Source organism: Drosophila rhopaloa, unplaced genomic scaffold (genome assembly GCF_018152115.1).
Source record: "Drosophila rhopaloa isolate 14029-0021.01 unplaced genomic scaffold, ASM1815211v1 contig_2, whole genome shotgun sequence".
NCBI lineage: Eukaryota > Metazoa > Arthropoda > Insecta > Diptera > Drosophilidae > Drosophila > Drosophila rhopaloa.
In genome coordinates this window covers 25,521,483-25,656,379 of record NW_025335083.1, presented here as the reverse complement: position 1 = coordinate 25,656,379, position 134,897 = coordinate 25,521,483, and the positions used below count along the sequence as shown (strand labels likewise).

Sequence of the window (134,897 nt, the reverse complement as noted above, 5' to 3'; positions counted from 1 at the left end):
AGTCTCAGATGCGTCTGCCAAACCCCCCCGTTTGGACCCATTTTTCCAAGCCACGGCCCATTGTTTATTAGCACTGCTGGCTTTTCCCCACAGCCAGCTAAAGGCACAAAGCGAACAATATCACTGTGTTGTTTGTGGGCTTCCATTGTGTCGCTTCTGTGAGTGCACAGAAAAAATTAATATTATGTAAAGAATAATTTGATTATAATAGTTGAGTATCATGGGTACAACCAAAACTTCTAATAGCAGCATTTGTTAAAAAGAATGTTCAGCATCGGTCTTCGAACCTGGACATTTTTAACTAAAATCTTTGGATATGCTACAACTTTACCTTATTTGATAGTATCCTGTTTTTCTCTGTGTAAAATTCTCCTGTGCTCCAAGCTCCATTCCGCATGCGGCTGTTGTCGCCTTTAGGTCACCGTGTCAGCTCCGCTGCAGCACCAGTGGAACAGAACAGAGCTTCGAGGCTGGTCTTCTGGCCAAGCGAACGGCCTTAACCCGACTATCCCTATCCCTATCCCACTCCCAGATCCCAGATCCCTGCCCTGACTTGGCCTGACCCAGCAATCTGCAACGCGATTCCTACTTACCCATGGGCTCGTTCGTGTGCCGTAGATACTTTTTATTATGCTGCTGCAACTGCTGCGGATTTTGGTGCAGCGAAAACGGGCAATTAAGGCAGCTGACAATTAATGTTGGGCGCCTTTTGTTATGCCCCTTTGCATGCAGCATTTCATATCGAAGTGGGGAGATCGGCGAGGCAGGTTAAGACTTTAAGGAAAATAATACAATTGCTAGCAGATAAATCTATATCTATGTGTAAATCCATTTATGCCTTACATAAATATAAGATTAGATGAGATTTAAATCTAAACACTTCTAAAATTTAACTTATGTAAAGTATGGTAAGCTTGTGCTTTTTAATTGTCTGACTTTCTGAGCTAAGTCACTTGGTTGTGTGAACCAAAGCCATGGAGTGTGTCGGCAATGGCTTTCCACTTTTAATTGAAGTGAGAAACTCAGTTGGCCCTTGCTCAATACACCGTCTCCGATATGCAAACAATGTATTCATAACGAGCGTCCAAGCACAACAGGTCAACGCAAATAGTTAAGGTAAACACGCTCGGGGGAGCCATGCAAACAGGGAAAAAAAACGAAAATCAATATGCCAAGCTGGGCAACCGTGGTGCAGCACTAACTGTAGGGGGCACAAACCTTGTGGCACCCCCTGTATCGCCCCAAACCCACTTTTCCCGTTTGTGGCAGCTGGCAGTCCAATGTGCCTTTGTGGCTTTTTTCCCCGATTCTTTCTTGCGGTGCGCCGTTAACTGATATGTCCATTGACATCTAGGATGACTCGGGCCCTTTGCCATTCACTTGACTCGCCAAGCCACATATAACTGAATCGCCTCGTCAGGAGGAGCTACTCCAGTCGCCGCTCCTTCAGATTCTCTTGGCCTTAAGTCGCTGTGCGTTATGGCCTTTGAGGAAAGCTGACAGTTCTTTAAGCCGCTTGACTGTGCGGTTTTCAGACAGCGCTACAAACGCATTAATGGCCAGGAAATCCATTGAGTTTATGGAATATTTTTGCCAGTCTTTGGGGTCCCTTGACTTGCTGATGTCGACCAGTCGACTAAAATTGGCCACATCGTGTGAATTCCCGGTTCCAATCTTGATTCACAACGGCCTTGCCTGGCACCCTTATGCATGAGCTGTTTGACAATTTATGTTATTAGGACATATCAATACGGGGTCCCCATTCAAAGGATGTTTTTGCGGTTGCTGTGGTGCCCACTTCATAGCAGCGCACTCGTAATTTAATGAGTGGTTGAGTTTAATCCACTTACATGCTTTGTTGTGGTCGATTCAACATGACAAATGGAATGGATGGCTGGCCGTCTGCTCAACCCAACCCGAATGTCTGGATGCAATTGATTGCGTTGCGGTTCACAAATCTAAAAACAAATGCTGTCACTACATTTGATCTTTTTGTGCAGGTTCATCGGTCAGGCATTAGAGCAGAATTATGCATTTGATTTGCGTAATTTTGTGGTAAATATATTTCAGCAACTATGCCAAACGCGGTCAATTTACGTAGCTGTTGGAGATAATGAACTGGCAATGCGCCGACTAAATTGAAACTGCCATTCCCTCAAAGGCCGCAGGCAGGCAATAAAGAGCAGCGAAAATTGGAAAGTACAAGGACCCCCAGTATTTTGACAAAGACATAAAACCTGCAACCAAAAAACGAGGCATCTGGCGGAGGAGAACCACTTAAGAGCCTTCGTCTACGAGGACGCCGCCGCCGATGCCAAAAGCCGCAGGAAAATTAATTAAACTTTGCTTTGGCTGGCGGCTTCGCGTAGGAAATTACCCATAGGCCGCCAGCACCACCCACTTCACCCACTCCTCCCACTCCACCCACTACTTGAACTCGAGCACCCGAAATGCATTTAGCGCCTGGAACGCTGAAATGCAACACCCGCAACGAGCAGATACACAGGTAAAAAGTTTATTGATATCAAATAGGTATCTAAAATGTATCGTATCTTTTACTTGATAGGTGAAATAATAGCTTATTCAAACGAAATTCAAAATGGCGTCACAAAACAAAAAGGGGAGCTTATATGATATGTAAAATCCAGGTAACTAGGGCCACGTTCGATACAATTATAATTTTAATTCAATTAAAATCAGAATAATAAATTCTAGTATTATATTACCATGTAATTATCGTTAACCATGTTAAAAATATCATTTTAAATATTTTAGCACATAAAATTGATACACCAGTCTATCAAATGAAATATAAAAAATCATCAAATTGATCATCATGTCACTTTGATTTTTTTTCTGTGCAGCCAGGAGCAGTCAGGAGCGTTAATGTAGTTACATGGCATCGTTGCGGTGGCTTGGCGTGGAGAAGGGCATCGGGGGGGAACGGAACCTGGAGCGACAAGCACTTAGCTGCGGCAGATTCGGCTGAAATACGAAACTATTTGGGCTCATCGAAGCTCATTTCTGGTTAGCCGTGGAAGGCGGCAGATAGCGGGAACGTAGGACGTCAGCCGAATATGTATATTTGGCAGCAAATTAAGCATTTCCCAGTGTGATGTTAAGTGTGGCAAGGTTCACGATACTGTGCCCCGTCTCTTTAACGTATGCGTAATCCACATTACACCATTACCACTACAGGAGGGGCAAGGAGTCTCTTCTTGTGGCTATAGATAGTAAACTTTTGAAAAGCACTTGCTGCAAAAGTTTATGATGTGTGGCAGTGCTCACCGGGAAAAACAACAAGTAATATATGTTTATATTTTGGATTTCATTCAATCATCGGTATACAATTAACATGAATTAGATCTTTAAACAGAAAATCGCCCCGATTGGTGACCCAAACCCAAAAGTAGAACACTTTGCAAAATGATAACCACAAGTTTACTTCTGGTTCCACAAATTAAAAAGTTAAGTATCTTAATTTCAACCTATTTCACTTGCCATTAAAATGTTCAAAACTTTCAATTTTAAACCTTTATGCTTTGAGTGTAACATATTTGTTTTCCCTGCATTTCTGCAGATAGAACTATGTTGCTGCATCGCCAAGATAGACTCAGACATTGTGTTCAAGGCATTGTTAGAAGAGTTTCCCCAGCGAATCAGTCACGTTTCACAGCCAAAATTTCGCTTTTCGCGGGGCTGCCGAAGTTGAGCTATTAAAAAATCACGACTTACGGCTGCCAGGCATTCTGCTCTGCCCGTCGCATTCATAATCCGCTTAAGTGTTGCAGGCCCGGCGGTTGTGAGGTTCTCGCCTATGTTAATTGAGCAAACATCAAAGGATCCCAAAGTTTTGCTGGCGGCCCCTAAATTGAGATTCATGCCGACAGTGGGCCAAAATTTACATAACTTCGTTAGGCCCCACAGCTGATTAGGAGGTAGCGCTCGCTGAAACTTATGAATGTTTCAGTGCAATACAAAGTCTTGTTTTAGCTCGGGTTGCATATGTATGTACATATATATTTGCCCCATCCACCCGCATTTGCAAGTGTTTGCACTATCGAGCCAATAACTCATGTGTACCCTGCCGGCAAACCGAGGATTTCCAAGGAGCAGCGATTCCAGATTCACTGCGAGAAAGCCGCACATTGAAGTGACAGCAGCGCTTTCATGGCCCCAATATGGCAAAGTGCAAAAAAACTAACGCGCCAGCAGTAAAGAAAATCGTTGGCATTAATCTCTCAATAAATCAATCGTCTGCGAATGGGGGCAAAATGTCATTTGTGGATGCTTGTGAGAGGGGGAAAACTTTGCGAATAACAGAGCATGATGGTTAGCAAAAAAGGGCGTTATTAACAAACGCTTTATATTTGGATAATTTTACTATATTGTACCTGCATGCTCTTAATACCTTACTATTAACAAGAATATTAAGAGTTTATTAAAGTGTAGCTTAAATTTATTGGATTAAGTAGAACTTGTTCAAATTAAAGTCGCTTGGTAGTGGGAATAAGAAGCTAGTCAAGAAGCTTACAAAAGGTTTTATTATGTGCTTGAAGCACAAGAAATATTAACCGCAAAAATAGTTAATAAATACATACTTCATTGAAAGTCCCCGAGCAAATATTTTCAGCGTTGGCGCTCTTTTTTCCATGGCAACGACTTACCTTTTCCTTTTTTCGCCGCGTTGCTCGTGCGGAGCGCACAGAAGTATGCAATGCTTATTTTCATTTTTGATTATTCCGCCGCTGATTGCGCGAACGTCGCACTTGCCATTCGTCTTTGTCAGCAGCTGGAAAAAGGATACGAGGGGGAAAAAGCAAAGGGACGACGAGGACTCCTGTCAGCAGTTGCTATCTGTGGGACAAGGAGTAGACCTCCGAACCCCCTCCCCTCCATGATGCTAACAAATTGCAAGGCGTGGCAGGTGGGGCTCTCGAAAAACATATTGATCACAAAAGCTTCTCGTGTCATAACGACAGCAACACAGGAGCGGCGAGGGAATGCGGCCAGGTGCTGATTGCATTCGCATGCCAAAATCGAATAGTTATGCTCCAGATATGCTCCAGATTCCACGGTGACCCCGACCCGAGTTCATTTGTCACTGCAGCAGAAGCAGCAGCAGTTGCCTGGGAATCTTCAGAATTACTTTCGCCCTGCGCCAGCGAGCCAACTTTCACAGCTCAACACTTTTTGCCAATGAAAGCCAAAGGGGAGCCCAGAATGTTTGCGGCCCAGATAAGCCAGCCAGCCAGCCAAAAAGGAAGGAAGGAAGGGGCGGGCAAAAAATGGCAACTTTTAATTCAATTCCGGGCGCTGCTTTCTGGGCATAGGCGAATAAAAATGCCTTTGTGCAAGTTTCCAATTGTGTTAGAGTGCGTTGGTGTTGCCGCTGCCGGTGCTGGTGGTCTTCTTTTCTGCGGCTGCTCCACTTTCATTTCATTTTTTTGGTTGCCACAATTTGATACAAATAATTCTATTATGGAGTCCGAGCGTAAACCCACACGTATCTGCCAAGGAAAAGCCAAGACAGACACCAGAAGCGCAAAACTTAACGAAATTGAAGTGGAAAATAAAAGGAAAATAACGCAGGAAACTAAGAACGGAATTTGGGTTCCTCAGGGCAGGTATGAAAAATACCCTTACTGCAGTTCTATCTTTAAGATTATCACGTTTAAAGCAATAAAACGATTAAATAAATATAATCGAAAAAATCGTTTTAAAAGCTACTCTCTTATTAAAAACAAAATTAAACAGCTAATATATGTTGCAAAGATAGCTTATAACTTTGGCATAAATCGCATCGCTGAGGAGTTTAAGTTCAAAGAACTAAAATATTTTAAGCTATCCAATGATTTATGGATCCTTTGGCAGGGAATCAACGAGAGGAAATCAAGCAATGAAATCAGCAAAGTTGCAGACAGTCAGCTGGGTTGGCTCAAACGCAGAATAGCAACAAAGTAGCGCCAACAACCAAACAATCAAACGAAATCATAAAGCAGGCGAGTGGGAGGACGAAGGACGAAGGACCATGGAACACGGAACTGGACAAGTGTGGATGGCAAAAATATCAAACGGCGGACAATGGGAAGCTGGCGTAGTCATGGAGTCGGGAAATCGGCAGAAAACACTCGCTGCGAGTTCTTTAAAGGACCTCCGGCCGTTGTTGTTGAATAATCAAAGGATCACTGGGCGCGTCCTTCGATGCCACGATTTACGATTGGAGCTGTATAGTGCCTCGCACATTTATCAAAAACACTTTCACTTGGCGCAAATTCGCACATTTATCTTATGCAAGCAAGAAAAAAGCACGAGAAGGAGAGCACAAAACCAATTCTATTACAGCTGCTGGCATGGATTTGGAATTCTATGGCCATGGCACACAAAGTGTCCACGGACACGGCAACCGGACTCTTTCGGCCCGGCGAATGTGGGCAGTTTGCCACTTGCACCCGTGGCACAGGACTCACCACCGCCCACCGAATATACTATTTCATTTGCATTTCGTATAAGTCACATGGCTACGTGACCCACATGCACAAGACTCCCTCTCCGTTCGAGTTTTTGCCAATAACAGAGTACAAACGAGTTCAGCTGTGGGTCGCCGAAGACTTTCGATGGGGACGGCAGTCTAGGAGTCTGGGACTCGGGCACGAGGGCTATTGTGCAAAGACAAGCACAAATTTGTATAAATTTTCAATAAATTACATCAAATCAAGCTGCAAGCACTTGAAAACTACCAGACACGTGTTACTGCGAGGCGAAGGCGAGTCTGTGTGCGGAACGAGATTAGACTTACTTACTGAGAACAGCACACCGTGAAGGAAAAAGTTTGGGGATCCCTTGATTACTGAATGATATATGGGAGATTTCGAAAACTTATTAATTGATAGGTCGCAACTTAAGGATACAAAGGTGGAAATGGTATATATCTCAATTAAATTAAAATCGCATTTTAATTATTTTATTTTTTCATTCACTTTCATCACTTTCTCATAGTTAATTTATTTCTTATAATTTATTTATTACTTATACCTCTTGTTTTCTAGTAATATTTTTCCGTGTGCATATATTTTTTGGGCACACGCCTACTCACTCAGAAAGGAGAAAGGCAGAAAAGCAGACCCTGCCGGACTGGAGTGTATTAAAAATGTGCCAATGTGCACGGAGCGAAGCACTTTGGTTGCAAATTTGTTTGCTGGGCCTTTGGCAAGGGCGGAATTCAGAGAACGTTATGCATATGAGCTGGCTGCAAAGGAGGAGGGGATGGGCTAAAAGGGTTGCTTTGGCCGTGTAAGAGGCATGCGGAATTGCCGGCTTAGGCCTGTCCAACTCGATCGGCAGATAGTGCACGTAGCTGGTCCTGGCATTGGCTCTTCGATTTGTGCAGCCCGGCAGCTAGTCAATGTATCTCAATTGCCATGTGGCGGGCGCTCTCATCTGGACTCGAAAGCCACGCCGTTTGACAAAGATTAATTCTAGTGTAGCACTCTCGAATGATGGCCTGCAGGAGGAGACTCGCTTCGTGGCGATACCCTCTCACAGCTGACCCCTGACCCCTGACCCGCAGAAACACATCAGCCCCAGCCAACGATGCCACACAAAGCGTAACGACAAAAACATCATCAGCAGTCAGGAGCAAAACGAGTCGAAAAAAAAAGAAGGAAAAGACGAAAAAAGCTAGGGAAAACCGCTCAGTATCTGTGTGTGAAATTTGGCACTGAAACCGTGCTGCACTGCAAAAATTTAAATTAGACCACCATAAAACGAAATGTACGGGTCATGTTGTTTAAGAACTGGATATGGCGTTGGTAATGTGAATGTTGGTATTTTAAAAATGGGCTTCAAAGAAAACCAAAAGGTGAGGAATGTCTTATTTCCCTTTATTGTTCTCTTTTTTATTTTCAACTGGAAAAAGGATACTCGCTTGTTTCTTCACAATAACTTTTCCATGGAAAATAAAAAGACCACAAAAATGTGTAATATTAAAATGGTCTTATAAATTTAAAACAAGCTCACATATTTAAGTTTGAATATATTTTACCAGTTATTTGACATTCTCATTGCATATGTTTTGAAACTGTTTATTTGTGAGGTACATGAATGTATTGATTTGTATTGTATTAAATTTATGTAAAAGCAAAGCATATTTCGGTCAGTGTGGTGTAGCCCAGTCCGGGTCCTGACAGCCATAACAATCTGCAGTTTTTTGCCGCTGATTCTTCGCACTGGCCTTCCAAAGGCGGAGAGAGTGAAAGGAGGTCCGTGTGCGGTCGACATCAGCGAAAGACAAACTCAAAACTTATTTACACTGAGGCAGACATACCGACACACAAACGAACACACACCTCCCTCCATTTACAATGCATTTTGGCATGACCGCAGCATAAAAATTTGTAAAGAGCCCCACGACGGGGCTCCCGAAACCTGAATCCTGAAGCCCAGTCCCCCAAAACAAAACTAGGATCGCAGGCAATAGTTGGCCCAGGAGCTGGAGCTGGAGCAAAAGCAGAGGCAAATGCGCAAAAAATGCAAAGGGGAAATGAATAAAAGGCCGGAAGCAATATGCATTTCCGCTGCCAGAAAAATGTAAGCACTTTCCACTTGCCAGCAGGACGAAAGGACGAATGGACGAGGGGATGGGGTTAGGAAACAGTGTGAACTAGGAGCAGTGAAAAGTGCAACTGGAAAAACTCAACTGGCTGAGTTGGCAGAAGCGGGAGAAACCAGGAGCAGGACTCCATGTTTATGAATGAGTGTGTGCCGTTTTCCCTTTTGCTTTCTCTGCCTTGCCCCATCCTTTGGCAAGGACTTCGCCGAGGAGAGCAGAGCACTCTCTAATGTACTAAACCGGTAAATATAACCAAAAAAGTGTTTTAAATTTTTGAATCATCCGCTGCAAGGATCGTCTGGCAATGTGTCAAGCATCCAAGAAGACCAGCAGACTAACAGACTACACCGCAAACAATAATACAACTTTTACTTTATTATCTAGAATTTGAGAAATCGGAAATGGAAAATATATTATAAATTTAAAATGAAAATGGTTATAAAATTGGCTAAAGCCTCGGATACGGAAATGAGAAACAGCATTCTAAAAAAGAAAGAAAGCAAACTTCGGCAAGCCGAAGCTTATATACACTTGCAGTTATTACAAATCGACTACATTCCGATTTCTATGCCTATATTACTACAAACAATGAAGCTATGTCGATTTTGCGCTACATTTTGACATCGTTTCTATGGCAGCTATATGATTTTGTTGTTCGACTTTAATTTATAAAAAACCGTAATTCCATAAAATAATTTAAAACAACAAAGTTTAATTTCTTTTTTCCGATTGTTCCTACGGGAGCTATACGGCTCGTTCCGACTACCTGCAATAGAAAGACAACTTTTGGGAAAGTTTCAAGCAGATAATTTAAAACTGAGGGACTAGTTTGCGGAAACGGACGGGCGGACAGACGGGCATAGCTAGCTACTTATAGGGTCGGAAATTGAATACCCTCTGCCAGGGTATAATAACGACATTATTATCGAAATAATGAAATACTTAATCCATGGCCTTAAATAGTGTTATTTAAACTGGAATATATATTAAATTTTACTTCAGTGAGATTTGAAAATATGTACAAGGGTAATTTAATTATTGGATTAGTACAGAGCATAACTCTTATAATACCCACTGTACCTGACTATCAAAAATCGTATTAGGGCCGGCTGGAGATAATAATTTGACCTACCCCAGTACTCTTGACATTGTATAAACAAGTTCCGCTGATAAGGTGGCCGTCGCAGATCGGGAACAATCGAAAATTAGTTGAATTTAGCGTTTGGTCATGACGAGTCGGGTTTTGTGGCTCTGCCTGTTTGTGGCAATAGTTCCAATAATGGCCCAGCCATCGGATGAGAACGACCCTTTCGCCGATGACTTGACCTCGGAGTACGCCAAGCGAATCATCCATCAAGCGAAAGTGGCCGACATCAAGGCCATGATGAGACCGGAGATATCACCCTGCGATGACTTCTACACCCATGCCTGCGGGAACTGGCATCGCCATAATCCAGCCCAACTATATGGTGACATCCAAACAAGTACGTTCCAACGAATATCAAAAGGATTTGACCGGCGCTGGTTGCGCTTGATACGTTCCAACGAGCCGAAAAGCGAGCTGGAGAAAAAGATACAGCACTTCTATCAGTCCTGTAATTTGGTAGATCGCAATGACGTCCACTACAAACTGGCTCTGGAGAACGTTATTCAGGAGTACGGGGCACTGCCTGCTTTGATTGGTGCCCAATGGAACTCCTCCAATTTCAGCTGGTGGCGAACGGTGGCCCAGATTCAGCAAAAGTACGGTAAAGAAATCATCCTGGCCTTGGAAATAACTCCGGATACTCAGAACAATTCGAAAAAATTCGTATACCTAAAAGCAAATACTAATTTCTCGGATTCGCCAGTGACTGCCAGTGATCTGCAGCAATACTTCGGTCTAAGTGCATCAGTGGCGAGGCAAACTGCCCAGGAGCTTAGCGATTTGAAAAAAAGCCTGGCAAGCGGTGTCCACGGCACAGGCTCTTTGAACTTTCTGGACGAACTTCAAGAGAAGTATAGCAACTACCTGAACTTCACTGAATTTCTGAGTCTGATTCTCGGCGAGGAGAACATCCCGGACCTCCTATGCCTTCCTGATGAAGAGTTTATCAACAATGTGCTTCTCACAATGCACAGCACACCGTCGGCTACACAGGCAAACTTTATAATGTTGACTTTGCTTGAGGAGTATCTGATAGACGCCAAAGCCGGCGACATGTCCACGTGGTGCACCGAAAACACTAAAAAGTACTTTTCCCAGGTTGCCGAACATGCAGTATACGAGAGGTACCGCAGCGCGGCCGCAGAGTCGGAAGTTTTCAATATCTGGGAGCAGATCAGAGGCCTCTTCCGACAGCAGCTGATGGGCGACAAATTTAACTGGATATCTAATGCCACTAGAACGCTGGCCATCGTGAAGTTAGACCGCATGCAGCTGCACATAAACTCCTACGACACGGAGAATATCGAGGAGATTTTTGGTGCGGTGACTATTGATCGAACTAACTACGTAAAGAACGTTCAGAAGTTGCTCATTGCCAAGATCAGCAGATCGCGGATCAACGAGCCGATAAAGGATTTTAGCTATGTACCCTTTTATAATAATGCGGAGAACAACATAACGATTCCGGTGGCTCAGCTGCAGCCCCGATATTTGTGGGGGGACCAGTATCCGGAGGCCCTTAAATACGCCACTTTGGGCTACGTGATCGCCCACGAGATGCTCCACGGCTTCGATGACAGTGCAAAAGAATACGATGCTGCTGCTAGCAAGGCACCGTGGTGGGACACCAAGTCGCGATATGAGTTCGATAAGCGGCGCAAGTGCTTTCAGGCGCAGTACCACAAATACCAGTACGGCGGATTGCCACTCCCGAACAGGGAGAAGCAGTCGGAAAACATCGCAGACAATGGAGGCGTTAAGTTGGCCTATGCCGCCTATCAGCTCTGGCTGGGAAAGCAGACGGAGGAAGTGCGTCAACGAGAGACCATGGAGGGTCTGTCCCTTAATGGCCGCCAGCTGTTCTTTGTGGGATACGCTCAGTTGTTGTGCGATGATGTCCAGTCGCTCTTTAAGACCGGCATAGCTAAGACCGACAGCCACGCACCAAGCAAGTACCGGGTAATTGGCTCACTGTCCAACTTCCAAGAGTTCTCCTGGGTCTTTAACTGCTCCCAGTCGGCGCTTATGAATCCGGAGTACAAGTGTGCAATCTACTGAAGAACTCTGTACTTTAACTTAAATCCTGTAAGCTCGACTTATAAGTTTTAAATACGATTGAATTTATAACTATAGGTGAAGTATGGTGCCAATAAATCAGCATGAAACAATTTGAAATATAAATTTTCTATTCATTCGTAATATAATTTAGAAAATATTTGGTTCTGGCATATACATTTTGTGAAAAGAGAGAAGTGTTTTGAAAAATGGTCATAAAAGAGTCATTATCAGTGAGAGAAGTGTGCATAATCTTTTAGACGGACATGGCTATGTATACTCCCCTGATAATAGTAAACAAGAATAGGCGTATTTTTCATTGTCGCATAAGTATTGTTTACTGATTTGAACGCTTTTGCCAGAGAAGTAAATAATTTCGTTTGCCGTTTTAAAAATAAATCCGGATTTGACTCATTTTAGGCAAAATTTCTTTTTAATTACTTCATCATATTTAACAAGAAAGGAAAGCTAACTTAGGCCCTTGCAGAATATTCCTTAATTGTAATCTGCATTCTTAATACTCATAAAAAATCCCAACTTCCTAACTTTAAAAACACTAATGTTATAGCATTTCCTATCGTTTTTATATATTTATATTTTCTGCCCTTTAAAACCATACTATTGTTTTTATCTGTGTGGCAGAGCTCAAGCCAGTTTCGGGTGGCTTTTAACTTTATTAAAATAGATGAAAGTGGGCAGAGCCGGCTGAGCTGGCTGGAGTAGCACTTTGCCGGAATTGTTAATACAAAAAGTGGGGGTTTCGACGGCGAGGCCAGTGCAACAAAAGATTTACAGCGTCCACAATGGGAGCGAGCAAATGGTCGTTGTGTAGTGCAGTTGACACACAAATGAATCAATCGGAATTTGAGATTCGGCTGCCGAAATGCCGCTCACAACGAAGAAGCGCCCAAATTGAAAAGTTTGCAATGGCTCCGCAACCAAAAGTCTTTGGCCTGCTCCACTTTCAGCGTCTCGAAATTGAATTATTAATTCTGAAATAATGCTCAAATAAAAGTCGATAAGCCAAGAAGTGAACTGGCAGCAAAGCTGCACGAGATGCCATACACCATACGCCATGCCCCATTCCGAGTCGCCTCCTTTCTTGGGGTGGAGCCAAGCATCCTGGTAAGGCGATACCTAAAAGCATGTCGATATTAGGCAAGATAAATTGAAAATGAATTGCGAAGTGGGGACTGAGGAGTAGAGGGCTATGAGGAGTCAGCCGAAAATTGCCGCATAGAAATAAACAGCAGCCAACATTTAACGCAGGATATAGACCACGGCTACGGTTACGGTTACGGTTGCGGGTCCAAGTCGATGTCGATGTCGATGTCGACGGCATTAAGTCAGTGGAAAAGGCACTGGCGAAGGCATCGAGAGAATTGAATGAAGCGGAAACGGAAAGCAAGCTAATGAATGAAGCACAACGAACCAAATGAATGGCAGGGTCCTGGGCTTGAGTCTGGGTTTTTGGGCTACACGACTACAGGACTACACGCTTCGCTGGATTTGGGGGAACGGAGCGATGGAGCGGCTTGTTGCGGTTTGGCTGGACTCATAAAACGACCTTCACAGCTTATACACAAATGAATATTGGTATTTTGGCAACGACACTAACAACGATTCCAAGACAATGGCAATTTTCGCCTTAGCCCCTGCGAGAACTACATGGTAAAAAAAATATTTAGATATTAGATCGATTAAAAACAATACAAATAATCTAAAACAAAAAAGTATTACAAAACTATAGTTATGATCATTAGTTTTAATCAGTCTTCAACAACTCTTAAATTTCCGAGTAAAATTATTCTATAAAATCTATTAAAGCTGATGCTCAAAGATTTTTCCATTGCAAGAGCTAAAATCACTATGATTTGTACATAAGTCTTAGGCCAACTTTTAAACTTTAAAATTAAACCCTTAAATAAAGAAGTTAAAGTATATTTTGCAAGGCAGATATAAAAAAAACTCATTAAAATTATTCTATAAAATCTATTAAAGCTTGTATGAATGTTCAATGATTTTTCCATTGCCAGAGCCAAAATCACTATGATTTGGACATAAGTCTTGGGCCAACCTTTCTCTGGGTGCAGAAGAGGAGGACGTCAGGGGCTCGGAGATGCTGGGCCGGCACACAATTGCCACGTTTTCCGGCTTTGTGCGGGTTTGTTTTTGACTGGACCGAACCATCATCACCATCACCATCGAGCATCGAGCATCGCCTACCCACGTCACACTTCAGATAAGAGCCTTTGCATATTAGCCTCGCTTTTGGGGCCGAAACCAGTTGCCAGTTGGATACCCGACAGGATATCTGGCAGGATATCGTTCATTAGAGCACTAGAAGTTGACTCGCAGGCTAGGCAAATGAACTGTTACCGTCCCATTCCCATTCCCATGCCCATCTCGATGGCAAATCATTTGTTTAACAACGCCCCCTTTAAAGTGGTCCAGAGATCAAACACAAATCACTCGCTGAATAATCGCCGCGACAGTAATGAAAATGACTTCCACTTCGACCTCGGCCTGCAAAGTTTTACATTTAACTTTGATTGTAAGTTTGTTGTGGTTGTTGAACCATCGTTCCCCTGCTCTTTCTCCAGTAGAACAAATAACAGGCCCGGGGCAATTTTTTGATTTTTGGCTTCTGATTTTGTATGATTTTAGACTTTGTGATGAGGAGGCCCCATGCAAATAAATTTCATCCTACTCCTCTGCGTAGGCCCAATTAAATTTCTGTTGGGCATGGGAATAGAGAGAAAGTTTTCAGCACAACTTTTGTGTAATGAAAACAAATTATGCTTAATAGAAAGTTGCAGGATTGGCAAAGGTTTAAGGCTTAGTTCACAATGAAGGACTGTTGGACTTTGTGGGCGAATTTCTCTGAAGGGGATTAGCGATGTGCCGCGCCGACCATTCCTAACTTATCAATTTTGATAGAACTGAAAATATAATATCGAAAAATGTCCTTGCTAAAAACCTGCACATCGAGGTTATGGGCCTTTTCTTGATAAAAATGACCAAACTCCTGCACTTCTAAGCTTATAACTTTTCTTACAGACATCCGATTTCAAAATGGCATACCTTAAAACGATTGTGGTTTAATCCACTAAAAATCTGTGTACTCATCTTGTTTTGTAATTTTGGGTCGATATTTCGTCATTTTTACATAGTAACCCCTTTCCAAATTTTCTAAAAATGGCCTTGCAGAAAAGTGACCTAAAACCTGCACTTCTAAGCTTATAACTTTTGTTACAGACATCCGATTTCAAAATGGCATACCATAAAACGATTGTGGTTTAATCCCCTAAAAATCGGTATACTCATCTTGTTTTGTCATTTTGGGTCAATATTTCGTCATTTTTACATAGTAACCCCTTTCCAAATTTTCTAAAAATGGACTTGCAGAAAAGTGACATAAAACCTGCACTTCTAAGCTTATAACTTTTGTTACAGACATCCGATTTCAAAATGGCATACCTTAAAATGATTGTGGTTTAATCCCCTAAAAATCTGTATACTTATCTTGTTTTGTAATTTTGGGTAGATATTTTGTCATTTTTACATAGTAACCCTTTTCCAAATTTTCTAAAAATGGACTTGCAGAAAAGTGACCTAAAACCTGCACTTCTAAGCATATAACTTTTCTTACAGACATCCGATTTCAAAATGGCATACCTTAAAATGATCGTGATTAAATCCCCTAAAAATCTGTGTACTCATCTTGGTTTGAAATTTTGGGTCGATTTTTGGTCACTTTTACAATGTAACCCCTTTCCAAATTTTCTAAAAATGGACTTGCAGAAAAGTGACCTAAAACCTGCACTTCTAAGCATATAACTTTTCTTACAGACATCCGATTTCAAAATGGCATACCTTAAAATGATCGTGATTAAATCCCCTAAAAATCTGTGTACTCATCTTGGTTTGAAATTTTGGGTCGATTTTTGGTCACTTTTACAATGTAACCCCTTTCCAAATTTTCTATAAATGGCCTTGCAGAAAAGTGACCTAAAACCTGCACTTCTAAGCTTATAACTTTTCTTACAGACATCCGATTTCAAAGTGGCACACCTCAAAACGATTGTGGATTAATTCTCTAAAAATCTGTATTTGTAACTTGGTTTGTATTTTGGGGTCGATTTTATGTCATTTTGAAACAGGAAATATCCCATCTAAGGATGCCTTTAATTCATCCTTCGACGACTTCCTTCTTGAATCTTAAGAAAATGGCAATTTGGCTGCTCACTTATCGGATCGGGGCGGAACATTTGCTCTTATTGACTCCATATTTCTTTATTTTGCGACTGCGTTGCACTTTACGGCTGCCAGCGGGCAGAACGGACGGGTTTTATACGATTTTCTTGTCATTCGGCCTTGTTTATGTCCTTTCCGCATGCATGCGAGTATTTCCCGACCGTACGTGTGTTTGCTTTATGGGCGTAACACAATCATGCATATTTCCCAAGCCTCCAATGTACATATTTTGGTCGAGTTTACGCACTTTATTAACATATACTCAGCCGAAAGGAGGAGAGTCGTCGTGCCAAGGATGGCACATAAAAAATGAATCTGCTGGTCGTGCGTCGTCACTGGCTGCTTGGAATTTAATATAAAAGGCACAATGATAATATTATAAAATGCTTAAACAGAATATTGAAATGAGCTCAAGGAAACGATTCACTTTACTGCGAATTTCCCAGCTTATGTGTATGGAAGCAGAGGGTCCGCAGATGATGTTCCATTGAATCATTTTCGTCTTCCGACTCTTGAATACACAATTGACTCACGAAGGTCGGCACAAGTGAAGTTCTGACTTTGAGACAATGACACCCTACTCATGCTGAACCCGACATTCTGATTCATGTGACGGAAAAGGCTTAAAGAGATTTCTTCATTCGAAATACTTCCATGGAGACATCTCCATGCATTTTGCTCGTCTTTAATTAACTGCATCCCCCATAAAGAGAAGAAAATAAATTTTGCAGTTTAATTAATATTTGCAGCAAAGACCGAGATGAAGGCTGGACATCTGCTTCGTTCTTTGTCGCAGATCAAATGCACAAAGCTAACAAATGCCTCGAAGTAAACAACAGCAACAGCCATAGAGAAATAACTGGACGAGTGAGGGAGGTGGCGATGATGATATTTCTGCTGAACGGAGGACCAACCCGAACTGGAGCGTTCGCCACGTAAAGTGTCAATAACAATTTACACTTGAGACGATATCTCAATATTGTTGCAAGCCAACAGCAGGACAACAAAAGCAATCAAGCGGATGGTGGGATTTCGAGAGCAACAGGACACAATGCCGCTGACGAGTGCGATGGGGGTCAGCTAGTTTGTTTACTTGGCCGGCAACACGCAGCAACCACCCCCAGTGACCAGGTCCATTTCCAGTTCCCATTCCCAAGAAAAGGTCTCAAAACCCAAGGTGAGCACGCCGAGCCATTAGACATCAGTGATAAGCAAACTGTCTAATCTCTTATCATGTTTGAATTAATCATTAGTGTGTGGACAAAACAGCACCTCACTGCAGATATGAAGTTTTCATTTCTATTGCAACGAAAGCACGCGGTTAAAGGAGCAAGAAAATAAGTCAACTTTGAAGCAAGTTAAATAGAACTCGAAAGACGATAGAACAAGATTTCAGCTCTCAAGGGTCGGAACACGCCCCTAACAAAGAATTGAGCAAACAGCGCGTTTCGCAGGGGTATAAGGATGATTCCAGATTGGAACGGGAATGTAAGCCCTGCTCAATGAGCAGTACTCATTCGCTGGGCAAACAGGATTCTTTTTCGACATTTCTGCTAAGCTTTAAGTGGACACGCATTCGCCCAAAGTAAACATCCTTTGAGTGGATGGAAAAGCGAGGTGCAGGGAGATAGAGCAATCCATCTGGACATCCGAACCATGAGGATTCCCTGGCCAAAGGCCGTGGCACTCCACTGCCAAATGGAGCAGCCTCTCGAGGATGCTTTTCTGTCCAGCTCCTTGGGTATTTATGCCAATTAGCTCTTGTAAATGCTAATTAGCAGCCGGAGCAAGAGTCACAGTCGCAACGGGGAGGACAGCTGATAAATTAGCCATGAATATTCAGCGGCCACGCGCAACATTATTTTCCGCAAAATTAAATTATACATTTTTAAGTTGGACGGCCGTCTGACGGCTTGCCCTCTTCTGAAGTGCCTACACTTGCGAAAAAGTAATCTTTGCCAAAAATCTGAAATGCAATTACATTTACCTTGGGCTTTCAATTGCAATGAAAAGAAATAGGTGATTATTTTCCTACTAAGGGTATTTTAATTGCAGTCAAAAGTTTGCCACGCAGTAAAAGGCACATTTTCGACCCAATAAAGTATATATATTCTCAGTCAGCATCCGTTTCTATGCAAAATAGGCCATAAGTTTTAAAACTATTTGAATGAAACTCTGCAAAGAGTCTTCTTTCTGTTGCAAATAGAATATAAGCTTAGATGATATAGCATTTCTTTATAGAAATCCGGTTGTTTCCAAAGACTAACTAGACTTATTCAGTACTTCATATCAATCACTAACAATTTTTCACTAAGTGTAGGCAGAGCCTCATCATAATTATCCACTCGAATATTTACCCTGTCGTCTTTGCTTTGTTGCTCCCGATTATGATGGCCTCCAGGCCAATTTGGCCAAGCCTTTAGCAAAAGCTTTTGAAGAGTACATTTCCTCGGGTCAGCAGTTGCTAGCTGGCAATGTTCCGGCCAATGTATTGCGCAAAACGGCGTGGAATTGCCTTTAAAAACGCATCAAATTATGCCAGAGGAGAGGCATGCACTTCAGAATGGAGCTGCCCCTTCAAATTAGTGCCCACAAAGAGCGGAGGATGGGAACTGGTGACTGGGTCTAGTTGGCTACTTGGCTACTTGGCGTATTTACCAGACGCTTAACCGACTTTCCGCACGCACGGGACTCCTGGTTCGGTGGCGAAAATATATTGGCAGTGCTGCTGCAAAAGTGCTCCACAATGGCACTCGTTCAGACAATGTTAAATGCGCGCTCGTTGCGAGCTGTCTGTCAACTTGGCTCAAGTGGCCCCAGCCCCAATCTCTCTGGCCAGAGCCAATAGCTCCAGCTCCGGGCCATCCAGCCATCCAGCTAGTCACCCAACCACTCGATCGATTCCCGCCCCTGACAGCGGCACAATGCGGATGCGGATGCGGACGCGGGCGCGGATGCGGATGAGGAGCGGAGTGCACTTGTCGCCATCATTGACATCAATGCATCGCAGCTGGCTTTTTAGCTGTCGCGCCCAATGAGGAGCAATGAGTATCGTCGAAGGGCGAAAAAGAGGCAAAGTGGGTGGTGTTGGCCAAACACTTTGGCATAATTTCCAGCGAATAACTAATGGGCGTGGCTGCTGCGCTTTAGGCGCCACTCCCCGCCATCGATAGCCTCTCCAACTAGAGCACTGTTCCAAAAAGCATAATTTTAACTGAAAAGCTACCTTATTTATTCAATTCGTTCCTGTTTTCAGTTCCTAATTAAATTCTACGAATTTTTTATCAGTTAACCTAAAGCAACGTTGGGATCAGAAATATAATTGTAAGCGAATTTATGACTATCATAAGTGAAATCAGTACTTTTTATACTAACTACAATATTTCTATTAAATGATATCATATTTTGATTTCTTCCATTGTTTTATTTTTCAAAAGCTAACTTGGGAAAACTGTTTGGTTTTATGAAGAGGCTATTACACTGATCTTATTTAAAACAAGAGAGAACGCTATAGTCGGGTGCCCTGACTATCAGATACCCGTTAATCAGGTAAAGGGAGTGCGAGGGAGATGGAGATAGAAACTTTGATCACGCATAACTTTTTAACGAATGGTCCGATTTGAAAAATCTTCTACATTTCGATAGGTATTGATAAACACAATAAAACTGCATTTTTACTTTTCCGAAATATTTAAATTTTTAAAATCGTATATTACCGATTGTGGGCGTTAAAGGGGGCGTGGCACCTTTTTGAAACAAACTTGCGCTGCGTAGGAACTCCTAGAATCTGCATGCAAAATGCCAATCTTCTAGCTTTTATAGTTTCCGAGATCTCAGCGTTCATACGGACAGACAGACAGACAGACAGACGGACAGACAGACGGACAGACGGACAGACGGACAGACGGACATGGCTATATCGACTCGGCTAGTGACCCTGATCAAGAATATATATACTTTATAGGGTCGGAAACGCTTCCTTCTAGCTGTTACATACTTTTGCACGAATACAATATACCCTTTTACTCTACGAGTAACGGGTATAACCAGATAACCTCTGTCTTCACTCCGCCCTTATTCTTGTTTTCTAGGATTTAAGAATTATTGCACATTAATAGCTTATCTGTTGATATCTGCCATTCCAAAGAGTTATAAACACAGAAGCCCCACATAAATATATTTTTAATTGAAAAGAATTTCTCCATTTGCAGTATGGAAGCTTAATGTTTTTCTCTCTGCAGGTAGCATTCATGCCGTGTCATATTGAAAGCAGCTTTTACTGTCCGAGCAGGCTCAAAAACCCTTTATGCAATCTGCATACAACCGAACAGATTTCTTTGTGCGAGAATTGATTGCATATTACGTATACGTAATGCCGCAAAAGCGCCATTTTCTGCCGGCACACGCACAGCAGCCTCATCAATAACTAAAGCCGACAGCTTCGCCTTCCTTCCATTCGAAATAAAGGTGGAAGGTTGGCAGAGAAGGAGGTGGGTGGTGGGTGGTGGGTGTGGGCGTGGCAGCCAAGTTGTTAGCACGCTCGACTGATATTATTTTTTGCTCCTTTATGAATTATTCGCAAACGCATTGATTCGCGTTCAGCCAAAGGCAACAAGGAAAAGGAGACCTGGAAAACCAAAGGCGTCTTGCTGTGAAATTTTCATTTGGGTTTTATTTACGTTCAATCGAGTTTTCGCGAAATTAGTTAAGTTTAGCGTGAATTTTATTATACCGGTAGTCAGAGTGAAGCTCACGTAGCCCCGCCTCGAGCGAGCAAACTTCTTAATTAAAAGATTTGCCCACTGATTGGATGTTTGCCAAGGTAAACGGCAAAAGCAAAAGCAAAGGCAAAGGCTATGTAGAACTTTATATTCAATTTGTTAAATGCATTCGAGGGCCATTGTGTGCGGTGATAATTGCCAAAGCTGAAACTGTGGTCGTCGGTTGGCCGGATGAACTGCCGCCAATAGTTTTGGTGACCCCGACGGATCAAAGCCGCATGCCACCGCCCACATCCCACCCACACCAACTAGCCATAAATCTCATTTCATTTTTGCACTGCGAGCGCAAATAAATTCATAGATATGAGCCGGAATGACCCTAACTGACCATTCGACATTGCACTTTGAACGAATTTATTTACGGCAGTTGTTATTTTTACGAGAGCCTCTACACAAAATGTAGCATAGCTATGTTGCACGACCACACACAAACTTGAACACAGTTCTCTAATGCAATTTTGAAATTTAATTTAAGGCACAGCTCCAGCATCTGATGTTTGCCTTTGAGGCCATTTAAACGTGGAAGGTGAAATATTCGTTCATTGAGAGGGAGAAAGCATTGGAGCAGAGAAATTTTCCCATTTAGCAGACTGTGCAATTTAAGGACTTAAATTTCATAACTAGATTACCCAAACGCACAAGCGATGCTTTAAAATTACATTTAATAACAGTTTGTTTGACGTGAAATATCAATTATCCGATCTGTGGGTTTTTATTAAGTGGTTATTATTGTTGTTTTATATATTCAAAAATCTGATAGGCAAAGAAATAAAAGAGACTGATAGAAATATCGTTGTAAAAGTGCAAAATATTTTATTGAAAAGCTTTACTTTCATCTATTGACTTTCTGCTATACTCCCAAATTGAAATAACCGAAAAATTACATCCTTGGACATTATAAACAATGCACCTTCGCACCTTTAATTAGGTGCTTTTGATCCTCAACTGGTTGAAATTGAACCTACTCATGTATGTGGGACCAAGATTGGGGTTTAGAATTTGACGAGGTCCTCGTTTGCTGGGAAAATTTTATAAATAAGTAAATTATATATTAATAACATAGGCTGTTATTTATAGCTCACCAAGCACTGTGGAAATTACATAAGTTCTCGTTTGCTTCGCGCATGTTTTGCTCGCTCCTGCTGAGCAAGTGGCTAATCCTTTGGCATTTGCAGTTGTCCTTGAAAAAGGACCGCAGTCGAGTGACCTGATCACGACTCTCATAACCCCGTCGTATCAACTGGGCGAACATTTTGGTCAGCAGCTCCTCTAGGACTTCCTCTTCACTGGGTGGATTGTTCAAATGGGGATTCACATAGTGCATTACCCGCTGAACAGTTCTTTCGTAATCCACAGGAAGACCCGTAACACGATCCATGCGGAATATTTTGGGGATCTTTGATTTTTGTTTAGGTTTCGTCTGAACTACAGTTCGCCGCCAAATCCTTTGGTTCGGTGGCACGGAGGATTTTGAATTGGGCCGAGTGGTCTTGAAGCGGGTCTTCAAGTAACGCTGCTGCTGTGGATCCATTTTGGGCACTTTCCTACCCGTGGTCCTCTTTTTGACACTGGTTTTAGCCCTTACTCGCCTTACGGAAAGCATTATGGTCTTTTTATTTTAAAATTATTTTTCAACAATAATTTTGTTTGGCTCCAAACGATAGCTAAAACTCTGTGCTTATGGAAAAATTTCACAGGGCCTTCTGTATGTTCAATCAGAAATATTTATTTCAGGAAAATATAAAGTAAAGTTTGTAGTAATGTGTTATCTGAATCTCTGAATTTAATTAGCTATTTATTTGAATATTTTTGCCTGTGTAATATATTTATTATTTATTAAGAGGATCTGCCGGTGTTGGCAGATGCAACAACTATTTAACTGCTTACGTTCGTTGTTGAGAACATGATTACAATTGCCGTGCCAGATTTATGATTTCATTGCTCACACGCACACGGATGTTCCAGGATTATATAAGTTGTGAGCTGATGTGGCCACAGCCCAACTTAACTTTTGAAACAATGTCAAATACAATAAACGTGTGCGTGTGGAGTGGGGAGTGTTAAACCGCATTGTTTAAATGCAGCGCTGGCGAACAATGTAAATTGTAAATGCGAGCACAGGAATATAACATACATAAGTACGCAGATACGTATAAATTAAACTAGATACGGGCGGGAGGCCCAATAAGTTGCAACACCCACACGCCCACACAAACGCGTACAATAACAAATAGTGGCACAGCCAGTGGGATTGCAAAAGACGCAGTAGAAATGGAACAAAGGCAATATAATTAATCATCGAAGAGCAGGCCAAGCAGAAACAGCATGCTGTTGAAGCAACAGCAGAGCAGCAGGGACCGCATCCCGGCATCAGGATCACATCTAGAATTAGAGTCCTCCCTCGTCGCAGGCTTCGAAACGACATTTGCGGAGCAAATATTGTTGCAACATTCGTAACAACATAATTCAAATTAACTGTTCGCAGAGTCGCGTTTGGAATGCTCTAAAGTAGATTTAAGATTTATTTCGAAAGCTTCCAGGGATAGTATAATTATGATTATTGCACACCACTTTAAATTTATTATGCTCCTTCGAGCCGGATGATAACTAAAACATTATTAAAATAATTGTGGATTTAATAGCAGGCTTATACTGATAAATAAATTAGGTGTAAAAAGTATTATATTAACGTCAGCCAAGTGCTCTTAAATAAGATTACTAATACTAATAATATAATATAAATCTAATTTCTCTAGAAAAACAAAAGTATCCTAAAAGGCTTTACTTTTGCATAGCCCTAAAGACTTTTGAAATAGCTACCAAAACAATGCACCCACCAAATTGTATTGAACTATTTAGTCAAAGTGAAATTCTTTATAAATCGATATAACAAGTCGAAAAGAAATTCTCAAACAGGCGGATCTTGGCCGAAATTGAAGAGTACTAATGATACACAATGTTTTTGGCACAAAGGCGTGGCTCAGGAGGGCGTGGCACTCAGCTGCGATGTGTTTATGTTGCAATGCTAGATGCACCACTGATGTAGCCCCAGTATCTGCAGTTGCAACGCTATGTGCAATCAATTATGCTGCATGGGCACCACTTACACCAGAAGCTCACCCACAATGATGCAGTGTGTGCAGCTGTCAGGAGTCGGAAGCACATCATCGATGGCAGGCGATCTGGATTGCATTCCATTCGATTCGATTCGACGCACTCAGGGTCTTATCCCCGGCTAAGTTCAATTAGGGAAGGGTGTACGCAATGTGAAATTGAAAAGCATAAATGTCGTTTTCTATAACAAACGTCAAATTTGATTTTTTAAAGCAGACAAAGCCGAGATGGGAATTTATATAGCTAAGGAAATGACTTCACACCTTCCACCCTCCACAGAAAGTTGAAGCAAAAAGGAATGGATCAAATATAGATTTATGTGTTTCATGTCAAAATAAATGGATTTTACATGTTGCCACAAAGCGTTCCAAGCTCGCTCGCCGACTGAATCCTTGCGTCACAGGACGTGAGGGCGCAGCGTCAGGACGATGATGGCGACAACAACAACAGCGACAACGACAAAGACGACGGTGACAAACAGCAACAACAATGAAAATATAACGTGGCATTAAAATGTCATTTCATACTCATACAAACAAGCTCATATAACGCTCCCTTTTGTTGGCAATGTCGGGGGCCAGCGGAATATTAAGTTAATATGTTTGATCTGGGGGATGGGAAAACTCCTCTTTGATCCCTTAAAATTTAGCAAAGTGCAGACAGGATATTGGCAGCTGCTTGCAGCCACACAGGATATTAAAGCCATAAAGATGAAATATTTCAGCGCATTCCCCGCCAGCAATCAGGTGCGATCCGCACCCGAATCCAAAGCTAGACAAATTCCCTCAACAATAGGGATTATTCAAATTATTTCCCACTTCTCGAATCTGACAGCCCGTCACAGTCACCTCAGCGGAGTCGTCTCCTCGAAAAACCTGGCACGTCTATTTGTATTTGTCCTCCCGATTCCCGAATCCCGATTCGTTTGCCTACTTGCCAGCGTTTTCCCCTCTCCACGTGTGACACATGATGCCATGTCATACAATTTATCAGCGCATTTTTGGCATTCAGCTCGCGTCCTGACATTGCTCTGAAAGGCCAACAAAAAATTCATGCTCTCGCTGCCCTGCAGTGCCACCAAAGTGCCACATGGCCTGCCCCAACTCAGTCAATACCAAATACTAGTGTGAGAAAGTGCACAGCGGCTAAAACATATAGCTTTTTGATTTTTAAATTTCTTTGTATATGTACCCTTTGACTAAAAATACATCACTTAAATATGTATTATTTGTTATGATCCTCTATTAAAAGTTTATTCGAATAACTAAGTCTATTTCTCACACTTTTTTACTTCACTCTGTATCTAAAAATATCGCAGAATTTGGTATGGTATTCAAAGCTCGATTATTTCTAATTCAATACTTGAATACCCTTTCCTTGAAGTACCCTCCATTTCTTTCAGTGTTACAGCGACATCCGCAGCTCGGAAATGCCAGTTCCCTTGAGCTTTGTTTTCGTTTCTCTTCTTTCCTTGCTGCTTTTCATTTTGATAAATATGTGGATGGCAGAAATCTATCATTTCGCGTGTCGCATAAATAAATACATCAAGAGGCACCACCCCCCAGCACACACCCTTTCGGAGGAAGAGAGGGGGTGGAGTTCAGGGGGCAAAGGGGAACAGCACACAAACTGTTAATCAACGGAAAATGGGGAATCCCCACCCAATCCTCCTCCCTCCCCCATCGCTCCTTCTGTTGTTGTTTTCACTGTGTTGGGGAGTTGGCAATTTGTTTAGTCGTTAAATTTTTTTAGCGTTTCGTTATTTAATGCAAATTGATGATAACGGGCAACGCGCTAATGAGTATACCAGTATGTACAGTGGATGACGGGGTAAACAGGGCGTTCATAACCCATTCTTTTGCAAGACCGTAAATAGAATGTACCAATTTACCAGCACAAGCGCAGCACAAATATTCAACATCCTCATACCCGTCGGTTGTATACAAATTTAATGAATGTTCCCGTTTTCGGTGGCCCATAAATAATCAACGAGCGTTCTACGGAAACGGCACTGTGGGAAAATCGTCTCTCTATATTTTGTACTAATATTTACAAATATATTTTTTTATGTTTCTCTTTCACATGTTTTAGGCGAAGTTTCATATTTCTGAAATGACTTATTCTTTTGACTTGGTCCTTTCAATTTTCTCTCTGTGCTTACACACACTCACACACACCTAAAGCCATAAATAACACACACAATTGGCGCATTTGTGGTCGTTGTTTCGCCTTTTCTGGTGCGACACCTTTTATGTGTCCGGGGAGCCGCAGTTTGTTAAATGAAATTCGTTAAAAGTCTTGGGAAAAGGAGTGGGAAAAGGTCTGGAGAGAGGGAAAAGCTTGTGGCATCGCCAAAAGCACTTTTCCTGCGTTTCGGCTCGGTTCGGTTACGTGTGCAGTCAATTCCACTCGGCTGCCCATTGAAAAGTTTTGCACTTCGCTGCACAAAGGACATGGAGGAGGCGAACCTTCGGCCGCTTCGAGGGCAGGGCAGAAACATCAAGGCCACCGAAACGGGTTGAGAGTGGGTGGGTGCCTTAATCGTAATCCCCCTTCTGCAAGAGTCTAGCAGAAACTAAACACTAAACATCATAATACAACTATGACAAGCCTCCCTCCCCCCACGCAAGAATAATTTATGTTCCTTGAACGGCGAAACATTGTTGCATAGCTTCATTTCCATTTCCGGACTTATTCCTGAACTTTGTCCCTCATATTGAACCGCTATGAAAATGCGAACGGAATTACCCTGCGTCGAGCAACTTTGTTGTGTCCTCCGATATCTCGAAAAACTGACGGACAGAATCCCCCAGCGGAATGGCCAGTCCATTTCCTTGACTACCGAAAACACTCGATAGCTGAGCACCACGGCCATTACAACAGCCGATGATGTGGTGGGATGTGGATGGGGATGGGGATGCTGAATTGGATGGGGAGTGCAGATGACCACCGGACGGCGGTGATATGACCGCAAAACCAATACGAGTGCCAGGGCGATTCGATTTAATGGAAAATCGACCGCAGAAACAGAAACAACTTAAGCGATTCAGAAATTGCAACACACGTCGCCCCGATCCCTCCGCATTTCCCCATCTGACACACTTTCGGGACTCTTACACACACTCGACACAGCAGAGAACACCGAGCACCGAGCATCTGGCGTCACGGGCCACGCAATTAGGGGGCTTAACCACTGGCCGACGAGCCTTGAACTGCGCTATCTGCAGTTAAAGTATGTGGGCGCCCATCGACGATATATTGAAACTTGAAAGCATTAAGCGAACTGCGAACGGCGAACTGCGAGCTGCAAACGGCGGACCAGCGAAAACCAAAACGAACCGCAGCACAATTACGGCGGTCAGCATCACGACCGGAAAGCGTAGTCCTGTGAAATGCGAGGCGAGGCTTAATAATTCCATAAGGTTATAATTAGTAGCGTTAATGTTGAACATACAAATTTTTCAAAATATTACACATACCTATGAAATGGGACCTACACAAATGTAAAGCCACTAATCATAGTGCATCAACGTCCGCAAAAAAAAAAAAAAAAAAAATAGAGACACCCCGTGTGCTTATCGGTAATGTATTGTTTTTTCTAAAGCAGCAGATGTGCTGGCTTGAAAGTTTTAAGCCAACCTATTTTTAGAATTTTTTATCTTTCTCAAAAAAAAACTTCCCAAAATTACTTCACCAAATAATGACAATTTTGATGGCAACTTTATTGTCTTTTTTTTTTTTGGGAGTCCCATTGAGTTATTTTGGAGTCATAGTTACAAATAAATACGAGTTTTTACTTCAAAATGTATTTCGATCGCTTTAGTGATTCCCTTAGTTAAGCTGCATAATTGCTAGCTGCCCTCGCCATTATATAACCATACACTGGCGCATATAACTCTCTGAGCTAGGCGGCCATAATAAAGCCAGGGGAAGCAAAACTGGATGGTGGGTCACTGCGCAGGGACCTAGTGTACTGGGCTTGTCGTCGATGCCATCGAAAACAGAAGTTTTACGATTAAGCCAAACGAAAAGAGCACAAACACAAGTCCTCCACGAGTGGTTCGTTGGTTGGGTGGTTGGTCCACTCGCCTTTGCTTTTGCTGCTCGGCGGTTCCTGCAAACCAATTCAAGTGTTCCGTGAAATGAGTCGAAAATTGACATTCGATTTGCAAGACCATTGCACATAGCACTGGCTGTCGCCAGTCGCAAAACGCGATTCGCGGCGGTGGGCGTTGGCGTCGTGGGGGCGTGGTTAGGCAGCGATTAAAGCCGAGTTCTGCGGTAAGGATCCGGCACGAACGGAGTCTTAAAGTCAGCAGAGCAACTGAAAGTATGCAATTAATTTTGCAATTGCATGTGAAGTGCACATAAAACGATGGCATCTGAATTCGCAGTAACATTCCATATGCACAGGGGAACAATTAGGCACTTGACCAGGCCCAGTTTTCAGTTCCACGAATCACCCTTCAATACACATTAAAAAAATTCATATAATGATAGATTTGGAAGATGATATTACTATGCAGAAGAATTAGAAAAAATCCATTTCAATTCAAACCTTGATCTGTTGATTAGAGACATATCCTCTCTCTCTATTTTTTGGGAGTTTTAAATATGAAAATGTATTATAAAATAGTTTTTCAACAGTGTACAATCGATACAGAGCCCCGGTAATCACCTTGCACTTGCCGATGAACAGTAGTCTTCTCATTTGCATGTCGAATGCGAGAGCTTCACTGCAACAGTCACTTCTCAAATTAAATTCGAGGTGAATCATTGATACGGATCAGTGCTGCTGCAATGAGCTGAATTGTGCCTGTGCAGTCAGGGAAACTTTGCCTAAGTTAGCTTAAATGCTAAATGCTGGCAATTAGACTGAGCCCGAAATGCTGAATTGCCTCGTCCCCGATATGCTCTTCCCTGGATTCTCTGGTCCTAATGAGACTGCCGCAGTGCTGAGTCTGCTGTCGCCCGGCGCATCTCATTAAATATTTAATTGCGAAATGAAAAGAATATGCCAGCTCGGCAGAAAACGTGTGACCACAGTACTCTGCTATCTTGTCACCCAGAAAATGCAGTTGCAGCTGAAAGTAGGAGACAACGGCCATTACTATCACAAATGCTTATTAAAATTGCTTTTACAAGTTGTTAATTTCAAAACCCAGTTTTATTGTGGGCAGAATGGGGCGGTAGAGATGCCAAAGGCACTGAAGGAACTTTATCGGCGCCAAAGTAAAGGGGCCAAGACTGTTCCGTTGTTCATGCAAATTCCCACGACCCGCCGCCTCATCCTTGACCTCGTCGACGGCGCCTAGACCTGTAATACACTCATCCAAGTCCAGGTCCTTATTGATCGCTTGCGGTTGTGCACAATTTAGATCAAGGATACCGATAGGGCTTCGTGTTTATGCCAAAACCGTTTTGTCAATGCTGAAAACATTTATGCCAATTTGCGTTTTGGCGAGCTGACAACTCTCGGCGACGACGCGACATCGGAAAAGTCGATAGCGAAAGTGGAAAAATTACGCGGCTGAGGAGGCAGGGTCCTTCGCCTCTTTTGCGCCACGTCGTCATCGTCGTCGTCGTAACGGCAAAATTACAAAATTAAATTATTTTCAGGCGAATTTATCAACATGAAGGCAACGGAGCTCCCGGAAATTGCTAAATATCTTTGTTACCAATTGAGTTTTTTCCCTTCGAAGAGGAAGCGGCAGCCCCTCGCTGTCACTCTGTTATGATTCCCACATTAATGGCATAATTATGCAATAAAACACCGACCTATCGCTGTTGATTTCAGTCTAATAACGAGCAAGGACTCCGGTTTCCGGTACAAGACATATTTCCCGAAGTTGGAGATTAAATTTCTAATGTCAAAATATAATTAATTGCACTTGCTTAAAATCTTAGGGAACTCTACAAATGTTTGTCGGCAGCAAATGAACTATTTTATGACCGTAAGCGGTATATTTATATATCTTTATTTAAATAAATTTAGTATTTGGTTGCTTGGATAAGAAGTCCGCCTTATTAAGAATTCAGGATTCCAGGCCGCGAAGCTGTGGTATCTCAAATTACGGAACGTAATCCAGATCCAGCTGTCCGCCAACGGTGGGGGCATTAAATCAGAAACTTTGCGTATTAGATCAGGCCAAACACACCAACAGGCACACACACGTTACTCATCAGAAGGTGGCTCGAACTATACCAATTTATTTGCCACACTGATTGGCGTATTGTGCTCACTCCGGCCGCACACTTCCTTTCACGCTCTCACATAGAGCCGTGTTCCGTGTCCCGTGCCCCATGTCCCCTGCCCCATGTTATGCCCCATGCACCCGAGCTAAGCTACAAACTAAGCCTCATTATACGAGCCCCATTCCCATTGCCGGTAAGACATAGACAAGCTGCGCAACTGATTGCTAAATAGACAGGCAGCCAATACACATCGATAAGGCCGAGATAACGGACAGATTGTCTTTGGGCGGGGAATTGGATGGGTTTGGTATGGTAACGAAGACGCAGTCGATGCGGACGCTGCCTGATTAATTAGGGCATTAATTTTGCTAAATTACTCCAATACATTAGGGAGATCGAAGCCATTTGTCAAAATTAACCTGAGGACCAATGTAAATGAATTCGCCGTGCACTCTGCGCCGTAATGAAGTCCGGGGATATGAGACCGGGGATATAAGACCGGAATCGAGCTGCCGAACTGGGCGTAGATTGCGGCAATGACAACGATTACGAAGGCGTATCAATGACTGATGAGGGCACGGCTGGCTGCCGAGCACGTGGTCCGCCGTCTGGAGGACTCCCAATGGTCCGCCCCAGAGAGAGGGCATCAATCTCCTCCTCGGCCGCACTCCCCTTAATTCCCAACCCGCGGCTCGGACTCTACCCATTTGCATAATTCAAAGAGCTGCATCCCCAGGCGATTCCCAGTTATTGGGTCCTAAGAAATTGCTCAGTTACACTAGAAAAAACCTTTGGGTTTGGTTGTCAAAACATGAAGTGATTAGCACTTAGAATAAATGTGTTTTTACTATAGATTTTTGCTTCAGTTTTAAGAATTATTCACAAATTGTTTCTTAGAACACATTCCAAACATTCTGTCCTTTGTGAGCTAGACACTTGACCTCTGTTATCCTTTGTTCCTTTTAGTGTAGCACTCTTTCTCCCTGTGGCCATGCCTCAAATGTCAACGGCAGTCAAGATGCCAGCCGGCTGCGGATAGCTCTGTTGTCTATCTGTCAGCTAGTCATTCTGTCAGCCAGTCCGTCCTTTAGTCAGTCAGTCAGTCAGTCTGTGAGCCATTCAGCTATAACCAGAAACCCAGCTTGTTTTCAATCCCGACGGATAAGTTAACAAAGCGCACAGACCGCAGAGCTCTGAGCACACGGAACCCGGGAGACAGAATAGTGGAGATTGTGGAGTGTTCAGCTGGGTAGCCGGGTAACCGGGTAGTAGGATCTGGGAAAGCGCGCATTCTTCCAGCTTTGCGCTAAGCCACTTTTGTGTGGTCCACGGACGCACCGAAGACGTCCCCTTCCTTTCGCCCATTCAAACCCTACTGCATTAATGGGCACGGGCGACATTTCCCACTTACGATTGCAGGCATATTATGAAAAATGCACAATGTGCCATCAACACACGAAGCTTAGACATAGGGTGGTGAATGGGGGAGGGGAAATAGGAAATGGGAAAAGGGGGAATCCCAACGACAACTGTAACGACGTCATCAGTGCTCTCGGTCGTCTCGAAACGCCCCCGTAGTCATCAGCTTAAAGTTTCTAGGCAGCCAGAAAAGGCGAAGACGCAGAAGGATAAAGGACACAGGACTCAGGTAGTCGACGCTGCTTTACATTTTTATGTGTGTGTGTGTGTGTTTCTGGTGCTAAGGGGGCGGTAGCATTAATAATTGAAATATTCACTAACAGGAAGTTGAAGACGTTAATGGCGCCCAACGAGTGCCCCCTTGTCCCATCTTCCTCGCGCTTGATTGAGGTTTACTTTGCCAACGCTGCTGCTGCTGCTGCTGATGCTGCTGCTAATGCATAAACCATGCACAGACATCAGCAGGCAGCTCACATCACTTCGGTGTCGTCGTGGTCCGGGTTTTTAGTCTTAGTCCGGGCTGCTGCTGTGGTCTAGGCAACTTATTTTTAGCTCATTACGGCCAAACGACTGCGACGGACAGGGAACGCCTCTCAAGACGCCTCCCCCACTCGACACTCGACCCTCGACCCTCGACGGCATCATCTTGTGCGAGAGTTGTCCGTGTTTTGAACTTGCCGTATTCCCAAAACGGTGGCATGCGTAATGAGCCTCGGCTCGGGTTTCTCCTTCGCTTTCTTCTTGTTTTGTAATTTCAAAATCATTTTGCCGCGCGCTCCAAACACGAGAATGCGAGTTACACTGCAAGTTTACACTGTAGAAAGTTGCAGAAGTTTTTTAAAAATTAAAAATTCGGAAATAGGTATATACAGGAATACTCTTTTTCAAGCCTTATGTTTTCTCACTGTATTTAACTTGAGGCTACCGTTGCGGCAAGGACACCCTTGCTTTTGTTGCCACTCCCAGCTCCCCGTGCTGTTTCCGTTTTCTGTCCAGGGGCAAAGGCGTCGCTTTTTCCCGAATTCCCGTAGCAGTCATTTGCGTTTATTATCACAACGCGTTGACTTCCCGTCCTCCGGCTCCTCGGCACATAAACTTCAATATACCAACTCGTATTGGGCATAAAGTAAGGTTATTCGATTTCTTGCATACGCGGCTTTAAAGAAATCCTCTGTGACTTTAATGTGCGCATGAGTGGGTGGGGTGGGGGGTTCTTGGCTAAATGTGAGTGGGTGGGGTTTTTGGTTAAATGTAAGAGGGTGGGGGGTTTTGGGGGAAAGATGCGCCTGGCGCAAACTGTAACCGCAAAACGCCAAAAGGAAATAAATGTGCGACTTTGCAATGAAACAAGCATTTATGGTGCCATAAAACAAACCAAGCACGAATATTTCTAACTCATCTTAAAACAAATACATGCAAGCGCCAGTTTTGTGTATCTGTGTGTTTGTGCTTGTGTTTGTGTACTGTGCACACACATAAGCGCTCTTACATAAGAGCGGAGTATCCTCGTTTTCGTCCTGGTCCTGGTCCGCATGTGTTTGATTACATGGCCAAAATTTTGTGTGTGTTTTGTGTTTGACTACGGCATTAGGAGCCGGGAAAATGAGACTGAGGACGACAAGGACGAGTGAGAGTGGGTGGTCGGGGGGTAAGACAAAGTCAAGCATAAACTTGCTCAGATAAAGTTTGATTAGTGCGACTGACTAAAGCCTATCTGCCAGCGCCGCGGTTAGCAGATACCTCATCAAAGTGCGGTCGCCCCCTTTTTGCTCAGTGCACACAGCTAAAAAAAGCATAGATTTCAGTTCAAGATTTCCCGATTTAAAAGATATTTAAATGGTTTTCCTTATTTATGTTTGAGTGATATGTAAGGATATATAATTTATTTATTACTACAGCTGCAATGGAACAGTTTTTTTTAATTATCCTGATATTTTATCTGATTATTGTTTTCTGGTTTAAAAATATTATTAAAATAATATTTGATGTTACAATGTCATTTTGAAATCGTTTTGACATTTTCGACATGTATACAAATCATTAATTTTTTTTCTGTGCACATACGCACATACGAACTGGCATATGGGCACATGAGGACCTCAGCAAATTTGTAAAATTGTGATATAAAAAACCCGGCGAAGGCAGCGCGAAAAAAGGAGCTGGTGAACAGGATCTGAGCACACAAAAACCGCAAAATACAAAACGCGAAATTACTCCCACGGGACAGGGAAGCAAATGGTGGGGGCGTGGCCCCAAACCAAATTACCGTCAGCTTGGTGGGAAATACTGAAAAGCAAGAAATGACATGTCGCATTTTAAAGTTGCGTCAACGTCAACGTCAGCTTCAGGCGGCATCTCATACATACATATATTTATGGTAACAAAAAGCTGGAGATGGGTGGTTAAATTGTTTTAAAGTGCTTTGTTGCTTTTTTGACTGCCTCGCGGTATAATTTGAATATGCGCGCCTTAAAGTGAAAGCATTTGCATGCTAGGTCCACTTTCTCATTCCCTTCTCTGACCACGACACATTTACGGGTAAACAGTGTTAATGAAGTCGCATTAATTTGGGAGCGTTACACAGGACAACGCGGAAGGACACGGCACATCGCAGATGGAACGCAACAAAGCCGTCACAGATGAAACTCAAGGAGCCCAAGGGACTGGCGAAGGAGCAGATCCTGAAAGACCAACAGCAACTCCTTTACAAACTTACATAGATAAAGGGTTGCATTGAAAAAAATAATACAACTATTAGGATATTTATTACCCAGCTTCGAAATTCTACATAATTTTAAGGTTTTTTTTGTACATACTTTAAGCCAACTTTGTTATTAATTTGAATATAATATTTCGTTAAAAATAATGTCTGATGTAAACAAACCACATATTAGTTAGTATGCTATATTTCTTACCGACCTAAAAACTCCTTAATTATCTGATGATATCAGCTTTGATTTCTGTGGAATAATTCACACATTCGTTCAGGACTTCTCAAAAATAAAATATTTTATTTATATTAAAATTAAATGGGCTTTGTTCTGGTCGATTTAACCCCACTAGAGGCCGCAATTTCCCACTGTGCACTTGACAGACTCACACGCGGTGGCTCCGGCGAAGACAATGACAGTACAAACATTGAGTAACGGGGAAAAATGGCCGAAACGGCACAAGGACGAGCCCGGCAAAGAGTTGCTGCTCCTTCGCTTTTGGTCCTGGATGAGAGGAGGATCGTAAAGCGGCGACGGCAACATGAAAATCTTGTCATATTTTTCTTGTTTACTGTCAACATCTTTGTACTTGAAGTCCCATTATGTTAATTATGATGAAGTAAACAGGACACAGTTGTTGTTTATTATAATTACCAGCAGTCGAGTCAGCAGACAGTCAGAGGACTGGAGTTGCAAAATGAATTTGTTGCACGTCCGGGCGGCGGAATTGCAAAGCGTACTGGTGGCTGGGTAGCCAAGTTAACTAATTCAATTAGCCAAGGTCCTGGGCACTGAAAACTCGCTCTCACATTAGACAGCCTGCGGCTCGAATTATTCAGAGTGATAATATTTGCCAACTTTCAGCCACGCCCCCATTCACGCATTAACGGTTGACAGGGCGCAGGGTATGGGTTTTTATTGAAACTTTGTTGTGGGTCCTTTGTTTTGCGGTTATAATAGAAATTCCCGGCATACTTTGCTGCATTGTTTGTCACGAGGGGATGGATGAGCGGGAAGTTCAATACAAACAAAAATAATCAATAGAAATTGTTATGCAAACAGCCTTTTAGTCCTTTGTATGCGAGTCTCCGCTTATTTGCCCAGAAAAGTGATGGGATGTGATGTTTGGCCAGACAAAGCAGCCCAAAGGAAACCGAAGGCAAAGGACACGCATCGCAGTGGTAGGGATACTGAAAAGGGTTTCCTTCCAAGGAGCTTTACAAGTGCCCACCCACACATCCTGCTGCTCCACCCCTCCTCCCCCCTTTCGTCGTCCTCTGCCAAATGCATTTTTAATAATGCAACGGACGTTGCGCTGTCAAAAAACAATGACATTAATTAGCCGCTCTTTGTGAGTGCTGAACAAAAAGTAAATTTCTATGCAGCTGCGCTTGGTCCTTCTCCCTCATTTTCTTGCTCTTGTCCTGGCGCTCCTGTTGTTGTCCATTTCTTTTATGTGCACCAACAGCGGAAAAATTCATTACACTTTTGCACATTGTGCGCGTTTTTGTATTCAGAACAAAAAGACGTGCCCAGACCGAGCAGAGAGCGCAGCGTGAAAAAGTTATCTAAGAGTGTAGAAAATGCCCAGTGGGTGGTTGGGTGGTGGGTGGTGCTGCAGGCACAGTTGCATATGCCTTTCACGGAGCGTGGGATAATGAGTGATGGTTGTAGTGAAGAATCCACGGGGCGTATACGTAATGCGACTTGAGAGGGTGCCAATTATATGCACCTCCTGCGTGGCCAGTACGTAGACAGCCATCAATATACCTGTCTTAACTACTTGACACTCCACCAGTTTGATGGATAAGGAGGTTACTATCAAGTTCATTAAAATATTTATACAAGTGACATACATATATAGCAAAAAGCAGCTAGCAACTTTTATTTTGCGAGTTTTTGAATGGTCATTTAAATATAATTAAATCAATAATAATGACAGCCAATCTAAACATATCAATTATTAATACTAAAAGCCAGCTATTAATATTTAACTCATTGACAGCCATGTTTGTATTCAGTTTTAACTGACGCACTGACATTATTTTTCACTGGCTGATCACTACAATGTAGATGCATGTCAAGTCATTGTGATCTGGTTGTATCCTTAACAAGAACACTCAATACTAAGTATCCTTTAGTCGCCAAAACACCATTTCTAGCTTGTTATTGTGCTCTCCGCTCCAGAAGAAATGCCTGTCTGACCGCTCGGTTTTCCCTGCTGCGTTTCATGTATTATTGCATTCTTCTGCTCAATGTGTGGCCCTCCTCTGACCCCTTGACCCCGTGAACCCCTGCCTCTGCCCCTCCCCCTTCTTCTGCCACTGCCTCCTCCGTTCGACAAGTGGACCGGGCTCAATGCGAATGGCGACTAATGTCCAGCAGGCACGTTTTAAGCGCACAAAGCTGTAAAATATGTAGCAGACTGGCACGCCCCCACTCACACACACATACATACACACACACAAGTACACAACGCCCACAGTCACAAAAGCAGGACACACAGGACACCACCACACAGACACAGATGCATCTGGCACAGCGTGTGTACACACATTAGATAAAGGAAACAAAGCAAAAAATGAAAATAAACAAATCGCGCCATAAATTGCAACTTGGCAATTTTGAGAAAGTAAACAGGAAATGTTTTCTTTCTTTCTCGCTAGATTTTTCATTATGCTTGCGATGTGAATAAAATGTCATTACCCAAATGAACGTGACCTTAAATGGGGTGCTCAATAAGACGACGTGGCTTAAAGTGGACTACACAGATAGAAAATCAGCTGAATATCTATGTGATAATATATCTTTATAGTTAATATTTTTTGTATGAGTCAATAATATCATAAAGAAACGTAAGCGAACTCGGAATATCCCAAGAAGTGCAATAAGTGTAGCTCCAGTCAAAAGAAGAGGACGTTCGTTATAGTACATTTTGTTCTTACACTAATTTTTCTGTGCAGTGTTTTTATGTGTCGTAAGAAGAAGTTTGCTTTGAAATGCACTTCCTCCCTTTATGTTGCATTAATGGTTACTACCATGTATGCAATGTGCAGTGCTATACCGCCCCCTTCTTGAAGCTTTTGTGAATGCAGCTTGAGTTTTACAGCAAGTTTACTTCAAGTTTCATAATTGCAGTTTGAGTGCTGCTCGGAGATCCCCCCTCCCCTTTGGTTTTCTCAAGGGGAGCTCATTGAGAAGCCACCCCCATCCCCCTTTCCGCACAAAACATTCGCACAATAAACAGGCGCGCAAATCGGGCTAATTTCTTTTTTGAAACTTTCGGCTTGACTTTGGGACTCGCTCGCAGAAAAGTTAATTTGTAGGCATCGCGACAAGGATTTGACGCATCAAGAACTTTGATTAAAAGCACACACACACACGCTCTGCAATAGGATTTACACCTCCATATGTGAGTGTGTGTGTGTGTGTGTGCTCGCCCGAATTGCCATATAAATTTGCACATAAAGTGTTCAACGGCAGGCAGGGCGGTAGAATGAGCTTCTTTGCCATGGAAAAATATATAAAACAAATTTATAACAAAAACGTGATGTGGTTATTGATGGATGGCCTGGATGCCTGAATGCCAGGAATTGTTTTGCCCGGGTCGGTTCGGGTCGGGTCAAAGGTAGCGCTGCGAGCGAGGTGAGCACCTCCAAGCAGAAAATAAAACCCAGACACACACACACACTCGGAAAAATTCTTAATCTAGCTGTCAAAACTAAAATTGAATCGTGCTGAAAAGTAGAATTAGTAGAAAGCCCAGAAATTATTACTATTTGTTTAAGTTCGTATTGTAAATAATACAAAAAAAATAGAAAATAATAAATATTGACCCAAGGAAATATATAATTTATTTTGAAATAAAATGAACCCTTTCATAAAAATGTATATTGATATATATTTTTAACAGTGATCGGTAAACTCTACCACCTTGATCGGCGTTACTGAGGTCAACCGCCCGAGGTCGCATTGGGATGCGGGCTTGTATCGAAAAAATAATCATTTTCCTTCGGCTGTCGTCTTTAATTATTTTGACAACCCGATGCCGGCGACCAGCAACCAGCAACTGCGGGGACGTGTCGGATTCGTTTATTATGTGGGTTGGATTAAAAGCTCAACGCAGCAGGCAGGACTCCCAGACTAGATGTGTGGCATCACGTGCTGTCGACCTGCCCCTTCTTGTTTGGCTTGCCCCACCGACGGCGTCGTCATCGGGGCCAGATCGATACATGAGCAATCTGAGCCGCAGCTCTTTTCTGTGGGGCCGTCTCGTTTCATTAAAAGTTCACATTTGTTTGGACGGGCTTGGCCTGCTTTGCTAATTACGGCACGGGACCACATTAAGTGTCCAGTTCCGCTGTCACCCGCCATACGGGATACGGAATATCTAGAGGATGCAGCTGCTGCCAATGGCAATTTTCCAGCCAGTCAAAAGTCGGAATCAAGTCCCGTCCAGAGTTGCCAGCTTTGCTATTTTCCGCAGACCAAATATGTTATAGTTACTTAAAGACATATTCCTAAATAGTTAAATAAGTCACAAAAATTTAAATTTCGCTTAAAAAAACATTTATTTCCTTTTAGCTTTATTAGACTAACTAGTTTTAGGTGACTTTTTAAGTCCGTAGATGGCAACACTGGAGAAGGCAGGACGAAGGCTCCTGCTCACACATATGCACATGTCACGGGGGGCAGGAAAAATGGAGGACGAAGTGAAGCAGCACGGTTATTGTTGCCTCTGGCACTCACGGTGTTTGGTTAATGCGTCGTCCTCTTCCTCGCAAAAACCCACTCCTCCGGCAAACATTTTCTTTTCGCTTACTCGTTTTATTTTTATTGTATTTCGTTTGCGTTTGACATTACCCGTAGAATGCCATCCCAGCCCAGCCCAGCCCCTTCCACAACTCCTTTTCCATTTCCAATCACTGAGCAGCAACAATCGAACGCTCCCGGCTCTTGGCAGTCGACAGTCTGGATTGTGGAGTCTGAATTCTGGATCCTGGAGTCCGGAGTCTGGAGTCTGGAGCCCGAAGCACCACCAAGTCGGGTGAATCTGCAGTTGGCAGTTGCCAGGCGAAATGCTTTTAACTTTTATGGCTCTAATGGAGTTTTATGCACCATCTCCTTCCCTCTCCGCAGGATATGTGCGGATTCTTACGCGACTTTCAAGTCACCGAAACTGCACTTTAGCCACTGAAATTTCCCAGCCGCCTATTTGCATGTGTTATCTGCTTAACACTGTGAGTGACCCGCAATTTGACTCTACAGCGAGAAATCTATTTGAAATGATGATCTAAAATTAATTATAAGCTATATATAATATATATATAAGATATTTTACAATATATATTACAATATATCTTATATACATAAGATGTATTAGAAACAATTGTTTATAGTCATTCTATTTTAGAGTTATATTCTATAATAAAGTTATAAAAAAATAATTAAATGTTTTCCATGGGTGGCAGATGCTTTTTGCATATATTTCTACATTTTGCACTCATTAAAGAAATGTGATATAATGTATAAATTTAAACTGCGAATGTCAAATTAATATCCCCCTGTTTTTTCCTGTGTAGAAAGCCATACTGGTCAGCCCGATGATCTGACCTGCGTTCTCGGATGTTCGGCCATTTTGTCCGGGACTTATCGACGTAGCCACGCTCCGCTGCGCCCGCCCCCTTTTTGGGGGTCGAAAAGGGGCGTGGCCGGGGCTATGGCCGAACTGTCGAAATTTTGAATTTTGATTGGCATCAGCGTGCGGTGCAGTGTTCCGTGATTATCGCCCAGTTGAGTACAGTGTCCGCTGTCCGGACTTTTGGACTTGGGGCTGGAGTATGTGTCAGTGACCGGTTTATGGCAATTTGGTCATCAAAATTGCATAGTGCTCATAATGCTAATTGCAGGGCCGACGTGTTGTGCTGACTAATTTTGTTGTTTGCCACGAACGTTGATATTCCAAAAGGACGACCTAGCCATTCTGTCAGATGACCCGATTTCAATCGCGAATAACTACGGGCGTGATTAGCCGATTGATTACTCCCCATTAATTTCATCCTTAGCGGAATCATTCAGAATAATTCCAAATCTTGTCAATGAAATTCAAATACCAAAGTTAAAAGCAAAGTTTACCAATCAATAATTGAAGTTGAGCCCCAATAAGGATAAAGCTTTTTGAGTAATGGAAATTATTTCTATCAAAGATTTAACAGTTAAAGTAAATCATCGAAATAGGATTATATCAATCAAGACTTTATTTACGAATCATTGTTGAGAAATTTCAGTTTGTATTGAACTCTGTTTGCTACCTCGCTTTTTCCCCTCCATAAACCAGCAAGTTAAGATCCAATTATTGTGGCATCATCCGGAAGAACCCAAAGAAAACTCTTTTAACAAAAGGGCCAACTAAAAGAAGCTCCGCAAAAAGGACTCGTTGAAATCGCGAACGAATTCAAAATACCTAATTTTATTACGGGGCATCAGTGTGCTTTCAGCGAAAAATTTAATTTTCCAAATCACAAATTCTTTATTTGTTTCCCAGAGCCTGCCAATGTTTTGAGGGCAGGGTCCTGCGAAGGAATATAGCCGAAGGAGCCACTCGTGCTGGTTTCTGCAGGGCTGTTCCCATTGAATTGCTGCAATTGGACTCCTCAATGTGCACATCTTCTCTGGCCTGCTCGTCCTGGCCTGAATTCATCCGCTTTCGCCTGGTGTTTCTCGTCTCAAAAAGGAAGAGCAAACGAACGGAAGACAGAGGAACCGAGGAACCGAGGCCAGAGCCAGCGAAAGCCATGAAAAATACAGTAAACCCGCTTTATTTTCACATTTTATAAATTTTTCCTTCTCGTTGCTCTGTATCTTTGCCTTGTTTGTGGTCTGCCCAGTTTTCTGCAAGGCTCCTCTGGTGCATTCCTCTGTTGAAAGGTAAAAGCACCGACCGCTGTGCAGGTGGAAGAAGGGTTTTCGACTGACTGAAGCGAAAGGCACGCGATATAAACTCAGCAACCCAGCAGCCCAGCAGCCCGAAAATAGATATATATATTTTTGGGGGCATCTCAGCTTAGAAAGCAGCATGAGGAAAATAGCACAAGCGGCAGAGCGGAAACGGAAAAGAAAAATATTGTTTCAATTCAATTGAAGCTAAAATTGCATGATTGCAACCAAACCAGACGAAAGAGGAAACGAACGGTTGCCGAGGAGATGGCGCAATGTGCCAGTTTTCAATTTCCCTCCCTCTTTTTCACTTACATGGGCTACTAGAGTTTAAACAATAAACAGCAGAAAATACAATCCAAAGGACACTGAGTAGTCCTTGCTCAAGGGTTAATAGGTTTTCAATCTATAAAGGAATCGGCAGAGTTAGTGACATTAAATCTTCAATAGGGAAGTTTAATATTTCACATTAATTAATGCAATTGCTTTTTGTTGTTTGCTCTAAATTTATGCTGAGGCTAGGACTGCTTATCAATAGATGCTTAGACTTATAGACTAAAAGACCTGGCTCTCAAGTAATCTGCTACTTACGAGCCCGTGTATCTCTATAAGCTGCTTAGGCCTGGAGTCTGCAGTCCTGGATCGTTTGCAGAAAGTATTCCGGCTCCCTCGACGAAGTCCTGCAAGTTCCTTTGACAGCAAGGTGCTGGCCTAGACGTCATTCGGCGGATCTGGTCAACTCGGCTGTGCTGCCATCTCATAAACTCTTCATGAACATTCTGTGGGTCGGAGGGGGCGGCGCATAATAATGTTTGCATAGCTTTTGGGTTTTATTACTCGGCTGTGTAAATGCCAGCACAGCACCATGGTCCTGCTGGTCGTTACACTTTGCTGCAGTGCCCTTGTCTCTACACGCAGATAAAATCAGTCGAAAACTGGGTCCTAACAGCCACTTTCCCATCGAGCTAATCATAAAATAGATAATAAATGTGATGGCCGGTAATTCTGGAATAGTACAGAAAAAGCCCTTTAAAATGTTTAAATTAATATATATTAAAAACCATTAGATTAAGCTTTTCTTAGCCAATAATAAAGTTAAAAGGAAAGTAATTCCATTCTTTTAAGAAGATACACTAAAAAGCTAGAATAAATAGAATAAATTTAAATGCTAAAGTGGTACAGAAAAAGTCCTTTAAAATGTTAAAATTAATATATATTAATAACCATTAATTTAAGCTTATTTAGCAAATAATAAAGTTTAAAGGAAAGTAATTCAATTCTGTTAAGAAGGTGCACTAAAGAGCTAGTATAAATCCTTAAAGAACATTTTAAAATGAATACTAATTATTGCGCTTTTGTGATTGGGATTCAACTTGTGGTTAATGGCTGTTTCTCCCAGTGCATCGCTACCTTTCCTTGGCGCTTTCTCAGTCCCTCATCTTCTGGCGTGACAGCGACAAGCTATTCCTCTTCCGCCCTCCGAAGTCATTTACATGTTTCAGTCGGCTACCATCTTATCTTGGGGCGGCTGTCTGGACGAGTTCTGGACGTCTTGGCCACTTTATGTTTTGCTTTTGTGCATTTTTGAGTTAATATGCTTAGCAGCACATTTTGTTGTCCCCGACGACATCGTCTTCTTGGCCGAGAAACGGCTGAAAAAAGTTGGATGGGAAAAGGGACATTTCTCTGGAAGCTTATCTGGTCGTGCTTGTCGAAATTCTTGGGGCCCGACTTTCGCTTTAAGAACTTGTACTCTTTCTTGTTCTTTGGGCCATTTTTCTTGGCCATCTTTTGTTTTAGTTGGCTGCTTTGTTCGGCTTTGAAGTTTGCTGACTGGTCTTTAAGGACATTGGAAATTGCGGTCAGGACAATTAATTTCCGGTTGAAGAAACTTTGCTTCAGTTTTTTGGCAGCCACTCGATCCAACCTCTTCCCTCCTCGGTTGCCATTTTAGGTGGGCATTATTATTGAGCGTAAAGGCAAAGCAAAACTTTCATCTTGCCCGACTCTAATCGACCTTGTTCTAGTCCCCCCGCCTTTCCTTTTCTTATTTGCTAAATAAATTTATCCTATCATGGGGACAATGAAACTTTCGGGCAGAATCTACACTTCTAAGACTTTTTACTCTGAAAGCTAGGAAACGGGACCCCAAGACCGCTAACAACACCTATGCTTTCCACATCGACTGGCATAAGTTAAAAATCACTTACGTTCGTTGCGGCCCACGTTGCGTATGCTTAACAAGGTGCCATCAGGTTTTCATACACACGTGGGTCAACTTTAATCCACTGGAAAACTCCATCTTTTTTCAGAAAACTTATATTTACATTTAAGATTTATCTTGCATGTAAATAGGCAAACATATTTTTATCACCAAAAACTTAAGAAGCATTTAGGCAGCTTTACTACACTTGAAATTCAAAGTAAGTATAATTTAGTAATTTGTATAAGTACTCTTTCAACAGAAAGAGACATGAGACTGCTCTTGAAATTAAATAGACAAATATAAATATTCTGCTTGTATGTACGCAAAGTCTTACTAATTTTGTAGAGTAGGTTAAGTAAAAGAATAGCAATACAAATTGTATTACTTGAAAACCATATTTTAAAGTTTCTCTCCGTGTGCGTGTAAAAAGTAAAAAAATGTCACCCTTCCATGTATTTAGCAGTCTAACGAACGCATTCACCACCACGGCCCCACTATTTACCATACAATGACAGCAGGCTGGATCCTGGGGGAAGGACTCGGCCCCAAGTGCCAGTGTCCGTGTCCGAGGATATGCCTCTATCAGGACTACGGAGACTGCTCATTAAAATTTCAGCTCACGTGCACAATCTGCACTTAGAGGACCCTTCGAGGTTTGAATTTTTCACATTTTCGCCAACTCTCGAGATGATTTTTTGTTCGTCGCCAGTGTTTCGCTTTCTGCCTCCTGGCCACTGTCTACCGTTGAGCACAGCAAACTAGTCGTATACTTAATACGTATACGTGTTTTTCTGCTCCTATGTTCTATGCCCCGTTATGCACGCACTTCCGTGTTCGCATGTATGTGTGAAGGCTCAAACAAACAAGCATTGTTAACGGTAAGGATGTTATTTGTAGTGTCCCCAACACAATATGGCCGCAAATATGCTGGCTCCTTGATGGCGAAATGCTCCAGTAGCTTTTGAAAATCGGTCTCACCATTGCAATGCATTGTGGAGTTTCAGTAGAAGTGTTTCCAGTTTAATAACCATATTTTAAATATTCTCGATTTGAGAAGATCTAGTCCTGGTTTTATGACGCATTACCCAAGAGAGTCCCTTTCTGCCATGATTACCGGAAAAAACCGTAAATTCTCTGAGTGTACTGGGCACAAGGACGAAACAAAACAAATTTGAACTGTAAAAAAATGGATGCCCCTTCCTTGGGAAGCTGCCGCAGGTGCCTCTCTTAGTTGGTGGGTGGGTTCCAACTTGACATGTCATCAAAAACACATTAAATGCGTTTTTTACGAGCTCGTTTATCCAAACTGTCGTCCACCTGTTAAGTTCAGCGAGGGGGTCGGAAAATTGAGGCGGGGGCGGGGGAAACCGCCGGCGGGACTACGACCGGAAATTGCCGTTGCGTGGTAATTGAAAACTTTTTTTTGTTTCTGCCCCGTGAGCCTGTGCTGCTGTTGGCAACAAAGTGGCATTTCTGTAAATTAGTTATATAATTTTTGTGCTCGCCACAAACAACAGCATCAGCACAAAAAGTTGCAGCAAATTTGACAAGTTTTTACTGTTTCTCCAGCGATCCCGAATCGGATTTTGTATGGTGCGGCCAGCAATGATTTATATTTGTTTCATTTGCCACTGCCAAATGCATTGGTTTCCGCAGGAACAGATAGAATGGATGTTAACTTTAACCAAGACTTGGTTAGGAAAGCTATATTAGAAAAGAAATTAGTTGCATTTAACAACATAGAAAGTATGTATCGCACGCTAACTAAAACTCCTAACTAAAATCAGCTGCTTAAACCTATTAAATAACATTCAGACTACTGACTTGATGCTATAGTTTGTTTGTACCTTTGGTGAGCAGAATTATCTTGAGGGGCAGAAGTCTGCCCATTAATTCGTCTTCTCAACTTGGCTTTCTTAGAGGTAGACGAGTCCTGGTCGCTGCCTTCCTGTTATCTTGTGGCCAACTCGTTCCTACTGCCTGCCGCAAACTACTGCTTAAATAGGAGCCGTGTCGCAGTCTGAGTCGACTTAATTAAGATAAATGTTCAGTAGCAATTAACGTCTCAGATTTAAATGAACTTGTCCGCCATGTGTGGCATGGCTTGTGAGTGTGTGTGGTCGTTCCAGGATGCCGCGTTGACACTTGAGTCATTAAAAGTGGCAGAAATAGGGGAAAGAAGGCACTATTCGGACAAAAAAAACTCGGCAATTTTACCCCTGTCTGCCAATAGTTATTGTGTAAAAATTCACGCCTACTTCGATCGAACCAGTCTCCTGCCGGAGTCCTTCCCCATTTTCCCCCAAAGTTGCGCAGTCGGAAACTTTGTCCTTCATGCTCCATATAGCCGCACTCATTAACTTTCCTAATTGAAACTATTAGCGCTTTGCGGAGAGGGGGGAGTCAGTTAGTTAGGCTTCACCTCCCCCCACTCGCCATCTATTTTTATTGTAATTTTGCATAACTTTAAAGTCAAATGCGATTAAGCCCAAGTTGCAGTCGAGGATTAGGTTATCTCTCAAACGTGTGCAATGGAATTATGAGTTGCCTGACAAGCTTGCTAAGTACATGACTAAGGGATCAGAGGGCGGAGTTCATGTGGTCATGTGCAGTGCCAGTGATAACTCAATTTGCGCCATTGTGCAAGTCGTCGGAATAGTGAGGTTTCCTTTCCGTCAAAATTAAACTAAAGACTTAGACAAAGCTTAAGAAAAATCTTTAATTATCTCAGATATTTTAGTTGCATGTAAAAAAGGGTTTCACGCAGAAATCAAAATTGAACTAAAGTCTTAGACAAAGCTTAAGAAAAGTCTCTAATTATATCACATTAGTTGCATGTAAAAAAGGGTTTCCCGCATAAATCTGAAGAGATTAAAAATCAGTTGAAAAAATATATTTGGAATGAGGAAATATCATTTCTATTTTCCAAAACAAAACTTTTGTAAATGATTTTAAATTAGTGGTGCAACAAGAACTTCTCAACCTATTAAATGGTGTTCCTGAGTATTATTTATGACTAATATGAAGCTCTTTAGAATCCAGCAGGCTACTGTTCTAAAAAACACTATTGTTTGCATATGACCACGAGTGCTGAGGACGTGTGTGCACTTATGCCATCAACCTGGATGAAGGGCTGCCCTCGGAGACCCAACTAATTAGTGCCATGCCAAGTTGGCCCACACGAGGACGCAGCTGCTCGATGTTTAAGCCTCGAGCGTTTGCACAAAACTAAAACAATGCAGCGAGCCAAGGAGCGAAGGAGTTTGCGAAACTTTGGCCAAATGTTTGCCTCCCATCTGTGGACATTATTCAGAAATGCATGAAATTGCTAAACTTGCACCGGAACGACACTCCTCGGAGGGCATTTGGGCATTGGCCATCGAAGCAGGCTCCTCGGAAGCCGTCACCTCCATGGGAAACTGGCATCTCCATCTCTCATATGGAAATCGATGGACGGCGGACAGCGCGCATAATTGCATGAATAATTCAGCGTGCATGGCCGTAAACAGCGACACGGTCGACACGTATTACCCGTTCGCTTGACCGTCAATTGCCCATCAGACTGCCCCCTTTCCCCTTTTCCCCTCCCCCCCTGTTCCTTGCAACCCGCAAGTGTCGGAGGAGCTGGGCACAAAGTGCTAAAAATCAATGAGCCACTTGTCACGGACATCGGCGAGCCAGTTGACAACGTTCTGGGACAGGGCAATGAGCACGTGCGCGACATCGATTGGAGTGCACGTAGAGAAATTATATGGTTTTATGAATAAAAGAAGGATTTTTCATCTTCACGTTGAGCAAGAACCGGGATATTATATCAATATATCCGAAAATGTAAAAAATATGTGTTGTAAAAAACTATTTGATATTATAACATAACAGATCCATGGTTTTAATACACAAATGAAACTTTCGGGCAGAATCTACACTACTAAGTCTGAGTAAAAGTGGGCTAGAAAGCGGTACCCCAAGACCGCTAACAACATCTATGCTTTCCACACCGACTGGTATAAGTTAAAAATCACTTACGTTCGTTGCGGTCCACGCTGCGTATGCTTAACAAGGTGCCATCAGGTTTTCATTCACACGTGGGTCAACTTTAATGCACTGGGAAAGTCCTTTTCTTTCACAAAACTTATAGTTATATTTAAGATTTATCTTGAAACTAAATAGGCAAACACATTTTTATCACCAGAAACTTAAGAAGCATTTAGGCAGCTTTACTACACTTGAAATACAAGGTAAGTATGATTTAGTAATTTGTATAAGTACTCTTTTAATAAATAGTCAAATATGATATTACAATATTACAGATCCAAAGTTTTAATATACAAATAAAGTATTTAATCTGATATAAAAGTAAAATAATATGATTTTTCTTAAAAGTTGCCAAAACTATTGCCTGGTTCTTTTAACCATAGACAGATGTTGTATACCCCAGTCGTTTATATATTTTTTTCATATCAATATTATATGAATACTACAGTATATATATATTTGCTCTGTTTTTTTATCCGTGTAAAGGCATTTTCGACACGAGGGCGGGGGTGGCCCCCAAGTATCACGCAATTAATGACAGGACATATTGCCATTAACCTACAAGACCTCGGTGCGGTTTGTATGTAGGTGTGCAGAAGGGCTGTACACAAGTAATTTGCAAATAAGTGAAGTCAACTTGTCAAAATCGAATTCCGCAAAATGTCCCTGCAAACACAAACAGAGCAGAAGGGTCGGGTGTATCACTTGCTCACCCAATTCAATATGCAGAGCATGTTACGAGCTACGAAATGTACTGTCAAAAGTGTCTCCTGGCCAACAAGCTCTTGGCCAACACCGAAACAATGCCTCGGAACTGGAACTTTTAAGGAGGTGGAGCCGATGGCATTTTCAGCCTTTCCGCCCGAGCATTATTCTATTTCCAGACCAAGCGGAACGTAAATTAGGAATGCGATTTTAATGGTGAAGTACTGGACGCCCAGAAGGAAGTTCTTTTGTGCAACAGCCACAGGGGGGAACCCTATATACATCTATCCAACTGCCGGTACATCTAAACCCCATCTATCTGTCTGATTTCATTTATGCAAAGGTAGCATTTTTTACATCCTGCCCACTGTTCGAAAGGATGTGGAAGGACTGGCAAAAAGGATGGGCACCGAGAAGGCAGTTTACTGCCGGGACAGCTGGTCAAAATTAACAAGTTCCAGCGCATGTCCCTGACTTCTCCATTTCTCAGGCCCCCGTATTTGTGTATGTTTGGGAGCATAAGCAATTTGTTGCAAACTTTTCTGTTGCTGGCTTTTGTTGAGCCCCTCTCCCTGATCCCTCCTCTCCTCCTGGTCCTTCAACTCGGTCCAGAGCCTCCGTAGAACTCTGGTGCGTGTCCGAGGCTAGCTACACTTATAAAAATTCTATAACTCTAGATATTAGTTCACAAAATTAATTAAGAAGTTATTTTGACAAAGGCTTCAATGTAAATATAACTGGGCATTTAAGTATAAAATGTAACCAATCGTAAAGTTATAAATTTATATATGGAAATATAAGAAATGTATTAAAATGCATGTATAAAATATTTCATAAAAATATTTACTTGTTGAATAATGAAAGCTCTTCCTTGGCTTTTTTTTTTACAATACAAAATGAATGTCTCCATAAATAACTCACAGTTAATGTATATAACTTGGCTTAATTTCCTAATCTATTTTTAAACGCATACCCATATTTTTAGACCTGCAGATACTGGCGATGTGAAAAGCGGTGGGGATTTTGGGCGCACATCCACTTCCGTGTTTTTGGGTCCGTTTGCGTTGCTGGCAGAAAACTTTTAAAAGATCTTAAATTTCTGTTGTTTTGTAAAATTGATGAAGTAATTTGTTTGGTGATTGCACAAACTTTGCGTGTCAATATTTTTGAAAAACAGCAAAGTTGGCCAAACTTTGCGAGCACACACACACAAAAACACAGCTGTGTCCTCATCCGACCATTGGTCGTCCTGTGGGATTGGACAAGGACACGCCCACTGGAAGTGGGCGGAGGTGGGGCAGATGGACTGGTCAAAGACGAGTCTGTCTGGCCAATAAGCCGTTTGCATTTTTAATGACTAGAAATTGTGCAAAGTGCCTCAACTCGTTTCGAAAGGACTGCTGCCTTTCGCAAGAGGAGTAGCACAACAAGCCAGAGAGACAATCGAGAATATTTGATTTGTGTTATGCTTTTATCGCCCTCGCACCCTTGACCCCGTATATCTACGAAATGTGAGTGAAGCTTTGACAACTTAAACGCGTCCAATTGAGGATTGAAAGACTTAATTTGCAATTCCCAGGCGCTTCGAATGTCGACCGATAGGATTCACCAACTCACTTTTATAGAAAGGACTTTAGTTTATCAGAGCCTACTATTTCAAATTCAATATTTTTAATACTGCAACTGAACAAACATCCTGAGGGATAGATATATTCACCTTAAGGGAATATATTAGTGCTTTGATTATCATATTATATAAGTTAGATGAATTTTTTAAACCTTTTTTATTCGATTTTAGTGGGCTCAGGGTGGCATATTTTAATATTATTGTGACATTTAGCTTAAAGGTAGTAATAATATACAATTAAATCTTCAAAATGGGTAATTAATTTTGAATTAAAACAAATAGCTGGCGTACAAATTAATTAGACGTAGAACCTCATCCGGACTGCGTTCTGCATCCTGCGGCCTGCCGCCTTGATCCTGCCTCGCCATGGTCTCTATTTCTATGACCAGCAGGCAACTTGTGTTGGGGCAATGGCAATGTAAGCCAACAAAGCCAAAAATCCAAGTAGCTCCACCGGCACCTTGACAGAAAAACAAACTAATTTCCAACTTTGTGGTGCGCCGAGCTGCTCCAGGGAAAGCAGGGCATCGGTGGAGAGGGGGGGTGTGGCAGCCAAAGCTACCAGTTGAGCTACACTGAAAAAAAGTAGTTAATTTCGAATAAATGATAAGGACTTCCCCAAAAAGAGTTTTAAAGTTAACTTTATGGGTAGTTTTTGAGTCAAGAAAGACAACTGCGTTTGGTTAAGTCGCATATGAAATATGTAAAAATCCAATTGATATCAAAGTTTCTCTTTGTGTAGCTTCGGTTTTGGTCCTGGCCATTGATGTCTGGTTAATCGCACAGCACACTGCTTGTCACGGAGCAAGGACGAAAGGGGCTGGGATTCAGGATTCAGGATGCAGGATGCAACTGGGGAATGGTGGCGAGAAGAAGGCAAAAGTTCAGCTGGAAGAAAAATAGTTGTGGCTGTCGATAATGCGGGAGAAGGGTGGCGAATTCTGCTGGATTTTATGTAGTTTGGTTGGTTCTGTTTACTCTCGAATAGTTATAGAAATGTTATTGTGCGCAATGCAAATAGACTTGAGCTCAGGAACCGGGGATCAACACCCAACGGACCGGAGGCGAAGACTTCCCCTTTAAGCACTGATATAACATAAAGTGCGAACCCGGCAGAAAGTCAGATCTTTATAGAGCTGCAATGCGATTAGATTCATTCCATCCACTTGGAGCTATCGTTTCCGGCTGGGATGAGACAAGTGCCGGCACTTGAGTGTATTTTTATTAAGTATTTATCAAGGAAATCAATATGTCGCCTAACCGATTGCCCATCCCGTCCATACGTCCATTTCTATCTGCCTACTTCTCTTGGCTTCCGCTCATATCAGGCATATGAAATCGAGAGCATTCACTTCCGCCCATTTATCCGCCCCACACTCCCCACCCCCCCCCTTCCCCCCACGGACACAATTGAAATTGAATAAAATGACTTTTCAAATTATTTGCGATAGAGAAAGAGACAGGAACGGCAGGCACATGGTGGTGCCAGAAGTGCTTATCTATGGGAAAATGTTAACTGTATGAAAGCCATAAACTGTAGATATGCAAAGCTCCCGCCATTCCAGCGGAAGAAGGCTGAGAATACGTAAAAACAAATAACAATTTTGCGCTCAAAATAGAACACAAACAACACAAAAGGCAAAAGGGATGGGTTTTTTTTGTGTCGGAGGGAAGGTGGTTTTCGGCGGAGCCCACAGCCAATCCCATTCACATATCTTGGAGGAGGTTGTCCAGGGGGTAGTGAGCATAAGAAGGCAGCCAAGTATCGATTTATGCATATTAAATTACACGCACTGCCTTTACAGATCTCGCTCGAGTTCGTATGCGAACACTGAAAGAAAATAGTTGTTAATTTATTACTAGTACAGATATATAAATTTATTCTTATTTAAGATTTTACATTCAAAAACTGAGAAAGATATCCTTTATTTTTATTAACCACTTGACAAGTAACCCATATAAGATCAATGTTTTTAGTCATATTATTTTTCTGTGCATTACTTATCCGCCCAGTGGTCCGCCGGAAATTCGTCTGATTTATGATTTCACTTGCAAAAAATGAGAAAAGGCTGTAAAGTCCAGAAGATTTCCTTGGTTTTTTGTTAACCCTGCCTAGTAACCCATTTTATTAGTCATATTATTTCTCCGTGTGTATTTCTTAGCCCGGTGCTCCGCCAGAGCAATTTATATTTCCTTATTGGCCTGTGCGTGTGTATTTCTGACATCTCAGTTGAATCGCCTCTGCCTCGCCCCCTTTTTCCGCCATTATTACCATTGGGATTCCACACTAGCGCCCAATTTATAAACGTTTGGCTGTTTGCCTTATCTCCGGGTTGTTCCTGCTCCGGGACCCATCTTCGTTTCCATTGGCAGGACACTTGGAGAAAAAACGCTGGGCCGGAGATGCGACGGCGAGGATAAGGACAAGGAATGCCCCGGCCGAGGCAGAAATTTATTTCAAATTGAAAATTCTTCTCCCCGACGGAAAAATCCATTTATGGCCTCTCAGTGAGCCAGCTTTCCTCCCTGCCCCTTGCCCCCTGTCCCTCGATCCGAATTCCATGCCGCGAAGTGCATATTTTAGAGGAACTTACAGGCGGAATTACTTTCCTCCGCGGAGAGCGGGGGGAATCGGGAATCGGGAAACTATCCAGGCAATCAGAAGTTGACTTTGTAGCATAAGCGGCGGTCATAACTCACGCAATCCCCGCCAGCATATGGAAACGAGGAAGCCGCAAGGGGCGACTCGGAAAACGTTCAATTTTCAATGAGCACTTTTCGCTGCAAAGTGGGTGGAGATGGAGGAGATGGAGCTGGGTGGCGACAGGGGGAGTTCCAGCTCTGCAATATTAATGCCCACCAGGAGCAACGCCCAGAACGTTAAGAGTGTCAAACCAGCGACTGACCAGCGGAGACTTCCCAGATGGGGACGTTCGGGTCACTCGCATCGCACTCTTAATTATTCTGGTCACATCTGTTATGTAAACTGCGACCGGGCCATAAAAGTCGCCTTCCGAAGAATGGTGGAGGCGGCGCCGCCCGACGACATAAGCCCAAAAGACAATGCCCGAAACTTTGAATCGGGGATGACCTTCTGCCCCTCGTGCCCTGCAAAAATTAAAAACGAGAGCCACGCACTTGGGTTGCGAAATGGGAACGGAGGAGGAGGAGAAGGGAGCCGGAACCTGTTCGGGCTTTTCCATGTCCGTGGCCTGAAGGCAGAGAACTCGGGACCCATAAATAAGCAGGCTCTTGTCCTGGAGCTCCAAAAGGCAGAGCCTTAATTTTTAAAGTACTCCCCTTTCCAAAATAACACCTTTTTATGCTGGACGAGTACGTGGCCACGGTGGAAACCATTTCGGAAGACAGAATTATCATTATCATAGAAAACCATTAAAATTGTTTATAAAACTAGGTTACAAACAATATTTCGTATAATAATAATTGTATGATAAACATAATAGGGACAAACAATTTAAACATTATTCGCTTAAAAAGTAATTAAATTAATATTTCTACGCAAATAAAACTAACAAAAAAAATGGAGAATACTTTTTAAAAGTAAGTAACTACTTTGTCCCAATTACAAGTAAATTTTAAGAACACTTATCCCATTTTTTAATTGAAGAAGAAAATATATTTATTTTATCAAACAAATATCAATTGGTTCATACATACTTATGTTGCCCAAGTTGACACCATAAAATATAATTATTCTGTTATAATTTACTTGACCATTTTAATTGCAGATTAATTAAAGGTTTAAAAATATTTATTTAAACAACTGATATTTCTTGCAGAAAATAAATTAAGATTTATTTATTTGCATTGCCTTGTTTTATTATAATAGAAAATATTTAACAAGTATACCCCATGGTAATACTATGGTATCATCTTTTGGGATATAATTGTAAAGTTTTAGAGCCACTGCCCTATGCACCTCTGGGCAACTCAGGTAGCCATACCTACGCTGACACCTTTTCCGGTTACTTTCCTTGGGGCGTCGGCCATCAACTTTTTTGCATTATGCTTGATCCGCTGTTTCATCATTCGCTGCCTCTTCTTAAATACCCACCCAACCATTTTTTGGCCGGGACACTTGCCTTGGGTCACCCCAAACCGTATTTTTAATTAATGTTTAGAGCAATTTGAGGACCTTGTCCTCTGGCAGCTGCTCCTCTCAGTTTTCCCCTTGTTATCGGGATTTGTTTATCAGGAACCCTTTGGGTCGTCACCAGGTAGCCCTTGGGTTATTAAGAGATTCATAAAAAGAGTACCAAGGGGCCAACGACCAAAGTGCTAGAATGGAATAGAGCGACAATAACAACCTGTTTTGCACTTGGCAACGGAAGCCGTTTCGCTGGAAAAGTGCGCGCCTTTCGTGGCGGTCAATGAAACCAATTAACTGTACTCGAAGTGGACTTGACCAAGTAGGTCTGCTGCATTCATCCGTGGCATCGAGTACTCCGGTCTCGGCCCCTTTACTTGGTAAGAGCAAAACCGCAAGGGTCCGACAGATGGCATATCAATTACCTGCGGTCGCTTGCTCGCTTTCTAGAAACAGAGCTGAAAACCAAATGGGTTCTTGGAGAGGCCAACTAATTGCAGTATAAGAGCTTCCTGGAGCCACAGAAACTCGTTTTGCAAAGACGAGACCACAACAAAAACAGATAACACGGAGAACAGAAAACATACACGGTGTAAATAAGCTGTGCCTTGGCAGCAAATGCAATACATTTTAAGGAGATGTGGTTTCACAAAATGTACATATATTTACTTAGATGGTTAACCATGGATTTGTCGATAGATAGACCAGCTTGAATCGTCGATAGATCATCGTCTACTTCAACTTCTTCTTGGGGCGCAGGTTGTTGGTGTGTCCGCACTTCTTCTTGCGGCAGTTGGTGGCACGAGGATGCAGACGAGCGTAGCACTTGCGGCAGATCATCTTGTCGCAGTTGTACTTCTGGGCGAGGATCCTCAGAGAGGGCTCGATGATACCACCACGCAGGCGGAGCACCAGATGAAGGGTCGACTCCTTCTGGATGTTGTAGTCCGACAGGGTGCGGCCATCCTCCAGCTGCTTGCCGGCGAAGATCAGACGCTGCTGATCTGGGGGAATGCCCTCCTTGTCCTGGATCTTGGCCTTCACATTCTCGATGGTGTCCGAAGGCTCCACCTCCAAGGTGATGGTCTTGCCGGTGAGGGTTTTCACGAAAATTTGCATGGTGGCGGCTTCGCTAAAAAAGTATAAAATCAAATCAATCCCAATTCAGAGGGTTTACCTAGAAAACTTGTGGCTTCCAAAAAGCGGGCGGGGATTCGAGGTTAGGTCCGACCTGCTGGCAAGTTTCCGCTCAAAGAAACCGCTTCACAGGTCGCTTGGGCCGATTTTTCGCATTTCCCAGCTTACAAACATTTCACTGAATTTAAAGCACTTGACTTTCTTCCACGCTTTCGGGTTTTTTCGTTTATTTTTGCAATATTTTTAACAACTCACCAGAAGAAACGTGCAACCAAATGCTATTCACAAGAGAAAAGAAGGTGTGACCGCCGCAGGGCACTGGAAATATACCATCCTGCTATTAAAATAAATACCAAAATTTATTTTTAAATATTTTTAAGTATTTAGTCATACATACATATTAAAAAATATATCTCCAATATATTAATATTAAATATTTGTTGATTTGTTGCTTAGAAATATTGACTTGTTATTAAAAATGCTTTGTTTTAGACATGAAAACTTGGACATAGGATCCGCGGGGGAAATAAATATGTAAGGTATGGAAGTTGATTGAAAAAATTACCTATATAAATAAATTAAAATTTATTTGGGTATTCTTTTTTTTGAGATACAAAAGCTCACAAGTTATATATTCCATAAGCTATAAAAACACTGTAAGTTGCATATAAATGTGTTTGAAGCTAGTTGAATTGTTTAAATGAAGTACCGAAAATATGATGTTTCATACAGTTCATATAAATTGCTAACATGTTTTAAGAAGTAGTTCCAAACTAATATATACTTTTAGTGGAAAACGAGTAAGTGTAAAAAGTGTATTTGAATTAGCCGGATGGTATTTCCTTCTTACCCAGTCAGGGTCCTACTGTTTTCAACATTTGGGCAACTGGAGCACAAGTTGTGCGGAAAAAGGGATAAAAAGGGAAAAACGTGGATTCCTTTAAAAACTGAGCATGTCGAAAGCAGGAGAAGCTCAGCCCGCGGCTGAGGGAGCGGTAAGCATCCGGGAAACCCCTAGATTATGGCCCCGACCTCATATTAATGCCGACCTGGTTCTCGGTTTTTTTTTTTCTAGGTGGTTGCTGGCAACGGGAACGCTGAGCTGGCCCAAAATGAAGGTCAAAATCAGGAACAGGCGCAGCAGCCCCCCCAAAATCAGCCCACCCGCATGGAGTCCTTCTTTGCGATGACCAAGTCCCTGATCCTGCGCGCCCTAATCATCTACTTTGTGAGCTCCTTTTTCCGACGACCTGCTCCCGATGCCGCCACCCAGGACAAGAGTGTGGCGAATGCCGGTCCTAAGATCACGGCCTGGAATTACTTTGAAAACGGCACGGACTTTGACCTGCACGTGTGGCTATCGGATCACCCCGATGTGGTCAACTTTCAGCAGAAGGCGAATCTTCTCTGGCTGCAGGAGGACCTCACCTATGGTGACTGGACATCGGGCGTTAATGGCGACAGCATCTTTACACACAGTTTGAAGCTGAAGACCAGCCAGCACCTGATGAACAACGGCAGTGTGTACCTGCATGCTTTCGTCACCCGTTCGGGGATGAGTCCTGATCCTCAGTCGCCCAACTATGCGACCAATGGCCACATGGGCCACCAGCAGCATCAGTTGAACAAGTTCAAGAAGCTGAAAGTTAACCGCAACTACAATCTGCTGGCCAGCGAAAAGGAGAAGCTGGAGCACGAGCTGAAGCATGCGAATCTCAAGGACACCATTGTGTCCCACTGGCATCCCAATCTCACTATCAATCTGGTGGTGGATCAAACCAACTGGGCACAGGGTTCAGTGCCACCTCCTCTCGATGAGTACGTCAAGTTCGTGGACGGAGGAAAGACCTATCTGCCCATTGTGTTTGTCAACGATTATTGGAACCTGCAGCGGGAGTACCAGCCCATCAATGAGACCACTCCCGAACTGGAACTCCATCTGACTTTCCAGCCACTGGGCATGTTCAAGTGGCAGCTGTATGCCGCCAAGCAGATGAAGAACAAGTGGGCTGGCAATATGCTGGGTGAGCTGATGGCTGCCAGTCAGCCGGAGGAGAGCGATGAGGACCAGGATTCGCTGAAGGAGACGCTGCTGGATACCAATATCTACCTGCTGGGCATCACAGTGGCCGTTTCCATACTTCACTCGGTGTTCGAACTGCTGGCTTTTAAGAATGACATCCAGTTCTGGAACAATCGTAAATCCCTGGAGGGTCTCTCAGTGAGATCCGTGTTCTTTGGAGTCTTCCAATCGCTGATTATCCTGCTGTACGTGTTGGACAACGAGACCAACTTCATGATTCGCATTTCCTGTGTCGTGGGCCTTGGCATCGAGGTTTGGAAGATCCACAAGGTGGTGGACATTAACTATGACCACGATCAGAAGATCCTGGGCGTGCTGCCGCGCATCAGTTTCCAGGATAAGGGCTCCTATTCGGAGAGCTCCACCAAAGACTACGATAAGCTGGCCTTCAAGTACCTGGGCTGGGCCTGCTTCCCGCTGCTGGTGGCCTACTTTGTCTACTCCCTGATCTACAACGAGCACAAGGGCTGGTACTCGTTTGTGCTCAACATGCTCTACGGCTACCTGCTGACCTTTGGCTTCATCCTGATGACGCCCCAGCTGTTCATCAACTACAAGCTCAAGTCGGTGGCCCACATGCCGTGGCGTATGATGACCTACAAGTTCCTCAACACCTTCATCGATGACATCTTTGCGTTTGTTATTAAGATGCCCACCATGTACCGGCTGGGTTGCTTCCGGGACGACATCATCTTCTTTGTGTTCCTCTACCAGCGCTGGCAATACCGCGTCGATCTCAAGCGCGTGAACGAGTTCGGCTTCTCCGGCGAGATGGAGCAGCAGAGTGCCGCCAAGAAATTGGAAGGACAGACTGCGAATGGAGCCATCGAAGCTCCTGAAAGCCATCGAAGCTCCAAAAAGACAGCCGCACAAAAGAAACAGGACTAGAGGGGGCTTAGGACTAGTAGCCACATTTAGGCATTAGCGGTAGAAGACAATGCTATACCCATATACTCCACTCCACTCCCCAATATGTAGGTAATCACTCTCCAGTATACATAGTCAAGTAACCCCGATAGCATCAATCTTAGGGCTAATTGTATGTACGTATGTTTGTGTTTTGTTTTTTCGTGCCTCCGCGCTTCTTTCTGCAGCGTTGGAAGATCAAATAAATTAAGTGTGAGATGAGCCATGTGCATGGTATTATCTAATCTTCAAACTGTTGAGTAATGGGGTGATCAGTGTTCCTAAAAAATGAGAGATAAGCTTGCTTATCGGGCGGTTTTGAGGGACGTGGCCAGATGGCTGAGATATAAACGGCCTCATTTCTGATGGATACAATTCTTGTATAAGATTTTCAACGGACATTTTAAATGAGGGATTAATTGAATAACTTTTCAATTCAGCTTTATTGGTTTTCTGCTTCAGCACAACTTCTCTTTCCGACTTAAGTGCTTTTGATTGGCTCTTCCTGTCAATTAAAACGTCTCCCATGATGTTGTAATTTCAAAAGACAATATTGAATCTAGGTACAGGTACGAAAATAAGTGGTTGCATACATATATTATGTTGAAAGTTGTACAGCACTTTGCTTGGGCAATTTTACAGCACTGAAAATAAACCGCGTAAAATTATGAATTCAAAAAGCAGTCGTTACAGAATTTCCATTGAAGAATCACAAAAATGGTGAATCGAAATGGTGTATATTCTAATAAGAATGATTACTGTAGCAGAAAAAGCACAAAAAGGGAAATAATTTGCATAATTATGTTTAGTTCTACCGAATATGGTTTTTTAAGTGGTGCAAAGGTAATATGTTTATTAAGAATAAACCAAGCCCAGTGTAATATGTAAAATTTGTAAACATTTTTTGAAAGTGTAATTTGAACCACGATAATTCGGAAGTGAAAACGGGATAGAATCACACCTACGAGTTGCCACTGGACTTGAGTGCGACTGGGGCATTGTATGGGGTCGCACCCAGGCATCGCCCACAAGAAGTCGGAAATGGAAGGTAACCAGCGATAAACACACGGACCGACTGGATTGCTGGAGTGCTGGAATCGAAAGAGCCACAATAACTGCAACAACAGCTCGATGCGTCGTAGGCTCAGCTATTTTTATTGGTTTGCCTTTGTGGCTCTCGGTCTCGGACTTCTGCTCCAATCGCAGCCAGAAAGCCAAAGCCAGGACTTGAAGCTCGGAGCTGGGCTTTGCGTGTTTTTGTAATATTTCTCAAAAGATAAGAATGCGACCGGACCGGGGCTGCTGCTGCTGTTACTGCTGCTGCTGCTGAAGTTTCTGTTGCCGAGGCACTTGGCTTGGCATTTAGGCAGCGACCACGACCAAGACGCGACGACATTCATAAAGAAATAAAATCGGACAAAACTCTTGTTATGCTCTTTTTACTGCACTAAGTGACAGTTTTACGAGGCAGCCAGCGAGTCGCGGGACTCTGTTGAGGTTGCCTCGCCGATTCCCCGATTCCCGATTCCATGGCTCTCTGGCTGTTTGGCTGTTTAGTTCTTTGGTCCCCAACTCCCATGCAATTCCATGTGGTCTAGCTCCCCAGCACAATGTGTGTGTGGAGCCGACCTTTTTCTATTCCCTGGGCACAGCAGAAACCCCTGAATATTCACACAGATTACGATCGAATGTGGAATCGGCGGGCTCTCTCGCTTAGATTTTTCCAGTGCTGTCAGGAATTCGTGGAATTCCTTCAGTCCCAGATTCGAATTTCCAGCCTAATAAGAATAAAGATGGCCAGCCAGCTAGCGACATCCGACAGACAGCATCTAGCAATCGTCTGCAGGCCAAATTTGAGGCCCAGACAGAAACTCATTCTCTGTTCATTCTACAGTAAGAAAAATGGGTAAAATCGATCATTACTGTTGAAGAACCACCACCAGTACTTTATACTTAATTTACTAAAAAGGTCTTACAGGTCACCTTTTGTTTATATGTGTAATATTTTTCAGCAACGGTATTGACCTCATCTGATGTTATATATTTCATTATGGCAATTTATATTTATATTTAATTACAGGGCTTATATAATATTTATATAATATAATTTAAAGGATTAATTATAAAAGGATTACGAAACAATGCTCTTATTTCCCTTAGTGTACACGTTTAGGGCACGCATGGAGGAGGAAGATTGGAAGCGGAGATGGAGACCGAGAGCTAGGTTCACACCAGCAACATCACCATCACCATCGCCAGAAACAACAAATTCAGAGGCAGCTCTCTGGGACAGCGAAGGGAAGTAAAACGCAGGTCCCAAACACAAAACACCAAACACCGAAATTCCAGAAAGCCAAAAAAAATGAGGCACCACCAGCAGCAGCAACAGCAAAAACAACAACGGCAAAGTAAACGACAACTAACCATAAGAAAAATGACCAGCGATAATTTTAATTTGAAACCAGTTTCTATGCTAAACAAAATTCTACCGCACTGGCCAAGAAAAGACGGTCCGATCGGAGCGATCCAGGGAAGTAGCCAAATAAAAGAGTCCACAGAGAGCGGGATTCTCTGAGACCGGGAGAACCAACCGAAGAGAGCGGCTAAAGAATTTCTTATCCCGAACCTGCGACATGGGAGTGAGGAGTGCTCCTCCTTCCAGTCCATGGATTCTAGTAGGACCGAGTGAGCACGACTGAGCACAGTAACAAATACAACTACTGCACGGAAAACAATGGGATTACTGATAGAGGATTGGAATGACGAGAGTGGAATATGGTAAGTACTTGCAAAAATTATAATATACATATCACCTAAAAAATAGATCCCATTCTTTGTGATTTCAATTTTAAATTAAACAAATTAACAAATCCTCTAAAATCAATATTATTGAGACTGTTTATCAATTACAATGTCTACATTTGTTTATCAATTACAATGTCTACAATGCTTTATAAAATATACATATAACCTCCCCTGCGTTATCATATGTACATATATATTGGTAATAAGTGACGTGTGTATTTGACCTGCGAATTACATCTATTGATACCAGTGATACATAAACAAAGCGCCAGTGAACCGGAGTCAACTGAAGTACCCCCAGTAATTTTTTATTGTTGCTGTGTATGGGTCGCCGGTGGCTATTGAATCTCGTTGGACTGGACTGGACCAAAGACGAAGTTGAAGACCGAGACTCCGAGAGCGCTGTTCCGAACAAGAAAATGAAAAACGAAACTGCAACAAGTGAAAAATGTGTTGCAGCTACAACAGGTAGAGTCGCGAGAGAATAATCGACCGATTCTCCGGAGAGTCGTGCTCCTCGGGTGGGTCTGCCTCTCTTTAGTGGGTCAAAACCCGCCTGACGGCTTTCCAGTCCTGAGCTCTCAGGCGAATCTCTGCTGGATCCAAAGTTAGAGCCACTCAGTTCCGTTGCGACCACTGAGCGAGTGGTTTAGGTCGATATCTTCGGCACGAGACTGATTAAAAGGCGCGCGTGCGTGAAAACGGTTGACAAAAAAGTGAAGGTGCGACCACGATTATTACAGGATAATTCTGTCAAAATAATACCCATAAGAAAAGCTAACGCGTAATTGAGGATATACCACCCCCAAAGGCTAATTCGCTAAATCTCGAGCAGCTGGATCCCCAACTCGCTCCCAAGTTTACCTCTGTTTTTGTGTGTGTGTGTCGCCGTTGCAAATTTTTATAAGTGAAAAATTCCAACAACGTTGCTGCAAGCAGCAGCAACAACAGCAACCAGCTACAAGCCATATATACAAGAGCGAAAAATGAGGCAAAACACGTTTTGCTGAAGGAAAAAAAATATACATGCTGAGTACATGTGTGTGTGTGCCCCCGTGCGTGTAACTGTGTGTGTGCTGTCGTGTCCATGTGTATGTGTGTGTGTGAGCCCACCAACACCAAAATGCATGTAAAAATGTGAAGAAAAATGGTAGGTACTCATAAACATTCATACTCATACAGGATAGATATTTGCGGGTTTCCTTTCTGAACGTTTTTTTTCCCCCCAAATATCACCTTGTAATCCCATCGAGAATCAGAGAATATTGCCAATCTCAGCCAGGTTATTTGCATAAAATCAATAAGCCAGCGCGGAACGCAAATCACTTTTTCCCTGCCCACGCGCCTTTTAAGAAAGGCTGTTTTAAGCTAATGCATTCATAACCAAATCCGAATAGGAATAGGAGTCTGGTATGCAAAAAGCCAGGCGCAGTATACATCTCATAGACGCGATCAACACAAACTATTCGAATTTTATTCTGAATTTATTTTTGTTCAATTTTAAAAATATCTTCATATAAAGCTGATATGCTTTACATTTTTGTACCTCTTTAAACCAAATTATTCAAGATCTTTTAAACAAAAAATAAAAAATAATAAAAAATTAGTTTAGATTAGTTATTATAGTAAGTTTTAGTCTTATAACTTTAATTTTTGATGCTTAACGAAATACGTTTATAGACAACTTTTTATATAGAAAACATTTTTAGTTAACACAAATACACATATGCACAAAGCTGGGTACAAAGCGTACAAGATTAATTGTGGAATTATTATAAGCCAGCAACGGTAACGTAGGCAGTTGTGGTTGTAAAGGTTGGCCTCTGAAGTTGATGTTGTTGTCGGATGCTGGGGCTCAACGAAAAGCAAAGCCGAGATCTCTGGTTGAGTTGAGCATGAAACGCCTCGCTGCCACGTAATGGCTGAAAATTGTCGTTTTTTTTCGGTTTGTTTTGTTATTGTCAGAAATATCGACGAACGGGAGAAAGAAGAAAGAAAATATTCCTGGACAGTCTTGTAAGTCCCCTCTCTTTCAAGACCTTATAGCTGGTATCCCGCTCGCGAGCAAAATTTAAATGAATATGGAAATATGAAAAACACGTTTCCAACATGGCTCGACTGGAGCTGAAACTTTGTAGTGAGATGTAAAGTGAAAAGCTCAAATAAAATAAAAATTCATAATAATAAGGAAAGAAATCGGGATCGGTATCGGGTGTGCTTGGGGCATCATCACGAAATTTTTGCCGACTCGTTCGGTTGTGGTTTCTGTTCTTTTTCGGTGGTTCTAGCTATGATATCTCTGGTCCGCAGAGCCTGCCCTTTGTTGTGGGTTTGGACTTGGATTTGAATTTGCATTGCAAATGTCGCTCGCCGCATAAACTAGCCGGGTCATGCACAGCTGAGGTATTTTATGAGCTCTTAAAAATAGCCCGCACGGCCACAGTATCGATATTAATGGCGTGGAAACCAGATATGCCATAAGCCAATCGGTGCGTATGGGAAAGTGTAAAGCAGACGGATAAACTAATATGCATACATCAATCAAACAAATGGGTTTTGCTTTTCTTTCCTTTCTTTGAGACAATATTTAAATTTTTCTGCCATTCGTGAACCGTGCATAGTGAACTCCAAATGAGCTTTGAAGGTTTCGGGGCGGACAGCTCATGCATCACCAATGAAAGTAATATTTGTATGGGGAAAAAAACTGATATCCGTTTATTCAAAAATCTAAAGTATTAAAATTTTGACACTTTTATTAACGGAGGGGCCAGGCTTTTAAAATTCTTAGAAAATCTGGAACGAGGATTACTAATGCAATCGGTATTCGATAGAAACAGAGAACCGACATCCCGGACACGGACAAATACCTTCCTATAGATTTAGGCTCATGTATTTGTGTGTTGGAAAACAATAAAGAAGACAAAACACCAATACATAAAAAATAAATTTGATAGAGACCAAAAACGAAATGAGAAGATTGCAAAGGAACAGCTCCGGCAACAAAAACAACACCGACAGCTAACAATACCATTAGAGCAGGTAGATTTTTAAGATTAATGAACGGGTTGGGCTTCAGAAACTTCAGACAGCAAAAACGAAATTTACGACGTATTTTAACTACGTATCTGAAAAGACAAAGAGATCTGATTCGATTCGATTCGGACCCCAGTCCAAATTCTGACAGATTCTGCGGGTTCACTGCCATGAGTTTTGTCTAGTTAGTCACTCTAGTGATTTTTAATCCCATTCAGGAGTATTCGCATGTTAGATTAAGATTTAACAAGCTTTTCGAATAATCCGTATCGATTATTCCACTACAGAATATTAGCAATTCTTCGAGGGATGCAAAATTAATTATAGTAATTTATATATGAACTGAGCTTATTTATTATTTAAAATTTTAAAAAATGTTTATAGGAGGGGTAGCCTTAAGTAGTGTTACTTTTATCCATGAACAGGGTATTTCTGGGCCTATCATATAGAAATTTGGGTGTTAATACGAATACGAATCAGTTAGCTTGTTTTAGAGCGCCGCAACATTGTATAAAGGGATGGAGGTGGAGGCAGGGGGCTTATTGCCTTTGTATTGATATTCTTAGAGTCTCAGGTTAACAAGAGATTGCCCACAAAGCATTAATTTGGTCCAAAGCTGACACGCATGCTATTAATGGAAATTTTCCCTTCTTTCGGTCGTTGTCTCCATCGCCGTTTCTGTCTCAGTATGTGTTTCGGAATTTCGTTTGATTAATAGACGCCGCCTAAATCTTGATTAGATTTTCCTAAAAGCCTAGGACCAGCAGCTCCAGTTGGTCTCTCTGTATTTCAATCAATTTGAGCGCTGGACTGGAGCTTCTTTCGTGTCCATTCGCCCGTATTTCTCAGATTGAAAATGGGCGTGGGTTGAAGGGGACTTATTATGAGATTGGTAGGGTTAAAGTATAGAGGTGTATAGGAAAACTGAATGATAACTAAGAAGGAATTTTTGTATTCAAATATCTGAGTTATGCTCAAGTTCGTGTTCTAAGTCTTTTGATTTTGGTAAGCTCCTTGGTAGCTTAAAGTTGGATTTAGAAACTCAGAGAAAATATCTTGAACCCATTGTTTTTCTATTAAAAAGGTACAACCTGCTGTTAATAATTGGAAAAGAGAAATTAATACATGGCAGCATTAAAAAATTAGTTTGGTTGCATTTCACTTGTTGTATCTCTTAATTAAATGTTATAATGATTGCTGTTACCAAAAATAGTAACTATGTGTTGAAAAAGGTAATTTTAATAACTGAAATAACAATCTCAATCTTTTGGTTTTTTCATTTATTAATTAAATTAACCTTCCCCCATTTTAATATTTTTTTAAGATTAAAATTTTTTTTTGTAAAATCGAATTAAGTAAAAATAATTTATTTTTGGTCAAATTGTTTAATCAACAAATCAAATTCAAAATCATTCATATATTGAGTTTCAGGCAGAAATCCCCATTATTGCGATAGTCGATTTTACGCTTTAGCGCCTCATGTTGCACTGAATTGAGCTTTACTAATTTTATGCTCGACGAAGTATGAAATAGCTGATATGCTTGGTGAGCGCGGGGCATAAAAGTGTTTGTTAATTGAAAGCGTTTTCCCAACAAGTGGCACGAGCACGTCAATATCTAATTAGCACTAGGCATTGTTTACCATATGACTAATTTTTCCTTTCTTTTTGCTTTCAGGCGACAGGCGACAAATCAAGAAACCATTCAAGTAACGCAAAATGACGAGTTCTAAGATGCATTCAGAGAGTGAGAAACAAGACAAAAGTGCAACAAATGAAGAAAGTGCAAAATAAATTAAGAATAAACATTAGACACAGCCTCCCATCCGCTCCAAAGATGGAGAGGCTCCTGCTCCTGTTTTTCCTGCTGCTGGCCAAGGAATCCTTGTGCCAAACAGGTGACACAAAACTGGAGCTACTGGCACCGCGCGGCCGGAGTTATGCCACAACCTATGAACAATATGCCGCCTTTCCGAGAAGGAGGAGTTCCTCGCCGTCGGGTGAAATGCAGTCCCGTGCCGTGGACACCAGTGCCGATTTCGAGGTGCTCGAGGGTCAGCCGAGAGGAACCTCCGTTGGTTTCATACCCACAAAGCCAAAGTTTTCGTACCGATTCAACGAACCTCCTCGAGAGTTCACACTCGATCCGGTAACGGGCGAGGTGAAGACCAATGTGGTGCTCGATCGGGAAGGAATGCGCGACCACTACGATTTGGTGGTGCTCTCTTCGCAGCCCACTTACCCTATTGAAGTGAGGATCAAGGTGCTGGATGTTAATGACAATTCTCCGGAGTTTCCCGAACCCAGTATTGCCATATCCTTCTCCGAAAGTGCTACTTCGGGGACTCGATTACTCCTGGATGCCGCCACTGATGCTGATTTTGGGGAAAACGGAGTGTCGGATCAGTACGAGATCGTGGCTGGAAATGTGGACAATAAATTCCGTCTGGCCACCACGGCCAATCCCAGTGGAGATAATTCCTATCTACACCTGGAAACCACAGGTAATCTGGATCGCGAGTCACGTGGCAGCTACCAACTGAATATCTCAGCGAGGGATGGAGGATCTCCACCGCGTTTTGGGTTCCTCCAAGTTAATGTCACTATTCTGGATGTCAATGACAATCCCCCGATCTTCGATCACAGCGATTATAATGTATCACTGAATGAAACGGCACTACCGGGAACTCCAGTCGTGACTGTCATGGCATCGGACAATGATTTGGGGGACAACAGCAAGATCACCTACTATCTGGCCGAAACGGAGCACCAATTCACGGTGAATCCGGAGACGGGAGTCATTTCCACCACGGAGCGAGTGAACTGTCCCCCGCAGACGAATGTCAAGAGCTCCTCCAACCAGAAAAGCTGCGTCTTCACTGTGTTTGCCCGAGATCATGGGTCACCCAGGCAGGATGGTCGTACTTATGTGACAGTGAATCTGCTGGACACCAACGATCACGATCCCATCATCAGTTTCCGGTACTTTCCAGATGGCGGAAAAGTGGCCACTGTGGATGAGAATGCGGTGAATGGAACCGTGGTAGCAGCCGTAGCCGTTAAGGATTCCGATTCCGGTTTAAATGGCAAAACAGCGGTGCGGATTGTTTCTGGCAACGAGTTGAGGCACTTTCGCCTCGAGGAGGCTGCCGATCTGCACATAGTAAGGGTAAATGGAGTCCTGGATCGCGAGGAGATTGGCAAATACAACTTGACGGTGGTGGCAATGGATCAGGGATCCCCTGCAAGGACTACAACAGCCCACCTTATCATTGATGTGAACGATGTGAATGATCATGAGCCTGTATTTGAGAAATCTGAATATTCGGCGGTGCTGAGTGAATTGGCACCCACTGGAAGTTTTGTGGCCTCGATTACGGCCACAGATGAGGACACCGGCGTAAATGCCCAGGTTCACTACGATATTCTTTCAGGCAACGAGCTAAAGTGGTTCTCCATGGATCCGCTGACGGGATTGATTGTGTCCTCGGGACCGCTAGATAGAGAGGTTCGTGACACCATAGAACTGAGTATCTCTGCGCGGGATGGAGGTCCAAATCCCAAATTTGCCTATACCCAGCTGAAAGTCATTATTCTAGACGAGAACGATGAAGCACCGCAGTTTAGCCAAATGGAGCAGAATGTTACCCTGGGCGAGGATGCGCCACCGCAAACGCTGGTGGCTTTGGTGTCGGCCACTGACCATGATCAGGGCACCAATGGTTCGGTGACCTTTGCCCTGGCGCCCAGCGTGGAACGCCTGTACCCGCGACAGTTTGCCCTCGATGCGTTAACGGGCCAATTAACAACGCGCCTGCCGCTCGATCGTGAGAAAATGTCGCGCTACGAGATCCCCGTGATTGCCCGCGATCAGGGAGCACCCACGCCCCAATCGGCCACGGCCACCGTTTGGCTAAATGTGGCCGATGTGAACGATAACAATCCCGAGTTTTATCCCAGACACTACATCTACACGCTCGCCGATGATGATAGCAAAGCCAGGGAGAAGGAGAAGGCGAACGAGCAGACCCTGCTCCAAGTCACGGCCTCAGATCAAGACGATGGCGATAATGCCTTAATTGAGTACCGACTGGAGTCAGGTGGCGAGGGCCTGTTCCAGCTGGACGCGCGATCTGGTGCCATCAGCCTGCGTGGCGATGTTGCCACATCGATGCACCTGAAGCCCCACTACAGACTGCAAATCTCGGCACGTGATGCTGGGCAACGGAGGAGCCAAACGGACGCAGTGGTGGAGATTGTGCTCAAGTCCAAGTCGGAGGTGCTCGAGTGTGGTCAGGGGCAGGGTGGTTATGAGTTCCAGATGCTCGAGGATCACGAGCAGCAGAAGCCAAAGCAATCGAATCGCGAGGTGGGGATCGTGCAGGTAAAGTCCCCGCATGGCAAGCAAAATATGCCCATCGAGTATGATATCATCCAGGGAGACAGGGATCAGAATTTCCAAATTGATTCCAGAAGTGGTCGCATCACCACCGCCCGCACTTTGGATCGCGAGGAGCAGGCCCACTATCGCTTGACAATCTTGGCCAGTTCCACGGCCAGTTCCTCGGTCGTTTTACATGGCCAGTGCAGTGTGAATATTGCCATAATCGATCTGAATGATAACGCCCCCGTTTTCTCCCTGGATCGCGATTCAGATCCCACGATCTGGCTGCCGGAGAATGCGGCCGTGGGCCAGGAGATCTACTTATCTAGAGTGCGGGATCGGGATGCGGGTGTAAACAGTAGAATTAGCTACAGTCTCACCAACAATCCCGATCAGCAGTTCCGCATTGGACCAGTCACTGGAGTACTCTACCTGCAAAGGCCATTAAGAGCGGAGCCGGGATCGGTGATTCACGTGGAACTAATGGCCACGGACGCGGGAAGTCCTCCGCTCTCCAGTAAGTTCGGTCTTTCGCTGTTCATAGCCGATGTCAACGATCACACGCCGGTGTTCGACCACACCTCCTACGAAACTTCTCTGCCGGAGACCACGAAAGTAAATACTCGATTTTTTGCACTGGCCGCTACGGATATTGATTTGGGTGAGAACGGTCGAATCTCGTACGAAATCATCGAAGGCAACAATGAGCGCATGTTCGGCGTATTTCCCGATGGTTTTCTGTTTGTAAGAGCTCCACTCGATCGCGAGGAGCGGGATTACTATGCCCTCACAGTTTCCTGCCGGGATGCCGGCCAGCCATCCAGATCCTCGGTGGTCCCCGTGGTGATCCATGTGATCGATGAAAACGACAATGCACCGCAGTTTACCAACAGCACATTTACGTTCAGTATTCCGGAGAATGCGCCTGCGGATACGTTTGTGGGTAAACTCACGGCTGTGGATCGGGATATCGGACGGAATGCGGAGCTTAGTTTTACGCTTTCCAGTCAGACGCAGGACTTCACGATAGATACGAGGAATGGTTTCATCAAGACTCTACGTCCTTTCGACCGCGAGGCTCTGGTTAAAGTGAGCAGGAACTCGGAGGCGGGAAGTGAAGAGGGAAACCTGAGGGGATCCTTGGCGGGAAATTACATGCTGCTGGAGGCCACAGTTTCGGACAATGGCAATCCCCGTCTGCAGGATAAAGTCAAAGTGAAGGTGATTGTCACAGATGTTAACGATAATGCGCCGGAATTCCTGCGAGCTCCTTACCATGTGACCATTTCTGAGGGCGCCTCTGAGGGAACGCATATCACCCACGTCTTCACCCAAGATGCCGATGAGGGCCTGAATGGAGATGTCTACTACACATTGGCCAAGGGTAATGAGGCGGGTCAATTTAGCCTGGACAGTGCCACAGGACAGCTTTCGCTGGCCCGCAGCTTAGATCGGGAATCCCAGGAGATTCATCACCTGATCGTTGTGGCCCGGGATGCTGCCCTTAAACACCCACTAAGCTCCAATGCCAGCATTACGATTGTGGTTCTGGACGAGAACGACAATGCCCCGGAGTTCACACAGTCGAGCAGTGAGGTTTCCGTTTTGGAGACAAGTCCAACAGGCACGGAACTGATGCGTTTCAGGGCCAGTGATGCGGATCAGGGAGTGAATAGCCAGGTGGTGTTCAGCATATCGGCTGGCAATCGCCGGGACACTTTCCATATTGACAGCACTACAGGCAGCCTCTATCTGCATAAGCTTTTGGACTACGAGGACATAACCAGCTACACTCTTAACATTACCGCCTCCGATTGCGGCACTCCCTCGCTGTCCACCACTGTTCTATACAACGTACTGGTTGTGGATGATAACGACAACCCACCGATTTTTCCTAGCACTGCGATTGTTCGACAGATCAAGGAGGGGATTCCCCTGAAGACACCCATTGTGACTGTCACTGCAGACGATCCAGATTCGGGACTCAACGGCAAGGTGAGCTACGCGATCAGCAAACAGGAACCCCAACTTTCGCAAGGACGACACTTTGGCATAAACACGGAGACGGGTGTGATTCATACACTAAGGGAGATAGATCGCGAATCCATCGACACTTTTCGCCTGACAGTGGTGGCCACGGATCGGGCTCAGCCGTCGGAACGACAGCTCTCCACGGAAAAGCTGGTCACCGTGATTGTGGAGGACATCAACGACAATGCCCCCGTGTTTGTGTCCATGAATGCTGCGATTCTACCGGCGAAACCAACTGCCAAAGGAAGCAGCACGGCTGTGATGCAAGTGCATGCCAAGGATGCAGACTCATCGAGCAACGGCCTGGTGACCTACGAGATAGTCAGTGGCCAACAGGAGCTGTTCCGGCTTCAGAGGAACACGGGAATAATAACCTTTACCCCGGGACCCCAATTCAAGCAGGAGGTGCACTACCAACTCACTTTAAAAGCCACCGATGAAGCGGTGCAGAGCGAGCGTCGCAGCAGCGAAGTGTACATCACGATCATCACGCCGGGTTCCGCCGGAAGTGAGTCATCCGTGCCGCAGTTCGAACGGCGGGATATGCTTTCCGGTTCGGTGTATGAGAACGAGCCCATTGGCACGAGCATTCTCACAGTGACTGCTCATCTGGCGGGCGCCGAAATAGAGTACTTTGTGACCAATGTCACGGCAGCAGGATCACATGGGCAGGTTGATCGCCTGTTTGACATCGATGCCAAGCTGGGAATCCTGTCCACAGCCGCTGAATTGGACAGAGAGGCTGGACCCGACGACTACGAGGTGGAGGTCTACGCCATTGCTCTTGGGGGACCACCGCGCACATCACGCACCAAGGTGAGTTGCTAGACAAAATGATTATATATTATACAAATTATATTATACTATTATATTATAAAATAATATATTTTTTCGATGAGTAAATAACATTAAAAGGTTTTACATATTCACAAGCCGTAATAGCACAGTTGAAATGAGCTTCTAGCTTCAAAATTTTGTTGTTTTTACTTTTGCTGTAAATAAATATAAATATATACTCTTTTACTTTGAAGATTCGTTTCTTTCTTAAAAATGTTTTTTCTTTTTTTATTTTTTAAAATACTAAAATTTTTTCAATAATTTTATAACTTTAATTTTTCTACCTTCTGAACAATTTTAAAGCGTTACAATTTTTTGACATTCTTAACTTAAGTAAAACTTCGTTTTTCGTATCAATGCTAATGTTCCAATGTATCAGACACACTTTGATCATAACGTTCGGAATTCAAGAAAGGCTTTTATCAGATTGCGATTACTTACACCAAGGGGACTTCGAACTTACTTTAAGACCGACCTTTCTTTTACTTTGTAGCAAAAGGTACGGCCTGCGAATGGCAATATGGGAATATAGGGATATGGTTGCTTTTCGCTGGTTGTTGTTGTTGCCGTGTCGGCCATTTCTGGGGCAGTTTCAAGGGCTTATCAGTGCAAGTCGAGACCGCACTAATGCGCTTTTAATGTCTTGTGCTGATATGAAATGTTGATTACACGCCAACCACTCCAGAGTTCCAGTGCTGCAGTCCCTCAGTCATCCTTTTCTGCACATGCACATGCGGTTATGCCTTCAGATGCAAATTAACAGGCCGATGAAGATCGAGCGGACTCTCGTCCCTAAGCCCAGCTATCTGTTGAATGAATTTTGATTGGGGGAAGGGTCAGGGGCAGGGGCGGTGGGCAACCAGACAGACCTGTGTATCGAGAAAATATTTTACATCCCAGCGCTGCATAAATGGGCCGCAGGGATAGAATTATAATAAGTTGCTTCATTGGCAGATGCCTTTAATTATGCCCAGTACCCTACTCACCCGAGTCGAGCTCTCCCGATCGCCTGTGTTCCGCCCCTCTTCGGTTGCAGGGTATTTCGCAGGCCGCTGCAGACCTCCTTGTACTGGTTTCCAAGCGGGAAAAGAAGAGAGAACAAAGGCCAAAGGAACCCGGCTCAAGTACACCAAAACAAATTAGGACCAATTTCAAATGGAGCTCCACAAATATTGTGTTGGTAATACAGCATTTTTCGTTTCTTCTTAATGTGAAATATTCAATTCGGCTTAATTATAAAAAATAAAAAATTGAGTTATGGCTATACTTCCCACTTAAAACATTAGGTTTATAAAATATATTAAAATTCCTAGGAGCAGTCTAAGACAAATAATATGGTAAAGATTTTTAAGATCTAAAAGATCATAATGAAACACCATTTTTTTCTTTCTGTGTAGACTCTTTTCGATTCTTCCCTTTGCAGTCTTTTCTTTGGGGCCAGATTCTTCTTCTTAGCAGGCAGCCATCGAAGTTCCTAAAGCCTTTTTGCCTTTTCTCGCCGATCCGCGTGTTCATGGCCAACACGTCGTATGCGTAGGTATTCCAACAATGCACGCATGCAAATGTGTGTAGTTCCAGTTCCAGTTTCGTGCAAGAAGCTGAAAAAAATGCAAAGAAAAAACACAGCCTTGGGTTAGTACAAGCAACTATGGTTTAGTGGATGTTTCGATCGCTGGTTCTCGCGTGCGAAGAGGGTTTCAATCAAATCGTGGTTGCATTGATTTAAAACGATTGTCATGTTTTCAATTTTTTTCGCGTTAATTTTAAATATTTGCGATGTTGGGATCGAAAAAGAGACTTCATCCGGTGGCGATTTTTGGGGACACTAGTTAGTTAATAGACTTTGGTTATCCAATGTATTTCATTCAGTATGGTTAAATATTAATGGTATGGTCTGAATGGACTTTTTTTCCTGCTAATAAGCAGTTAGCATAAACTTTAATGATCGCAGAACCCAATTAAGCTGCGCTTTCTAGTCTGCGATTCTCGACCTGCTTGGGAAATAATCGCAATTAAAAGTGGGCAAACAAGCGAGCGAATGTCATTTGGCCTTCCATCAAAATGTCCCCTGATCCGATTTCTTGGTTTGGAATTTCACGCAAATTTATGGCCATCCCAACGCTAGTTTCTGCCCCGTTCCGTTGCAAGTCGTCGTGTTTCCATGGGCTCTCTTTCGTGGCCATTACGCGGATTGACAAATGGTTACATTTTCTGCAGCTGCACCCGCTTTCCACTGCCTCAAATTAGTTCAATTAGCCGCACACATTTCACCCGGCCGCGGGCATCCAAATGGTGTTTTGCTCCTCAGACTGCCCACTAATGCATTCGTGAGTGGAAGTGGATCCCTACCAGCACCTCAGCTCATCCTCGTTTCTGCCGTCTGATGTTACAAATTTGCATACATTTTATTACAAATGCCGTATTTACTCGCCCAGCACCGACTTAACACCATCATTCCAGCACATGACGCTATATTTCACGACTCTGGATCCGACTCTGGAGTATTTATTGCCTTCATGGCTCTTTGTCCTGCATGTGCGACTTGGCTAAGAGACTTACGAGTTGGCTTTTCTAGACCGCCGGCTAGTCTTACCCGTGCTTTCGATTGATTCCTAAAATTTTCCCGACTTTTACACAGTTAATTGCTTTAGAAAGGCCATGTGTGCCCAAAATCACCTTTCTTATTTCGTACTTTTTATTTTCATGTTTATGTCGCATTGGTTTTTTTGATAGTTAGACCTCAAAACTTTTAAATTAATTAGAACAAGAGCAAAATGGTGCTTTTTCGGTGACAATGGTAATGGTAAAATTTCAATGTTTAAGTAGCTGGTTTTGTTCGTGCTGACCTCGAAGAGAAATGGCCTAAACTATAATTCGCTCGGTCATAAACAGAAAGTTCAAGCTGTGGCAACTGGCTGCGCATATCCCATATACCATATACCATATACCATATCCCATATAGTCAGATCCGAGTGTAAGCGGGTCATTTCGGGGCCAGGTTAAGAGAGATGAAGAATGCGATTGACATTGCGACAGAAGTTCGGCGGGCACATAAGTGGATGCTCGTACACAGAGTATTCTGGGCATTTAGTGCCAAATATGGAACTAGTTTCCGCTCGATGCGATATCGCTGATGCCAGCTTGTATTCCCCCTTCTCCACCAGCCAAGTGGGTCAGTGTTATTGACGCAACGAATACGCTTTATATTCCCCTGCAGGTCAGAGTAACAGTTCTCGACAAGAACGATAGTCCCCCGCAGTTCCTCGACACCCCGTTCGTCTTTAATGTCAGCGAGGACCTGGAGATTGGACACACCATCGCCACACTGCGAGCCCACGATCCGGATACTCTCGGTTCGGTGACGTTCCTCCTGATGGATGGCCACGATGGCAAGTTCCTGCTGGAGCCGCCAACGGGGAAACTTCTTCTCAACGACACTCTCGATCGGGAGACGAAGAGCAAGTACGAGCTACGGATCCGCGTTTCCGATGGGGTGCAGTACACAGAGGCATATGCCACCATCCTGGTAAGAGTAAAGCAAGGAAATTTAAAGTTTAAATTCAAATTTTACAACTTATTCTCAGGTGAGCGATACCAACGACAATCCGCCCATGTTCGAGGACACCGTGTACTCCTTTGACATACCCGAAAATGCTCAGCGTGGCTACCAAGTGGGTCAGATTGTGGCCAGGGATGCTGATCTCGGCCAGAATGCCCAGCTGTCCTACGGAGTGGTATCGGATTGGGCGAACGACGTGTTTAGTCTGAATCCGCAAACAGGAATGCTGACCCTGACCGCTCGACTGGATTACGAAGAGGTGGGAACCAAATTCAATTGATTCTTAGTTGGGAAAATACTTGACATTTTTATTTAACCCTTCCAACAGGTTCAGCACTACATCTTAATAGTTCAGGCCCAGGATAATGGACAACCCAGTCTGTCCACAACCATTACGGTCTACTGCAACGTGCTCGATCTGAACGACAATGCTCCTATTTTCGACCCCATGAGCTATTCAAGTGAGGTGTTTGAGAATGTGCCCATCGGCAATGAGGTGGTCACTGTGTCAGCGAAGGACATTGATTCAGGTGAGCTAGCTAAAAATATTTCCTGTCATCTCCTGCAGATTCCTTACTATCATCTTCTGCAGGCAACAACGGACTCATTGAGTACAGCATTACCGCAGGGGACGCCGACTTGGAGTTCGGAATCGATAGCAATGGCACTATCCGCACTCGCCGCCATTTGGACAGGGAACACCGATCCACGTACACACTTACTGTGACCGCCCGCGATTGCGCCGATGAGTTCGCATCCTTCAGCGAACTGGAGGAGACGCAGTTGAAGCTCAAGTATCGATCGCCCAGACGATACCAGCAGAATCAGCAGCAGTTTCTGGCCCATCAACAGCAGCAGCGATTGTCGTCGACTGCAAAGGTAGGTGTTCCTAAAACTAACCAACTAACCCAGAAAGGAAACAATAAGTTTTTTACAAAAAAACATGGATTTGATTTTCTGAATTTTTGTCTTTATGGCTGAGTTACTATTTTAACTTTCTATTTATAAAGGAATTAAATAGTTAAGTAATGTGTTATGAACAACATACATTATTTTAAATATTATATAATTATATTCTTAAATATAAAAAAACAGTTACATTTTTATTGAAATTAACTTGAACTTGTTATTGATTTTGTGTAAGTGTATTATAGTCGGCTTACACGATTCTCGTTTTTTTATCTAGCTGTAGCACATTAATAGCAATTACCTAGGCGTTCAGATTTGACTGAAATGCTTAGATCGTGGAGCCCTAATAAATTAGGAGATTAGTTTTAGGCACAGCAAAACCCGTTCTCATTCTTTATCGCTCGCTTGGCAACTTACAACACACTCACCGTACTTTATCTAAGCTGTCATGAAACACAATTAGCCAAATACTAATCCGCACTTTCTTCCTAGGTATCGATAGTCATCAAAGATGTCAACGACGAAGTGCCCGTCTTCGTTTCCGCAAACGAAACGGCGATCATGGAGAATGTGGCTATCAACACGGTCGTTATCGCTGTCAAAGCTGTCGACAATGACGAGGGCAAAAACGGTTTAATCGATTATCTCATGAAGGAGGCCACAGTCGAGGACATGGGTCAATCCGTGCCGCTACCCTTCTCTCTGAACCAGAAAGATGGACAGTTGCACGTAGTGAATGCACTAGATCGCGAGTTGCGTTCAAGCTATCTCCTCAATATCACTGCCCGCGATCGCGGAGAACCACCTCAGTACACGGTGTCGCAGTTGCTCATCCGAATTCTGGATGAAAACGACAATAGTCCCGTTTTCGATCCGAAGCAATACTCGGCCTCGGTGGCGGAAAACGCCAGCATTGGTGCCATGGTCCTCCAAGTATCCGCCACTGATGTGGACGAAGGTGCTAATGGTCGCATCCGATATTCCATAGTAATGGGTGATCAGAACCATGACTTTAGCATTAGTGAGGACACGGGTGTGGTGCGGGTTGCCAAGAATTTGAACTATGAACGACTTTCGCGCTACTCCCTTACAGTTCGCGCCGAAGACTGCGCTTTGGATAATCCAGCCGGTGACACGGCGGAGTTGACCATCAATATCCTGGATATTAACGATAATAGGCCCACATTCTTGGATTCCCCTTACCTGGCGAGGGTCATGGAGAACACAGTGCCGCCGAATGGTGGCTATGTGCTCACGGTAAACGCCTACGATGCTGACACCCCCCCTCTGAATTCGCAAGTGCGCTATTTCCTAAAGGAAGGCGATAGTGATCTCTTCCGCATTAATGCCTCTTCTGGTGACATTGCATTGCTTAAACCACTGGATCGAGAGCAACAGAGCGAGTATACCCTGACATTGGTGGCAATGGACACGGGTTCCCCTCCACTTACGGGCACTGGAATCGTACGAGTGGAGGTGAAGGACATCAACGACAATGATCCTGTCTTCGAACTGCAATCCTATCACACCACTGTACGGGAGAATTTTCCACCTGGCACTCATGTCCTGCGACCCAAGGCCACTGATAAAGATGAAGGACTAAACTCCAAACTGCGCTTTAGCCTACTTGGCGAGTACATGAATCGGTTTTACATTGACTCGGCCACCGGGGAGATTACGACGGCCACTTCGCTGGATCGTGAGGAGACTTCCGTTTACTATTTAACACTCATGGCGCAGGACAGTTCCATTACGGAGCCACGAGCCTCGTCCGTAAACCTGACAATAAGTGTGTCCGATGTTAACGACAACGTTCCCAAATTTGACTCTGGCAGTTACAACGTCACCGTTCCGGATAGAATCAGTACGGGTGAGTTTGTTTTTGGAGCCCAGGCCTTGGACTTGGATGAAGGCAAGAACGCTGTGGTTCAGTACAGCATCAGTGGTAGAGACCAGCACTACTTCGATATAAACACCAAGACAGGAGTAGTGAGCACAAAGCTGGAGCTCAAGAGTAACAGCAAATCTCCTGGGGATTTGACTTACACAATTGTTATAACTGCAATAGATCAAGGTGAAACCCCTCTAAGTTCCAAGGCTGAACTGACTGTAATCCTTCGACCTCCGGAGCTCTTTCCAACCTTCGCCTACATGACCAATAGCCACTTTACCATGTCGGAGGATGTACAGCCAGGCAAAATGATAACCAAAGTCAGTGCTGCATCGCCTAAGAAAGGATTGGCGGGTAAAATGCGCTATGCCATAGCAGGCGGAAATATTGGAGACTCTTTGAGAGTGGATGCTCATAGCGGAGTGTTGAGCGTGGGACCAGATGGCTTGGACTATGAGTTGACACATCTCTACGAGATTTGGATTGAGGCAGCCGATGGCGATATCCCAAGCCTGCGTAGTGTTACTTTAATAACCCTGAACGTGACGGATGCCAATGATAACGCACCCATCTTGGAGAAACTCATTTATAACGTAGAAGTTTTGGAGGAGGAGTCACCGCCTCAGTTGATAGCCGTAATTAAAGCCAGCGATCGCGATTCCGGCGACAATGGTAAGGTCATCTGTCGCTTACAGAATGATTTCGATGGCACCTTTGAGATCATGGAATCGGGCGAGATTTACACCAGGATGCGACTGGATCGGGAGGAAATCGGTGACTACGCTTTCGTTGTGGAAGCCGTGGATCAGGGAGTGCCCCATTTAACTGGCACAGCCAGTGTGCTGCTGCATCTTTTGGATAAGAACGATAATCCGCCCAAGTTTACGCGTCTCTTCTCCTTGAATGTAACCGAGAATGCCGAGATCGGCAGCTTTGTGATCCGTGTGACCTCCTCCGATTTGGATCTGGGTGCCAATGCCAATGCCTCCTACTCGTTCAGCGAGAATCCTGGCGAGAAGTTCCGCATCGAGCCACAGAGTGGCAATATTACTGTGGCCGGTCATCTTGATCGCGAGCAGCAGGACGAGTACGTCCTGAAAGTGGTGGCTTCGGATGGAGCCTGGCGTGCAGAGACACCCATAACAATCACGATCCAAGACCAGAATGACAATGCCCCGGAATTCGAGCACAGCTTCTACAGCTTTAGCTTCCCGGAGCTGCAGCAATCGATTGCATTAGTGGGCCAGATCATAGCCACAGATCGCGATAAACAAGGTCCCAACTCGGTCATCTCCTACTCACTGCAACAGCCGTCACCCATGTTCAGCATTGATCCGGCCACCGGGGAGGTCTTTAGCAAAAAGGTAAATATTAATTAAGCTGTAATTTAGTATTCAGTATTAATCTATTTACCCAACAGGCGGTACGCTTCAAGCACTCTCAGTATGTTCGCTCCCCGGAGAACATGTATGCCCTCACCGTTTTGGCAACGGATAATGGAAAGCCGCCGCTATATTCCGAGTGCCTGGTGAATATCAACATCGTGGATGCTCACAATAATCCTCCGAAGTTCGAACAAGAGGAGTATCTGGCTCCATTGCCAGAGGATGCGGTGCGTGGCCAGCGAATTGTTCGTGTCCACGCAACTGACAAACAGGATGCGGGTGTTAATGAAATGGACTATTTCCTGGTGTCCTCCGATCTAAACTCAAACTTCATGATCGGTCGACATGACGGTTGGATCACTCTGGTAAGACCACTCCAAGTGCCCCCCATGACTCGATATGAATTGGTTGTGAGGGCAACGGATCGCGGGGTTCCTCCACAGTCTGATGAGACTCGCGTCATTATCGTGGTGACCGGAGACAATCTAGACACTCCGATGTTCTCGGTCAACAGCTACCAGGTTATTGTGCCCGAGAACGAGCCCGTTGGTTCCACCATCATAACAGTCGGCGCCACAGACGATGATGTGGGTCCAAATGGCATGCTGCGATATGCAATTTCTGGTGGCAACGAGCGACATGACTTCAGTGTTGATGAACGCACGGGCGGAATTGTGATACAGCAGCAACTGGATTATGATCTAATACAAGAATACCACTTGAACATTACGGTTCAGGATCTGGGCTACCAACCATTGTCCGCAGTTGCAACGCTTACCATTATCTTGACGGATGTGAACGATAATCCACCTGTGTTCGACCAGAAGGAATACCACGGTTATATACCCGAAAACAAACCGGTGGGCACTTTTGTGTTCCAGGCCCATGCCACGGATAAGGATTCGCCGAAAAATGCTATCATTCATTATTCATTTTTACCCAGCGGAACGGATCGTCACTTTTTTATGATGAACCAAAGTAATGGTAGCATTTCGTCGGCGGTTTCTTTTGATTACGAGGAACGCCGCGTCTACACACTCCAACTTAAGGCAAAGAACCCGGATTCCAGCATGGAGAGCTATGCAAATCTGTATGTGCATGTGCTGGGTGTAAATGAGTTTTACCCCCAGTTTCTTCAGCCAGTTTTCCACTTCGATGTCTCTGAAACATCAGCCGTGGGCACCAGAGTGGGTGCTGTTCAGGCCACGGACAAAGATAGCGGAGAAGATGGACGTGTTTACTACCTGTTGGTGGGTTCCAGTAACGACAAAGGATTCGGAATTGACACACACACTGGTTTGATTTATGTAGCCCGGCATTTGGATCGTGAAACCCAAAACCGAGTGGTGCTCACCGTGATGGCCAAAAACTACGGCAGTATTCGAGGCAATGACACTGATGACGCTCAGGTCATCATCTCGATTCAGGATGGCAATGATCCTCCGGAGTTCATTAAACACTACTACACCGCGACCATTTCCGAGGCTGCTCCAATAGGCACAAAGGTAAAGACTGTGAAAGCTATTGACAAGGATGTGAGGCCGCAGAACAATCAGTTTAGTTATTCCATCATCAACGGCAACCTCAAGCAGAGCTTTAAGATCGATGTGCAGACGGGTGAGATTAGTACGTCAAGTCATCTGGATCGCGAGGAAATTGCCACTTATAATTTGGTGATTGGAGCAATAGACACTGGGTTGCCCCCGCAAACGGGAAGTGCTACTGTTCACATAGAACTCGAAGATGTGAATGACAATGGTCCCACCCTCACACCAGAAGCCCTAAGCGGCTACATTTCCGAGAACGAACCAGCTGGATCTTCCATCATGACTTTAATGGCCACTGATCCGGATCTACCCCGAAACGGTGGACCCTTCACCTATCAGTTAATTGCTGGTAAACACAAATCCTGGCTGAATATTGACAAAAACACTGGTCTGGTTAAGTCTACCACCAGTTACGATAGGGAGGTCACACCCATCCTGGAGGCAATAATCGAGGTGGAGGACAGTGGAAAGCCAAAACAAAGGTCCCAACACCTGCTCACCATCACAGTTTTGGATCAGAACGATAATCCCTCAACAACGAGAAGTATGGACTTGACTGTCAGTCTATTTAATGGCGATCTACCATCGAATGTTAAGCTGGCTGATGTGCGTCCCAATGACATTGACATTGTGGGTGATTATCGTTGTCGCCTTCAGAAGAATCCCGCCCAGAGTCAGATGCAATTGGCCATTCCACGAGCTTGTGATCTTGTTACCACATCGCATACCACACCGATAGCTTCTGTCTTCAGCTACACGGGTAATGATGGAAAGCATGGGGATGTTAGCTCTAAAGTGAGTGTGGCCTTCCAGAGTTTCAACAATGAGACCCTGGCGAATTCAGTTTCCATAATGGTGCGCAACATGACGGCTAACCATTTCTTGGCCAATCACTATAGACCAATGCTGGAGATGATTAAGTCTAGAATGGGCAACGAGGATGAAATCCTTTTGTATAGTCTACTGGAGGGTGGGGGAGGGAACTCCACTAGTCTCCAAGTGCTAATGGCCGTAAAATCAGCAAAGAGTGGCTATCAACAACCCAGGCACTTGATTGAACGCTTGCGAGAAAAACGGTCGGCTTTTTCGGAACTTCTTCAGAAAGAGGTGATTGTGGGCTACGAACCCTGTAGTGAACCAGATGTGTGCGAAAATGGAGGAGTGTGCAGTGCCACAATTCGACTGCTGGATGCCCACAACTTTGTTATCCTGGATAGTCCCTCTTTGGTGGTAAGTGGACCTCGGATCGTACATGATTATAGTTGCCAGTGCACCAGGGGTTTCTCCGGGGATCAATGCAGCCGTAGACAGGATCCTTGCGTGCCAAATCCTTGCCATTTACAATTCCAATGCCGCCGCTTGGGTAGCGATTTCCAGTGCATGTGTCCGGCCAATCGAGATGGCAAACAATGCGAAAAGGAGCGCAGTGATGTGTGCTACAGCAAGCCATGTCGAAATGGAGGAAGTTGTCAACGGAGTTCGGATGGATCGTCTTATTTCTGCATTTGTCGATCTGGGTTCCGCGGCAATCAGTGCGAGAGTGTGGCTGACTCATGTCGTCCCAATCCCTGTCTACATGGTGGACTATGTGTAAGTCTTAAGCCGGGATACAAGTGCAACTGCACCCCGGGACGATATGGAAGGCATTGTGAACGCTTTAGCTACGGATTCCAACCTCTCTCGTATATGACTTTCCCTGCTCTGGATGTCACCACCAATGACATATCCATCGTTTTCGCTACCACGAAACCGAACTCCTTGCTGCTCTACAATTACGGAATGCAGAGTGGCGGAAGATCGGACTTCCTGGCCATCGAATTGGTGCACGGCAAGGCGTACTTCTCATCCGGAGGAGCTCGCACTGCCATCAGCACGGTGATTGCCGGACGGAATCTGGCCGACGGAGGATGGCACAAGGTCACGGCCACTCGAAATGGACGTGTAATGTCTCTCAGTGTGTCCAAGTGTGCGGATTCCGGAGAAATATGTACGGAGTGCACGCCCGGAGATTCCAGTTGCTATGCGGCCGAAGTGGGACCCGTTGGGTAAGTTCCCTATTTACATTTTTCATACCAGGGTATAATATTGTTGTGGCTTATCTTCAACAGAACTCTCAACTTCAATAAGCAGCCTTTGATGATCGGCGGCTTGTCATCGGCTGATCCCATTTTGGAGCGTCCTGGCCAAGTCCACAGTGATGATCTTGTTGGCTGTCTGCACAGTGTGCACATTGGAGGACGTGCTCTGAACCTGAGCTCACCGCTTCAGCAAAGGGGCATTTTGCCAGGATGCAATCGACAAGCGTGTCAGCCCGCTTTGGCCATTGAACGCTGTGGAGGATTTGCAGGACAATGCATTGATCGGTGGTCCAGTTCGCTGTGTCAGTGCGGCAGCTATTTGCAGTCGCCGGATTGCTCGGACTCCTTGGAACCCATTACCCTAAGTGGTGGCGCCTTCGTGGAGTTCAGGATCTCCGAAATATATCGCCGAATGCAGCTGCTGGATAACCTTTACAGTAGCAAAAGTGCCTGGTTGGATAACAGTCAGCTAAGGGAGCGTCGTCAAGTGGGAGCTGCCAACAACTTTAGTACCGCTTCCCAGATCTACGAAACCCCCAAAATGCTGAGTCTTCTATTCCGCACTTACAAGGATCAGGGACAGCTCCTTTATACGGCCACCAACCAAATGTTTACTTCGCTATCGCTCCAGGAAGGCCGCTTGGTTTACTACTCCAAGCAGCATCTCTCCATCAACATGACAGTGCAGGAATCTTCTCAGCTAAACGATGGCAAATGGCACAATGTCAGTTTGTACAGCGAAAGTCGGAGTTTGAGGCTACTGATCGATGGCCACAAAGTGGGCGATGAACTGGATATTGCCGGAGTGCATGACTTTTTGGATCCCTATTTGACCACTTTCAATGTGGGTGGAGAACACTTCGTTGGATGCCTGGCCAATGTCACAGTGAACAACGAACTGCAGCCGTTAAATGGATCAGGCAGCATCTTTTCCGAGGTTCGATATCATGGCAAGATTGAGTCCGGTTGCAGCGGAGACATGGGTCAAGATGCCGCCCAGGTGGCCGATCCCTTAAGCATTGGTTTCACCTTGGTTATCGTCTTCTTCGTCATCCTGGTGGTGGCCATACTGGGTTCCTATGTTATCTATCGGTTCCGAGGAAAGCAGGAGAAGATCGGCAGCTTGAGTTGTGGTGTGCCTGGTTTTAAGATCAAACATCCCGGCGGTCCAGTGCCACCGAGTCAAGTGGATCACGTCATGGTGCGTAATCTTCATCCCAGTGAAGCTCCTTCGCCGCCAGTTGGAGCTGGCGACCACATGCGTCCACCTGTTGGTAGTCATCACTTGGTGGGTCCTGAACTGCTGACCAAGAAGTTTAAGGAGCCCACGGCGGAGTTACCCCAACAGCAGCCGCAACAACGTCCCCAGCGTCCGGATATCATAGAGCGGGAGAGTCCACTGATTCGGGAGGATCACCACCTGGCCATTCCGCCCCTCCATCCACTTCCACTTGAGCACGCCGGCTCCGTTGATCTGGGTTCCGAGTACCCGGAGCACTACGACCTGGAGAATGCCAGCTCAATTGCTCCCTCCGACATTGATATTGTGTACCATTACAAGGGTTATAGGGAAGCGGGTGGTTTGCGGAAGTACAAGGCCACTGCTCCACCGGTTTCCGCCTATACGCACCACAAACACCAGAGTTCCGGTTCGCAGCAGCAGCAGCAACAGCACCGTCATGCTGCTCCATTTGTGACCCGCAATCAAGGTGGCCAACCACCGCCACCGCCCACCAGTGCATCCCGCACCCATCAGAGCACTCCGCTGGCCAGGCTTTCGCCCAGTTCCGAGTTGAGCTCCCAACAGCCGCGTATCCTCACCCTGCACGACATATCCGGCAAGCCGCTCCAAAGCGCCCTACTGGCCACCACCTCCAGTTCCGGTGGCGTTGGCAAGGATGCCCACAGCAACAGTGAACGCAGCTTGAACAGTCCGGTGATGTCGCAACTATCCGGACAAAGTTCCAGTGCCAGTAGGCAGAAGCCGGGAGTTCCGCAGCAGCAGAGTCAGCAGACATCCATGGGACTGACAGCCGAGGAGATTGAGAGGCTGAATGCTAGACCACGAACTTGCAGTTTGATCTCCACCCTGGATGCCGTCTCCTCCAGCAGTGAGGCACCTCGAGTGTCGAGTAGTGCCCTCCACATGTCCTTGGGCGGGGATGTGGATGCCCACAGTTCCACTTCTACAGACGAAAGCGGCAACGATAGCTTCACCTGCTCGGAGATCGAGTACGACAATAACAGTCTAAGTGGCGATGGAAAGTATTCGACCAGTAAGAGCCTTCTGGATGGACGCAGTCCCGTGTCGAGAGCCCTCAGTGGAGGAGATACGGGGAGAAATCCACCGACGAGTGTGGTCAAGACCCCGCCCATTCCGCCGCACGCCTACGACGGATTCGAGTCGTCATTTCGTGGATCGCTGAGTACTCTGGTAGCCAGCGATGATGACATAGCCAACCATCTGAGCGGAATCTATCGAAAGGCCAATGGCGCTGCATCCCCATCGGCCACCACGCTCGGTTGGGAGTACTTACTGAATTGGGGGCCCAGCTACGAAAACCTGATGGGCGTCTTTAAGGATATCGCCGAACTTCCGGATACAAACGGACCGCCGTCACAACAGCAACAGCAGCAGCAAACCCAAGTTGTGTCCACGCTGCGAATGCCATCATCGAATGGACCGGCGGCTCCTGAGGAGTACGTGTAATATATTAAATTTACTAATGTGATTCACAGAACTTCAAAATTCTGGGATAGCAACGGTCTGCAAGCCTGAAAATAGTTGAAAAACATGGGGTATTCTCGAAAATCGTGTATGTAAATTTTGTGTAAAGTTGCATCCTTTCATAGTAGATGTTAAGTAATGCCATTTTATTTCGCAATGTACAACGAAAACGTAACGAGGATAGATATTAAGTTAAAGAAAATGTAGAATCGTAAATTTGTAGAAAAATAAGACTTTAATCTTATATGAACGCCTTGTATCAAGGTCAACCATCCTAAGTGCACTTTCGTTAAGGGTTCGAAGGCGAAACTGTAACGACTGATACTTCCATACATTAACATTCTCATTAATTGTGGATCATTTCTATTGCTGATTAATTGGAATTCTGTACTTGTGTAAATGATTTCCCGAGTGCTATATTAAGATAGTTTCAGCAACACTATGTATTGATTTTTACCGCCATTTAAGTACATTTTAACATTGTTCTAATTTATTGACAATCTCGCCCAACATCCCCTAACTAACTGCCTTAGTTGTAGTTTTAGACAATTAATTTCAGAGATACTTCGCATTCCTTTAGATATAGCTAAAAACACCGTGTATATGTACGTAAGCTTGTATTTCTAATTCGTAGTAAAATGTTATTAAATACATATTAACCATCAATAGTCGTTGGACTTTTTTGTTTCTTTTCATTTGAAAATTATCAGTATTTTCTTTACTTTATTTGAGAGCTCTAAAATATGAATCCCAGACAACAGAATAAATTTGGTTTATTCTTGGGATCTGCTTTTGCGAAGGAGTTAGTAATTGAAAAAGGGACTTTCCACACATTTATAATTTTTGATCTGCATTTTTATTTTAAAGAATATTTTGCAAGTTTCTAGACCTATTTTCTTTAGTTGAGCTAAACATTATTGTCTTCTTGGCAAATTGTGAAAAGAGCCGTGGAACACGGAACATCGTTCATCACGCCGTCCAGAAGTTCGACACAGTGCTCATCGCCTTTCTTGTTGTTGGGTTCTCCCGCCCGCCACTTCAAAAATGGAGCAACCTTTCCGGAGGCCTGGGATACGTAGGTGCCGTTATTGTCGCGATCGTTGATGCCCAGCCAGTAACGGACGTGCCTATTGACTTTTGCCTTAATGGCGTCCAGTTCCTCTTGGTCTTTAATTGCGGCTAAGTAGCCACCCATTCGGCGACAAGTCTCTTCGGCCGCAGGACGAGGCACTGGATATCGACGGTGGGATATATAGAAACGTCTAGAACCGATTTCCTCAAACTTCGGAGTCTCCTCTTCATCATATCTGGGAGAAGGTATTTCTTCGATCCGCCCCCACATCATCCTATTTATTCTGTTAATTATAAATTCTTGTTTTTCTATCTTGTCCTCAAGTCCGCTTATTCTTTTCTCGTTGTCATCTGAAACGATTCTTTTAAAATATTGTTTTAATGATACCACATTTTTAACTTACTCTGCAACTGCATAATATTAGTTAAAAATGGATTCGACGTGTCCTGCAATGCACTTTCAGATTGGTGAGCGTCCAAGACTTTTGCTTGGGATCCATATACATTCCACACAACGAATACAAACGAAAGATACTTTCCGAGTTTGGTCATAGCGAACGTTGGCAATGAACTGAATATGATTTTAGGTGGCTGCTGGCTTTTTATAGGGCTATGGTGCTCTGATGATAAGAACAATTTCTTATTGCATTTATATTATAAATATATATATTTTTGTGTTATATAAATATTATATATTCCCCAACATTAAAATACATTTTTCAAAGCTTAAGTGATTGGTATTGTTTCGGATATTAAGGAAGGATAAACGTTTATCAAAAACTTTGATTAGGGCAACTATTACATTTTTAATGACACTCATTTTATGAGGGCAAAGTTTCCAGAAATCATTATCAAAATTGAACGCAAAACAGTTTCTGACTAAAATAAGGAAATAATTCCCTAATAAAGTTCAAATAATTTTAATAAGATTTGAAAAATAATTTATATTTCTTGATGTTACTCATTTTAAACTTAACAATAAATCATCAGATTGTCTGCGCTTTTTAATTGCGTGTATGTATGATTACTATATTGATTTAACCTGATACTTTTGATCTGTCTGAACTTATTGTCTATTTGTCTATTGAACTTCTTTCGAAAATCCGATGACGAATTTGCCCATTTAAAAATTCCAAATAAACAAGCACATTAAAAGATTATAAGCCAACAAAGCTTTGAGTTTTCAAATCTTTAAATGTGGTACACATTGGCGCCAAATTGTAATGTTCAGTATTACCAGAGGGCGCTCAGCATAAAGTCCAAAAAGTTTTTATATTTCCGATGTTTTTCAAAACAAGTTATCGATATAAATTTTTTTAAAGTTGATTATTGGACTGTTTACTTATTTAATATTAAATATATACTTAATACAAAAACTTTTGGTTGTTCTTAATATTTAAGTACATAAGCATGAAGCTTTCTTGTTATTTATCTAATTAATTTTATCTGTATGACATATGTATGCATATAAAAATTAGGCATGGTTACATTTGTAGCAATTTTCATATCTAAAAAACCATATTTAAATAATACCATTGAAGTAAAGAAATAAAAGCTAATAATTTCAGATATCAGTTTCCAAAAAAGCTAAATATGGCGGGAAAAGGCTAAACTGCCACCACCGGAGCAGACATAACATCGCCATCAGCTGTTCGCAATAGAAGAAGAAGAGAGTGCGCGAGCATTCGCTGAATGAATTGAAAGTAAATTAACTTTTTTCGTGTATTTGGCGGACAATAATAAAAAAAAAACGCAAGTAAATGTGCTAAATAATGTGATATGCCGCTGATTATAAAGAACCCCTCGAAAATCTCTTCTAATCTTCAGAAGCGGATACATTTTGTGTGAAAAAACAACTGCCAGCCGTGTAATTAAAAATGATGAATTGAAGTGTGCGCAAAAAAAGTGAAAGTGCATACAGAATTCTCCCGCCCACGCATTTGTCCACGCCTCCTTTTTTTTGGGGTGGCAGCAACGCCCCATCCCTCTTTTCTCCGCTTTTATGTGTGTGTGTGCGTTGTGTGCGCCTGTGTTGCGCGACCTTCACGCAACCTTCAACATGCAGCAACACGTTGTGTGTAATCTAACATTTTTGCCAATAGTCTAAAACAACAATCTGAATAAAAAAAGCTAATAAAAAAGGCAGAAAAATCAAATCAACCGGCTGCCAATGGCAACACAAAAACAAAAATCAACAAATTCTCCCAGCAAACAAAACTCTCTATCTCTCTCTCTCTGAGATTTCCGCTCATTTTCGCTTAACCCGTTCGCTTTTGCGATTTTCGATTTCAATTCAACTTCAAAAGTTGAGCGGAAAAGTTCTCCCCGAGAAAAAGTGATCCTTACATGAGTAAAATATTAACACTAGTCGCGTTATCAAAAACCCGCCTAAAATCGTGTCATAATAATTGATAACATTGCCCCACATCAAAGTCGGACTTTATTGCCCTATGCAAATTGGAGCTTATTTCATTAGCATTTCAAAACTTGCCTCGCCTTTTGGTTATTTTGCGTTTTAGTTTCGGTGCCCGGTGATTGTGAAATATAAACTTAAGGTTGATAAACTCAATAAGAAGTGCTTACTCTTCAAAAAGTATATAGTTTGCTGACCTCAGCTTAAAAATTGCTTAACCATATTTCATTTTCCAATTTTGTAAAACATTTTAAATTAAAATCAACAAAACTTTTAATTTATATAAACACGAGACTCATGTTTCTTGAAAAATTAATATATAGTATAGTAGATAATCTAAATCCTTAACCCTAAGATATAAAAATAAAAGTTTTAAATTAAAGATAATACAAGAAATATGTTTTAAAACCCAGTTAAAAAAAGTTAAATCCAAAGCAAATAAGAAAACTACATAATCACATATGTCAAGAATAGCAAAAATAAACAAACAAAATTACCGGGTATCTCACAGTCTGTAAAATTCATTCAAACATTCCTAATTGTTTTTATTGCATTCCTATGCTAAATTACTTGAATACAGCTCAAAAAACGGCGCGTCTCTTACGTCATTTGAGCTGAAACAATTTACAATTCTCCTCCAGCATCAATTGAAAAACAATTTTCTGCCTTTTACAGATTACAGATACAAAAGTTCAACGCCTTTCTCTCGAGTATAAACAAGCCAACAAGCAAAAACAATAAATTAATTTGTTTATTTGGCACATTAATTGCTCAAAAACGAGTCGCGTGTGAACGAGCTAAATAAAATCGCCAACTGGCATAAACAAAAACTAAAAACGTAAAGCGCGAGATTCTACCGATCGGCCACAAAATGAACGACCGTGAATTGAGCTGCAGTGCGGGCGGCCAGTTTATGGATCGCGGACGGATGAACCAGAATGGAGTTGTCCAGCCTTTGCTAACTGGTAATTAACAAAATATATATTGCCAACAGATGGTTCGAATAATTCTTTAATAAAAAGAAACAACTGTTTTAGGGAATTTTAGGATTTGTAGAATTGATTTTAACTTCATTAAATTTGTTTTAATACTTTGGTTTAACAAGTTTTTAAATAGGAAGGGGATGCTTTCATGTGATACGTATTTAAAAAAAAAACCATTGGATTGGTTGAATCTGTTAGAATTGAGTAAAATTAGAGTAAAATTAAATATTTTATTTATAAATATTTAAGACTCCTCTTAAATGTATAAGAAATTGTTAGGTAATAGTTGGATTTAATAGAATTTAGCTTCAGCTTATTTCCCAAAAACATATTAGTATAATATTTATATATTATTTACATATGAAATTGATTATTATCTTCAAAATAAAAGGTTTTTACATCCTTTTCCGAAGCCCTCAAGCCGGTTGACATTTATGCAGAGATATTTTGGCGCGCTATGCGATGCTTTTGTCGGCTTGTATACCTCTCTATATATACCCCGCATATTTTTAGGCATAGCAGACACGAGCGCAAATAAATAAAAATAAGCGATCATTGGGTCTTTGCACTTAGATAAGAATTTGCATTTCATTTGGGCTCGTGTTTTTGTATTTGGGTAGCGTTAATTGCTCCCATCAGCTATAGCCTTCCCAGCTTATCTTATCTGCCCCGTTTCTAGGCTAAAATGGTTGCTACTATGTACAGGGGAACTTATTTAACTTGAACTTGCTTACAAATATTTATATTTATCAGTTATACAGTTTTATTATGTTTATGTTTTACAGCTTAAAGACTGTAACCATCAAGTTTAAAAGTAGATCGGTTTAACTGTTAACCATTTCTTAATATTGTTCTCGACTTATGAATATTATTACAGATTTGTATCAAATCACGATGGCCTATGCATATTGGAAATCCGATAAGACCGATGATACGGCTGTGTTCGATCTGTTCTTTCGCAACAATCCATTCCACGGTGAATTTACGATTTTCGCCGGTCTAGAGGAGTGTCTAAAATTTCTGGATAGCTTCCACTATTCCCAAAGCGGTGAGTGGCAGACATCTATATTTTGATTCATTTTGGTTAATCAATTTGATTGGACTCCTTTCAGATATTGAATACCTAAAGCAAACATTGCCCGAGGGCATTGAACACGAGTTTTTTGAGTACCTCGGCAATCTGACGGCTCGGGATGTCACCTTGTACGCCATTGATGAGGGCACGGTAGCATTTCCACGGTGGGTTTGCATGGGATCCATAGAACTATGAAATGTTGTTCCATTTTCTTACATTATGTAGAATATATATTAAGTTTAAGTTCCACAGTTATATTATTGAAATAGCTATGATTAATATGATTGTTTGATAATTATTTTTAAATAAGTGATTCGTTTTATAAACGATTATTAATTTCAAAATCTTTTATTATTACTCTTAGAGGTCCGAAGATTACTCATTTTATCAAGTATTTGTACTTAAGAATATTTTTGGAGCAGTCATCAAAACAGTCAACACGTATTTATTCAGAGATTTGCATGGTTATTATATGTAGGCATACATAATAAATGACTGTGTTGCAGCTGATAAGTTTTAAGATACTCATTTTAGTCATAAATGCTATCTAAAAACAGAATTATGATTAAACAGCTATGATAATCTAAGCTTTTTATACCCTTGCAGAGGGTATTATAATTTTGGTCAAAAGTGTGCAACGCAGTGAAGGAGACATCTCCGACCCTATAAAGTATATATATTCTTGATCAGGATCACCTCCTGAGTTGATATAGCCATGTCCGTCTGTCCGTCTGTCCGTCTGTCCGTCTGTCCGTCTGTCCGTCTGTCTGTCCGTCTGTCTGTCCGTCTGTCTGTCCGTCTGTCTGTTTCTACGCGAACTAGTCTCTCAGTTTTAAAGCTATCGAATTGAAACTTTGCACACACCCTTCTTTCCTTTGCACGCAGTATATAAGTCGGAACGGCCGAGATCGGCCGACTATATCCTATAGCTGCCATATAACTGATTGATCGGAAATGCCATAACTTTGGTGTTTGTAAAGTTAGGAAGTTGGGATTTTCTATGCGTGTTATATTTGGCCAATCAATCCGACCTACCAAATTTCATAAGGATCGGCCGACTATATCCTATAGCTGCCATATAACTGATTGATCGGAAATGCTATAACTTTGGTGTTTGTAAAGTTAGGAAGCTGGGATTTTCTATGGGTTTTATATTTGGTTATTCAATCCGACCTACCAAATTTCATAAGGATCGGCCGACTATATCCTATAGCTGCCATTTAACTGAACGATTGGAAATACCATAACTTTGGTGTTTGTAAAGTTAGGAAGCTGGGATTTTCTATGGGTTTTATATTTGGTTATTCAATCCGACCTACCAAATTTCATAAGGATCGGCCGCCTATATCCTATAGCCGCCATATAACTGATTGATCGGAAATGCCATAACTTGGGTGTTTGTAAAGTTAGGAAGTTGGGACTTTTTATGAGTATTAAGAATGCATCATATAAATAATTTTGGAGAATATAATGTACATAATATTCTGCAAGGGTATATCAACTTCGGCTCCGCCCGAAGTTAGCTTTCCTTTCTTGTTTATAATGTTTTTATATTTATTTTTTATTTTCAGAGTTCCAATCATTAAGATAGAGGGACCTTTGATCATAGTCCAGCTGCTGGAGACGACTCTTCTCACCTTGGTGAATTATGCCAGGTAGGAACGACATACATTTTGCCTTGATATCTGTGAATTTTCTAATTGTACCTCTTCTTGCCTTCCAAAAACAGTTTAATGGCCACCAATGCAGCCCGTTATCGCATGGTAGCTGGCAAACATGTCAAACTATTGGAATTTGGATTGCGTCGTGCCCAGGGACCAGATGGCGGTCTATCCGCATCGAAATATTCCTACACAGGTACTGAGCACCATCATAAAAATGAACTTTCACACGCCCCACACTCTGAAACATGGAGTTCTATAAAGCCCTGACAAGTAAGGTCAATCGTGTGCGATATAAACATTTCTTCGGCATTGCCAAATTGCATGCAGACAGCTCATTATCAATTAAAAATAATAGGGGGATAGAGCAGGCAGGAATTTGGCAGAGCTTAATCACAGTTAACTTTTCTGACGGGCATTTTTGCGAAGAGGATTATGGGTTCGCAGGTTTAAAAAATGTATACCTATAGAACAGAATACTATATTAATTGTAATATAAAAAACTAACTACACTTCTTTTTAAACGCTTGTAGGTAATGAAATTTTGGATGCTGCCGAATATTGCTGTCATTATTATTACATTATGTTCTTACAGGGCATTTGAGTAGCCTATCAGTCGTAATATCATCTTATGCATTGATCGTTTTGAAGGGGGCAAGGCGTAAGGAAGTCGGGGCTTTTCATATTGTTTTGTGCCTGACTTTTTATGATGTGCATGCATGCAAAGCACGTGTCACTGTCAGGAGCTGAGGCATCGCTGACTCTGATTTCCGACTTTTCCCATTTCTCAAGGCCCTTCCCCCCCAAACTATGAGTAATTCTCCGCCTTCATCGAAGGCTTCCGTTTCTCCTCTGCTCCTCTTGCGGCAAAGTTCAAGAACTCTTGTTTATGTGTTAAACTAAATGCGCCCCGAAAGCAATAAAATCCCTAAAGTGGGTGGCACACGCAACGCCCACGTAGGGTGTCCATGTATAAAAAATATCGGTGCCAGGTACCCATGAAATCCGAATTTCGAACCCAGGAACCGCTGCTGCGGAGCCTTTCAATTGGCGCTCACACATCGTAACTTTTTCGGTTCCGTTTGTTTGGCATGCTCAACGCTCGAAGTTTTTAATGCGTTCCACATTGTATATATGTAGAGGATATATCCCCTATATAGTATCACCCCCAAATCAATGGATGGCTTCGCGTGCGCGTGACTCACGCCGTCAAGTTGGCGTCAAGGTTCCTGCCAAGGCTTCTTTTTTCGGTGGGATGAACTGAAGGGGAAGTTTAAATGTTTATAGTCGAAATTTCCTTTCTTAATGGGAGATCATAATGGTGTAGGACCATTAAAGGGGTATTTTAAAGTTGAAAAGGTTATTTATTCTGTATAGTGAGGAAAATTATATGGCTGTTATATCGATTTGGTCGCTTGCTTCACCCCATCCTCCCATACTTATTTAAATATTAAAAAAAAAATATATGTTATATTATACCCTTTCTTTCGTACTTCTTAGGCGGTTTCGATGGCACCTCCAATGTGCTGGCCGGAAAGCTTTTTAACATCCCCGTGAAGGGAACCCATGCCCATGCCTACATAACTAGTTTCAGTAGCATTGGAGAACTCAAGACACGCCTCCTGAAGCACAAGCAAACTGGTAAGAGAATACTGATAAGAGCAAAAGGAAACCAGATTGATATTCTTATATATTACAGGCATAATGGAGGATCTTCTGGAGCACGCTATTAGGCACCGGGCGATGCTGTCCCATCTCTTGGACGTGTCCACTGAGGAATCCAGTGAGGGAGAACTGGCAGCCATGGTATCCTATGCCATCGCATTCCCTGACGGATTCATGGCCCTTGTCGATACGTACGATGTTAAGAGGTATTTCGCTTTTAGGCAGATTCTCTCGGAACAGTTTTAGTTTTCGGTTTTTCCTTCGTTTGTTTTGTTATCCCGTAACTATCCTGGTTACCCATTTTTTCCCCTCGTTATTTTGAGTATGCATTTCATTGAACTATTTTGTATTGTATTTGAGACTCTCGAGACGTGCACCAGCCAGATAAAAAAACCCAACCAGAGTAACTATTAAACAGCTAATCAGTCAACATTACCAATATAAAAAATCCCATCCATCGACGATGAATTTTTAAGTTCACCTGTTTTTCCCAATCATTTCTTAGTGTTTATTTTTGGTTTTTCGTTTGAGTAATAATCCAAAGTATTATCCAACAGCCGAGAAACAGAACAAACCAACACAGAACCAAAGCTTATCAGTAAAATCAAAACTGAGAACAGTCCGCCAAAGCTAAAGCCATCGACCAATGGCCATCAAAATGGTCAAATTAATGGCCAAATAAACGGGCACAAGACCAATGGCCATCAGAATGGTATTGCTCAGAATGGTGGTAAATCGCCAAAAGATACAAAGATACAAGATACTAAAACCAGCACAACAACTACGACAACAACTGCAACAACAAAAGCAACTTTAAAGACAACAACAGTGTCCAATGGGACGGCATACCTACCAAAATATGTCGAGAAGTCATTCAGGTAAATGTCGTTATCGAAAAAAGTCCATCTATTGAGTAACAGAAAAACCAAAAGAAAATTATAATAGGAGAAAAATTAATTTAAATGAATTTCTTATAGAAAAACCTTTCCATTTTCATTTCAACTAACCTAATCATTTTCTACATTCGCATTCTTAATACTATTTTTCTTCTGCTGCTTCCTTTTTCCCTATCATTATTTTACGTCAAATATTAATAAATGGAGCTGGCAAAAAATTAATTTACTTTTTAATTTTTGATGAGCATGCTTAATGACTAAGTTATTTCATCAACAAAATAATCCATTTCTTGCTAGCTCTACCAATATATAATTTAATGCTTCGAATTCTTAAGTTTTCCTAATGTAAGCCTGCATGTTAACATGGAAATATATATAACTTAAATTTAGCTACAAAATTTAAAATTATAACCACCATATACATGAATATATATGTTTATATTTAAGCTAATATATGACTATATGTCTATGTATGTGTCCTCTGCTTTGGTGTTACGAAATTGGTCCCCAAGTCATTCCTTAAAAATAGGAGGAATTCTGGCAAAATATAGAACAAAACTTCCAGAACAGGTGAAGTCAATTAATTTCATTTAATTATTTGCTTTCTCCCTCTTGCTTTTCTAACTTTCTTTTGTGTATGTTTGTCTATCACAATTTCTACTAACACGCTCAATTATCATATTACATTTTTCCGTTTAGCATTACTTTTCTAACTCAATTTTGTTTATTATGCTTTTTATTTTCTCGTCTTAAATGTGAATGTGAAACAAATAAAACCGAAATCCATTAATCGAACCCGAATCAGAAAACCATGAAAAAACGAAAATGAAAAGAATTTACGAATCTAACATAGTAAACAAATGACTTCCGGCACTATTTTGGCAGAGGTATGTAAAACACACGTATTCAAGTTAAAAAACCAGAAAAATTCGAACAATCAACAACATGATATAAACCAAACACTAAAATATCATATGGCATATACTCACACTCGAAAGCAAAAAATACAACAAAAAATGTTCCTTCATAAGTGATAAATGCTCCTCTAAATCATACATAACAATGTGCATAAAACAATTTAAATAGTTAACTAAAAAGTGCACTGAAAATTAAAATGATTAAATGAATAACTAAAAATTTGTTTCTTGAACGTTCAAATTGTTTTTTTTTTAAACGTTTTACGAACTATAAAAGTTATAATGCTTATTGGATAATTTTAAAGAAACGTAAAGTAAAGTATTAGCCATGCCTTTATAAATGTTTTAATTATTCAACATTGTTTTAAGCACACAAATGAAACCACAAACCGAAGCGGAATCAAGCACGGATTCACAATAATGCTGTCATAGACGTAACCCCGTTTTAACTGTCCTCGTCCCCAGCTCACAAACGATTTTGCTTTAGTTTTATTAAATTTTTCAGTTTTCTTGTTTTACCGTCCCCCATTTTTGATTGTTATATCTTTTCTCCTTTCAGAGATTAATTCTGAAAAATATTTTATAACCAACGAATGACTTTTGACAATTTTTCAAAACATTTTTTCGTTAGTTCTATAACCTGTACATAGTTAAAAAAAAAAGAAGCGTCCGAGAGAGCACACTGCATGGCTTGAAAACAAAAACCGAAAATCTTCGACATTTTGTGCTGCCCTCTATTAAGAAAATAATAAATTTTGCCCAGGCTGAACTTTCCAACACCAAAAGCCGCACTTGCAAATCGAAAGGAACCCATTTTGGTTCTCAAACACGTTTTTTAGCTCCACCACACTTTCCAAACATTTGTTTTTGTGTAATTCTGGCTTTAAACTTAGTGGCGAAAAAGAAACCAAATATTGTATAGTAAAATGAGTTAAATATTTTGTTGAATTGAAAACCAAAAAACCAAGCAGCACTTAATGGGGACTGTTAATGTGATCACTAACTATGTGGCGTTATTTTCTTTTCTTTAGGAGTGGACTGCTGAATTTCAGTGCCGTGGCTTTGGCCCTAAACGACTTGGGTTATCATGCACTAGGCATAAGGATCGATTCCGGAGATCTGGCCTACCTATCCTGCCTGGCGCGGGAAAGTTTCGAGAAGGTGGCGGAGCGATTCAAGGTTCCGTGGTTCAACAAGCTGACCATTGTGGCATCGAACGACATCAATGAGGACACGATTCTGAGCCTGAATGAGCAGGGGCACAAGATTGATTGCTTTGGCATTGGCACGCATTTGGGTGAGTGCACTAAAGATAACTCCGGATCTCTAAAGCTTACTAATATACACTTTTAAATTGTCTCTTTAGTTACCTGCCAGCGTCAGCCGGCCCTGGGATGTGTGTACAAACTGGTGGAGATCAACGGCCAGCCGAGGATCAAACTGAGCCAGGACGTGGAGAAGGTGACGATGCCGGGCAACAAGAACGCATACCGTCTGTATAGTGCCGATGGACACGCCCTGATCGATTTGCTGCAGAAGGTATCGGAGCCGCCTCCAGCAGTCAGCCAGAAGGTCCTGTGCCGCCATCCCTTCCAGGAGTCGAAGCGCGCATACGTGATACCCTCGCACGTGGAATCGCTGTACAAGGTGTACTGGAAGTCGGGCAAGATCTGCCAGCAGCTGCCCACCCTGGAGCAGGTCCGCGAGAAGGTCCAAATCTCACTAAAGACGCTGCGGAATGATCACAAGCGCACACTCAACCCAACGCCCTATAAGGTGAGGAGACTCTTCATAGCTCTTATTCCAAAAATATAATTAAATTTCCTTCAATCTTTTCCAGGTCGCCGTCAGCGATAATCTGTACAACTTCATTCACGATCTGTGGCTGCAGAATGCTCCCATCGGCGAGCTCTCATGATCTATATAAGAAGGATCTCACGATCTATATTGAAGATGCGCGAAAACATTTCCGAGAAATTTACTTTTATTTGGTGTACAATTTTTTGTTGCCCGCGATCTGCGGGTCGTGGTAGAGTTTTTTAAGTCATTTGCTGGTCATATGCAATGTAGAATTGGAATTTGTTCTGTCCCACGAAGACTTCCCCCCAATATGGAGCACAAATTCCAACGCGAACTTGCGAGTGAATTTCAAATCATTGTGTAGTCAATAGTTTTACCGTGTTATATCTAATATTTACTGCTATATAAAACGCACATCATATTCAGGAATGTGTCATGTGCCTTAAACGAGAAGCGGAAACGGAAAAAGAATCAGGATGCAGAGGAAACGCAAAACCCAAAAATAAGTAACTAAGATCAACCAAATAAGGAGCGGAAAGAGCTAACGAATAGAGATGTCATTAATACTTTTCTAGTACTTAAGTGTTGAAATGTTGCTAACAAAGGATAAAAGTTAGAAGTACAAATGCTTTTTAGGACATTTGCACGCAATAGGACACACATCAGCCACACACTTAACTATATAAATAACTTTACATACTACGTTTATGTATTTAACTAAATTCAATTGTAAATATGTTCAACTGGATAATTGTAAGCCAATTAAGCAATACACACACACCCAACAAACACCGCCACCTTTAAATTACCGCTTCTTAAAAATGTTTGCCTGTAGTTTTCATCGAAAATAAAAAGCAAAAGAAAACAGGAAAGTTTTTTGGTTTTTTAATTTTAGTTTTTGATAAAAAACGACAACGTTAATCACGTTTACGACTTATTTACTCGCAAAATTTAATTAACTACAGTAGTTGGAAATAACAACAATATTGAACTTAGTTATTTAATTAATTAAAATTCGTTAGCCGACAAATTAAACTTTTTTTCTGGAGCACTTGTCGTCCAGTTTTCTTGGGTGTCATTTGGTTTAAGGGCATAGAAGGTATTCCCCGCAATCAAATTAATTGCATTTTTTTTGGTTATCTATTCAGTTTCTTATAATTCAAACGAAATACATATTTTGCAATTTTAAATTATTGTTTTTGGCGCACTTTCTTCTTCTTCTTCCAATCTTAGCCATCACCGTAGCGTTGCCACACTGCTTAACGCGCCCTTGGTATTTTTAAGTAAATACTAAATTGTCATTCACATTGGTTAGGCAACATTTGTTATTGCGAGCAGCTGCACAAAAAATATAGAAAATTAAACAAAAAGGGTAATAAACAAAAGGAAACTAAGTGTTTCGTAAGGTGCACAGCTTAATAACTAAGCGAAAGAGAATTCCCAAAAGGAAAGGTTACGACTTCGCCTTCATTTTCCTGCAGCTGCGCAACTGGCCAAGAAAAACAACAACAAAAACTGTGATTCACAAAGCCCTAAAACGAAGTTTCCCCCTGGAAATTGATTTTTAACCAGATTTGTCTTTACAGATTGAAATACCAAACATGGAGGGCGATTCGGAAAATCGCAAGGATCCAGTCCTTGAGCGACTGAACAAGAGGAACAAGGACAGGCAAAATTATTTGGATGTGCAATCGGAGCAGCGTTCCAAAGAATCTGTGCAGAACGAGGGCGTTGACTACTTCTCCCAGACTTTCCGGCAAAGGACCATCGATATAGAGCAGCGATTGAAGGATATACAATGTGGCGATGCTCCGCCCCCGGATTTGGCCAGGAATTTTGCGGACATAACCCTGGAGATCCAGGATTTACAGCGATATCTCACCGCTTCCACTATGTTTCTCTCCGATTTCAAGATCAAATCCTGTCAGAATATCCTAAACACCCTGACTGCAGTCAGTGATGAGACCCGCCAACGTCTGATGCCCAAAAAAAAGTTTGGTTTCAGTGGCAAAAAGACAGCTACCAAGCTGAAATCATCTGAAAATAAGGATATAGTTGATTCAAAGCTAACTAAAACGACGGATAAATTGGTCTCCAACTTTAGCTGGACCATAGAGAATCGAAAGAACGAGCACTTAGTCCTGGATTCCAGACAAGTTAATGGTCAGGATATCACCATCTCGAATATAAGTCATTGTTTGGTGGAGCTGCAAGGACATCCGGGTTCTGTGCAGGTTTCCCGGGCCTCGCATTGCACTTTGCTATGTGGCCCCATCGCGAGATCCTTTTTCGCCGAGAATCTGGACGAGTGCACCCTGTCTATTGCTTGCCAGCAGCTAAGATTGCACTCATCCGGAATTATTCGTATTTATCTGCATGTCACCTGTCGCGCCATCATTGAGGACTGTAAGGACATTGAGATCGGGGAGTTTAACTATGATTATCCGGAACTAGAGGCCGATTACCTAGCTTCTGGACTCAATAAGTCACAGAACAACTACACGGACGTGGCGGATTTTAACTGGTTGTCGCCAGATGTCCCTTCGCCCAACTGGAGCCTCCTAAAAGACCATCCCGATCCGAATTGGAACGCTTTACGCCGGAATTTCATCGCCAATAGCCACAATGTTGGACAAAAGCAGGTTGATAATGTGGTCAGGGATATCTCCATCATTTAGTGGCGGCATCGGCGGCTGCTCCTCGGTTGGCTGGCCTACGGAATCATTCTCGGTTGGCTGCTCTGGGAAATGCTGCTCAGGCCCCCAGTTAGTGGGTTTAATAAATCGCGATCTGTGTAAATAGCTTTAAGAGTGTTTAATAAATAACCATTTAATCCAAGACGAGTGTTTTGGGTAAGTTTAATATAAAATCCATTAAAAAACAACAATTAAAGGTCATTAAACATCTTGTTTACTTTCAAAAGTCAAATAACTAAAGTAACTAATTAAAATTCAGTGTCCGACTGACAAATGAAATGATATTTGTCGGAGCATTTGTTGTCGTTCATTACGCTACCATCAAGAAGTTCAACGCAGTGCTCATTGTTTTCCACGTTGTTGGGTTCTCCTGGTCCCCACTTCAAAAATGGGGCTTCCTTGCCGGAGGCCACAGATAAGTACTTTCCATTAGTTACCCGATCGCTGATGCCCAGCCAGTAACGATCGTTGGTGAGTTTAACTTTAATGGCATCCATCTCCTCTTGGTCCTTAATGGAGGCTAAATGGGCACCCATTTCGCGACAGCTAGATTCGGCATCAACCCAATTTTTACTATCGCTATCGATATAGAAGTATCTAGAACCAATGAGCTCGAATTTGGGAAAGAATAATTTTGTATTAATTCTGGACAGCGTTTCCTGAAGTGCTGCTCTGTCATTGGCCATCTTGTTTAGCATAGCAATTTGCTGGTCTTCAATCCTAACGAGTCTCTCTTCGAAGTCTTGTGAAATGTTCTTGCCTATTTCTTGTAAGGACCTTTGCAAACTGTCCATTTTTAACTGCACCTCTTGCTGTTCGTTTTTCACACTGTTTTGCAGGTCTTTTTGATTTTGTTCCATTTTTTCTAGTCTCTTCTCCAAGTCCTCTGGAATTTTCTTAAGAGTTTCCTGCAACAATGTCATCCTTTCCTCGAAGTCCTCCGGTATGATGTTCCGAAGAGTTACCTGCTGGGATTTCTGCTCCTTTTCCAGTCTGGTCTGGACCTCTAATAGTAATCCCATTGACTTCTGCATGTCCGACTGGTGAACTTCCATTCTGGTCAGTCTCTCCTTGAAGTCCTCTGGCAGGACTTTCTTCAAAGATTTTTCCAAGGAACTTGTTTGAGCTTCTATCCTGGTCTGTATCCGATCCAGTTTTCCTTGGGTGTCATTTAGTTTGAGGGCATCGGAGGTATTCCATTGCTCCTGGTGCTTGGCAATGTGATCGAGGAGGGGTTCCAGTACCGAAAGGCAGAATTCCCCGCACTGATTTGGGGGATCTTGAAGGAGGCATACAGATCGGGCATTATCCTGGTCCTCCGATTGGCATCCACGCAGATTCCAAGCAATGAATGCATACAGAAAATACGTTCTGATCTTGAGCATACTGAATTTTGCAACCACAATATCCGAGAACTTGGAACGTACTTATCCCGGAATTATTTTCTGTCTTTCAAAGAGCGCTATACTTACATATATATGTACATAATTGATAAGAACGCCGCTTTATTAAGTCGGAAATTTATAATAACCAAGAGCTCGGATTCGTTCCCTTTTGGTACGTATCTCAAATTGCTCTGTGTTAATCATACTTATGGGCCTATCAATTCAAGAAAATAGAGGGGGTTTTTTAGTTTAAGTCTCTTTATTGATAACTTGTTAAATTCGTTCCGGCTCTATTTTTTGTATTTATTTTTATTAATCTAAAAATACAGTATTTTTAAGAGTAATAAAAAGGGCTTATACTCATAAACTATATAATTCTAACATTCCTTTTCTTTTTGTGCTCTTCACTTTATAGTAAGCATACTACTATCTAAATTTAAATAAAAGTAAAGCAGCACAATAATTTTGTTTGTTCTGATAATACAACAAAATGGATAAAGAAATTTAATGTTAATATTAAAAACTATTTATTATTTATCAAAGTTACAATTTTAATGTTACAAATTTTTGCAAAGTATTCAACTAGTTTACAATTGGATTAAAAAAATTGAAGTTCAAGACGTTTGACTGCCTGTGTACCATATATGTACATATGTACATACATATATCTTCTTGTTGATATGCCCACGGCTAATTTGACATGTCCATTTCGGATGTGGCATAATCAGCGGTTGGCCAAAATGGATGTGGCTGCCATACAAATTACGGAGTGGGAGGTCGATGACGTAGGGACAGGCAGGACTCATGCAAGTTTCATGTGGTCACAACAGGACCTCAAGTCGTTACCTCTGGTGTCTGTATATTGACGAGGAGACTCGACTTCCTCAACAAGTTTATACCCCTATTTTACTTATATGTACATATATTTAATGTTTGGTTTTACGCTTTAAATTTAATAAATTTTTATTATTACTATTTTACATATCCTGTAACATTTTTAGGTACATTATTTGTTGTTAAAACATTTAAATTTAATTTAAGACGTTTCCTTTAAATTAACTCAAAAATAAAATACATGATTTCTTAAAAATAAAAGTATTTTCCAGTAGTTCACTATATCGAGCGCCTAAAGTATAAAAAAACATTGAGCGCTTGGTAGTGTAATCACTCTTCGCCTTTCTCAATCTCTCTCCCTCTCTCCATTTCACTCATTCCATTGGCTTTGCTTCTGTCAACATGTTCGACTGTCAAAATAATTAACGAATTCGAGTTACAAGCTGTAAATGGAGCTCTACATACATACACCCCACATACATAGATTAGGGAGAGGAGGAGAATTGAGAGGAGAGCCTGACAATATCGACATCTCATATTAGAGAGGTAATTGAACCGCAAATTACACAATAATGGAGACGCTGCGAGAAAGTGAAAGAGAGGTGAAAAAATAGATAGTGGCAGATTTAGCTTAGGTGATGGGCTGTCAAAACTACAACTCTTACTTATAATGGTTCAAAAATCGATAATAAGAGATGAAAAAACTAGAAGGTGCTAACCAACAAAAGGTGAAGCTAGAAAACCCAAGAAAAGCCACGCCAATTAGGGCATTTGGCCTTTTCTTTTCGGTCGCGTTCCAAGATCTAATCAAAATTGCGGTTTCCTTTGCATTTCTCATCCGTGTGTCTGTAAAGAAGAAAACGATAAGAAATAAGATAAAGCAACAACATAATTGAAGTTAAAAGCAATGTTGTTTTTTTAATTTCAAAGTCTAACGTTTTTTTTTAAGAGAAGTAAAACAAAATGTATTCACCATTCGAAAATAATAAATTCAAGAATCTTAAAAGGGTAAGTAAACATTAATCTTATTTTATTTAATTAAACCAAAAACAATGCTATAGCATTACCAATGAAAGGTCATGCCATTAGTTAATTATTCTAATTAATTGTTATTAGGTTTCTGTACATGTGATTGAATTGTATTAGGTATTCGGCAAATTCCAATACTAAACATATCCAGTATGTGAGTAATGCTGGAGAATCCAAACCCAAATTGCTCCAATCTAATTGCAAATGAATTGTTGATAATGTGACAAAAGTGCCTCAATCTGCTGTCAGTTAATGTCAAGTCCACACGGTTCGCACTCACCTGTAATTTTCAGTCGGTTGATTGAAGTCTCGAAATTCTCCCCAACTAATTTTCATTCTCAACACCTCTGAACAACAACAAGAACAACAGCTAACAATTTGAATTTCAAATTGAAGAGAAGTTTGGTGGGGGGAATCATTAAGTTTCAGGGGGAAGGTAAATCAGCTGATACGAAAACTCTTGCAGTTTGCAGCGCGACTGCAAAATTGAGGAGTTGCACTTAAAAGAAAAAAGTATTTTTAGTTCTTTTAGATGATTTATTTAAAAACTACAGAAAACCTACAATATTTAAAAAATAATTTTGATAATGGTTACAATTTTAGCTATTTATAAGAAATCTTTAAATATAGACGTTCAAGAGATTTGTTTTCTTTTGTAGGAACGTCTGTTAACTTTCGGTCTTTTGCGGTTGTTGCGGTTTCAATTTCCGTTTATTCAAATGAACCCCGATAAACCATTAAATCTAATTGCTTTCACACTTGAATAGTGTTAGTAATTCCAGCCACACACACCTGTGACGCACACTCACACACCCACACAAACAGGTGCATCTGGTGCTGCCACATTTGCATAGCTCACAATTAGTTTTCTCATTATCGCAGATAATATTCGCCGCATTTGCGATAAGACCGAGTCCCCAACAATGGTGACCGCCTCCACATTAATATTATCGTAGTGCCTGTAATTGGCCGTCCCTCTCACACTCACGAATGGAAGTGCCCATGCTTTGATGGTTTCAATTACTGCAAAATTACCGACCCGCGTCACCTTCGTCTTAACCGCCTTCGCCTTCCCAACTTTGACCCACATGCAATCCGCAAATGCCTTTGTGTGCGGATTTTATGGCTCAGCTGTTGCAACGATGCTAATTTAGGCATTTAGTTAGGCCCCACCATCACAATGGCCTAAAATCACAAGCCGTAAGCTAAACACCTTGGTGTAATATCAGGGAAATAAAAGTCAAGCCACATAATTGCAGATGTCCCAAATTCGGTGTAAAATCGAGAGATTTTTATGAACGATTTTTGGTTATGATAATTATTATTATGAATATCACTCATACGCATATCACTCATACGCATATCACTCATACGCATATCACTCATACGCATATCACTCATACGTTAACTTTAATAAATCAGGGACCATAAAAAAGAGTTTGTTTAGACTTTTATATTTAAAGGCGTTTTTTTATTTATTTTGCTTACCAATTTATAGAGTCTGGTTTGTTTTCAAAATTAGGGGTAAAAATAGTGTTCTTTTTAACTACTTCCAAAATACAAATAAAACAATAGTCAAAACAATTTAAACAATAGTCAAATTCTTTGCAGTACATTTTTTCTAGATAAATCTTACGAATAATAAACCTAAAGATAAACAAAGTCAGCAACATAATTTTTCTATAATTTCTATTTGCAATTAATATCTTTCAAATTACGGCTTTTAGAAGACTAATTATGAAATTGATTCTGCCAATTTTCCACAACCATTTCGCAACGGAACCTTTAAAAACTCTTTCCGATATTGATAAGCGAAAAAATGTTGATTAATTAACCGAATTACGGGAGTCATGCAGTGCAATTAAAATGTCAGCGCAGCCACAGAGTGTCGGAGATATATAAAGCAATATATATAGGCTCCTGGGCAAACCGTCCAGGATTGGGTTATGTAACGCTTTCTACTTGCCCTTTTTTATTCGCAGCTTGTCTCGGTTTTTTCTTTCCCCATCCCCTCTGCGAATTCCCTCGAATAGCGAATCTCCGCTCTGCGTGTGCAGCTCAAATTGTAATTAATGATGCAAGACAGTCGGCAGCCTCTTCCCCTTTCACACCCAGATCCCCCACAAATTCCCCCTTGCGACCGCAGTCGGATCCAAACCGAAAATCTCTGCCTGGCCTTGTCATCCTGCCCCGCCCACTGTGTGGCATCCGCCTCCCCTGGCTGTTGGTTTTATTCTACCCTATAAATGGAGGATCATATCTTTGAGTTTGAAAGCGTAAAATTCCTAGTCAGTGATATCTACCTTGCTCATTGAATTAAAATAAAGAAAATAATAAAAAAAATCGTAGGTGCCATAGAAAACACATAGTTCTAAAATCACTTTCAAGGGTTCCAGAAGTTTGACAAAATTGGTTTTAAGTATTATTAAAATAATTAAATATTTTTTTATAAAATATTTAAAAAGCTCGATTTCTTGGTCATGATCCTTTGTTATACCGATTTTTTTCTATTTTAAATAGTTAAGCCCTAATATTAATTATCTTAGAGCATTCCAAACTTCGTTTAAGTACATTTTTCCCATTTCGCCTGCTGTTTGTTTACTTAAATCATCGACGCGGTGCGCGTTTTAAACGCGTTTCTCATGCTTTTCGTGTAAATAAATGAAAAGTTCGTTTAATTCTCGTCGATTCTTTATGCGTTGAACAAGGGAATGGTAAAGGGGCTGGTGAAAGGGGAGGGGGCGTGGCCTGGTATCGTTTACTTTGGAAATGAAAAATTATGATTACATCAACAATAATCGAAATGCGCTTGTAAGCTGCTCTGTTGTTGTCTCTTTTGCTGTCCCTGTTCCTGTCTCTTTCGCTTTCCCTCCCCGGTTCCTCTTGCAATTCCGTTCTTGCTTTCCGCACTCCAATCTTACACTTAGAAAATTTTTTATTTAAAAAAAATTAAAAAGGCTTAAGGAATAATAATGGACATTAAATACAATTTTTATAACCATAAAAACAAAATCAAATTTTATTCAGAAATTAAATGAAATTAAACTATTTAATTATCCTATAAACAAACCTTTCAATTGGCGTTTTTGTAACGTTTTAGTAATAAAAAAAAAAAATAGAAAATACCTCAGTTCTAAATGCGTTTTTTTTCGCCAGTGCATTGCTATCTTTTTACTGGCTCCCTCGCTCAAGTCTTTTATTATTTTTGTTGACGTTTTCGTTGTGCTTTGCTCGTTTTGGCCATTTCTCTTCGTTCGCGTTGCTGACTTGCAACGCTTTCATGCGTAGCATTCAATGGAGTAAAGGGGGTAAAGGGGGGCAGTCGAGGACGAGTAATGTAAACGTTCAATATTTGTGTTCGAAGTAAAAAATCGAGACATTCCCTGGCCTTTTCTTCCGCCTTCCCCACATTCTGCGACGCGTTCACCCAAAAAGTATGCAATGCAAAATCGGAAAAATGCGCGTGGCAGCACCTCAGCTTTCAGCTTTCAACTTTCGGCTTTAGCATCAAGCCCCCAGCCCAGCCTGCATCTCTCTTATCTGCCAGGATCCCATATTTCCTCTGCTTTCCCTACCCCTCTGCGCACTGAAATAAAATGCTTATGTACTTTGAGAACTATAGAAATTTTAGATCTCAATACTTGCTTTTATATATTCTAGAAATGATACTATTTTAATTGGTTTCCAAAAAGGAAATGTTATATTTTTTTAAGACTATTGCAAAATGGAAAAATAATTTTTAAAAATGTTCCTAAAATTTTATATATTATAAATTGTAACATTTATTATATTAATATTTTTTACAAAAAATAAAGTAAGAATTTGGTTTAAGTACTGTATTTTTTTCTGTGATCGCTTTCTTCGGTAAAGTCTGAGCCATGCTTATAAATCAGCGACGTTTGGGAACGGCGACAGGCGTTTGCACCCTGTCCCGATTTTCCCGCCCCCTATTCACCCATTTTCTTCAACAATGCCAAGCCAGACAAAACACAACAATTTTTGTTGCCTGCATTGCGGCGTCTCTTTGCGCCCCTACTCCTTCCGAATTTTCCTATACTGTATATAGTACCCCGACCATCCATCCCCTTCTTATCCTCACTTCTGGGTTGGCTGCACTCGGCATTATGCTTTGCGTATTTGTCGCTTTATGAAGTCATCTTGGCGTAAAAGCAAATTTATGGCCAACTTCACTTTATTTCTGTCAGTTTTTGGCCCAGCATAAAGATGGCCATCTCTTTGCCACTGTCTCCTTCGCTATCTCGCCATACTGCTTCTTTATATCTGGTGCTTATAAACTCCCGAGAATTGTGCATTAGCATTAGATGGGGTAATGGCGTGTATTTTCCCAAAAAGGGGTTGCTGGTCTATCAAGCGGGGTGCAATATTTTATTTGGGGTTTTATTTATAGATAATGAATTTAAAATTTTAGAGCTTTTATAATACCCCTATGCACACTCCCAATAAAAGCTTTATTACTTCACATTATCTCTTTTTTTGAATTTCAAAAAGTATATTTGGAAATTATCTTGGTTTGCATTTTTGGGTAGATTTTTCGTCATTTTTATAATGCAGTGACCAAAACCCTGCACTGCTAAACCCATAACATTTCTTAAAGACATCCGATTTCAAAATGGCCTACTTCAAAATGATTGTGGTTTAATCCCCTCAAAATCTGTATACTCATCTTGTTTTGTAATTTTGGGTCGATTTTTCATCATTTTTACAATGTAACCCCTTTCCAAATTTTCTAAAAATGGCTTTGCAGAAAAGTGACCTAAAACCTGCACTTCTAAGCTTATAACTTTTGTTACAGACATCCGATTTCAAAATGGCATACCTTAAAATGATTGTGGCTTAATCCCCTAAAAATCTGTATAGTCATCTTTTTTTGTAATTTTGGGTGGATTTTTCATCATTTTTACATATTTTCTAAAAATGGCCTTGCAGAAAAGTGACCTAAAAGCTGCACTTCTAAGCCCATAATTGTTCTTATAGATATCCTTTTTCAAAGAGGATTACTTCAAATAACATTCTTGCAGGAAAATTTACAACAAAATCATTTCAGAGGACAACGATAACAGACTAAACAGAATTAAAGTTTAGCAGGCGGATAAGTCAGTTTGACTCCAATCGGAGGCACACATTACGCTAGGTGGCAGCTTGTATTTGTTTAAAGAAATCCTGCATTCCTGCATTCCATTTTACCTTTAAACGTTTTTCGAGTATTTAATTGGTTTGCGTTTTAATTGCCCTTTTTAAGAGTTGCAGAACAATTTTCACGTTCATTGTCTGACATCGCGCTGCAGAAAGCCCGATAAAGCTATATCTTTCCGCATATATTTACAAACTCGCACAAAGGAAGTCTGATATTCTACTTTAGCGGGCAGCGAGGCATTCCCTTTTTCGTTGGCATTCGGCGCAATTGTCAGGCCAATTACGGCCCGCAATTATACTGTATGAGCACATAAAAACCGGATACGCCGCTTTATGCCGGAGTCGCCGACCCTTGTGCCATAAAACTCTTAGCCCTCAGGGGTTATCATCGTGGCCTCGGGTCCCCAGACTTTAGGGTTGACCTCGAAACTGACACCGAATTGTATGCAAACAGTAAATGAAAAGTCATGAAAATAGGGAGGGTATATATTTTGAGGGTATATGGCAGAAAAGTCATGGGAATTTCGGAGGAACTGAGATGAGACGAGAAGCGAAAGCTGCAAGTCGGCCCGAAAAAGTTATCAGCTTGTTAATTGCTTAACTTTTTCACTTCAACTTTTTTTATTCGTTTCGAGGAGCTGAAACGAGTTCCGAAGATAAAACCAAAACTGAAGGAAAGGTTGCAAGAGTGCTGGTGAAGTTATATAAAGAGATGCAAATTTGGCTGCACTTTAAAAAATATTACTTTCTCTTTAATTTTATTATTGGTAAAAATATTTATTCGATGCTGATGTATATATTTTATATTATTAAAATAGTTCTTTTTGCTTTGAATAGTACTGAAGTAATAATGGAGTAATGACAATGATAAGCTGGGAATTTTAATTAAATTATGATCTTCAAGTTTTTTTTCTTAGGAACTAAATTTGTATTTATATTAGACAGTGATTCTTAAATTGGGCTTGTTCGGTTTTTGGCCAGTGTGGGATCTCTTTCTCTTTTAGTTGAACAACCATTTTTATTTTTCTTGTCCTTTCACAAAAATTTAAATGACAAATGGCAGAAGGCGACTGCAACTTTGACCCTTTCCCTGGCCCCTTTTCTGACCTCCGTTTTAGACTCGCTCTCTGTAACATTTGCTTATCGGACGCTTACAATGTCATAACACAGCCTCCAGAGTAAAGAAAGTTTTTCCCCCCAAAAAAGAAATCTGAGAAGTGGAAACTTTGACCTCCTCTAATCTTGTGACAGGCCAAAGGCAGCTATACAACCAGCTGCTGTAATTAGGGTAGAGCTTTAAAAAAAAAAATGTGAAAAATGAAAAATCAATGCAGGCCACTAAAACTCCCATTACTCATATGCCGTGAAGGTTAAACTGGGATCTGCCTTTTCGAACATAAAAAAGCCATTAAAACCATTTAAAAGTTGCCCTAATCTGCACAGAAAAAGGTGAACTTCTATATATATAGACAGTGTTTTATGACTTTTGGCTCTTTTTACTTTTTGCTCAGTTTTATTGGCCCGGCCAAATTGATTAAAAGATCAATGATTATGTGCCTGCTTAATGGTTCATTGCATTTAATTTAATTTGCTCTGCTTTTAATTTTAGTTGAGATTTTCACAGGTCGTAATCTGAAAAAAGGGGTTTGGGTAGAATTTAACGGTTCTTTATGTTTTGGGGCATTGAAACATTCGTTCCCGAAAAACTAGGTTAAAACTTGAAGCCGGCAATAAAATATTGAAGCCAACAGAAGAATACTAGCATCTTTTTTGGTGTCTTATCATTCCAGAAATAATAAATTGCTTTTACACTTAGAATTTCTGCCAAAAAGCTCAAATTTCCAAACTATTTTGATGGCTTCATATAATCTCTCACGTAGCCGAAGAGTAAAAGTTTAAGAAAGTATTATCGCAGCATTAAGAGATACCAACCCCTTTCAGAGCAAGATTCAAACTTAAAATTTCAGCTTTTCCCCAAGAAAAACAAAGACCATATATAGATAAAAAGGAGCAACGCTCGTTCTCTTAAAAAAACAGTGTGAAAAGCAGACAATTGCGATAAATGCGCAGGGGGAAAAGTGTTTGAAAATCATTGAATACCCGCAACGTGATGCAGAAAGTTCGCATATTTTTCTTACTCGCTCACGTTCGCCCATTTCCTGCTCACATATGCATGCATTTGGCGTGATAAATAAAATGTTTAAGCACACATTTTGAATCCATTGTGTAGATTTGACTTTGAATGCTCTTTCCTAGTTTCGACCCCCTTTTTTGCCCCCTTAACCCCTTTTACGTGACGTAACAGACAACGATGACGACAGCAACGACATCTTGATGCTGCCACTGCAACTGCTTCTGCTTTAGTTGTTGCCGTCTGCAATTGCTTTTATCAAACTCAAAGATCAAACTGCCAGTTCGAATGGTGGATACCTAAATTTATATTATCATTCTTTGAGGCTATTATTATACATTTCTATGTTTATAACCACTAAAGTAATTAATACAACTCTAAATTATTTATTATTATAAAATACGATTTAAGATATTTTTATTTAAATACATTATTATTACCTTTCCTCCATTCCTTTCAACTTTTTGGACTTTTGAGAAAAATACCAAATAAAAAAGAATATGCAATTGATATCTAGCCTGATCTATTATTTTGGAACTATAAGTTATCCTATTCATGTTACTAAGTAACAAAATAAATGGCTAATTGGATTTGTTTTGGAAAAAGCTATGTCAACTTTTAGCTTTCAGCTCTGCCAAAACCAATACACCCCTTCTTAACAATCAATAAGGTCACTTGCACTCCATAAACTTTACCATCGTACGCACACTTTACGTATTCATCGTTTCATCTACATTCTATGTGCCATTTTCAATTGCAATTTTTTGCAGCATTTGCTGCTTTTGACACGACACAGATACGCAAGGACGAAAAGGAAAAGGATGTCTGCGATGTGAGAGGAAACCGAAACCTTAACTAAGAAAACTTCAAGAATTTCCTTATGCAGCATTTGTTGCGCTGGCTGTTATTTTGTATTTTTGCTGGTTAGTAATGTCTCTTACACACGCTAATGAGCAAAATAATTAATGATGCTCCAACGTCGTCTGTTTTACCCGCTTGTGGTTACATTTTCCATGCCATTTGGCAGAAAGTTTCACTTGACAAACTTGAAGTAGTTCGCACAGAAAGCGGAATCCATCACAGGCATCTCCGGCTGGCCTTAATAAGCAGTTAATTTCATAGTTTTACCCAACAGTTTTTCTCGGCAGCTTCCCTGCATTAAAAGTTGGAAAAACAACATTGCGAACATGTTGGCTTCTGTTCGGCTGAATTTCCATCGTGGCATTTTTTCCCATTTTCATTCATTATGCTGGCGCTCGGTCGGTAACTCTTCATTCGTTCAACTTAATTTACGTTTTATAACTTTTGCAATCATTACATGTTGCATTTATTTTCTCTTCCCAGCTATGTGTTCCTCTAACTTGTTGTTTTTCTCTGTTCGTCTTTTTTTCGTTTTTTTTTTCTTGCAGCCGGCTTCCATGTGTGCATAAACCATTTAGTAACCATTTTTGCTTTGGCAAAGTTTATTTTTTCTCGGTATATGGTAATACCTTGGGTGAGAGGAAAAACTGGGAGCATGATAAACCATAGAATTACTGTCTGGGGGATATAAAGCTCACAAAACTTGTGATTAAATCGGGGGCACCCATTCGGGGCTTTAGTTGAAGAAGTTTAGGCGATGGCCTTAATTAACTTATTATTTGGAGATGTTTTTGTTTTTGTAGATAAGTTATTGGTTTCAAAATTCTTTATAAAAAATGTGATTAATTGGTTCAAACTTTAGTTCACGAAGATTGATAGGAGTTGCTTTATTTTTTAAATGTATTTGAGTTATATAATAATAATTCTTATTAAAAATGACATATTTGTTAGTCACTAATATATTGATTAATTTCATTTTTCCAAAAACGTAAGAACAAAACAAAATCAAAATAAATTTTTTTACTGTATTAAAATCACATCTTAAAAAATATTCGATTTAACCCAATTTGCTGGGTATCAGCGCTGAATGCAAAACTTTTCTTTCTATTTCCGTTGGCAAGCTCATTTTAATTAACCGATAATTGTGGAAATGGGAAAGCGAGTCCTTCTCCCACATGTAGCATACTTATTGGCTTACAAATGGAAAAACATAGAAAGAGAGAGGGAAAATAATTTCCATCGCTTAACAATTGGCTAACAGAAATTACAAGCGAGCTTGTTAGGCGAAAGTCATATTATCGCCAGCTAGTTAGCTGCCTTATGGATTGACTCCTATTTCTCTCGTCTTCTATTAACTGCATTTTTCCCTGGATTTTTCAGCTTTTATCCCGAATGAGACTTCTTGCCGTAAGTGAACTTTTAGTAACTGCTACAAATCTGTAAGCAGGCAGCTAGTTAGCAAAGGCTTATCACACAGACAGTAGGGACACAGATACAAGCCCACAAACGCATACACAATCAGTCAGACAATCTTTCTCCTGCTCGCATGTGTGAAATGACAGCCATACATCACAGTACATCGGATGGAAGGATGAGTCTGCCTTGGAACAGGAGCAGACACTTCATAATGACACCGAAGATGTTGGATACCTGTGTTCTTGCCTCTCCTTCCTGTGCGATTTCCCGGCAACTCCCTGAATATATATGTGCACCGTCCCCACATCCCACACGGCTATGAATTACATTTACGTAACGTAAGCTTTGCCAACGTAATCGCAACATGACAACAAGTAATGAGCTTTGACACGCCCTCCTCCCTGTTGCTTTTCGAAAACTCCTCCTAATGCCCCTCCTATTCTGGGCATCCGACTTACGGACAGACTACTTAGCATTTCTTTTTACCCAAAATGAAAGCAGGTAAAGGTACTCAGAGAAAATTGTACAGCTCTTCAGTTTGGTAATCAATTCAAAAATTATTTGTGAACAAATTATGGGAGAGAAAGAGACATTTTAACGCACAGTAATTTGTTTTTAAATTATATTCTGAATAATTACTTTTCTTTCGTCCGAGCTTAAAAAAATTCATCCAATGTTTTTGGTGGATGCCAACATGGTAGCTGGTAGTACAATTAAAAAAAATGCAGGTGCCTATAAAGAAATGAATTTCTAGGGCAAATTTCTTGCAGTGCAGCTTTGCCTTCGGTCCGAAGCAATTTCTCATTTTTGACACCCACACAGGCTGCTCTATCTGGCTGCCTCACCGCTTCCCCCCTCCCGATTTTTCCACAGAGAAGGTGTCGGTTAAATCATAGCAAAAGTATCTGCAACTTGACTGAGAAAAAGCTGCGATTGCAGTCGGGGAAAGCAGCGCAATGTGGGTGGATAAGGGGCTGTGCCAGGGACCGAGTTGATAAGCATCTGTGCACTTCATTTTTGCACTTTTCTCAAGTCCCTGCAGCAATTTTATTACAAGCAACTTAAAAACCGTCCTTCCTACTTTTACACCTCCTTCCTCGTCACTTTTTTCAACCCCACATTTTGCTTCTGGGCAACTTTGTCGCCCATCCTACTGAATTCCTCGGGATCCTACTTATTTATTTGCAATTGCAATGACAGCGCGCCATCGTCATCCGGCTCGTTCTGGTATTTATTCAAGTGTGAGCATCGCAGTCCCTTTCCTGCTCCTCCGGCCGCTGGTTGCGATTTAAACTTCTTACACACACATTTTGAATGGGCAAGTTGCAAAGTGCCAAGTCCATTACCAAGACACTGTCCGTCCGGGACGAACTGACGGACGGACAGCGAGGATAACACAGCCTGACACTGACTTAACCAAGTCTTCAGTCTCAGTTTCTGTTCCGGGGGTCCCCTGCCCCCTGTTTATACTCCTTGTCAATCGGCATTAAAATCACAAAACAGCAGTGAGAAAGGTGACAGGTTACACGGTAAATAAAAGTAACTAATCTTCAATATGGCCTTTTAAAAGTAATTAAATAGAATTATAAATATTCTGATTAAATCGCAACTGAAATGTATTCCAAATTTTGTCATAAAGAATAAAATGATTTATTATACTTTCTATTTCCTTTGACAGGTTTCAAAGAGACACAAGATTGACAAGAGAAATTAGAATGAAAATATCTAAATACTGTTAGAAAATACCATTAAGCCGAAATACAAAAACCTTACAAAATATATGCATCAATGAAGTTGATGTTGAAGACTCCCCTTATGATCAAACAAAAACAGACTCACCTATATGTCGAAATTGATTAAGTCTGAACCCTGAGGTACGGAAACATTTCATATCAATAAGACCCATTTTTCATCGCAGTGCACGAGGGAGAGAAATATAGATGAACAACCTGCCGTCGTTCCGCTTTTCAAATCCTTTTCTCGCCGAACTGAACTTGATGTGAAAGTCTTGAAGTGGCCAACGGCAGCCAAAAGAAAAATTGTTGCAGAATTGCAATAACTCACACCGAGTGGGAAATGCCGCAGAAAAAAAATGACTAACCGGCGAGAGTACCCAAATGATAAATAGCAGCGACTGATAGGTCCTCCCCTGCTTTTCCTTAAATCCGAAACTCCCTGGCATTTCGCTCCCCACTTCTCAGGTTGACTTTGTGGAACTCTTCACATGCTTGAAGATTTATGTTGCGCATCAATTGCTTTGAGAACTTCGTTTTGGCCTGGAAATGGGTGGGTAAGTGCTTACCGGGCTGGTGGGACGGTAATGTCTATCTGCGCTTTTAATGTCAGCGTAATTTATGAAATGAAGTATGCATATATTTTGAATGACTTTGACTTTACAAGTGGCTTTGGCTTACGGGTATGTTTGACTTGCAAGTTGACAACTCTTTGATTCGGGTAAAGGACGGGTAAATGTATGAATATATCACTGCGTGTCTGACTGTCTACTGCCGCATGTTTTTGACTAAAATTTCATTTCACTTTGGCTTTGGAATTTTGAAATTTAATGTGTTTTTCATTAAAGAGTAATTTGTGATTTAAAAGCCAGAAAACATATACTAAAATGTCCCAAAAGTGACACCTAGATAAACCATTAACATAAGAACAAATTATTATTTATAAAAATCGAATTTTTTTCAATGGAGAATTAATATCTGTAAAGTGGTTTCTTATAATTTTTTTATAAAAATAAAATTACTACTTTTTAAATTAATACAATATCTACCAATATTTTAACTTAATATCTAAAACATTCTTTTTAAAACGAACTTACTAAAGTAATTAAACAATTTGGTGGAAAAGTTTTCCGTTTACTCATGGGTTAATCTCTCAATAAGCTGTTGGGAATCTCTGTAGTTTAATCGCTCACCTTTTACCTGTCGCAAGTCACCACCACACTCGATGACTTGCTCTCGAGCTCAGCTATTTGGTTCCGTCAATGGCTCAATCATTCATGGCATCACTCACTCAATCATCGATTTATTTGCTGCCTGGCGAATTTTCTTAAGCGAATTAAGATCATTTCCAACCAATTGGCTTGCGGAAGATTTCAGGCATGTGGGTATGGGTGCCTGGGAAAATGTTTATTAGAATGTGTGCGTACCTTTTTAATTAACATAAAAATCTAATTTGCAGCACTTTGACTTTGATGGCGACAGCTGCCGCCTCGTTCAGTGGGAGTGTGATGAAAACAGCTTAACCTTATGGCCAACGATGTGTGCTATAATGTCCTCCCCTCTAGCCTTCTTTCTCTCTAGCCCTATCGGACTCTCCCTTTCTCTTTCTCTGTTTCCCTAATTCTCTGATTCTCTGTCAGCGGCAGCGCTTTTGACATTGGCTTAGACAAGGCCAAAAGCTTACCAAAACACCTACCTGCAGCTGGCCATGATGACAACGTTCCTCACATCACCGCTACAGCAGCACATTCTTATCCAGACATTGGAAGAAAAACTAACCATTCATATATTATAAATAATATTGTCTTAAAAATATATTATTTAATGCTGATTATTTCCAATGTTGCTTGAGTTCAAATAAAGTTTTATTAATTATTAAAATGTTTTCAGAAAAATGGATTTCAGGATATGATTAACATATATTTTTAAAAGTATATTTATAAACTTATTAATAAAACTCGACTACTTCTAAAAATAGTATTTGGGGGGCTGAATTATTGCAAATACAGAAAGTAAATCACTGTGTAAGTAAAGACTTATGATTTAATACAGACATCTTTACATTTTGGTCTGTAAAATATGCCTCCTTAAAATTTTTCTCTCTGTATTCCAGTGCTACATCCACATCCACATTGTCGTTGTAGGTGTCCTCGGCACATTAGCGACATTTACACGTCGCAGCAATTTCAAACAGCAGCCGACAAGGCTCATTCCCTTGCCCCCGAACCCATATAGCTCCGCTTTGATACAACATACAACCCCAGCATGCAGTCAGTCATAATCATTTTCATTGTCAACATTTTGCCGACACATGACAAACAGCAAACGAGAAAAAGTTGTTTTTATTTTGTTTGTCATCTTTTTAAGAATGCTCATTAGAAGCAATTAGCTGGGTTAAAAAAAAACGAGAAAGTGGGTAGAAACAGTTAGTACCCATTTCCATTTAAATAAAATATTTACAGGCATACAATTTTGATTGCCACTTTCAACCATTTTCGCACTTTTCATTTGGTTGAATTAAATTTTCAGCAGATGATGGGTTGAGAAGGAGCAGGGGGTTAAACAGCAATGACAATGACCACTTGTCGTTGGCAAACATTTGTGGAAATGACCGCAAAATGAAGGCGCAACCAAAAAAAATTAAAAGACTTTTATTTAAAATGAGACAGAATATCATGTTGGAGGTTCTGTCGACTAAAAGTTACTGATAGTTTATTAAATATTAAGAAATAAATTAATATTATCAAATTTAAAACTTTTCCTTTATATGTTAAACAGTGCTAGAGCAAAACAATAACTAGTTTGATTAAAACATTTAACAAATATTAATAAGCAATAAGAAATCCTACTATTTTCAAATCAGCATAATTGCATGTGTTAGAATTTATTCTCATTTAATATCAATATCCAATCATTTGGCTTTAGTGCTACTAACCTTAAAGTAATACCTCTTTATTTTCCGGCAGGTGAGAGTTTTGTGGATAAACCGCTTCTCACGCCGTTTTCCGGCACAATGGTTTTATGTAAATTTAGTCATTTGCCACAACATTCACACACACAAATAGCCAGTGGCCACGCCCCCTGGGCTAGCGCTAGAAACAAGAATTTGCATTTAAATCTCATTAGTTTTTAATGGTTTCGGGTCCTCTAGGTTTTTTTTTTTGCCTGTTTTGGTTGTTTGTTTTGAAACTGACAACTTTGCGCATTCTCCCATTTTTAGTGTGCCATTTCCGGCGGAAAACCACAAAATAACCCCCGTCCCCCATGCATATGCCATAATTGTAGGGGATGCACTTGATGTGTTACCATTTTGTTTTGTATTTATTTAATGAAATTGCATGCGAAACATATGTTGCACACCCACACGAATTCAAAAACAGGGGACAATACTATATATCGTAGCATACTTTCCAGCTGAGGGCTGCACTTGACTTCGAATGACTTTATTGCGCATTTGTTAGCCAGATTCAGCTATTTCTGTTAGCTTCTGGCCCTTAGCTACGGTTCAATCTACACTTTTACCAATCATAGTGTTTCAGTTGTGTATTAACAATATGGTGTCACAATATCTGATAGCTCTTTAATATATTTCAATCACTTTGATATAATTAGCTAATTTTAAAGTAAGCAATATTTAAATTATATCAGCTTTAATGATCTTAAAAACTAAATTTAATAGTTTATATTTATACTTTACTTGCCTAATGTTAAGAATCAGATTATTCTTTGTAAGTATTTTAAATGGCATATAAGATTCTGACAACAAAATGTTTTAGACATCACATCACATCAGTAATATAATTTAGGTTATAGCGCGGGCCACAGCATAAAAAAGTTATATTTTTTGTTTTTCTGGAAAGTGATATGATTATGTATTTTATTGTCGGTTTACAAAACGATTTTAAGCAAAATTTTGCTAGTGAACAGAAAACATTTAAATACTAATTGAATACATTTTATTGACAACAAAATCATCATCCTGTTCGTTCCATAAAGGTCATCTGGCAGTCATTATGTCTCACCTGTTCGTATTTCTCGCATCGCATTTCTGTCTGAATATTTTAACATAATTGCCATGTAAGCGAAATGTACAACTTTTATTGTTGTTGTGCCGTTGGCTTTAGCCTTTTTATATTTTTAGGCCAATTTATTTGTGTCGCCGCCACTGGCATATGAATATGTGGCATTGTTTACTGGCTTAATTTGCATTTGTCTCTCATTGTGCGATGTCTGGGTTTTTCCCGAGTGCATTGGCCCCACGGCCCATGATTATTACACCCATATAAATACTCATAAACAAATATTTGTACATTTACATGAACATTCTTTTGAGCCGTGTAAACGTGCACTGGAAAATTTGTTCTAGAAAATATATAATTATTTTGAAACTGAATTCTTGCTACTGTCTAAAATTGACTGGATTTTGCATTCCAATTTTCCTTTGTTATTGTCATTAATGTTTATTCATAAATAATAAATCGCTATTTGGTGTCACCTTATTTTTTAAGTGTGCGCATTAATGTCGTTTTGAATTCACTTCAGATCGCACTTTTTGTTGAATTTTCATTCGCATGCAATGACTTAATTGTTCATAATTTTGTTATCAGATTAACACAAATTCCGCTTAACGATAATGACTTCATGCAGTTTATGGCCAGTGCGTGCGAAGGATTCGCGGCCAGGACCCTCGGCTTAACCATTATCAGCTGCACGACAGTCGCTTCGGTCCCCTTTCGCTCCCCTTTTCTCGGGGGCCATTCGATTTTATCGCAGGACAACGCTGATTAAATATCAACGTAATTTATTATTCAAATTAAGTTTATCGGCGAACAAAAGGCAGCAGCTCTCGGTGGGTGGCTCCAATGAAATGTTGAGTAGTCGGGTGGCTTATCCTGCTCTACGGGAGCGTGGATATGTTGTATAATAAATTTGATAGGAATGTCGCGTGGGTGTGTTCCAAATTGACATATCGCTTTCACCCAAACACATATAGACATACTCTCTCTTGCCTATAGCAAACAAATTAGCCGGAATACACGCACACACGTGCTAAAACATACACACAAATTCGAATTTTGACGCTCAGCAGGTTTTATCAAAAATGCATTTGTCATTATAAATGCAACGTGGCCGACCTCCACTCAACGTGCTCGGCTTACTCTTCTGGGGCAATTCCATTTCGGGGTAAATTAAGTGGGACATTCAATATGACTCAAATAGTGGGCAGTTGTCATAATTGGAATAAACTTTATAAATCATTCTGGAAGCTTGCTGTTCAAGACATCAGTTTCTTGACCGCAATTATTATTTACCATTTCAAAGTTACCCTCTTATACATTTAATTTAAAAAGTATTTAAAAATTATTAATATTTTTAGGGTAAGTCAATTTTGTAGTAATCTTATATAAATGTGTTGTTTTTTTAAAAAGAGCATTCGAGCATCCGGCGATTTACAAACGTGTTTGGAAAGTTGTTTAATTTTCAATTATAAATTCATATAAATACAATGGTCGACGCGCGGCGCCTCAACTCTCCGTGGCCAATATAACACTCAGCCACGCCCCTCCGCCTTTCTGCCCCTGCCACACCCCCGTGACCTGTGGCGTTTGACAATGGTCGCCTTTATGCAGGTATCGCCATAATGTTGCCACAGCTGCTACACAGAAAAAATAACAGCTATATATCATTTTGATACTCGCAGATCTAACAAACTGTTCAAATCTAATAATGCCAATATATTTTATCAGGATACTATTTTAATTGGACTTTTAATTTTAAATCTATATTTTTAGAAAATATAAAAACTCTGGTATCTTGTCCCAAATCTTATGAAATATCATTAGGTAGATCATTTGACTTAATTTCTTTCTGTGTATGGCTAGATTTGTGTGGCACGGTCAAAACGTGTTCAATAATTTTGTCAATAAAATGTCAGAGCAGAAAAAAAGTAGGTGGCCACTGTGTTTGCCACAAAAAATGGACTGTTTTATATATTTCTCTTTTGCGTACTTTTCTTTTTTTGGGCCTGGCCGTGCGGCCTACAAATCGCCCCCTGAATGCGGTTAAAACTGTCAGGCCATAAGTTTACACAGGTTGAGGTGTGCTTTCTCTTTCTCGTTTTTCTTTTTCGGGTCCTCCCGCTCGCACATTAAACTCATTGTGTTTATGGCATAAATTTGCATGTTTTCCACGTAAATTTTTCAATTTCAATGGACGCTTTCGATCCTTTTGGTCGAGGGTCCTGTCCTGGCCTATGGGCCTTTTGTGTTAGGTGGGATATTGTTGGGAGATGTTAAACAAAATTTAAAGCTGAATAAAGTTATCACCGCGTGCCAGATCGTATCGTATCGGTCTAAAAGGGTTAATATTTGAACGTGCCTAAGGTGTAGTTTGATACCTAAGATTGAGTTAAAGCTATAAAAGAAGGTTCAGGGCTAAGATAGAGGGATTTGTGTTAATACATTTGTAATATTTTCCAAGCAATAGCTTGTCAAGTTCAAAGCGTAATTGCTATTTAGTTTAATGAGAGCTTTATGAACTAAATTAAGTTGGAAGACAGTAAGGCATTATTCATTATCGATATCCTAGTATATATACAAAATATAAATAATGTATTTTAAATATCTAAATAAATAACATTAGCTACATATAATAATGAGGTATAAAAAATATAATTGTGGTATGCAAATCCCGCCCCAAATAAATTCTTAAAACACACAGTTCAAAATTTTCAAAATGGTTTTGTTAGGCTCTCCTAGTATCCTTGCCAACCGAGGGCTTAAGTTTTAGTTTTGGTTTTTGTTGCCCGGCAGGATATCGTGTGTGTTCCCGGCCAGGGCATGTGTATAAGTGTCAAAGGCATGTGTTTAGCATGCCTCATTTGAGCGTAAATACACCTGCAGCCATCAATTATGCAAAGAGCCAGTTCCCTCTTTCCGTCCATCTCTCCATTCGTCCATCCCACCGTCCCGTTGCCAGGTCAGAATCGTCAGAGGCGTCTCCGGCTACGTTTACGGCTTGGACTACGGCTCCGGCTCCGGCATTGGATATTAGCTTGGAGCCTTCCAGTTGAATTTACACACTGAGAAAATGTGAAGTATGAAGTTTTCTGTAAAACATTTACTAAAAACTATTGCTTGCCATAATTAAAAACATCACTTGTAACACTTATAACATCAAACATAACACGGGTTTACAAAATGCTATCGACAATTTACTCCCGAGATTAATCTCTATTATCTAGCGTCAATTGAAAAGGTGAAGAAGATTCTAATTCTAGTAAAATTATATTTCAATGGCCAAAATCAGCTTACCAGAAAACTAGTTAAAAAATAAATTAGGCATGAAAACAATTGAATTTTAAAAAATTTCATTGTCTCCAAAAGCGAGTTCAACAGCACTTGAAAACCAAACATTCATCAATGCAGTAAATTTGACCAAAATGTATAAGATCTGCTGGGCAGTACCAGAATATAACTCATACGTCACGTTGGCTGCTTACGGTATATTAAATATTTTGTTCGTTTTGAATCATTTGATTTTTAAGTACCTGACTAACTATTGAAATATTTGTTGTATATATAAACTAAAATTAGCAAAGTTTATATTGTGGATATACATTTTAAAAGTTTACCAATATTTTTCTTCTGTGAATTTTGCCGTCAGGTAGGCGGGACATTCAACGCCATCGTTGATCTCGCCTCTTTCCCCGACCCAATTTCCCGCAGACCCAAATTTTCATTCAACCATTCAACCAGCAAGTCAGCCAGTCGGCCATCTAGCTAAATTAATTTATTGGCCTTCCTCGCATAGACCAAATAGCTGCAGCTTGCATAATCATCGCACACACTCTCACATGGAGTTCGACAGCTTATAAAATATTTATTTGAACTGCAAGTTGCCAGGTAACACTTGCTGAAGACTGAATTGCAGATTGGCAACCATGTCCACATATCCCTTTATGGAGAGTCAATTTGTTTAACCAACGACTTGTTTTTTTGACAGCGAAAATAGTGTTTGATATAATATTTAGAAAAGAGGAGCTCTTTAGAGCTGATGGAGAATTCTTTAATATTCTAATTAATGGGGAACCGTCTTCTTCAAATTTCATTAAATATTTAAAATCTTAAAATTAACAAAATTTTATGAAAGAAATAATTCAATTTTTTAATTCTGATAAAAATCAATATTCGAAAGCATCCAAATTTTAAAGCAACTAAATTAATAAGCACTTCAATTTAACCCCTCGTGTGACTACGCCTCTGCCGATGTGTTTTACCTAGTAAACGCACATAAAATGCATGGTAAAGGTCATTAAAAAACGTTTACCGAAAACTAAAGTTTAATTACAAGCACGCACAATTTGCCACTTCCCTTTCCCAAAAACGTTGCCTAATTGGGGGTTAACAAATTGTAAAACTTATCGAACTATGAGCAAGGACAACGCCCAGCTCATCAATTATGCTGCTCAAGTGCTTTGTGTGTTTCTCTTTATATATGTATACATAGAGTTTCTAAGGGTATAAAAGGCTGAGGGTCGAAGGATTATGAGCTGAAAAGTGTTTAGTGTCCTCGGAGAGAAAGATGTTACCTCGATTCCTGACCTCCTCGTATCCGATGGAGAGCCATTATTTTGTGGTGCCAAAGTTTGCATTATCGCTGATTGGTTTTTACCCGGAACAGAAGCGAACTTTATTAGTGAAACTCTGGAGTTTCTTTAACTTTTTCATTCTGACTTACGGCTGCTATGCGGAGGCTTACTATGGCATACACTACATACCGATTAATATAGCCACTGCATTGGATGCCCTTTGTCCGGTGGCGTCAAGTATTTTATCCCTGGTTAAAATGGTCTCGATTTGGTGGTACCAAGATGAATTAAAGAGCTTGATTCAGCGGGTGAGATTTTTAACAGAGCAACAAAGGTCGAAGAGGAAACTAAGCTATAAGAAGAGGTTCTTTACTCTGGCCACTCGGTTGACCTTTTTGCTATTATGCTGTGGATTTTGCACCAGCACTTCGTATTCAGTCAGACATTTAATGGATAATATTCTGAGGCGAGCCCATGGAAAGGATTGGATCTACGAGACGCCTTTTAAAATGATGTATGTGTAAAATTGTCCTGTTAGAGTTTCCCTAATCAAACACTTATCTAGAGAAAATGATCCTTAAATGGATTTCGTTTAGACAGATATAAAACATTAATTTAAGATAATCTTTTTTTATAGATTCCCCGATCCTTTGTTGCGTCTGCCTCTATATCCCATCACATACATCCTTGTGCATTGGCATGGTTACATTACAGTGGTTTGTTTTGTGGGTGCAGACGGTTTCTTTCTGGGCTTCTGTTTATATTTTACTGTTTTATTGCTGTGCCTGCGGGACGATGTTGGTGATTTATTAGAGGTTAAAAATATCGAAGAGAGTCCCTCTGAAGAGCAGGAGGCTGTGATAGTTCGGGAAATGGAAAAACTAGTGGATCGACACAATGAGGTGGCCGAATTAACAGAGAGATTATCAGGTGTTATGGTGGAAATAACACTTGCCCATTTTGTCACCTCGAGTTTAATTATTGGCACTAGCGTGGTTGATATCTTATTAGTGAGTTGTCCATTTTTGAAATTCTGGATATCAATTTTCAAAACATTTCTAACCCATAGTTTTCTGGCCTGGGAATCATTGTTTATGTGGTCTACACTTGTGCCGTGGGAGTGGAAATATTTTTATATTGTCTAGGCGGTTCTCATATCATGGAAGCGGTAATTAATTTAAGGTTCAGTTCTAATCATCCTAGTAATGTCTTGTATTTCTGAAGTGTTCCGATCTAGCTCGCTCTACATTTTCCAGTCACTGGTATGGACACAGTGTTCGGGTCCAAAAGATGACTCTTTTAATGGTTGTTCGTGCTCAGCGAGTTCTTACTATAAAAATTCCTTTCTTTTCTCCTTCTTTGGAGACACTGACTTCGGTTAGTTTTTTAATGTTTTTTTTATATATAAATTTATGGTTTTTTTAAAAAACTTTCCTTGCAGATTTTACGCTTTACGGGATCACTTATTGCTTTGGCAAAGTCGGTTATATAAAGGATTTCAAAGATTTCAGTTATCTCATTTCTTGAATATATATTTGAACAAATAAGAAATTGTTAAAAAAATATAATATTTTTCTTTAATATAAATAAATAAATATTGTTATTGCCATTGCTTTGATATCGGTTTTCTGGGAGTCCTTTTAGCATTATGTTTTAATGAAATATTCCATCAAAGGTGCTCGAAAGAGTAATTTACACTTCCTTCCTTCATTTGCGACTTTTCTGCACCTGATTTCCAGCTACTGGGTTAATGTTTCCTGTATTATTTATCCGTAGTATTTCGACTACGTGTGCGTTAATTCGTATATTCTTTACAACAATTTCGGGTTCCTTTTCATTTTCTTTCCATTGACCCCTGACTGTTATTGTCGAATTAAAGCTGCACTGTTGTTAAACATTTCCTTGACTGTCCTTCTGTTTTCAGCTGCTCCTGCAAATTGCTTTCTTTGCAGTTGCTCATCATTTCCTCTCCATACCACACCCCTTCTTTTGCCTTCCTGTTTGGCACTTTCCTCTTGGCCATTCCACTTGGCCATTTTCAGTTGCACACTCTTCCAACTGCAGTTCATTTCCATACGTCGAGCACAGAAAAAAAATGTTGTCTTGCATGTTAGGATGGGAATTGCCAGGAAGTGGGGAAATGTTTTGGGATATTAGATAAACTCTTAAGTAAATTGGTAAAATAGACTTATAAAATATATTTTGACATTTTTTGAAAATGCTGTTAGTGGAAAACTTAACGAAAATCTGAAGTATTTGTATGATTTTGTGTTTATAGTTATAAGCAGATTTAATAAAATACTTACATATTTTTGAATGTTATAGTTTAGTTTATCGCTAACTCTATATAATACTCATTTCATGTTATTCTGTTTGTATAATTTTTGAAAACTAAATTTACTTAAATTTTTTTCAAAAATAGCAATAGTGGATAATAGTTTTTACAGTGCCCACACCCACGCGCACCTTAATGACATCCGGTCTGCGTCTGTGTGTGGGCTGGGTACTTCATATCCTTGCCGCAGTTGTTGATTTTTTCCCCTTTTGAAGACAACCTCTTCAATGAGTGGATGTTGTCTGTTTTTTTTGGTGTTCCTCTCGGCTGGATTTTGTGTTTTATTTTTCTGTCTGTTTTTTTATCTTGCCATTGTTCATGCACAAATTCTTGCCATACTTTTACCCCTTAATGTTGTAGTCCTTGAAATCCTTTACACGCACATGAGCGGGCCTATCTGCTGTACCGTTCGCACCTCTATGGCCGTCTCTTTCCCCATGCCTGTCTGTTCGTCTTTGTTTCTTTTGCCATTTGTTTGTTTATTTTCGCTGGCGCCTCCTTTTGTCAAAAGTGCTTTTGCTTGTAATGTGTTCGACGTCAGAAACGGAACCTCTTTTCCTTTGCTTTTTTTTTTTACCAACTCTTACCATTATAACCTCAGATTCTTAAGCTTTTCTTTTTATCCGCCGGATACAGCTCTATATTTTTTTTTTACAAAAATAATGATATTAATATTACAAATAAAACTAATTTTAAGTAAAATTATCAAATAATATTGTTTTAATTTCCGTTAGGTATTTCCATTTGTAAAACAATATAATTTTCGTAAACATACCCAAAAGGCAAAACTAAAAGGGTGAAAATATTAAAATTTAAAATTTGATTCGCTCAATTTTTTTCTGTGCTGCTTACAAAAGATTTCAAAATTGATATTAGAACTGTAAAAATAATCTGATATTATTTATATTTTTATTAAAGTTAAATCACAAAGCTAGTTTTATTTGCCTTTTCTGACCGAAACTTTCCACAACTTGATGATTTCTTCGTTTATTTTTGCGGTCCTGCACTGTGTTCATTTTGCCTTTTCTTGTGTTCTTCATGATATTTGGTAGCTGGTGTGCTGCTTGTTATTTTTATTTCGTTTCCATTCAGTCAAGCTCAGAACTTGTTTCTGGCCCCAACCCAAAAACCCCAGCCACAACCCCTTCGACCTTCTCCACCCATCCTGCCGCTTGTTAATGTTGTTCGTTTTCACATTTTTATGTGCATTTTGTGTGTGTGGTGAACTCAACTCATACATCCGCATTTGCTACGCAATTTTTGCACTCAAGTTTACCTACTTTTTATGGTAAACATCCAAGGTTGCTTGTTTATTCTAGCAAAAATGTATTTAGGTGAGCTTAACTACATGTGGATGTGTGCGATGGAAATGGAAAGAGAAATGGAAACAGGGTGGATAAGGTCACCAGTGGGTGACTGGGGTCACATCCTCATCGTTACTCCAAAAAGGAGAAAGTTAAATAAATACTTCAGCTCTTTCTCTGTGGATTATTGCAAATACATTGCTTTTGGCCTTCAATAATTATAACGCGGGGGTAAAATGTGCACAGCGGATTAAGGAAGCCAAATAGTTCGTTACGGCAAGCGTGTAAGCCATATTATAAATACATTAATACACATACGCACAAATGAAAATATATACAAGTGTGCATAATTAAATTTCGAAAATATGCATAATTCAGTGACAAGAAAAAAATTATAAAAAAAGAGGCTGCACATGAGTTTCAATTGAAATAAATAAACGCTTTTAAGAATACGACTATCCAGGCATAAAACACAATTAATTTAAGTTGTTATTAACTTTTTAAGAGTGCAGAGTCGACTGGGCTTAAATTATCAAATTTATCATGTTTTCCTATTTTAACTATTTTTAAAATATATTAAATTTATTTACTTTTTAATATATTTTAAATATATTTAATTTTGTTAACATTTTAATAGCTATTTAGCTATTTTTCTAAATTATATATTTCACGTAAGATATATTAAAAACTCAAAATAATGGTAACCTGTTAAGTTAAAACATAATCAAGCTGGAGAGTTCTATATTTCAATTAATCTGAAAATATTTTGTCTGTTTGACTTTTAGGGTATTATTGGGCTCTTTTAAACCTATGTCATTAAACGTTGTAGCTGTTGTTGTGCCTCCCTTGTTGGACTTGTTGTTGTTTTCAGCCATGGCGAAATTATTTTAAATGTCATTTTTACCTACAAGACTAATTAAATTTCGAATTTTATGCGCGCGACAGCCCAAGTGAAATGTACATAAAACAAGGAGCACGGCAGCGAATTAACAAAAACAAACACGACCAACTGTAAAATGGTGACCCCAACAAACGCAGAATTTTCCGGGGCGAGGTGGAAAATCCGGGGAGAAAAGCATTGGTACTGTGAAGGAATGCGCCAGCATCGCCACATGAGTGAAATTATAAGCAGGCGCCAAAGTCTTTGGGCCATTTTCTACGTACAAGAGGACAAGACACGTTCGTTGAAAAAAAATGAAAAAATAGGGAAGGGGGCAAAGAAAAGTCGCGGGAGAGGGATCCATTAAAATTCCGTTGGGGCATTGCAAAATAAATCCACTTGCAGGCGGTGTAAAACAAAACAACAGCAGCACTCAGTCGAGAAGGCGAAGAAATCGCCGTTGTGAAAGGGAAAAAGAGGCATAAAACTCGTCATCGTCAGCGTTTTTTTCCCTCTTCGGCGTCAAATACCAAACGCATGTGATTCCTGCAGTCCTGGAATTCCGAAAACAACAAAAATAAAAAGGCTTTCTAACACTTTGGCACTTGGAAAAATACATAAATTATAATTTATAATTTGATGAAATTTTATAATTTTTTTAATTAGAAAAATAAATAGCAAACGGTAAAATTTTTAGATCGTTTTCAACACAATAGGTGTTATGTTAATGTGTTGTTAAAAAATCACCACATTTATTATTTCGTTGTTAAAATTTCGCACACTTTTGTTTAAGTTTGTGTTTTCATTCCGTAGGCTCGTTGTAATCATAAAATATTTTTTGCAGTGCACTCTTGCACACATACAAAATCGCGCCTTCGTCCTTGTGTGATATGTGAAATGGCAAACAAATATTTTTTTGATGTACGGCCTAAAAGTATGCATTGAAATTCAACACGCGGCAAGGGACACCAAAAAAACGTTTCCAGTATTGATTGGTGGGTAGAAAAGGGGGTTCTGGGGGGTTGGATGATTTTAAGCGTGTGGTATTTTGAACGCTCCAAATTAGCACCAGATCCTTGTTGTTTAAGGCGAGACGAGAGGCGGCATCAGGAAATTACAGATGCTGCAAAGTGGAACAAGTTGGGGTGGCAAGTCAAGTGAATTGAAATGGTAATGATACATGACAATGTTTCGTAGATAGGGACATGAATGGATATGGGAGGACTTGCAATCGTTCGCTTTTGATGTTGGGGAGCTCTTGGAAAAGTGTCACGATATTGCTTTAAATGCGAGACATTTTTGCGGTTTTAGCAGCAGTTGTTGTCTTATTTTTATTTTGTCAGAAGTCGGATCTTTTAAATAAAAGGATGTGAACAAATGTAATTACGGCTAGGCATTGGCAGTGGGAAGTAGAAATTGAAATGACGCAAAGTGAACATTTTAAAAACAAACTTTAGCAAACAATCTTCTGATACTTACATTTTTTCAAATTAATTTTTGCACATACTTGTAGTTGGCCAGATTAATAACCTTTTCCTATCCATTCGACTTTTATGAGCTTTCTTCCTATCTGTGTAACTCTTAAATGTTTTGTTCACAGTTTTTATCACGCATACGCCTAGTTGAGCGCCTAAAGGACTGAGGCGCAATTAGAGACAACAAGCGGCTGTCTACCCCTCTCTATTTCCACCCCTACCCCCTCCTCTTTCGGCAGGCTCTCCGTTTCTCGCTGTTTTCCTTTACAGCAGCACATAATCTGCATACAAATGCGTTGATTTGCCTAATCGACGCCTATTTGTTTGGACCAAAAAACAGAAAAAGGAAACAAAAAAGACTTAATATTCGGGAAGGCTAAAGTTTTTCCAAGCAAATGCGAGGCAAAAAGCGAGGCAAGTAAACCGACGTTTAATTTTTGGAAATCGCGAGCGTGTTGCACGCATTCAAATTAAAAGCGAAGTCGGGCACGCCCCCATTTTCCTGCCCCTATTTTCACTTTGCTTTCGTACGTGATGGTGAGTCCGGAAAATTTGGACGAGGGGTTGGAAAATGGGAACGGATGTTGCCTTTGACTATATTTTGCATTTGCATTCCAATTTTTTTCATTGTCACTTTTACTTTCTCGCATCAAAAAAAGGGTAAGCAATATTTTTTTATATTTTTTTTTTATTAAAACGTAAAAATCAATTGTTAAATAAAACACGAAAACTTTAGACTTCTTGCCATCTTTTATTTGGCAACATTTTTGCAACTGCTTGAGGGCAACTCTTTGTCTGAGCTTTCTGTCTTCCCTGATAAACGCCGCTTGGGGAGCCATTTTCATTTGCTGCTCTGGCATTTGCGCATTTCCGTTTCCGGCCACTGGTTCGCTCACTTCCGCCGCAAAGCTCAAATCCTGGTGGTTCTCGAATTTGTTGCTGCCACGAAATTATGGCTGCGACTCAAAGCGGTAATTACTGTATTATACAAATATGTGGGCGGGAATGATAATTTTGCGAAAGGAGCGCCGATTAAGGCGGGGACTGTGGGTGATCAGAAGAAAAATTTTAAATCAAGGCTCTGTTTAAATTTACATACAACATAACTACTTGGGTATAAACTGAGATTTCTTTACTAGCTTTATTTTGTTTATTTGGTAATAACTTTTAGTGAAATTCACCAGCATATCCTTGCCATCAACGCTCACTAAATCTATTGCCATATCGTAAATTGGAGCTCCCCCCTTACCCACGGAATCTGCTATCCTATTCCGCCATATCCTGTCATATACACAGCTGATAATCGAATTTGGCTTTTCGACACCCCAGCGAATTATGGAGCCAACATGGGAAAATGCGTGGGAGGAAGGGAAAATGAAAACGAGCAATTTATTGGCCCCGAAATGTAGGGAAATTCCAGGGGTGTGGGATGAAAAGCAGCTCAGCAGCTCAGCAATTGCAATTAAAACATGCACATGGCATTAATTTAGAGGATGCGACACCTGAGGGCAGCTCACTCGAACATAAATCCCCCAGAGAATCGGTGGAGGGAAAAAGACGAGTGGTCAGCTAACCAAAAATGGCCACGACACGATGGCTGAAGCGATAATTTGCAATTATGTGGGGAGGTTACCCCAAAAAAGGGAGAAGGGGGGAGGAAAAACAACAAGTGGAAAAGTGGTTTAAATAAATTGCAGCAGAGCAGAGATCACAGTAAGGGTGGTAAAAAAAACGAGTAGTGCAAATGCACAAAGAAAAATTACTTTAAATTAACATAGCATCGCAAAAATAGTTTTGAGAATTTGTATTAAGAATGAGAACTGCGTTTTAAAGTTTATCACTCATACGCAGTGTTACCACAGCAAGAAAAAATATAATTATAAAAAGTTATAATTTAGATATTATACTTAAAAGCTTTATACAATAGCGATTTGTTTTTTTAAAAATATAAATGCTCCTTCTTTGCTTCATTTTCTGTAAGTGTCTTATGTGGCAAGCATGTGCAGCGTTTTGTTGCTGTTGTTGCATCGTTTGCGGCCTGTTGGCAGCCAACAAATCTCTTTTGGCGTGGTCCTTGGTCCTTCTCCTGATCCTGCCCTTTTGGGCCCTTGTCCTGTGGCTCCTTCACTTTCTGGGCCCGGTCTTCATCGCCTACTGCTGGGTGACCTCTTGGTCTTTCGCCTCTTTAACCGGTTTGCCCGTTGCCGCCGCCATTACGTTAAATATTTTATGAACCATTAAAAGTTTTTGCAAATTTTATGGCCGCTTTGCATATACACATATAAAAATAAAAACGCAAAGAAAAAAGGCATCGGAGGCCGTGTTGCTTTTGTTGTAGGGCAAAGCGGCAAGCTGGCGGCTGCCAAGCCCCCCGGACCATTTTCAGCCCCTTTTCGAAGCGTGTTAGTATGTCACGACTTGTGCAAATGACTGGGCCATCAGAGAGTGCCAAAGGAGCTCATAAAATATCCCCGTCATACGACTCCAGCACTTTCAATTTGACAACAAAGCGCCGCCAAAAGCGCCAAAAAAGAAAATATTTCAGTCTGCTGCCAAGAGAGAGAAAAAAAAAGGGAGGAACAAAATTATTGCGGAAGCTGTCGATGCCATTGTGACATTGTCAAAGGCAATAACACATCCAGAAACAGTCATCACAACAATGGCTGAGATGGCCCACAAAACAGCAAGAATTGGCTTTAAAGTCCCTATTTTTCTGAAGAAAATCGTAACCAATTAGGGCGTTACATTTCATAATTTTTAGCGGATTCCTTTGTCAACATCCCGAGCAAGCTAGAAAGAAAGAACAAACACGAAAATAATCCTTTAAACCTTAAACTGTTCCATTAATTTTGATAAAGCTAAAAGTCAATTTAATAAGCATAATAGTTTTACTTCATTTTAATCACTCTTTAGCTTATTCAACAATTTAATTAATGCCTTTACGCTTAAAAAATCTAATTTACTGACAACGAAATGAATTATAGCAACAAATGAGTTCTTTGCCATGTGTTATTTAACAGACATTCAAAACTAGTCTTTAATTATATATATAATTTGTCTATATTCTTTTTTTTAAGAATGATAAATTGCTATTTTGCTAAATTAAAGATTTAATTTGAATAATATATATTCGAACTAAAAATATAAAATAAAAGACAAAAAAATGCCACGGGCCATTCGAGAAATTAATATTTTAGTAATCTGTTAAGCTATGCCAACTTGCAGGGCAAGCTTCCTGGAAACCTATACGTTCACTCCTTAAACCAACTCCCAAAACATTACCAAATTGTTCCCCAAGGCAATTAACCTTTCGCAGGTCTTTGTGAAATTCCGTAAATTTAATTTGGGCATTTTTAATGTACCTTACTGTTACTCTTTAGCTTAGATGTTTTTCCTTGCCATACTTACTTATTTAAGACCTTAACTGATTGGCAATATTTAATTTTCATACCAATTCATGTCGCTTAAGGGACTTTTGGTTTTTGCTTAATAATCATAACAATAGAAACAAGACAGTGACACGTTTTGCAAGTAAAAGTTGCCTTTGGCCTGGGCAAACAAATCAAAGTCTGGATTATAGGACAGGTATGTGAATGTGTGTCTATGTCTATCTGTCAGTGTGTGTGTGTGTGTGACCCACATGCATAGAATATTGTTACAAGGCCGCTGCCTGACAGTAACATCAGCCACAACAACAACCAACAGCTGGCAGTAAACTTTAAAGCTGTGAGAAACTTTTAATTAACAAAATTAATGTTACGGCAACGCCAGAAGAAACACTAAGAGAAATAGTATAAAACCAAGAAATAGAAATACTAATTTTTAGTGCGGTCACACAGTCAGAACCTTTGTCTAATAGTAAACAATTTTTCACTCTTTCATCCCAAGGTTCCTAAAGAATAATATTTTGAAGTTTTCATAGCATTTCAATGATGCGGCTCTGTCTAAACGGAGAATTATATACCTTTTTGGAAAGTATCAAACATTTGCTTTATAATTTTTTCCTGTGTATACGTTAAAAACCCGCCGTCAGCAGCAATGGTAACCAATACATGAGTTTACTGTGCACCCTCACATACACTCTGGTATGCAGCTGTGAATGTTTATGCATGAATATCGACTACGGCGAAAGAAATTTGCGAGCTGCTGCTTGTAGCCTATGCTCATTAAAAACGCCCAAAAGCAACAGCAAAAACAACTTATAATACAACAACAACAATAAAAACAACTGCAACTGCATCGAGCAACTTTAGCGTCGGCACACTGTGCGTATGCGTAATTTCTATGCATTTTCGTTTTTTTTTAAACTTTTTTTGTGTTGCTCAGCTGCTGCATCTGCGGGATGTTAATGAGAGAGGCGGTGGGTGGGTGCTAAAGGGGGCGTGGCACACAATAAGCAACTGAGTATTGCGCGTATGTTGCTCATTTATTTTCCTCTTCATCTGCTGACAGTGAGATGGATGCAAAAAATGGAAATATTAGAGGGGCAGAGTCGAGAAAAATCGTTGCTTACACTGAGATACCAAATATTAAAAATTGGTTATTTATAGATCTAGATATCTAACATAGCTTGATCACTTTAGTTTTTAGCTTTTAGAAAATATTTTAATAACAACCTTTAAGCCAGTGTTTAATAAGTTTAAACAAATATGTTGTTTAACCTTTTTATTTTTTTTAGCTAAGAATTTGTATAATAATATTTAAATCGAGCAGGAATAACTATTTAAAGAAAGTTAGATGTATAGAATAACAAGTAAACAATTTTTTAATCATTCTCATAAATTAATTTTTTTGTGTACTTTTTGAAGCTCATTTAATGAGATTGTGCAACGCAAAAATAGATGCAAGGTTCCCTACGCCCTTCAAAAAAACCAAGTATTTCTTGTATTTAACAAGGCGAAAAAAAAATTGGTTTGCACTACCTTGAAAGCGGAGATTAATTCAAAATAAATAACATGATGTCTTGAAATTCTTTTAGCTTAAAAATTAATTAATGGTTGGATCCAATACAATTTTGTTAGCTATTTTAAAATGTATTTTAACTTAAATATAAATAAATACTTACATTGTTTTCATTAATTAATGTATAAATTTTCTTTGAATGTTAAACTCAATCTTGGCCGGCTTAAAATTGTTGGCAATTTTCCGCCAATTTCACTTGGCCGCAAGAAAAAGAAGCTGTAATGAAATGAAAAGGATACTTTTATTAAGCCTTTAGCTTTCAGTTTGAGTTCGCAGGGATATGTGAAAAACTTTCAGAACTGCGGCTATTCTTACATATGTGGATGCAAGTAAGTATTTATGTGACTGGAATTCTTGTGCGACTGATTGTGGTTTCACCTGCCTTGCCACACACAGATACTCACACATTTAA

At 41.2% G+C, this 134,897-nt stretch overlaps 10 protein-coding genes across 18 annotated transcripts; 6 read left to right on the top strand and 4 right to left on the bottom strand.

Moving 5' to 3' along the window:
* The first annotated feature begins 9,839 nt into the window (after positions 1-9,839).
* LOC108050685 (membrane metallo-endopeptidase-like 1) lies at positions 9,840-11,901 on the top strand. The gene has a single exon (XM_017132467.1). It carries the CDS (start codon positions 9,840-9,842, stop codon positions 11,814-11,816), a length of 1,977 nt encoding a protein of 658 aa, XP_016987956.1. The 3' UTR covers positions 11,817-11,901.
* Positions 11,902-21,639: 9,738 nt separating this feature from the next.
* Positions 21,640-22,538, bottom strand: LOC108050688. Its single transcript, XM_017132471.1, has 2 exons — positions 21,934-22,538; positions 21,640-21,869 (listed from the first exon to the last, which is right to left on the bottom strand). The coding sequence occupies exons 1-2, from the start codon at positions 22,452-22,454 to the stop codon at positions 21,776-21,778; spliced, it is 615 nt and encodes a 204-aa protein (XP_016987960.1). The 5' UTR covers positions 22,455-22,538; the 3' UTR covers positions 21,640-21,775.
* A 31,966-nt stretch (positions 22,539-54,504) lies between these two features.
* Positions 54,505-55,379, bottom strand: LOC108050701 (ubiquitin-60S ribosomal protein L40). 2 transcript variants are annotated; one of them, XM_017132495.1, is made up of 2 exons: positions 55,300-55,379; positions 54,505-55,039 (listed from the first exon to the last, which is right to left on the bottom strand). In XM_017132495.1, exon 2 carries the CDS (start codon positions 55,024-55,026, stop codon positions 54,640-54,642), a length of 387 nt encoding a protein of 128 aa, XP_016987984.1. In that variant the 5' UTR covers positions 55,027-55,039; positions 55,300-55,379; the 3' UTR covers positions 54,505-54,639. The 2 variants fall into 2 exon arrangements, with proteins under 2 accessions (XP_016987984.1, XP_016987985.1); XM_017132496.1 differs by having other exon boundaries at positions 54,505-55,034; positions 55,300-55,344.
* A 519-nt stretch (positions 55,380-55,898) lies between these two features.
* On the top strand, positions 55,899-58,255 carry LOC108050697 (cleft lip and palate transmembrane protein 1 homolog). Its single transcript, XM_017132490.2, has 2 exons — positions 55,899-56,039; positions 56,120-58,255. Exons 1-2 carry the CDS (start codon positions 55,998-56,000, stop codon positions 58,013-58,015), a joined length of 1,938 nt encoding a protein of 645 aa, XP_016987979.1. The 5' UTR covers positions 55,899-55,997; the 3' UTR covers positions 58,016-58,255.
* Positions 58,256-61,474: 3,219 nt separating this feature from the next.
* Positions 61,475-85,873, top strand: LOC108050696 (cadherin-related tumor suppressor). The gene is made up of 9 exons (XM_017132489.1): positions 61,475-61,988; positions 65,549-71,101; positions 74,340-74,648; positions 74,707-74,940; positions 75,010-75,211; positions 75,274-75,560; positions 76,083-78,845; positions 78,902-82,458; positions 82,522-85,873. Exons 2-9 carry the CDS (start codon positions 65,645-65,647, stop codon positions 85,199-85,201), a joined length of 15,489 nt encoding a protein of 5,162 aa, XP_016987978.1. The 5' UTR covers positions 61,475-61,988; positions 65,549-65,644; the 3' UTR covers positions 85,202-85,873.
* Positions 85,874-86,126: 253 nt separating this feature from the next.
* LOC108050682 (C-type lectin 37Db-like) lies at positions 86,127-86,561 on the bottom strand. Its single transcript, XM_017132464.1, has one exon. It carries the CDS (start codon positions 86,559-86,561, stop codon positions 86,127-86,129), a length of 435 nt encoding a protein of 144 aa, XP_016987953.1.
* Positions 86,562-87,927: 1,366 nt separating this feature from the next.
* Positions 87,928-98,572, top strand: LOC108050683 (nicotinate phosphoribosyltransferase). 6 transcript variants are annotated; one of them, XM_044459644.1, is made up of 12 exons: positions 87,928-87,993; positions 89,379-89,668; positions 90,564-90,734; positions 90,799-90,925; positions 92,333-92,416; positions 92,491-92,618; positions 93,923-94,063; positions 94,122-94,293; positions 94,645-94,965; positions 96,932-97,197; positions 97,267-97,676; positions 97,741-98,572. In XM_044459644.1, the coding sequence occupies exons 2-12, from the start codon at positions 89,575-89,577 to the stop codon at positions 97,816-97,818; spliced, it is 1,992 nt and encodes a 663-aa protein (XP_044315579.1). In that variant the 5' UTR covers positions 87,928-87,993; positions 89,379-89,574; the 3' UTR covers positions 97,819-98,572. The 6 variants fall into 6 exon arrangements, with proteins under 6 accessions (XP_044315579.1, XP_044315576.1, XP_044315581.1 ...); XM_044459641.1 differs by having other exon boundaries at positions 87,947-88,046; XM_044459642.1 differs by having other exon boundaries at positions 87,954-88,157.
* Positions 98,573-98,983: 411 nt separating this feature from the next.
* On the top strand, positions 98,984-100,538 carry LOC108050699 (tubulin-specific chaperone C). 3 transcript variants are annotated; one of them, XM_017132492.2, is made up of 2 exons: positions 98,984-99,072; positions 99,287-100,538. In XM_017132492.2, exon 2 carries the CDS (start codon positions 99,302-99,304, stop codon positions 100,376-100,378), a length of 1,077 nt encoding a protein of 358 aa, XP_016987981.1. In that variant the 5' UTR covers positions 98,984-99,072; positions 99,287-99,301; the 3' UTR covers positions 100,379-100,538. The 3 variants fall into 3 exon arrangements, with proteins under 3 accessions (XP_016987981.1, XP_016987982.1, XP_016987983.1); XM_017132493.2 differs by lacking the exon at positions 98,984-99,072 and adding an exon at positions 99,090-99,217; XM_017132494.2 differs by lacking the exon at positions 98,984-99,072 and adding an exon at positions 99,100-99,217 and having other exon boundaries at positions 99,273-100,538.
* A 3-nt stretch (positions 100,539-100,541) lies between these two features.
* LOC108050698 (CD209 antigen-like protein B) lies at positions 100,542-101,841 on the bottom strand. The gene has a single exon (XM_017132491.2). The coding sequence runs from the start codon at positions 101,779-101,781 to the stop codon at positions 100,645-100,647; it is 1,137 nt and encodes a 378-aa protein (XP_016987980.1). The 5' UTR covers positions 101,782-101,841; the 3' UTR covers positions 100,542-100,644.
* A 21,681-nt stretch (positions 101,842-123,522) lies between these two features.
* On the top strand, positions 123,523-125,021 carry LOC108050693 (odorant receptor 24a). Its single transcript, XM_017132479.1, has 5 exons — positions 123,523-124,043; positions 124,167-124,539; positions 124,599-124,697; positions 124,754-124,906; positions 124,971-125,021. The coding sequence occupies exons 1-5, from the start codon at positions 123,523-123,525 to the stop codon at positions 125,019-125,021; spliced, it is 1,197 nt and encodes a 398-aa protein (XP_016987968.1).
* Positions 125,022-134,897: the final 9,876 nt, after the last annotated feature.

Excerpts from the sequence above, each read along its gene's own strand:
- LOC108050699 (XM_017132492.2), top strand. The coding sequence starts at position 99,302 with ATGGAGGGCGATTCGGAAAATCGCAAGGATCCAGTCCTTGAGCGACTG.
- LOC108050698 (XM_017132491.2), bottom strand. The coding sequence starts at position 101,781 with ATGCTCAAGATCAGAACGTATTTTCTGTATGCATTCATTGCTTGGAAT.
- LOC108050685 (XM_017132467.1), top strand. The coding sequence starts at position 9,840 with ATGACGAGTCGGGTTTTGTGGCTCTGCCTGTTTGTGGCAATAGTTCCA.
- LOC108050688 (XM_017132471.1), bottom strand. The coding sequence starts at position 22,454 with ATGCTTTCCGTAAGGCGAGTAAGGGCTAAAACCAGTGTCAAAAAGAGG. Across the intron at positions 21,870-21,933 it reads TGTAATTTCCACAGTGCTTG|CAAACGAGGACCTCGTCAAA; the intron begins GTGAGCTATAAA and ends AAATTTTCCCAG.
- LOC108050701 (XM_017132495.1), bottom strand. The coding sequence starts at position 55,026 with ATGCAAATTTTCGTGAAAACCCTCACCGGCAAGACCATCACCTTGGAG.
- LOC108050696 (XM_017132489.1), top strand. The coding sequence starts at position 65,645 with ATGAAGAAAGTGCAAAATAAATTAAGAATAAACATTAGACACAGCCTC. Across the intron at positions 75,212-75,273 it reads AGCGAAGGACATTGATTCAG|GCAACAACGGACTCATTGAG; the intron begins GTGAGCTAGCTA and ends CATCTTCTGCAG. Across the intron at positions 75,561-76,082 it reads GATTGTCGTCGACTGCAAAG|GTATCGATAGTCATCAAAGA; the intron begins GTAGGTGTTCCT and ends CTTTCTTCCTAG.
- LOC108050697 (XM_017132490.2), top strand. The coding sequence starts at position 55,998 with ATGTCGAAAGCAGGAGAAGCTCAGCCCGCGGCTGAGGGAGCG. Across the intron at positions 56,040-56,119 it reads AGCCCGCGGCTGAGGGAGCG|GTGGTTGCTGGCAACGGGAA; the intron begins GTAAGCATCCGG and ends TTTTTTTTCTAG.
- LOC108050683 (XM_044459644.1), top strand. The coding sequence starts at position 89,575 with ATGAACGACCGTGAATTGAGCTGCAGTGCGGGCGGCCAGTTTATGGAT. Across the intron at positions 90,926-92,332 it reads GGCACGGTAGCATTTCCACG|AGTTCCAATCATTAAGATAG; the intron begins GTGGGTTTGCAT and ends TTTTATTTTCAG. Across the intron at positions 97,198-97,266 it reads TGGCATTGGCACGCATTTGG|TTACCTGCCAGCGTCAGCCG; the intron begins GTGAGTGCACTA and ends TTGTCTCTTTAG.
- LOC108050682 (XM_017132464.1), bottom strand. The coding sequence starts at position 86,561 with ATGTGGGGGCGGATCGAAGAAATACCTTCTCCCAGATATGATGAAGAG.
- LOC108050693 (XM_017132479.1), top strand. The coding sequence starts at position 123,523 with ATGTTACCTCGATTCCTGACCTCCTCGTATCCGATGGAGAGCCATTAT. Across the intron at positions 124,044-124,166 it reads GAGACGCCTTTTAAAATGAT|ATTCCCCGATCCTTTGTTGC; the intron begins GTATGTGTAAAA and ends CTTTTTTTATAG. Across the intron at positions 124,698-124,753 it reads GTTCTCATATCATGGAAGCG|TGTTCCGATCTAGCTCGCTC; the intron begins GTAATTAATTTA and ends GTATTTCTGAAG.